Here is a 131906-nt window from a genome sequence, read left to right as displayed (position 1 = left end):
CGACAACGACAACGACTATGGCGATGGACACGTATGCACAGTAGGAAACTCTATAGAATCGAAAGCATAAAAAATGTTTAAACTGAACTGAAAAAAAAAAGATAGAAAAACCAAAGTTTTCAACTTGAAAAATTGTGCAACAAAAAAAAGAAAGAGCAAAACGAAAAAATTAGAAAATAGAATGAAATTTCAAACTAAAACTCTATTCGGGGAATAAAACAAAGTTGTGTTAGTGCGAAATTCAAATGAGTAGAATATCATGTGAGATGCTGACGTTCTGAAGTCCTGAAAGCATAACAAAGTAGTCTTAGGGAACATTAGGAACATTAGGGTATGCACACAAAAAATACACATACACACATACACACACACACCAAGACGAACGTGCCGAGTTTGTTAACATTATTAATGTGTCAACTCTTCCGTTTAATTGTTGCTTTTAATCTAATGAATTTCTATTTTCCTCAGCTTTCTTCCTTTCTTACTGCGCTAAGGCTTTCCAATTTGCGTTTGTATGGCTGACCATAGGCGAAAATACGAGTACACATAAACTGATATTTGCTAATTAAATTGTGTGCTAAACAAGGTTATGTTTACATTATGCTTTTTTTTTTTTTTGTTTTTCTTTTTTTAATAAAATCAAGTAAAAGTTAAAAGCTTTAACGTGTTAAGTAGGACTACTTACACATATGCCACGAACAAATGTGTATTTGTGCCAAGCGTAATAGTTGAAATGGGTAAAACCGCTTTATTTACATTTTGTATGTGTGTGTATGTGTTTTTCTATTTCTGTTTATATTTCGGTCTCATTGGTAATATAAAATTTATTTATGTTTTTATATAAAAAAAAAAAAAAAAAAAAAAAAAAAATAAACACACACCTGCCTAGACAAGATAATAATTTTATATGAAAAATTCGTAGACACCGCATGCAAGCAAGACTATTTATAAATATCTGTAGTTTCCCAAAATAATATGTTTGGATAACGTAACGGCAAACAGATGCAACATATTTTGCACTCGAAACACTTTGTTTATACGTTAGACAGCTTTAATGCAGACATCTCATCTCCATGACATAACAAAACATACGTGCACATGTCCGTCTGTCTTTATAAATATAGAACATACGACTTGTATAACTGATGGTAGTTGATGTATTTTGTGTATTTGGTTTGAGTATTTGGTGTTTTTGCCGCCTCTTACCCATAGGTTCGTTACTGTATATGCGCGTGCATGAGTATTGCGCAGTTTGTAAGTGTTGTTTAGCTTTGAGTTTTAAGTTTATATATAGATTGTGTTATATATGTATATACATATATATATATATATATAGTGACAGTAGTTGAAGCAATAGAATACTAAATGTAAAATACTTACTTTATTTAGCTCTGCATTCACATTTAACATCCCACAGAGACATAGTGTGTCTCTTAAGTGCATAGATGTGTACACGCATATACAAACACGTAGGCACAAATGCGCGCTTCTAGATGTGCCTATATACGCCTATACATATATGCATACGTTCGTTGTTGCACTTCATAACCGCAATCATTAACAAAGACACATACACGTACATAACAGTTTCACACTGTTAAACTGTGGGTGAGACTTTATATTATTGCCTCTCTATTGCTATCGTAACGTTCGTGTTTGTTTAATCACATCAAATGTCTTTAATAATAAACTGCATAGATATGTATATTTAAATAAATATATATATATCTATACATATATACCACATATGTAAATGTGTATCATACATGCATATATATGAATATCAATATATATAGATATATATATATATATATATATATATATATATATATGTGTGTGTGTGTGTATGGGTGAGTTCGTGTATATTTGTCTTAAGCCATAAGTGCATTACTACAGCAAATTGCAATTAGCAAATATTTACGCTTTAAATAATTTCAGTTGTTTTATAAACAAAAGCAAAAAAAAAAAGTAAAGCTATTTAATTTATAAATAAACACATGTATCGTATGATGACAGCGTTAAAGTCATTTTAAAGAAAGCATTTAAGAAATTCAATTAATTCATAATTAATATTGTTGGCATTTAACAATAAGAGGTTGCTTTCTAAACGTATTATGCTTATTGTATTGTAAAGAATTATTCATTAATTTTCGTTTTACACTTTTAAAGGCTTTGTGCAGGAAAACTTCTCTTTCCTTTTTATACCCAGCACAGACGGATGAGGGCTACATTCATTTGGTCAAAACGTTTGCAACGCCTTGAAGTTCCACAGAGTATGCATACTCTTGATCGGCCTCAAATTCGAAATCAATTTAGGCATGTCCGTCTGTCCGCATATCCGTTTGTCCACACGTTCGTCTGTCCGCATATCCGTCTGTCCGTTTGTCCACACGTTCGTCTGGCCGCATATCCGTCTGTCCGCATGTCCGTCTGTCCGCATATCCGTTTGTCCACACGTTCGTCTGTCCGCTTGTCCGTCTGCCCGTGTGCGTAATGTCTGTAGTAAATATTCTAGTGGCTGCAAAAATCAAGAAATCGACACCAATGGTTGATGTTGACAGTGGGCCAAGAAAGGACACCCTACAGTACTAGGTGAAATACGAACATCCCGAATTTTGAAAGGAATAAAATATATTCTATAGGCGTTGCTGTGGTCCTTACATAAAAATGAAAAGAATTGACCGCGCCTACTAAATATTCTTGTGTATGAATATTTAATTTTTTTTTCAATACGTTTATAACGCGCTTCAAAGGCTTCAAAAGCTTCAAAACCTCAATATAAATTTTCAAATTTATACAACGTGCCCAAGCATGTCCGTCTCCACGTCTACCCATTTGCTCGTGTGCTCAACTGCGGTAAACATTCTCTCGAAAATTATGATATCGCTTACAAATTTGCAAAAGAGTCTAAAAACGCTTCTAGCCGGTATGCAACAAAAACTGTGAGTACCTTTGAACTCCATGTTTTTTGCAACATGTGTACCGTATATTTCAATTATTTTTATTATGAGAGTAAAAGAAAATCAGCCACGCCCACTCAGTATGAAAATTTAGTTCTTCTCCGCTTTCTATTAGCTGTTTTTTGATAGGAGATGATGGGTGTAAAAGATTCGGTCATGACCAGAGACAGAAATCAAGTTTAAAAGCGTATCGTCTCGTTCGTTATATATATATATATATTTGAATTATTTGTATTTATAAATATATTTTTCAGTTCTGTTTAACTTCATTTTTGGTTTTGGTTTTTGGTTTATCGCATGGGGTTCTCAAAGCTCTGGTAATATAAATTTTCCCTTATGAGGACACAGAAGACCATGTCAGTTTAAAAACTATGTCGGCTTTGAGATTTCAAAAATTGTTTTGAGAGAACTGCGAAACGAAAGCTTTGCTTTCAGGTGCGCTACTAATCACATGTGGATCCGTTTTACCCTCTGGAATTTGTTCTTTTTTTTGTTAGTGGTTTAAGGAGTTGAAGCGTATTTATGTAGTGGTGCATTTGCTTTTTTCAATATATCTATTCGTGCGACCCGCAAATTAAAGCTTCGCGAAACTCGGGACGTAGCGGGTGTATTGACAATGCACCACCATAGGCACGGCAAAGCCGTTTTAGCCATGAATATTCCCCTTCGATGTCAATGTGGATGGTCCTCCTGGACGAACCAATGATTTTTTGTGTTTGGGATCGTTATAGTGAACCGGCTTTGCATCGCTACTCACAACGCGCTCTTCTCTTATTTGACCTGGCAAGCAATGAAACCCCGTTGTTGAAACAACAGCAGTAACGAACCTCGAATTGCATTTTGAGCATTCCACTGAATACCTCAATAATACTAAATGGAAAGCTATTATTTAATAGAGAGGGCGATCCAAATCACCGAAATTGACCGCCGTTTACATTGATACTTCGCGTTACTATATCATATCCAGCAACGGATTTCGCTGATCAAAATACATGCAATTACCTTATATTTAAAATTTAAAGAAAAAACTATTTTTGGCGAACAGAAAGTCGTGTTAACCTTTAACAGCTTACAAGTGTTTAAAAGAAATTTAAATTAATATCTGAATGGAAGTTTCAGGATACGGTGTCCTTTCAATCTCTTCTTATATCAATCGATTCATCCAAAAGGAGATATTGCCAAGGGATATATGTGGTTACGTGATTGATCTGATGAAGATAATTTGAGGAGATGGAAAGTCGAGGGTGTTTATGGGATCAGTGGATGACAACAGGATTGCTGTGACATCAGCCAATTGGACCTAGAACACTTGCCTGGGGAAATTCACTTTCAATTTTAAATATGTTGTATCTATCTGTCATGTATCAAGTTTCGCATAGAAAGGTCTGTTGCGCAATGTAAACTTAAGACATTCATTTTTTGAAGTATTTAAATATATGTGTATGTGTTATATATACAAGAACATCTTTCAATTTGTAGAATTATTGTTGAGAATTTCATAATTAATTAGAATATCCTTGAAAAGTCAAGCGTAACGAAGCATACATGAATGTACTTACGAATTTAAAACAACATACGATTCATACATACATCTATATATCATGCTGGCTTGTATAGTTTTAAATTTTGTTTAAACACAAGTGAAGTCAAGGAAACGGAAATGCGAAAAAAAAAACGAAATGAAATGAAATGAGAAAAAACGAATGAACGAACGAACTTCACTCTACTTCAATTCAACGAGTACAAGCCAAATTAAATAATGAGCGCACATTAGTGCACTTCCGCGTAATGTTCACTTCCCTTACGCCGCATGTAATAATATATAGCAACAGAGCGGCACATCTGTGCTCATATATATATATAAACCTATCTACCTATTTAAGTGCTCGAAAAAGAACGTGTATTGAAAGAACTGAGAAAACCAAAAAAAAAAAAGCACACAAGCCCACATACTCGTTTCCTCCCAAAAAAAAAAAAAAACTAGCTCATATGCGCGAGATACACATTTGTCTGCAACTATACACGAATAAACACTTTTCAAGCGTACGCGGTTAAAAAAGTATTTGTCCTTATATGTATGTAAAGTAAATAGTTCATGGACATTTCATTGTATATTGAATAGATACATGTCCCGTACGCTTATGCATTCAAAGAGATCTTGCACGCTAAGAACTTTAAACATATATTTTGTTAACGTATGTAATATGCATTCTACCATACCGTGCCACACCGTGGCTGTAGTAAAAATTTCAAAATCGGCCATAATGCGAATATCATAAGGTTAACTCGCGCATACAAACGTGGTTATCGTGTAAAATTCATTTAAAATTCCTTCAAATTGATAATTAATTCTTTTTTTTTTCCCCGTAATCTCATTTATTATTAATTAATTACTAGTAAGTAGATGCAAAAAAAAAAAAAAAAAAAAAAAAAAGAATGGGGATAAATATATTTATAAAATTGAAACAGTTAATTATCGAGAAAATTGTTTTATGAAATGACCAGGTGTTTACCTTGCGACAATTATTAGCAGCTTTTGTTTAATAAATTTAATAAATTTAATAAAAAAACTTTTTCAAAATTTCCAATAATTTATCGGCGCAAAAAAAGATATTGAAAATAAACAATAAAGCTAGGATGGGCTATGACCATTATTCATATAACGTCTTTTCAAGGCTTTGTTTGCAAAGAAAGCTTTTATGCTAGAAACTTCCATAAGATCGGTCCGTTATATCCTAGTTTTTCGCAAATTTAAAATAAACGATAACCTTATGATGGGCTATGACTTTTACTCATATAACAACTTTTCAAGGCTTTTTTTGCAGCGAATGTTTTTATATTTAGAAGCTTCAAAAAGATGGGTCCGTTATATCCTAGTTTTTCGCAAATTGAAAATACATAATAACGTTTCGTTCAGCTATGACCTTTATTCATATAACGACTTCTCAAGGCTTTTCAGAAGCTTCAAATATCCGTCAAAGCCTAGTGTTTCGCATTGGTTAAATATACAAATATATTACATAATTTTTCACCGATTTTGATGGCTTTTGCATATTAGGTCATTTTGTGGGGAATTTTAGTGGAAGTGAGCTGATTCAATCTGATTTACTTTTTATTTTGTCTTTGAGTCAAAATATTCTTATGTGACAAATTTCATGGAAATTTCTCAAGCAGACCGGCTGATAGACACACAGACTGATAGAAAGACAAGCTAATCATAAGAGAGTAAGTTCTTGTAGCTCATACTCGCTATTGCTTACGTCCGCATTTACTTATCGTGCCCTGCGTCACAAGAGCTGCATCGTATAAAAAATGTTTCAACAAATCGATCTTTTGTGCACGTGTGCCTCGTTGCATTTTATGTTAAAGTGATTTTTAATACATGCATGAATTAATTATGTACAGCGTCAGTGTCTGAAACTGAACGACATTTTCATAAGATTTCATGAGTACAAGATTACGTACAGACATACGAGCTGCCAGATTTTGGCTGCAGCTTTCCTAAGATCTATGTTTTGATCACCTACTGCTATATTTATAATTTATTTGTTAAAAATTCATGTTTAATCATCTGTCTTCATTGGTAACGTACGGCAATCGAATAATTATCAAGAGCTCTTTCAAACAAGGATGAAAATGCTACGAATCCTTCCACGACATGGTTCACAGGCTCACAGCCAGTGATCGGTATGTTGGATCGAAAGGAGCTAAAGGACCCACTATTTAAGACAGAGATCCATTGAGGAGATTTTCATAGCATTTCAGAAAAGTAACCGCAGCTATCACATTTGATTCTTTAATACTAAATGTTAATCTAATCCTTAAACGCAGGGCGATCCAACTGCGATCGTATGTTTAAAATCTCGTATCTCTTTATGTTTTTAAAAAATTTATTCAAAATTTTTTTATAAAATCAGAGAGAAAGAATTACCAGTGCTTTGAAGAGACGAGACCCTCTTTAGAAAGAAAGAAGCATAAAGTAGATATAAGTTCCTATCAGAGATTGATTAGCATAACATTTCCTGAATGCAGATTCCAAACAGCCTAAGTCGTCTGATTCGGTTAACTTTTCATTAAAATCGAGTAAAACCTAAAGTCAGGGTTTTTTTTAACACGGAGGAAATACAAACTGCCAAGTCTCTTAAGATGGACTCTGACAAGTCACAATTATTGCATTGGTAAACTTAAACTTGAAAAAGTTGCATCGTTTCTTGACTTGGGCGTTTTGCAACATTCAAAATTGTGATATGATCCTTATATTCATACGCGTCTTAATGGGAAAATGGGATCCCTGTAGGGTTATAGAATCTGGATATAGAATCTCTACAAAGGCCAATCCCCCCACGCCACGGAGACATGGTTGGGATTCTCTGCTATCCCTCCGGCTCTACGTTGATCTACCTAGCCAGATATTTCATTCGTACATAAACCTTTGAAAGCTACGGAAGGTTCATCAACTTTTTTAAACGAAACCAATATTCCAAGTGTTCCGCCACGTGTAACATGCAATTATAAGGGAATATTCTTGTGCCCCTACAGAAGTCATTATTAGTTATTTATGTCGATTCGACGCGGCTAGAAAAATTACAGAGAGCGTTCCTCGCTCTCCTGTGTTCCAATACATTGATCGTATATGTCATCGGCACGGTGCGTACTGACCTTTTTCTTAAAACTCTTATCGGCTCAATTAGTAAGCGGCTGCTGTTATCAGCTAAACAATGAAATCTTAATTTTTTATCGCATCACTTCTAAGAAATATTAATTAATTGCCAGATATATGATAATTAAGCAGTAATAAGTAAATAAACAACCACATATGCAGTTACTTAGAATTAAATCGCTTGTTAGCACTTCAAATACCATAACGGTAAGAATTTATTTAAATCCTTAATGCCGAGGTTTGTTTAATTCGACCGAACTTGTGTTGTAGCTGCATTCTATACACATAAATGATATGAAAGTAAAAAAAATGCTTCTAATAATTAATTTTCTGGTAGGAGTTTTTTGATATTCAAGGGAAGCGGGGAATGCTGCCTGGTGACGCTAATGCCTTTGTTAATAGGAATATTTTTAACTTGATAGTAAAGACTTAACTACATTTTTTTTTTTTTTATTAGATGTTGATATACGTAGAAGAATTATGACAAATGTAAAGAAGATGTTATCGTACACTAGCTGTTCCCTAGAGCATCAGATTTTGGAAATACTATGCCTCAAAAGCCAAACTCCATGTGATACTTGTCTTGTTGTGTGATCCTTAGTCACGCACAGATTAATGGGAAGCAATTGAAAACGACAACGGATAGACTCTTAAGAAAATTTACAAACCAAACCGAAAAGGAGCAAACGAAGAGAGGGTCTTCCAGCTTCGAATTAATTCAATTTGAGCTAAAGCAAAATTTTCTTTTCTTTTCGTTTCTTTTTTTTTTTTAAAGAAATTCCGAGAATATGCGCCGAAATGCTTTATTTTATTTGTAATAATTCGGAGCATACAAAAATTCTGAGAATTTGAAAAAAATTCGTCAAAATCTGTTTTTTATGAGAAAAATGTAGACTTGAAATTCTCATTGGAAACAATGAGGCAATTAAAAGCTTTACTGAAAGAGAAATCTAAATGAAATTTAAAAAATGAAAATAATTTCTCTTATTACACGAACGGTTAAAGTAATTACCCTAAAATTCCCATTATATTTAGGGGAAGCAAATACACTCAGTCATAAGTGCGTTTGAAGAGTCGAGTATCCCTTTTCTTTTCTTTAATAAAGTAAAGAGAAATATTTTCAATAACATTAGCCAGGGGAAAAATGTAATAAAATGCCGAAATTTGCAGTAAAGGCTCGAAACAATGAATATTTTTAGACATATTTACGATATTAGCTTAAGAGAGGGATCTTAAGCTTGAGATTATCCTTAGATTCGATGAATATAAAGCCTTTTGCGATGCTTCGATTTATTGACAAGTGTTTGCGATAAAGGCGTTTTAAGCAAATTGTTTCTCTCAATCACTTTGCCAATGCAGCCTACTGAGACTATACACATTACCTTCCTTCGTTATGGAACGCATAACGCATACGTCCACAAAAGAAACAGAAAATTACTTTGATTGGATTGAGTTTTACAGGTGCATGGAAGATGAACAATAATTTCTCGCTTAGATAATCATGAAGTCTGTGAGCATTTATTCCGACAACTACTAAAATTTCCCAATTCACTTATCCACGTAAGCGTACAACAACTCACGGCGATGATAATAAAGATGATAAGAGCTGATAGCGTGTAAGGATCGTAAAGTTTGCCACTTCGGCTTTTGCTAGTTCTCTTTAATACGAACAAGTAAAGACGCTATAACGAGAGAACCGAATGCACACATGAAATACGCTAAACGGCTTCGCCTAACGCAATTATTCATTAAAGGTTATTTTGAGAGAGGTCGAAAAAGTAGTTCGATGTAAACTATTTTCAATGGTGTTTGTCCACACTAGCGTTCGGTGTAACAAATTCCATCAAAGTATCTGAAAAAGTGTAGGTTGTACTATAGGTTGAACACAAGGCAGACGAACGAACGGACAGACAAGGTGAGGGCGATTCCGGAAATGGTTTTGAGTACGCCAGCGTAATAAGACGTGGGATTGTCCCAAGTTTTTCTTCCTTCCATACTAAGTTTATCCTTATACCCTTGCAACGCAAGTAGTTTAGGGCATAAAAAGTAACCTGCATCTTGCACTGCACAACTTTAACAAAGAGTAATAGTTAGGTCGCTAACCAATGGAGAATCCTTGTAAAGCTATTTTGCAGTAATTATCATGTTTCATAGGAATAAAATGCTGAGAACATTTAATACATTTGCACATTGGGTCATGAAAAACCAATGTGTGGTACAAAGTTGGACTTGAGAGAGGTTCAGCTTTTATTACACTAACCGATTCAATATTACTTTCTCTTCGTCTTGTTTTCTTGTGTTCTTTGAGATAATTTGGTCAAATTTAGTACATAGACATGTTTCAGTTCATGGAAAGAAGCTATGGAACATGGTTCGAATCGGAACACTTTTTCGATTATTTTCCATACGACAATTAACTTGGAAAGGTCGCTATATGCGTAACTAGATTAAGTGAGTCTGTGTAGAGTATTTCATGGATGGGTGTGTCCCACTATAGTGTCTTTATTTGTTGTTACAAGGTTTTTACTTATGATACGTATAATAAAATCGTATTTCGATATTTGAGTGCATGATGCATGATGCAAATGCATTCATTGTATTTTAGCGCTTAAGTTATAGTTGAACTCATTGGTTGCTAAACGTTTTTCTAAAGGCATTTAATTAGACTCATAATTACCTGGAAAACATGTCATATTTTGCAGTTGATATCGTTTAACAAAATGCTAAAAAATTTTTAAAGATAAACTGAGAAATATGTTGCAAACATCTTTTAGAAGAGAAAGTTAATGCCTTTTGCTAAATGCAGTTAATAGCAAACAAAAAAAAAAAACAAACAAATTTTGAAGATAGAAAGTCTGTAAAGAGAATGAAAAGCTTTAACATCCTTAGAGAGACAAATGCACAGTAATAGCAGTGATACGTTGAACATATGACAATAATGATGACCTATACTAGAAAAGTCGCATTAGAAATTATGAATGAGAAAATCAAATGAAAATTACTTCCGACAAATTCAAGAGCGATAGATAAGAGGAACTAACAGTTTTGCAAATAAGAAGAAGAAGAAGAAGAAAAAATTAAGAGTAATATTTTGACGAAAATATAAAGAGAGAGAAAAAAGAAAGAGAGAGAGTGAAAATTTTTGAACTTTTCTTTTTGAAACGTAAAGGACTCGTGAATTGTACGGTGCTAAGGAGTCATCGTAGGGTTTCGCTGGAAAACCAGGTAAAATTGAGAGTAAAGCTTTTTAGTCGTTTAACGATAACGTTGGTGCGTGGTTGTGCTCGTTAATCAGTAACGCTCGTTTACGTTTCTACCAAAAAGTTCTATATAAATTTTGTATAGTTTTATCCATACTTCGGCAAATACTATACTATATATATATATATATATGTATATATATGTAGATAAACGAAAAAACATAAAAAAAAAAAAAAATTGATATTAACAGATTTCAAAAACACAAACACCATAGCAGTAAAACAAAAAAATAAATAAATAAATAATAAAAACAAAACGACATTCGAAAGCTAGTAATACTTGCGTCCACATTAACCGATAACTAACTCTTCCCAATCGCCTTTGTTTCATTCATTAGCACAATGATTACGGTATCAGGAAATGAAACAACCAGTCATAAAGTGCGTGATAATTGCTAATTTGTCATCACGTTTCGGTGTATATGCCGAGTCGTTAAGACCATTCGCACACACACATATATATATATATATATATATATGTAACACGTGGTTTTGTGGCTACACATTAGTGAAAACTCTATTTCCGTATTGCGTTCCCGAGCGAATGTAATTCCTCCTTGCAACGTTCATTGTTAGTTACGCTACTTTTTGTTTACGTCTGTGTCATCCTTGTAATAAAGTGCTTTTGTGGTTTTGCTTAGACGATGTTTTATTTTCAAACGATTGTTGTTTATGCGTGAATAGACCTGCTGCAGTGCTTCGGTTCTACGCATATAAATTTTTAGTAAAGATTAAGTGCACGAGTGTTGGAAATGCAATGAATATGCTTTGGTTATATTTTATGTGCCGATAGGGTTATTATTTTATGAGTGAATAACTGCTGCTGCTGCTGCTGCTACGGTTTTGTGTCTAAAAGAGAAACTTAGAAGCAAGTTTAGCATGGAATCTAAAGTGCGATTAACTCGTAATTACACAAAATGGATCTTTCAAAATTATATGCTAAATGGATTACACTAGATACAGTTTAAGAATTTATCAACCACGATGAAATGAATTATTCTGATCATATAAGAGAAAGGTGAGTTATTGATTTGATTGAAATTAAATAATTTTGTTAATCAATATTTTTATATCCACTACCGAGGAAGAGTGGTCTGCTCATAATGTTTGCAGCGCCCAAAAGAAAGTTTAAGAGACCCCATTAGTTATATACAATCTTGATTAGCGTAAAATAATGAATCGATTAAGCCATATCTGTCCGTTTGTATGTGGGTGTAGGGCGTGTGTTGTTGACCACTCTCCGCGGTCGCAAAAATGAAGATATCGACTATAGCTTTATGGCTAAAAAATATTTCGATTATTTGTCTTCATTCACAGAACGTACAAAGGTAAGGGAGAAAGCTGTTTTAATGAAAAATGTTACTTATAGCTAATGTCGACAAACCAGGTTCCCCTGATACTGGATAAAATTCGACATAGTTAACTTCTCCATTTGCAGCAGTATGTATATTCATTTACATTTGGTATAGCGGGTAGTCCACCCGCGGTTTATCCTGACACCAGGATCCAGGTACCACAGGTTCTAGTCTTCACATAATGTAGACTTTTCGCTAGATCTATACTATTATAAAAATGTTGTCAGCATAAATATTATATGACCTATTAAGATATGGTGGCAATACTTACTTCAGTTACATTGCTTTTCTGAATATAATTTCAAGTATTATATATATGTGTGTATATATTCACATACCACTATTCTATTTAGTTTATCTAGTTGTAGGGCATTACATACGCAGGATTTTAGCCGACCACACCATGGAATCATTGCCTGAGCTAAGGACAAGTTTTGAGTGGGGCTGGCAGACCTTATTTATTTGAGACAAAACGAAATTTAACGATTATCGTTATGCATACAAATTTAAAAAGCAAAAATACGTACACACGCGGTAAATAATGTGTAAACACATTACCCATCACTCAGAACATATAATGTATAGTACGTTTTACGACATTGAAAACTTTGTGAGGAGAAAAAATCCATCGAAAGATGGAACGAAACTTTAATATTTTTATGTTTTCCACTCGATAATTAATCATATTCTCATGTTATGTTATGATATGAAAATATCTGGGGAATAAGAAATTCTTTCTGTTCTATCTTCTTGAAGGGATGGTTGATAATTTTTGTTAGGGAATCTTTAATGCCTTAAATGTTTTGTGATTGAAACGAAAGAGTTCAAATTCTGCAACCATGTGACCCCATAACATTAGCTAAGGAAAGCAGTTCACTTTTTTATTTATGTTACCCCATTTTCCCCCCACTTTGTCTCGGTCATAATGCTGGGATCAAACGGATGATCTATCGCTTTGTTACCCGACACATTTTAAAGAAGTTATTTCGCTCTTGCTTATGCAAGTTTGATTCAGAATCATTTTCTTCTGAGCGTCTTTGCCAGGCTCTCCGTGTTCAACTGGTAGGTAGGATATTTTGATGAAATTCGGTAGAGTGGCCTGGTTTGGCCCAAGAATGAAGGCAGATTGGAACGGAGGATTCAATGCCTTACTTCAAGAAAGTCGTAATATGAAAAAATTTCGTATCGTAATTCGACATTCTTTGTTGAGGTGAAAATGGATTGGTTGGATCAATTTTATAACCGAGGAATAGTATGCCTTTAGATGGTACATAAGCCTAATTGTTAATATGCTATGGGTTCACATGAAAAGTAGGGAAACAAGGTTTTGACTTATCATCACAAAAAAATAAATGAAGATTTATCGTAGGTGAAATGCTTTACCGTAATTAGCGACTGTCCGATTACAATTTTTTATTATAATATTTTTTCAAAAAAAAGAGAAGTTTTACGGCAGTTTTGTTAGCAAGAGTTTCCCAATGCTTACCGGAGAATATAGTTTTAAAGATGCAGATAGATGTTCAAAATGCCATCGGGAGCTAGAGCTGGAGCTGGAAAAATACGGTTTCGGGAAAAAACCATTTCAAGCTGGATCAACCGACATCTTATTTACGCCTTCTTTTATCAAAGTAAAACAATTCATGTCATATTTTTGTGAGGTAGCCACAGTAGATAGAACTATAGAGGGTAAGTTGCCAATTTATTCTTTTCACAAACACGCAATAGACAAGAAAGAGAAGGAATCTCGGAAGAAGTGGTATTTTCATGCGGATTTACCGACCTATCTTTATGTCGGCTTTATGTAGAAGCACTTAAGATATATCCACCTTTTACTATATCGATCACTCTCTTAATCAATCTCAGCTTGTTCATCCTTTCGTCCATTTGTCCGTTTGTTCGTCTATCCGACTGCCCCTCTCGTTTTCTTGTGTTCAAGCAACAGGCTGCAAATTATTGAGATATTTTGACGAAACTTTGGTACACTGACATGTTTTGGACCAAGGACGAGCGTTACAGAAAATGGCTGAGACCGCACTACTCTTCCAACCGCTTTCTATATAGCACCCTGTTTGGAAAGATTTTATGAGTAACTGTATTAAGCGAAGTGGTGTAGGGTATTTGACGGTTAACCCTGCCCCACTATAGTGTTTTTAGTTCTTTAATCTCCAATTGATTTTTGTATTTGTCAAGTTAACAAGATATCTGTTATACGGCTCTGCAGTCTATTCGTAAGATCAAGATTTTCGTTTGCTTTCGGAACGAGAGAGCTGAACATCATTTTTCTGATCATTTTTGCGTAATTACGGAAGCGTTTAAACCAATATAAAAAGAAGAGACTAAAAATATCTCGATGTGATTATTCCTTCGAAGCTTTTTAAGCAATTGTGGGCATGCTGGTGGCATTGTTGTGGTCTCTTAGATGGCCATTGCAAACACTTGAAGTCAGAAGAAGCATGGTTGGGTGCAAAAACATTTCAAAAACTTGTTTACCGATTAGCGCGGGCTTCATTCACAAATCATAGGCACACATATTTTAACTAAAAAGTTTTGCAGCGTGAAAAGTGCGGCCGATAGAACGCATATAAGTAACTAACTCACTTCGCTCATAAGTTACGTCAATCAGGAATGCTTAAATTATATCAAATACACTTTATGGCAATTTTAACCTCAAAAGACAAAATTCATGTGCGAATATAGTTACAGGAAATACAAATTTATTTATAGCACTGCATAGCTATATTTTTCCTTTTTTTCTTATATATTCTTTTTTAAGCACAATACGCCAACTCTCCGGGAAAGAAATGTATCTTTCTAAAATGTTGTAGGTTTTGGTTAAGTTGTAGAAATTTTCTTGTTTTAATTTTTTGCAATTACACTAAGACCTTGCTTATCTACGAAACACAAGTGAGAGATTAAAAGAAAAAGCCAAAAATAATAAAAACTGTTAAGAATGAAAGAAAAAGTAATAGGAAAACTTTTTGGTCTATAGCAAGAAACAAAAACACCAATCAACTAAATTTATAGCAGATTTTTTCAGGGTTTTTAAATAAATAATAAAATATTATTGTTCGAGCAAACAAAACAAGCAGCATAACTGTGTTCATTGTTGTAGATGATGCAGGTATTTTCAGTCAGCACGAAAGTAGTAGAAAAAGCAAAGGTAAAGCTTGCTATGATGTTACGATCAGGGATTAGAGCCCTAAAAGTACTCTCGTCCGATTAGAAGTAGATACGAAAATCTAAGTTGGTTTTCCAATAACTCGAATCGCCCTCATCTGACGATTTCTTGCTGATTTTTACATATCGATGCCCCAATGAAAATCAATTTGAATCATTGGCTCTGTGAAAAGTTTCTGCTTCCTGTGGAATCCGGGCGAGTTGTCAAACTTTTTATTTATTTCAGGAATAACTCTATAGCAAGAAGCCATGGCGGCCATTGTCAACGGCTACTGCAGTTCAAGTACTTCCGCTGAAGGAATAAGTATTTGCGTTGTTTTTTTTTTATTCTGTTCCCATCTCATGTATAGCTTTGCGTTGCTGGCTTAGTGAATAAGGGAATCGAAGACTAAAATATTCCCGTTGATTATATTTTTAGATTTCCATTTCACGTATTGATTTGCGTTGCTGGCCTAAGCAAATTCGCCATCGCCAGTTTTTTCGATGCATCCATTGACGTTATACGAAGCGCCTGGCAGTATTTTTTGTAGCCGACAGCATATAAGTAAACAAGTTCAAGCCTCTGCTGGACAATAAGTCATAAAAAGCTCACAAATGCAAAGAAGAAGCCGTTCATGGGCATCATACTCTCACTATTCCTTGCCTTTCTGGATTTTATTCGCTGAAGAAAGCCAGGAATTGTATATGCCGTTACGGCCTCTTTCAAGCATATTCATTTGATTGTTCATCAGGACAAATTCAAAGATTGCGGACTGATGTCAGTTTATGTAATTTTTGCCGTAATCGACTTCAAGGCTATTTCAAATCTTATCTGTTCCAAACGGCGGATTTTGATACGTCTTAAGGTCGTATGACATAAACTCAAATTTGCTCCACAAAAAATTACGGGATTTTATTAAAAGAATCCATAGAAAAGTGTGCATGAGAAGTATGAGAAAAAGATGAGAAAGTTTGCAAGTAACTGGAACTAAATGATGAAATGATTAACTAACTAATGCTGACTAATAATATTTAATATATTAAAGCAGTTGTTCGCATTATCTCCCTCTGCTTCCCTTATACTTTCTTCTTAAGGTCTTACAAATTGTTGTAAGAAATTGAGTATACTTGAGGTTTTTTAGGGGGAAAGCAACAAAAAAAAAAAAAAAAGAAGAGAAAACGAAAGACCAAAAAAGCCGAAGTTTTGCTGACCATAAACGAAGAAAACCAATTAGAGATACTGGGAGTTGAGAAATTTTATATAAATTTATGTTTAGCAAGTTTTACGAGGCATAAAGAAAATTTGCAGGAAATAATGGAATGAAATGCAAAAAAAAAAAAGAAAAGAAATGAGCAAAAAACGAGAGGGAGGGAAGAAGATGAAAAATAAGAAGAAGAAAAAATAAAAAAAACAAATAAATAAAAGAAAAACATAATTACAGTTATTAAGGAATGAATTTATTATAACATTATTTTAGGAGAAGAAAAAAAAAAAAAAGAAGCAGAGGAAAAAAAGCATTAAAGCCACAAGATAAAGTGAATAAAAAAATTACAGCCAGTAGAAAAGAAATAAATAAACAAGAAAGAAAAAAAATCATAAAATAACGGAATAACAACAATACCATAATATACACAAACAGCCGCAAAGATTTTAAGAAGAAATAAAGAAACACAAGGATAAGGTTATACAACAAATTGAAAGTAGCTATTAAGGTTATTTTTTGCTGTTACGCTTTTATACTCAATAGTCAGACTAACGCACACATCCATACCTACATACATTTGCATATATAAATATATATATATATATATATATATATATATATATATATATATATATATATATTTTTTTATTTTGCTTTAGTGGTGTGAGTTTCTGTTTGCTTATGCGTAAGGAAGAGGAAAAAACAACACCAGCAGCAGTAGCAGCAGCGGCAGCAGCAGCAACAACAACAACAACAACAACGTAACGGAAAAGAAAACTAAACAAGAAAAAAGGTAAACAAGAGACCGTCAAGTACAAAGTAAACATTATACATATTGTTTGCCCTAACAGCAACACTGAAGAGTGTTGACGTTTGTTGGCATTCGTACTTGTACAAGCGATGAGGGTGCAAAAGCGGAACTTGACCACATTTAACTAATGGAGAAAAAGCAAAAAATGAGAAAAACGAAAAAAGCGAATAGTTTTCTTTACTTGGCAATGCACTAAAGTGTTAAACAACTAAAGTTAAATGTAGGCATTTGACATTTAGAGAGCTTGCGTTCAATTGAGAGATGTTTTGCGGCAATACTTAGCCAAATAGAAGCATTTTGTACCAAGCAGGTGATAATATTAACATACTGTATATATATATACATATATATGTAATCGTTGTAACCACAATACTAGAGACTTGACTATAGTAAAAAAACCACAATAAGCGACCACATTAAGTTGTCACTTTACAACTGTTCGCGGTAATAAAAGCAAAAAAAAAAAATCCTTATTTTCTAAATACTGAAAAAAGGAAGAAGAGGAGCAAAAAAATAATGATTTGGCCTCTGCCCAAAATTTTAAATTAACATTATTTTTTTTGTAATAAAAATATTAAAACTTTTCATTTAATGTTAATGTTTTTTTAACTAACATTTTTCTCTCTTTCACTCTCTAATTTACTCATACAAATTAAAAAAATGTATTTTAACTTCTTCGCAGGCATTTGATAATCAGGTATCATTTATTTAATAAGAGTTTATATCAAGATGAAGCCCGTTGAATACGGAATAGTACGCGCTACTCATGCAATCCTAAGTTAGTCTTGGTGGACCTTCACGTTATGCAGCCCTTTAAATGCAATGTATTTAGTCAATTAGGATAAATGTTTTCCCATTTTTATTTTCTTTCCTTTTCTTCTTCTTGCAAAAGTTTTCTATCTTTTCGCAAATAGTTAGCATAACGTTACTTTGCCGTAATTAATTCATGAAAACTTTCTGATTTCACCTAAAGAATATCATTTTAAAACATAAAAATCTAAGAAAAACTTATCAGATCCTTTTATAAATGGAAAGTGATTTTTTTTTTTTTTTTTTTATTCAAAGGCGAATACGTGAATAGAAATGTATTCCTTCTGTCCTAAGTTGGAAAATATATATGCTGTTTTTGTATCGCACGCAACCTGCGGTGCAAGGGTACGTTCAGTTTGCGTGGATGTATGCAACACTCAAGAGGACTTGGTATAGACCCAGCTTTTACTGCATCGATCTTTCCAAAGGTAAAAGACTTAAAGAATTCTATTGCGATGATGAAATAGTAATTGTGCTGATCTGAGAGTAGCCGCATTCTAAAGAAGTTTTAGTATTACTTTAGGTCCAGTTATGTTGAAACTGTTTCTATTATTGTTTGTACTGCTAAACCTTTTTGATTTTATAATAACAAAAACATAGTAATTTTAAATAATTAAAAATGTAAAAACATATCGGATTTCTAATACGAAACAAACAGATATAGATACTAATACAGATACTAGGGTTTTGGTCATACGTCTTATGGCAATAAAGGGTCTAAACGCGCTTAAGTGTCCAATTTTGTCTTTAGTTACTTGTCCCTGAGGCATACATGTAAAAATACTGCAGTAGTATACGGCCCTACACTATTTTGCTTAGTACAAATTATATATATATATATATATATATATATATATATATCTTTTTCAAATATGTCTTTATAGGGAAAGTGAATGAAAAAGCGATTCGATCAGTACCTTTCTCTATAGCATTCGACCTTGCGCTAAAACATGCCAGTCTACGAAATTTCATTCAATTCATCTTAAACATTACGAGCTTTACGTTGAAAGAAGTAATCGAACAGACTGATATGGAACTTTTAAGCATATCAAAAAAAGCATATATTAGGGTATTTCAAGTCTTCCTGCACGTTCATTAAAGCAAGTGTTTTGTTGTGCGAAAGTTTATGCAGAAGCACACAAGATTTTCCAGAAGATATCATTCTGAAAAATCAAAAGAACAATAGGCTATAGTCGATACAACGAGAAAGGGAGTTAGCGTCAAGAGGTGATGCATACAAATCAAAGAAACGAAATTGATACGAGAAATAAAAAGTATTAGGTCGGTTTGTTGTCTGTTGTTGTTTGACTTTGCTTGCGTTGTTGTTTTTTTACATCGTTTCTCTTTCTTCGCGTTTTGTTTATGTGTCAAACGATTCGTTGAAAGTGGATAGGAAATAATTATGATGCGAATGGCATCGTCATCGCTATTATGTTCCAATATTTGAAGACATTCGATATCGAAAGCGGGAATTTAGCTCGCAATTATATATAAAAAGCATTGATAGCATATAAATCAATACAAAGAGTTATCGTAAATAGTTTATGCGTAAATTTGAACTAAAGATGACTTGCATTCCAATTACTGGAGGTCACTGGAGGTCGGAGTTTTCTTACTTGCTTTGCAAACATTTTTATTTGCATAAATGAAAACAATTCAAGCAAACGCTCTCTCATTGCTTTATGTTTATCTTAACTTAATAAATATTGTGATTGAAATTTTTATTCTATATTAAAATTCAATTTTGTATTCAAAATAATCAAATGATAAAGAAAGTAAACATATATTCAGCTCTCGTTATTGAATGATAAAGTCAAGTGAGTTTTTTAATATATTAAAAACAATTAAAAACACTAAAGTCGACCACGGGCTATTATTAAATACCCTACACGAACCTACAGTTGCTATTATAAAGACATTTTAAAATAAGGCGTTACATGGAAAGTAGTCAAGAACGTGGCGTCTTGAGTACGCCACTTTATTATTAGGCCAAACTACGTTGGTGCACCAAATTTCGTCAAAATATCTCAGAAATTACGAGCTGTGCAGATACGCGGACAGACGGACAGACAAGCGGTATAATACGAGGTGAAACTATCTGATGACGTCTGCATACATCCGGACAAACTTAATATACTCTTGTACTCTAACAGGTACAATCACAAAACAGTGTTAAACCATAATTGTGAGGAAGGGCTACCCGAAGAAGCTCAGTGTTTGTCGATAAAATATCGATCCTGTTCTTAAGCAAATCATTACTGGCGAAAAAGTACAAGTGATATACGAAATTATCTTTGCAAATATGATTTTGAATCGATTGGTGACATAGAAGAACAGTCTTTTGTAGGTCCTTCTGGGTGTTGCATACATCCGCGCAAACTTAATACACCCTGTGTTACAAGTGCTGCAAGGTAAAAAAAAACGATTGAAGAGAGAATTATCAGCCCACCAAGTTTGTTGTGGCTCGCTTTTAGACTAGAAATTACAACTCTGCCCCTCTATCTATCTATATCTCAAAAATTGCGATCTATAATTTGAATATAAAACAAGGAATGGCCGGCAGACAGAGAGGCAAACACATAAAGCGAATCAGAGAGTGTTTCTGAACGGATCGATATAATTACATGTGGCTGGTCTATCTCAAGTCCTTCTGCGTGTTGCATTCATTTGAAGAAACTTAATATATCCTCATATTGTTGTAGGGTATAAAATATTATTGGCTCTTATATTGCTAATCAACTTTATTGTTCTTAAAGATTTGCTTTTCCTTTTTTTTTATGCGCACTTTTAATCTTCAGTTTTTCAAGCATTTTGACCGTAAAAAGTGTTACTCTCATTTAATGTATTATAAGGATTTCAATGAAATTTATTACATCTGATATCATATTAATGCTATTTTGTATAGTTTTGGCAACAGAAATTAAATCATAAATTGTGATAATAGTTTTTTATACGTTTGAAGTCGTTTTTGTTTTCTGCTAATTAACTTACTTTTCTGCACAAATTAAGGTGATTATAATTCGGCTTCATGGCCAATATGTCAACCGGCCAAAAATGAGAAATATTTCTTATCGTTATTTGAAGTAAGAACAAGAAAGAAAGTAGAAGAGAAATCAAAGCAGCAAAGCAAAACTGATAAAAAATTCAGATTCCGTGCGCTATGAATTTTACATTAATGTTCCAATGGGATCAAATCCAATGCTTAGTAGGATAAGTTATAGTAGGATTCATTATACCCATTACCGAAGGATGAGGGGTATATGCGAAACATTTGCAACGCCCCAAAGAAAGCATCAGAGATCCCACAACGTATATATACTTTTGATCGGCATCAAATTCTAAATCGCCATAAGTATGTCCGTCTGTCCGTCTGTCCGTCTGTCTAATGTCTGTTGTAAACATTCTCCTGGCCACAAAACCAATGCAGAGGCATTGCAAATTCTTGCACGCAGGTTGATGTTGAAAATAAGCCAAATCGGTTGAAGGACACGCCCGTAGCACCACGAAAACTGAGAACACCTCAGTTTTTCAAAAAAAAAAAAAAAAAGAAAATGAAAAATTAGTTTTGTGCTCATTACTCATAAACTGTAGCAAATAAATGTACAAAACTTTGAACGCATAATTTATGGGCGACGCTGTAGCAGTTGTGCACAAAAATTCGAAACATTGACTACGCCTGCCCAATGTTACAGTGTATCGAAATTTAATTCTTCATACAAATTCTTGGCCAGTTTCAAATCTTGAATGGAACTAAACATTTCCGCCTGTTCGTCTTTTTACGGAACTTTGTAATATTTGTGGTAAAAATTCCCTCGTTAGCGAAAATAAAGCTGTCGTCTACAAATTTGCGAAAGAATTTGAAATTTTTTGAAACTTTTTAAAGGTCACGCCTACAACATTCGCTTACCTATGCGACAAACACTTTTATTTTGAAAATAGACAAAGTTGGCTGCGTCCGCCCCACATTGTAGAGTATGAAATAAATTTCTTCACAGTGGCTTCCATATTATAGGTAATTGATTGGCGTAAATTTGTACGTAAGAACTAAACAACACAACACTCCTGTCATATATGACAACACTGTGGACAGATTCATACGCTATCTGCAAAGCAACCGCGTTTAATCAACACATGAAATTCAGATGTTTCCATTGTTTCCCAAATATACAAAACATTACCATCACTAAATATAAACCATCGGTCTTTAGATCAAATGTCATAAAATTTTGACACGACAGAAATCGTACGAGCGTGTCAACAGAGTTGTCATACATGTGTTATTAAGTGACGTGAAATATATATTCTTTACTTTACCTCTCAGTCAAATCGTATACCCTAGCAGTCCGAGAAATGAGGAGACGGTCCTTAACTACATCTCCCATACCTTAATCTTAAATCTATAGTTCAAGACAGCGATTCTAAGCAATTTAACATAGAGAAAATTACAAAAAAGGCATTTAACCGTTTTTAAAAGAAAATCAAACCAATGCAGTCCATTAAAAACAATGCCGTCCGCCAAGCACGATTATCGAACATCGTACACCACTTCGCTTAATATAATTTTTCATTTGTTTTCGTGATAAAATTGCAAAGAATTACTTGGTTTCCTAATAAGGGCAGGTTTTTTATGAGAGCCATTATATGAAAGATGTCCCTTAACGTGGACTGACAATTTCTTTTTTTTTTTAGTACACAGCAATCAGTCAGGGGATGCCTTGTATTCGCGTAATACGATGGCGATGGCCAGAAAGAAGTGAGGAAAGAGAAAGTGATAAATAGGAATTGGTGTCCGCCACCTTGTGGGTGTGTGCCCACTCGCTATACCTACAGCACAAGTAAACTCTAACCCACTTGAGATTTGAACTTGTGCACAGTGACGTGCAAGTTGCGATTCTTTCCTGCTAGGCTACTTAATCATGGAACGTATTTAGGGAAATTAATCTTCTTGTCGTAGATTTTATTAATATTCACTTATTGCTAAAAATAAGAGTTCCTCACTGTAAGAAGACTTACTTTTCATGGGCATATTTATACTAGGCGGTGCACGCAAGATAGACAATCGTGGTCTAAATTAGGTGGAGTGAATTTCTATGTGAAGTTGCTATTGTGGACTATTTCCGTCGCATAAATGCTTACTTTTCATGAGAATGTTTATTTGGCCTGATGTATAATCACTAGACCTACGTTATTCAAACTTGTTACAGTAGATAATTATGCCGAATAACAATTTTTGAAAAATTCACTGAAATATTGGTTCACTGAATAATCGATTCTGCCAAATAAACGCTTACTTTTCGAAGAAATGATTGTACAGAAAAAATCAGCTCATCGAGGCCAAACTATTCACTTCAATTTGTATACCGATTTTTGTCAATTAATTTTTATTATAATATCATAACTTGTTCTCATGTAACAAGGGAGCGATCGTAAGAATGCTCAAATCCAACACATTGTGAAGGTCGTACATTACTGAGACAAAGTGAGCCACTATACCAATATATACAAATTCAGACTTGTAGGTTGAGCATGGCAAGTGCAGAAGTAAGCAACACTTCAGGGTGCTATATATGAAACTATCTTTAAGAAACTGTACAAGTTGTCACACACAACATTGCCTTGAAGGTTTGAATAGCTGTAGTTCTGTGCTCAAAAAAAAAAAAAAAAAAAAACCGCATTGAGTGGACTGGGTGGGTTTTGCACACATGGGGGGAACATGACAAGCAGTTTCATTGATTAATGGGCAAGTGGATGATAGATCTACAAACCGGCGGAGAAGTAAGCAGACAGATATGATGGGATGAGAAAAGCATATACAAACGCAACTTATTACGCGTCAAGCTCGTCTTCTCGGTGATAAGTATGGAATTTGCATAATTTTGTGTTTATAGAATCTGTGTTGTAAACCTATACGAAATTATTTTTATCATTTATTTTTCTAATTTTACCAAAAAAATGCAATTTTTTATTATACATAAAGCTCATCCATGGTGAATAGACAGGTGCAAAATTCGTAAAATCTTTTCATTGCAAAATTTACTCTTGCGTTTTAAATGAACCTAGAGTAACCAAAATGTCGGCCATTGCTTCTAAAAAAGATTTTATAATGTTACGAACATTTCACTTTTAGTCTGTATGAAAACTGGCCGGATTCCTAAGGAAGCAAATTCTAAACATCGTAAATGACGCTGCAGCTGGTAGCTTGCGGAAAGGTTAACAATAATTCAGAGAACATTTTGCAGAGACACGCAATTAGCACAGAAATGTTACAATGAAATTTAGTTTAAGTGACTTGTCTGTGAAAGGACACAAAAGCAAGATATTTGTGGAAGACAATGACCGATAAATACGTACGATCATCGACCCTACAAAAGTTCCGGGATCATTGAGTGATAAATTGAATCATGTGATTTTTTCTTTTCAAGTCAGCCTTTACGAGAATGCTGAAGGAGGCAAAACAAAAGGTGATCGGGCGGGCTAAGCTCCATGCTAGATAAAAACTTGCCGAACCATCTGTCTGAAGATGTGTACGGCCTAGTTCCGCCGTGCTAGCTATTCAGCAATTTTGATCGCTGTACCTTAGATCGCTCGTTTTAATCGCATTAGTTATTGATAGCAGAGAGTGAATTCAATTGCTTGCTCAGGTTGAAGGGGCTCATCATGCACGATTGCTTTTTAATCCTCCATCAAGCACGAAGCATTACTTCACATGGTTAAGGATCAGCAACAAATTTATTTAAAAATGCCTTTTGGTCAACGCTTAGCAGCAACATAAATTTAATATTGAAATTAACAAAGCGGGAACGAGCAAATCGTTTGTTGAGTTTGACAGCGTATTTTAGTCGCTGCTATTGAGAAAAAATTCACGAACTTTTTATGTTTGCGGACAAAGGGATATTCTGCCTCTTATGGTCAGAAATTGAATTTCAGGAGAAAAGTTACTACAAGTTTTTTCTTAACCTGGCTTAATCGCCAGCTTAAGATTTATAAAAGTTAGTATATTTTCTGATCGTTATATCGGAAGCTTTCAGAATTTTACTTACCAAGTCAAACATCATATCCGTAGTAAATAAGCGCAAGTCGAACTATAAAGTTTTGAACTTTCTTGTCATATTCTGGTAACCTCATTATTACGTGTTTGTCTTGCGATTTAAAAGTAATTTTAATATTTTTTATAATTTTGTTTCTTTGCAGCACACAAGGATGTTTTCCTTCACAACTCGCACCTGAAGAAGAAGAATTAATAAAATAAAATAAATAAATAAATCTTTGAAAACCAGCAAAGAAAAAAACCACAAATTGCATAAAATTTCAAAAGGAATTTATTTTTTTTTTGGGGTTGAAAATGGCCAAGAAAACGAGGGGATATAAGCATTACTGCTGTTAGGTATTGAGTTATCGTACTGCAATGTTATTATATCTTAATAACGAGAAAAATACTATGAAATGAAAATACCAATAACAAAAAAAAAAATGAAAATGAAAATGAAAATAATAATAAATAAATTCGTTGCACTGTAGAGGACTAGAAAAATGTAATCAATGAAAATAAGGAAAAGCTTTGACAATCAATGCGATAAATAAATTTAATAAACAACTTGAACAACAATAACAGCAAGAACACCAACAACTGCTATTCAGTTATGAAAGTCAAATAACGCTATGCGAAAACGTTAAAAGGAAATAACAGGAAACAGAAGAAGAAAAAGAAAAAAAAATAAAAAAAAATTAAGAAACAAAAATAAATGAATAAAACGGTATAAGAAATAAACAACTTATACGAAAGCCGGAACCACAAATAAGTAATGTCAACGAGCAGAAAGGACATTAAAAAGTTCCGAGAAAAATAAATACGGAGCGAACTAAAACAAACCAAAAAAAAAAACAAAAAAAAAAGAAACAGAAATAGAAATAAAAACAAAAAATCTTGGCGGCTATTTTGTTGCGTTTATTTAATATTAATTGTATGCTAGGTTCATAGAAATGAAAGCGAGGGGCGGGAGCGAGAGATAGAAAAACAATACAAAAAAAAAAAAAGTGCGGAAACTTAGTTAAACATAATTAACGGAAACGCCTTCGGTCTTCTGGTCTGGCTTTAATATACTTTGTCTCTTTGTTCTTTCTCCATGTGGCAAATGGATTAAAATGTAGAGAGAAAAGAAAAGTAAAAAAAAAAAAAGGAGAAAGGAGAAAGGAGAAAGGAAAAACAAAAAGATAGGCCAAAATCGTAATACGAGGCGAAGTTAACTTTGAAAGCTAAAAGTGCGTACGTAAGTTTGCTTAAGCAACCGAGCTAAACAAGCAAATATTTTAAAAAGATTCTTAACTACACCAACAGCTAAGACAACAAAGTGAAAACATACAAAAATGACTTGACAGTAACCGCTTTGTGGTAAATATCAACTTTATGCTCAAGTGACCAGTGGTAGTAGTCAACAAAAACACACAGAGACTGAATTGAAGAAAAAACCTCATAAACTGTCAGTGGTTGCAGAAACAGAAACAGATAAAAAAGAAAAAAAGAAACATAAAATAAAAGTTAGACATCAGAAAAAGTAATGCGAACAAATTGAAAGACAAATCCAACGGAAAAAAAAAATATATATATAAATATCATGACAATAACAACAACAAAAATGAAATTGAAATTAAAAAAAGAAAACCAAAACAACAGTGGGACCGAAAGAAACCTAAGCGTTAAATTGCAACTGTAAAGGAATATTTATAAAGGAAAAACTAAAAAATAGCAACAGCACTCGAAGCAGAAGCAGAAGAAGAAGAAGAAAGAAATCCACAAAAATAGAGGGTGCATAGTAAACAGTTAACAACTGCATGAAAATAGAGTTACAGCAGCAATAACGACAACATCATCAGAGGCGGACAGCAAGCTGTACGAGAAAGTAAATTCTCATAAAATACAAAAAAAATAAATAAAATAAAAAAAAGACATTAGTACAAAAAGGTATATTAGCCTGTAGGCTGATCTGATTTACTCTCGGCAAACAAAACTTCTTGTTAGCTTTGCAGTTACGTTGCACTATGACATAACGTAGCATATGCGTTTGCTAAGTCATTGAGGGCATTTTACTGAACAATTTCGGGGCATTACTTTCCAGGTAGTAGACAGTTCCTAGTTTAACCGGGTAGGCAAAGGATCTCTAACAACTCATTCAACATCTGCCAATAACCTTAGAAGCTTAGTGCTCTACGCGTTTAGTCTTCGAATTTATTTCTCTGCAGCAGCTTTCGATATCAAGAAGACACGCCCGATATTCTTATCAAGAAAATGCTTATCCATTGAGGTGCTTTCTTATAAGTCTGTACTTAGTCTAGTCTTACAAGTTAACATCACTTGCAGTTAAAAAAAGGAAAAAAAATCACTAAGATACACTTGGTATTATTATTAGCAAAGTTTTACTAGACTCAACTTTCATTGATTTTAGGGCTAAAAGTGACAGCGAGAATCTAGAAAATACATTCGATGTTGTTATTAATAAGAGTTTCGTTGTATTTATTGTTCTTATGATCTGCTGCCGCTAGATCTTATATAAGCGACTTGAAGCCCTGTCAGAAAGAAAAGATGATCTTGACTTAGATAAGCCGCCGGGATAAGAAAGAAAATATAAATTTTATTTTCGCTATATTTGTAGATCTCACAAAAGCCATAACGTATTTAGCGCACCGGTTTGTTTGAAATTAGAAGCAAATAAAAAAGAAGTGGCGAAAAGCATAAAACTCTAGCGGTTGCCAGTTATTAATAACAAAACTTGCTATAGGAAACTTTTTAGTTGAGAAATGAGCATAGCTAAAAACTTTATAAAAACTAAAAAAACAACAACAACAACAACAACAATAATAATAATAATAATAAAAACGATAACAACAAAAGCAAACAACAGCAGCGGTTAAATAAAAAATGGCATATATTTGGCGTAGTATTAAGCGGGCCTCTACTAAAGGCTCTTCATACATCACCAACAGGAGCGGCCGCAGAGGCAACAACAGCAACAGCAGGAGGAGTAGCAGTAGCATTAGCAATTGTATATGCAGTAGTTGTAATGAGAAAGGCAGCTACAAAAACATTTGCTTTGAGTGTCGGCAAAACAAAACTCAGCAAAGCAACAATAATAACAACAACAATAATGTTCGCAGTGCCCAAAATTATTGCAACAACTATAGCAGTGGAAGTTGTTTTAATAGTAACACAAGTCCGTTACGTTTTATTTTCACAAGCAATTTTATTAGATTTATCACAAATACCATCACTAACCATATTTTCTGGTCGCCGTTATCGTCGCACTCGACGACCGCCGCCAGTGCCGCCAGTAGTATCAACACCAACACCAACACCACCATCACCACCCTCACCACAACCATCAACACAAAGTCTACTTCAATTTTAAACTGCAACAAAAACTTTTCCACCATTGCACTTAAATGGTGTTTCATCTTATGGCATTTTCTCTCCATATTGGGTAAGTTGTTGGCAACAATAAAAACAGAAAATATTATATTTTTTTTTTTTATATTATATATATATATATATATATATATATATATGAAATATGAAAACTGCAAATATTTAGTTTTCATTTTTCCTTTTCCTTTTTTTCTTTTTTCTTTTGCTTTTTATTTAATTTATAAATATAATAATTTTCAGAAATTTCCCTCATGCAGTGCATGTGGAAAGAGGGAATAAAAAATGTTACTTTTCTCTCTGATGGTATTAAAAATATATATATCAGTGGTAGAGTATTTTGCAAGGTTGGTAGGCAGGCGAGGTATAATTGTTATTTAATTAAAGGAAATTTCAAAGGACGGAAACGTTTTACTTTATTGATTAAGGTAATAATTAGATTTTCGATAAACTTTAAATGGGCTTATGGTAAAGTTGCTGTATACCCTATCTACAAAAAGTTTTAAGCTTTCGTGAAACCATTGGTATATCAGAAAAGTTGATGTCTTTCGTAATCTGTTCATTGAATTTAAAGAAAAAAAAAAAAAAAAAAAAAGAAAACAGTAAAGTCGATCAAAGCTGGCCTTTAAATATCCTGCTCTATTTCACTTAACGCAGCTCTTTAACTCTTCTTCGTTGTGATGCGCCGCGAATTAGATTGTGTTGTCATCTAAAGGCTAAGATTACCTTTCATCGAAAGGGATCTGAAAAACAAACGTATATGGTCCAGTAAATTCACATGTCGAGTCACTATTACTTAATAGCACATATTAAGAAGTAGCCCTTCTAGTCATTTCTTATCATTTTTATCTGCTGGAGTAGTCGCATAAGTAAAAATCGCGACGAAGACTGTGTTCACTGGGTTCAAGTCTCAATGCGGTAAAATTTATTTTGCTTGCAGTTATAGTGAGAGCGCAATTGGCGTAACACCTACCGATTGGGCAAACACCCACAGGCCTGTGTCCGCTTCCCTGTCTCTTATTGTTTTGCTTACTACTCTCCGATCGTTAGCATATTACGCGAACAGGAGACCTTACCCGAGTAATTGGTCAGATGACAAAAAACAAAAACTTAAAGATTAATTTTGTGGAAAACCGCAAGAAATGGTCCCATGTCATCTTAATTTTTCGCATGTATTTGTTATTGTTAGTACCAAAGAAGTAAATCCTAGGACTGAATGTAAAATCATCTCTTTTTTTTTTTTTTAAAGATAGACTAGATAGCCAGACTATTTAGTATGCTGTTAGAAAGCATTATTTGTCACCTGATTTTCTTGAGAAAGATTATAAGTGAAGAATTGTACATCGTACTCCACTTTCAGTACAAGAACGCATTAAGTGTGCGCGAATGTACGCGGAGGACCGGAGAAAATCTCTCTCGCTCTACTCGTAGAAAATCGAATAATATTTCCATATACATGAATTCACGATAACGAAATGATTGTTCAATGTAAAACAAATTCTGTTATCTGCTTTGTTAAGTACGGCACACATGAATATGAAAAATAATCCTGTATCGATTGGCATAATAAAAAGTCCTCCTAGGTATTGCAGACACTTGTCACAAATGGTTCAGTGTAAGGAGATATAAATACCAATGCAGTAAAGGAATTATCTTTGTGCTGTAAAGGATTTTGGAGTTCCACAGTTACTATAAAACAATAACTTGAATCTTTGCATTATTGCCAGACTCCTCAAAGCAAATAAATGGGCTTTTGTTGACCAAGCACAAGTGGATGATGGTTTGAGTGGATTAAATCAAATAAGATAAACAAGACACGTCTAGGCTCTGTTGACCCCACGTTATAGTGTGATAAAAAAGAAGGCAAGGTATTCGGCATCGTATAGAACTTATTAAATCCTTTAAAGAATTGTCTGCTTGTATGATGCTTCTGCCACGTTAGAAAGGGCTGGAAATCACATTGGATTATTGGCATTGTTAAGATTGTTCTGAAAGCCTATATTGCTTGGACATTGCAACCGCCAAATGGTAAGATCTGTAAAAAGTTATACTTTCTTTAAGCTTGGCACTTTCGAGCGCCTTTCAGGAATAAAGTCTTTGTATGATTTCACAGTCAATTCATTGAGTCGATATTAAGTTCTAAGCTTTAATAAAGTTTTCATAGGTAACTTACAACCGATAGCCAATATCGATCTAAAAGTTTAGTCAGCGATGCGGATCATTCTATTGACAGACTAGAAAGTTTCTTCGGTGTGTCGTTCAACTTTTCCTCAAAGAGAATAAAATTTTTCACTTGATTAGCATATCTTTTCGCACGCGAGCATTACAACTCATCCAATTGCAATGTTTTATTTTGCAAAATGCTTTTACGAAACATGACTCATACGCAGTGCATTTACAGTTAAAATGATATCAACATTTTATTACTTTGTCTAGACGAAATTAGAAAAAATATTTTATATATGGAAAATATATCTCTACATTTGATGCTTAAGCAGCGAAGAAAGAAGCGGAAGCAGCAATGACTGAATGCTTAAACGAGGCTTCTCCTTGCAAATGGAATATATTTTCATAAAATTTTTAAAAAAAAGAAAAATGACTTAAGTTATCCTTTATAGAGAATATTGTCAGAAAATAAAAATTTCTTCAAGTAATTTTTAGTTTCATTAGTAAAGTTACGCCAGGACGGAAGGGAAACACAAAAAACATAACTTTTTATTCTTTTGAGAGTAATCCAAAAAAAAACAGCTAAGGGCAACAGTTTCCGTTAAATTAAGAAAATATATAAAATGTTCGAGTTTTTATTATTTTAAATGAAATGAAATTTATATGAAGAAAAAAAAAAATATAGTGTTAGTAACATGTCCAACTCTTAAAGTTTAGATATTTCTCCCAAGTTATTCCATTGTAATCAAATTTGTATCCATTCACACTTGGCTTGTATGTAACACGATTTCATATAAATTATTTAGGAAGTGTAGCCTAAGTAAGTAAGAAATTTCCTTTTATGTAAACAAGGATTTTATACATCCGTAATCTTATTTAAATAAACATAAAAATAGAAAAAAAATAAAATTTAAAATAAAAGTTTGCAAAAGGGCTTACAAGGAAAAAAAAAAAAAAAAAAACTGAAATAAGAAGTAGACGCCTGCACCGAACCACTCCTTACACTTTAACAAAATGCGTTGGTATGTGAAAAGCCGTTTATAATTGTCATATCATCTACTTTAAGGCGAAGGGATGAGCAAAATACAGGGACGGAATTCAATTACAGCATGTGGTCGAGGAAAACAACTAAAAACACTATAGTGGGACACGACCCACCATCAAATATCCTACAATACTTCCCTTAATACACTTATTCATACAGAGACTGCTTAAGATAGGCTGGTGTATAAGAAGTCGCCGGACAAAGACAGTTCAACCATTTTAAATACCGTTCGTCCTTGGGCCAAAAAATGTCGGTGTACGAAAGTTCATCAACGTAGCTCAAGAGCTACGATATGTTGAGTGAACACAAGAAACCAAGATAGACAGACGGATAGACGAGGGGGATCTATGTCTAGTGCTGCTACGTGTTGCATGCTTACGCACAAACTTAATATAGTCTTGTACCAAACGGATATAAGAATTGCTACATACCCCACATGATACATTATGATACAATGTCTTTACGTAATTTTTGAAACGATATGGCAGCACGTTTTAGGTGCTTTCGAAAAATAAAAGTCATACCCCGTCCTACACTATTTTAAGTTTAAACTAAAAATATCCGCGAAGCCGAAATTGTGTCTTCTAGGTGTAATTGCAGCTAATGTTTATGCGAAAAGATGCTGATCCGTTACTCATGCAGATCAACACATGCAGACTTACGCATTACGGATTTTTTAATGCTTATTTCCAGGTCATACCTTTAACTCATTTAGCAGCAGTGGAACAAGTAGGAGCTGGCCAAAGATGATATTCTAAATAAAATATTTTGCTCGCTTTTCTTCTCGAAAAGCTGATAAGAAATTAATGCTTTACTCAAAATTCGACACAAAGTGAATATAAAAGTTTTCCTCATCTAAATAGGAAAACAAAAAATTTTACGATTTATTTATATTGTTTCTTTGTATTAGGATTGGTCGGGCGAAAATCGGTGATAAATTCCTTTAGTAACTCTTTGCTTGCACTATTACAAGTTCTCACAAATCCGGCTAAGAAAGAAATCTGAGATTATTTTCTTACGATTCTTGTTTACCTCTGTTTAGCTTCAATTAAAGTAAGTGAATTTTTAGAACAATTTTTATATACTGTCGTGCATCCAGCAAATTTCTTAAATACTTTTAAATTTTTAGCAAATTTGTAATTAAAAACTCTCTTTATTTTAAACGGACAATAAACTAGCCAGTCAATGAGCAAAGATTGACGAACTCATTAAAACTGATGACTACATTAGCGAAAATTAACAAATAGAAACTTGAGTTATGTAGCAAACAAAGACGGCAAAGATGGCTTTGTTTGCTTAGTCGTTGACTACGTAAATTCATCCTAATCATTAAAAAAAGTAAAGAACAAAAAAAAAAAAAAAATCTATGCTTTTGTTCTACATTCCAAAAGATTTTATATAGCAACTGTGGCAAAGAATGGTAAAAAAAGCCTCGAAATTTCTTTAGGCAGATATAACTAGAAAGAAAGGTAGAAATTGAAGTTATTTACATACATCAAACAGAAATAATGACTTTATTACAAACGTAGACAAACCAAGTTTTCCTCTAAAATTATGTGACAACAAGCTATTAAAAGTTCAGCATTTCGTAAAAACAACTGTTGAATTCTCAGTGCGGGGTATCAAGCTTATGGAAGTCAAATCTTCAAACTAATGTTATAGGTTTATTGCTATAGAAAAAGAATTTTATGAAGCAATTTAAGCGACATTCTATGCTCTTTATGGTTGCGAGTGTATTAAGCTTGCATAGATGTATATGTCACGCGACAATGGACTTGGAAAAAGTCCATCTTGTACTTTATCAGAATCAGTTTCTCATTTAATTTTGTCAGTCCGCCTGTCAGTCTGTGATTCATTTGTTCTTGGCCGAAATCCATGCAGATCGCATTTTGAGATATATTGAAGTAGCTTCCCACACTCATGTGTTTTGGCCCAACGACGAACGCAGTGGAAAACAAGTTAAAACACTATACCGTAAATATGTTGCACCACTTCTTTCATACAGTTATTTATATGATGAATCTACAAAAGCAAAAGTTTTATATGAAGAGTGGGCGAAAAAGTGGTTTTCAGAAGTTGAGCACAAAATAAACAAGAGAGACAGACAGACACACAGAGTGACGGGCAGACAAGTGACTTTGGATCGATCAGTAGAATAAAAGATAGGTATAGCTCAAAGTCTCCTCGAATTTCAATGACATCGGCACAAACTTGTCCAGCAAGCGGTGTAAGGCATAATGACTTTCATCAGGTAATTTTTGGAACTACTTCCCATAAAATGTATCATTAATGTAAAAAAAAAACTGCAATTTTAATAGCTTCCTATAGAAATCCGTACAAAGTAGTATTTTGGCTGCGAAAATATGTGAAAATCGTGGAGAGGATGAGATGATGTCACGACCTCTCTCCCATACGAATATTGAATTGCTTTGTACAGCCACTTTAATTGCTATCAGTGTACGACCGAATTTCGAGGGCATGGTCAACCGTGTGGAAGCCTATCGCGATCAGCGTTAAAGACGAAACTTTCCCCTTTTGATTTCAAGTTTTGAATCAGTCGTTCTTGTCCAGATTTCTTCGATAGAGATTCAAAAATAGTTTGAAGGTCTCATGTTTTCGCACAGATTTATAGATTGAAACATTAAAATTTTATAAGTGATATCCAGCGTTTTCCTCTTTCCTGCAGACCTCTGCAGAAAACTGCTTAACATACAATCCCTGGCATATTTGTTTCAAGCTTTCGCTGAAACATGATTCGCAAATTCCGTCGTTCACCGAAAACCGGCTCTTAACTTAAAATAATGCAGCTTCGACCAGAGATGCTCTCCCTTGGCCTTAATGCAAATGTAAAAACTTCAACTTAATTACTATCTACCTATACCAGCTGTCGAATGAAGTTCACTTCAGTTTTCTTTGACTTGTATGCATTAAAACAAAAAAGGATACCTTAAGATATCTGATATTGGAGTTAGTGATACATTGTAAATAATAAAGACACACATTTATATGATATGTTAACAGGAGAATAATTACATAAATTTCACACTTCAATAAATTCGAGTGTATCTTATTAAATAACTATCTATATGCCTCCATTTATACATACTATACACATTCACAACTGCACAGATAATAGACAATGCTCAATTAGATTACTGAATGGATGCGTAACTTATGAAAAGGCACATTACGTCGAGCTTGCAAAAACGGGAGATTTTCATTATATTTCATTGGAAATATGTAACAAAGGCTGTGTATGTTCTTCCTTAAGGTGCAATAGTGCGACGATGATAAAGAGGATGGAAAATAAAGTTTACCCTTTCCATTTTCCTCAAATCTAAGACTCGGCTAAATAGCTTCGCTCAGGAAATTAACAATTAGTTTATTAGCAAATTGTATTGCGCTGCTATCTTAGAGGACCAACATCCAAAGATTTAAAAAATATTTTTGCAATAATGATTCTTCCTATTGTCGCATTATGTACAGAATTCGGAAGAAGAAATCGACAGAAACGATGTGGAATTTACACGAGGTCACTTTCGTAAAACATGCAAATATTTGCTGCGATCTCCTCATAGAGTGCATTAATATTTTTTCACTCTGTCGAAAGCAATTGCTTTGTAAGCTTTTGGCTTATGGTAAAGATGCCTCATCAAAATCAACAATGCACACATGACTCGGCCTTTATCTCTCTAAATCTTCCGCGGGTGAAGGCGCGCAGCAGAGCTTCGCTCGGTCTATCGCGGAAAAACTCATTGAAATATTTCAACAAATTGTTGCTATTGTTACGCTAAGCACAAAAAATATTTAGGAATTAAGCGCGAAAAGTTTAGTGAAACGGACTTTCTTCTGAGAAATGCTAGCAAAAACCAAAAGGGATTGGGGCGTCGAATGAAAGATATGATTGCCTAGGGTCCATAGGTTGCCTGCAAGCATTTCCCATAATTTAAACTTAGTAACATTCCCTACTCAGATGGAATTTTCATTGTCAATTAGATTAATAAAATGAAGCAAGCAGGATGCTTCTTCTTCTTCTATTCATTTCACTTCCAAACATGGGGCACTCATTAATCTATCCTCGTGTAATCGAAGTGTAAATTTACTATAATTCTTTGAACAATGCCATATATATAATTAAATGCATTGTGTGTAAAATTAATCAAAGTTCTTTCTTACTTTCATTCTTTAGAAAAGTGCGCTTCCATATTGTTCATATATACAGACGCTTCCTTATTGAAAGTCGCCTACAGTTAACGGTAGGTTAAGTTTTAATTAAAGATTTTGTGTAATTATCTTGCTTTTGTTGAATTATACGTTGAAACCAAATGAATTCAAATCAATTCGATTCAATCGACAGCAGAAAATTAAAAGAATTGCTTTAGACTACGCCTACCTCCCAGCTCTAGCATGTAATTGCTTGTTCGTTCAGTTCGGACGTCTTCCCCCCTCCCCCCTTTTTTTTTTTTCGCTTGCGTGTGGGTGTGAGTAGCAATTTATTTATGATTACTATGCATTTGTAAATGAACTCTTCAATTAAAACATTTAAGATCGCAATTTCTAATCTCCTAATTACTTATGTTGCTTGATAAAAAATTTGAAAGCATAAGAAAGAAACTGAAAATATAAAAGTTAGAGTTAATTGGTTGTCTACTTAAAGATCAAGTTGGAGCTTTTATATCGCCAAGACTAATCTGAAGGAAAGAAGAGAACAAAAGTTGTTGCAGCGAATGCTAAAACCCTATATACAACCAGCGGCGGGAATAATATTGATTCGGCAATAATCTTGTAAATATGATAGGGCCGTTCCCAATACCGATTATATCACTTTCTTCACCCTTACATTATCAAGGGTTTTAATTTGAGTTTGATTTATCTCAATTGATTTTTCTCGATCTATTACCAAACACTTCGTAGTCGTGTTTAGATTGAAACCTTTGATTGTGGCATCGACTAGAAAAGGCTTGAGACAACCTGACCATAAACATTAGTCTTCAACAGTTGATTTTCACTTCACTGTCATATATCTCTGTACGGTAACGCTTGACAAACCGCTGACTTGCTTGAACGGTATTTTTTCCCACCATACCATCTGCCATTATCAACTATCAATACACGGAAATCACTAGGCCAGCTGTAACAGATTCACTAATGATCGGAATATCATGAATTTTAAGACATTTCGAAGATGAAGAAAACCTGCAGGGATTTGTCATTACTAGCGATATTTATATGTCATCCTACGACGTCATGAATGTTATACTCTGTGCAGTGGATGCAATTGGTAAGACATTTTGTCTGCGTTTTGATTATAGCGAAACGCCTCCTTACTCCTTACCTTTTCTTCCTATCCTTATTTGGAAGACATTTACGAAATTTCCATTTTCTCTATTGTTTGTGCCCGTTTCAAAAGTTGCACCAGTTAGCCAGCGAGTGCACCGAGGTATAAATCGGTCCGGTTTATATCGATTGAAACGTTCTTTTATCGAAAATTTTTTTTCTTAACATAAGATCTTTCTACGGATTGAAAAAATGCCTGGCGACGGTTATAAACATAAGGTGATTAAATATATATATATATAATGTAAAATTTTAATATTTCACTCTTCCTATCCCCAAAGCAGGAGTTATTCAATATTTTTAATTTATTATTAAAGGTCGCTAAGATAAGAAATTAAAAGGAATATGTATAAGAAAAAAGCTTTTAGGAACTGCAGTAAAAATTTCTTCTCTTTTTTTTTTTAAAGGATATATGAAGTTTTCCGGTTTATTATAAAAAAACAAATAAGTAAAAAAATATTTTTGCTTTTGTAATGTTCAAGATTGTTTTATTAAATTTGCTTTTTTTTTTTTTTTTTTTTTTTTTTTTTTTCTCATTAAGCTAATGAATTATCGGATTATTTGTGTAATTACCTCCTGACGATGTTTTATAAAAAAAAAAACACTTTTAGCGGGTAGAGAAAGACGTAAATTGCAATTTTAGTTGAAGGTAATAAAAGAAGCAGAAGAGTAGGCTGGGAAAACTTGGTGAAGATAATTAAATTTAAATTAATTAGAAAAAGTACATAAACTATTAGAAGGGCGTAAATGTGATTAAGTCAGATAAACTATTAGAACAAAAAAAAAAAACGGCAAAAAATTTTAATTTAATGTTTCAATTACCCTTTGATTAGAATCATTTCCAAGAATTTACTCAGTAAGTGGGACAATAAAAAAAATTTTTATAATACGCTACTTGTGTTTGATAATAGTTCTTGGTTTCGCTCATATCACGTGTTTCCTCGTGACTGCGTGTTCACAATCTAAAAAACTAGTTATTTGCAAAATTGAAAGAAAAACAACATTTAATGTGAACTTTTTCATTAACTTTAACGTGAACTGTGCCATATGCTTTATGGGTTCAAGTATTTTTCAAGCATTTTTTAAGGTTTACAACGAAGACGGCAAGCTTGACTTAGTTTAAGTATAAGAATTGAATACCTTATTTTGTCTTGATATTGGCCGAACCAAGCCAAATTAGTCTAAAAACATGTAAGAACTCTATACCGGGCACGACCGATCCTAAACCACTTCGCTTAATATAGACACATTTATTCACTTTTGTGATACTACATTATTTTTATCTAAAAGGACATTTTTATGAAAACCCCTTTTATAGGAGAAAGTTCAAAACGTCAGCTAACGCGGTCCAAATTTAGCTAACTCGATAACTTATCGCCACAGAAGTGTTTGCTATTCCTGAGAGCCCGTTTAGATGGTTCAGTCGAAGCAAAGGAAAGACCTAGTTATTACAAATTTTATATAAAATTTTTCTTACGAATCAATTTTCATCATAAAATACCAAGACTTAAACATTTTTGTGCGGTGGGATCTAGAAAATAGGCCTATGTGGCTCAAGTTCGCTAAGATTATTGTTTATGTCAAGTTATTGTTAGGCGCGATTTTTGAATATTGAAAATTGGGCCTTCTTATCATATAAAGATTTGCTTTGCGTTGGAACGCTTATAAGGAGTGGAATTCAAAAAATAGCCTTATCGGATCCCAATTTTTTACACTAATCGAGAACACCTAAATACTATTACCCCGGGGATTTTTTTCGCGAAATACTGAAAATTAAAATATTTTTTCACATAAGGGCCTATCAAAATGACACATTATAGGCCGAGTGGTCGATAAAGTGATCCTAATCGAACCATTTTCAACAGTGTTTGTGCTTGGGCTAAACACATTAGTGTACAAAATTTCATCAAAATAGCGAAATCAGATGGACATACGGACAGACTGACAAATAGACGGATGGACAGACGCGCTTAAATAGTTTTAAACGGTGGTGCTGAATCGTTCGGTATTTACCTCAAGTCCTTTTGCATGCGTCCGCACAAACTTAATATATCCTTTATCACCAGTGACGTAGGGCATAAACATTGAGACTTGAAAACATTAAAATTCCTATTTATTTATTCCACAAATTGAATGCTTTCGTAGCTAAATTGAAATATGGGAATAACTATTAAATTGACTATTAATTCAATCTGGACTGGGTATGAGTGTACCCTATTAGGTGAGGGATGCCTTTGTGTAGCTTTATTTACGATTTACTATCACACCCAATATGTTCTAGATTATTTCATAAGAAGCACTCTGCTCAAATAAAAAGGCGTTCAAGATTTAGTTCATTCAGCTTCTGTCGGCTACAGTAATAGGTTATAGTGACTTTTAGATCTACATTTCGGAGTGGTCGACAGTTGCCCTTAAATCTTTTTTTCCATTTTTTTTTTTTGTGGCAATTGTAGGAGAACGACCTGTGCGTCAAACTTTAGGCTTCCAACTAAACTTTCATGATTAAAGTTGAAAACGTGTTACGATAGACGTATTAAAGTCTGATTAAAGGCTGTGTGGATTTTAATGCAGGAATGATAAATCAATTGTACCATAATATTATCTCCGATAGTGGAGCTGAAAAGTCGTCTATGTACGTTAGAAGAGTAGTGAAAAACACACACATAAGTGAAAGCCATTTGGGAAGGATTTAAAAGAAAGAATAGGGCGTCAGCTGGAAACTATATACTCAAAGTACGGGATAATGTTTAGGCGATAATTGATTTAAGGGCTTTTTTGGAATATTTTTCGAAACATAACGGTTTGCTATTGAAACAGTGCATGATAAGAAGGCATATTACGTTACACTTCTACTCTTCCTCATACTAAAGTTATCAATTTATTTGGGGGGACATCCAGGACATCCAGAAGTGCATGTACACATTATGCATGACTCTCACAAATATTTGGATTAATTATGGAACTATAAATTTGTATTAAGCAGAGTATTCATTGTCGACACGCAAACTGGGAATTTTTTTTGTCTTTTAACATGAAATGTTTGCATATTTTGCAGAGCCTCAAGTGTTTCTAGAGCAACTCCCATAATATTTAGACTGTCTGTATAAATTGAAAATTTTTTCGTACGAAACGCTTCTTGCTTTCTATTAATCATTTAAAATAATTTATAAGCTTTTATATATTAAAACATTGTATCTCCGTTGTAAAAGTACTATTTAAGTTCTTCTTGTAGGCTACAGTTTGAGCAATTATTAAACTTATTTATGTAAAATAGATTTGCTATAGTATTAAATTTTTATTTGAAGAGAAAAAAAAAATTGCATCGACTTGTTCAGTTCCTGAGTTGAGAGGATATTTGTGAGGGAATGACATGGACTGGAGAATGTTTAGGACATGTTTGTAGGAGGAGAGTAGTTGTACATAAGGAACAACTAATGAGAGGGACAATGTACTTTATGTAATTGAAAAATACATTGCCTTGACTTTACCTATAAATAAGCAAAGTTCTAAACTTGAAGTACAAAAGTTATATTACGCAACAGATCAGGGCAACTTGAGCTAGAAATGTCCAGCATATATATGTTAAGTGCTTAGGAGTCGTCTTGACTTGAAACGACCATCGCTTTTTCACTTATTCCTTTGGAGCTGTTTGTGTAACTGTTCCATTATAAATATCCGCATTATGTTTTATGATGAATTGCTTTTATTTGCATTTCTCTCCGGTTTTTCTCATTTCGTTTTTCATTTTTTACTCTTTCTTTTTAGCTTAAAGTAATAAAAATAATAAAATTATTTGACGTGTTAAGTATGATTTTTTTCTTTATCGTTTTTTTCGCATTTTCTCCCTTTTGGCGTTGGAAAATATTTTAACACGAACTCTAACCCGTTTACATTCTTTTTCATTGCACATGTATACGTATATAAATGTTGCTTTATATATACATAGACATTAGGCTATGTAGTTATGAGCATGTGCTTGTGCTTGTACTTGTGTTTGTGCTTTTTTTCATTTTTTGGGCAAAATGTCAATGATTTGTAAAGTTGAAAAAGGACATTAGCATGACATATAAGTTGTTAAGATTATGTTGCCTGACATATGCACAGACAACAGAGTACAGGACAAAGTTCAATATAAAAATTTAATGCATGTTGCTTGGCCGATGTATCTGCTGACATGTAGAAGATATGCCAGCCATTGCACTTGAGAAAATATGACAAACGTAAGCCAAAAAGGTAAGAGCTCTTGAAGCTTTAATGCATTTGTATGACAAAGTCAATTCCAGTAAGATTTCTAAGATATTTTTTTGGAATTGATTAAATCTTCTTTCTTTTTTTTTTTTCTACAATTCTCTTGGAAAATTATAGTGTCTTGATGGGACCGAGAATTTGATTTTGGTATATCAATTTAGCTTACATGTCGTCGAGTAGCGTGTCGATGCGACATTAAAATACACTCACAATGTAATTTTCATTGCGTTTGATAAACTGTTCTTCGAAATTAACCACAGATTCATATACGACAGTTCCTTCCTAGACTGCCTTCAGCCAGATGTCAGTGTAAGAGTAATAAGAGTGTGGTATGCTTGCTCGGGTTTAAATTTAAGGTGGACAAGGGGATAAACTACGCTTTATCCTTGAAAGTATTCCTCATCGTCTAAGTTGTTTAGATATAAGTTTTTACGAATCCCGGGACGTGGATATCAAAAAATTGATGTAGACATCTTAAATTGATTATGCATTTACTAGGCACGATACGTGATGTAATATGTGTTGTGTTTCATATAGTGTACAATATAAGGAAAAAATTTCGTAGCGTTTTTAACCTGAAAATTCAATCGACTTTTCTTATATTTTTAACCAAACTTATAAACTAAGCGATTTTTTTAAAATTTTCCTTAATGCTCAAAACGCAAGGACTTTCACCTAAATAAATGGGAGATCATTATCTTTTAAACCGGCAATGGAGTGTCACCCGTTAAAGGCGTAGAGTTGGTAATGGCAAAGTCATGCGAGTCTAAAGATATGTCTTGGCACTTAAGCTTTCCCTTACCGAATATATCATACAATATATGCATTACATGTTACCATATATTTTATAGATCGAATATGAGTTTTAGTGAAAGTTTTTTCTTTTAAAAAATCTTGAGTATAATTTACAATTGCTCTTGGTAACGTTTCCCCCAGTGATGGTTTCGTTAGGCTGGAGTAGCTCATAGTTGATCACTCCGAAGTTATCCCATCAGATGCGTAGCATCATAGCACTAGCTTGTTGCTTCGAATATTCAGTTCGGCCGCTGCAATTGATGCACGGCCGAACTTACAGCAACTGTTTGCACTTGAAAAAAATGGCATTCCTCTGTCTTGAGCTCGTTCGGAGAGCAAATTCTTTGTTCTTGCACCATAACTACGGCCTTAAGACAGTCTAAAACGACTTGTTGAACTCCCATTGTTTTTGACGTGAATCAGTAACGGCTCTAATTCAGTGTCTTCGAATTTTATTGGCCTCCCTCCGCGTTTTTTCTCGCTGTTGTCGAAATCCCTTTTAAACGCCGGATTCAATATTCACGTATTTGTATTGATGGAGCATGTTCCCACATGCTTCATACAGCAATCGACATCTTTGGGCTACACTTTTCTTGAAGCAAAAAAAAAAAAAAATCTTGCTTCTCGCGAATTGGGTTTTTGTTGGCACAACAGTTAATACGGTTAGAGCACAGATGACATTTTAACATGAACATAGTTTACCAGATTTAATGCTAGCTATGCCACTTTTTATAAATCGCTGGAAACTTATTCGTATATACAATATAATAATATAATAATACAATAACTGCATACCGCTAGACCGAGTTTTTTCGGAGAAAAAGGATGACTCACTCTTCAACTAAACTGTCATGCTTCCATAGTTTCAATTGCGTCATTTAGATTATCAGTTGTTGACCAACGACATTTGAATCGAAAATTTGGTTCTTTGGAGGGGATTACTTCCAAGCTAACAACGGTTTTGATAATAATCATTTTTGATCAAGCTTATAAGTATTTGTTATGTTTGAAATACGTCCGCGATCGAGTCGAATAATGGCAAATACGAACTTCTCCTGATCGTATTAGAAAGGGAAAAATTCTTTTCGCTTGAAATGCGTAGCAGAAATACCGATTTACTAGTTTCAAGAAATTTTTCCAACTAATGGGGACCACAAACTTCTATGTGTGTCCGATAATGTCTAAGCAAAGTTTAAGGCTGGGTTATCTTGGCCTAGCAATAAGTTTTTGCCATAGACTGCTTGAGAGATGCACTGAAACAGGTTTTGTTCTTTTGACAAGGCGGCGGAGGAAATAAAAACCAGCTGAATAGTACCCGTTGTAAAGTACCGAGAAGTAGGGGTAGACGAGAACAAAGAGTAGGCCATGTCAACTGCATTCATGCATTCATTTTCAAACGGATAGTTTGGATTGACTTTTTCGGGACCGCACGAGCAATCCAAGGGCTGGAGTGGTTACGCTTGCTTAATGTAATGCTGAAGTCCTTCGCGAATTATCGTGTTGTTGTGGTAACGCAAAAGCCTAGCAGCTATACAATATTCATTAAGCCACTCTTGCATCGATTGCCTTTGCTTACCTAATAATAATGTTTGATTCGATTTTTGGAAAATAATACGATAAGTGAGTTTGGTCTAACCACGACACGACTGACTTTTCAAAGGAAAATTTCCAGAAAGATTTTTTTAATTTGAAAAAATTTTACTTAACTTATTTAAAATTTTAGACAAGTGCGCTAATCGACCCGGTGTGCAGGTGCACACTGAACAGCATATGGAAATGTAAACCTTTGTAGAGATCATTGCATTGCATTTTATTTTTTCTTGTCTATCGCGAAAGGATTATTTAAAGTCAAAATTTTATAAATTTTGTGTTTTTATTTAAATATATAATAAATTCGTCTCCTTAGGGTATTAAGGTAGCCTATGCATTCGTAAAATTAATTTAAGTTTTTTGGTTATGTACGGCATAACAGAATTTTACATTAATTTAAAATTTATTAAAAAATATGTTGTATTTTTCCTTGTTTTTTTTTTTTGTTTTTGTATTGTAGAGAAAAACGGACTAAATGCCCTACTTTGATATATTACCATAGTAGTATTCGCATATACATATGTAGATATGTATGCATATGAATTTTTCAGTTTCTGTTTATTTATATACTGTATATATGTGTACGTGCGTTGAAGTTGTATGCGAGGAAGAGGAAAATAAAATCAATATTTTTATATAACTAACATTTGCATTGTTCATAAATTTTATTGAATTTTACTTCGTACAATTTGCTACGGTAGTCTTTGGGGGTAATTTAACATAAACGTAGCATATGCAACGCAACTACCGTCAGGTAATCGAAGAATATACCCATGACATATGTTTCATTTAAAAGAAAACAACAAAAACAGGAAATCCATATAAGAGGAATTAAATGCATATGCAAAGCACAAGCATGTGAGGCAAATTTAAGCTACTTAAAGTTGAAAAATATCAATTGATTATTAATTGCTCCAATAATTAATCTGTCCCTAATTACTACGGTTATCTCGAATTAATACGAGGCTCTGCATCACTTACTCTATGATATAATGCAATTTTTTCTCAACAAAGCCTAGTAGATAAGCTTCGATTTAGACGCTTTTTTATCGGTTTTCAAAATATTTTCTCTTAAATTATTCACATTGGCAAGGAATCAAAATTATCATCGCATTTAATCTGCAGCAAAGCAATTAAATTCAAGAACTAGATTAAGACTCTGCTAGGCCCCCTCTTCATATCGAACATTTTTATTCGCTTAGTATAAACTTCGCCAAGATATTTTGTTTACTATTACACTATTTTCTTATTTGATGGGCAGAATATTCATGAAGTGGCGAAATGACAGTTTGGCGGTTGAAACTTTCTGTAAAAGGGCCTTTCATGTCTTCATAAGAAGTCAAGCTCGCACCTGCAGTAACTCATCGATCAATCGGTTGGCAATCAGCGATAAGGTAATATCTAACGTATATAGCATGGAGCGCAGCTAACTTTCTCCGGGCGGCTAATGCAAGAACGAACGGAAGGCAGTTTACGTGGCCTTTTTGCATAATGCAGTCCTTTTTCTTTAATGACGGCATCGCTTGTTTTTGGTAGTCTTTCCTAGTGATAGTTTCAGTTGGTTGAAGTTACACATAATACACTGCGCTCGGCTTCTCTATCCTTCAACACGACAGGTGTTCGACATTATCGTCAATGTTAACACTAATCGGATCATTGTGGCCTTTTGAAGCTCATTTGAGCTTTAAATTGAAATATTTTGAATATTTTGCATTGCATTTCCAAAATATTTTTAAATAAACCGTTCACAAAAAAAGAAAAATGTATATAAATTTACAGTTAGCTCTATTATCAAAATCAAAACTTTCCCTTAGTACGATGAGGCTCAATAGCTTCCAGGCAGAAAGAAGTTCGCTATCTTGGGCAAGAAGTGCCCCATTTAGTCGCATTTACCCGAGATGCGTTAAGGAACTGTGCACACAATCTCATCATCGCCTTAACATGTTTAATAATTTTTTAACGAACCATAAACTGAGCCAAAGTTTATGCAAAAGTGAAATAATTGTGTAAAGTCTGTCGTAAACAATTTATTCAAGTTTCGCAGAAACATTAGAGATGTTTACAAGCAGGCCAGTATTGAAACTGGGTTAAGCCAATCGACGAAATTTCTTACAGCGCAAAAGAGACCTCTGCAAGCACCTCTGTTTTTTGTATTTTTGGTCATCGTCCCTACCCTGCCATATATGCCCCATAAAATGTGGAAAGTGTGTTCCACAATAATGGAAATAATCAGCCACGCCCATTCAATATTATAGAAATCGACAATTTAGTTTTGTCGTGGTATTTTTACCCTTTTCTTGCACAACGCTTGAGAATATAGAAGGTTGGATCACGGTTGACTACAACTTCCTCACCTGTTTCATTTGTGAAGATTTTTTGTAGTTTTAAGTCGAAATCAAAGGTTATATGGTCTTTGTACAACGTTTCATATTTATGTATAGTTTTTCCGGGCATATAATTATATATAAATTGTAACCAACTTTCTGTCCAAGATACAGGATTCTATTTTGACTGAGAGAGAACCTGTAAGGCTTCTTGTGGTATGATTTCGTATAAGAACAAGTGATCGGATTAGACTTAATGTAACCTAATAGTTAACCAGGAACAGTTCGTTTTCCGACAGTCAGTAGCATCTTAACGACTTACTCAACTTTCACGGCTCGTCCCTGTCAAGAATTATGATGTGGATATTCCATAGGAACAACTCATCTTTCACAGGGAGAAATCACCCAACGGGATCCAGTATTGGAGGTATCATATAAGTTGACACGTCTGCTGAAGTGTCCGCCGACTTTGTAGTAAACTTGAGAAAATATTATAAAAAAATGTTGGAAATTACTTTGACCAAAACTTGGTCCAGCGATAACCCTTACTCCCCTTACGCAGAATATGAATTAGATGCAAGAGATAAGGAAGAGATTCTATATTTTGGTCATAAGAATGGAAGCACTATTCCAACAAGCAATAAGTTATCTATTCAAATCCCTGTTTACACGACCTGCACTGATAATAGCGGGAAAAAAGTTTTTGTCCAAGTCGCATTAAGAGTTGCCGACAGCTTAGTAATAGTGCATCCAAACGAAGAATACACATACAGCACGCTGGAGTAATTGGAGATTACTGAACGCCTCGTCAGCAGTTAAATTTTTTCAGCGATCGATTTTACGTAATTAATGCTTCTAACGTTCACTGTTGAGATGCTTTCTATAGTTGACTTCGCAGTTCTTGTTATAGTTAACAATTATCATCTAAATAATAATTAAATGATTAAAATGCTAACGGGGGCCTTATTGAGATATTGATAATTCTTTCCGAAAACAGAAAATTTTCACGAAGCAAATAAGAAAACATCGTTAGTATACGGAACTGAGCCAACCGTGTTTGAAGAAATTTTTGATCCAATGAAACAATGAAAGAAAAAATTCATCCAATCCACATGTCCAAATAATTTCTTTTCATGCATGAATACGAAGAAAAAGAAGACGTCAGTCAAAGAGGGAAAAGTTTTAATCCGATGCGAAATGTAAGCAACCCTTAGCAGAAGAAAACAAAGTCAAGAGTTAACGCGACGTCTTTCCATTTTCAATGTAATTCAAAGTTAAATGAAAAATAAATGAAAATTTTAATTTTGTTTTTACTAACTTGCTGCCCATCAACTCCTCGGCAATTAAATTAGCTGACTAAAGCACATGTAAGCTTTTCAAGTGAAACATCAAAAAGTAAACAAAGTCAATCGGGGACAAGCACAACTGTCAGCCAGTGGAGTTTAACAATTTATCAAAAAGGGAGTAAAGCATAAAAACAGTCACACACAATGGTCATCAAGCGCTTAGATGAATAAGTTTTGTAATGAAAACAAGAAGAAAAAGTTACGCAAAGAAATGAAAAACAATTCAAATATAAGAGCACAACATATGCATTAGCAGCTAATATTTTGTGGCTCGCATACTTTCTCTTGAGCTGCACTTCTTTCCTTTATATTTTACACTCATGTAATTTTGTTGTTGTACTCAACGCATAAAACCAGGGATATAAAGTGAATGGCAAAGACCGAGTGAATAAGGGCCGAAAACGTTACCATAAGACGTGAAAGGGTGGATTTGCATTAACAGGTCTCTGGTTTTCTAGCTGATTTGAGCTGTTTTGTTTCAAAGTAATGTAAGCCCTTATTGACGACAATTTTTGTAATAATAATGAAGGTAAAGTAATCTATTATCAGCTTTTTGTCAAGGGAAAATTCGCGAAAAAAATCCTTCAAAATTGTGATCAGTTTGTCAACTTATGCAGCTAATGGAATTACAGATATAATTAGGTTTAGGGTGGTATAGGTCTAGCTTCCGCAAAGACCTGGTATTAATAATAAATATATATAATAATATTGATATGTAAGTACATCTGAGATCATCCAAACAAAAGCTTTCTCATAATTAATACTTTAGAAGCTTAGAACCATATTATAAACTTAGTATCCATTTAATACTTAAACAAAGGAAAGCATTGTAGCGGAACATGGGACAAATTCAAATATCCTAATCAATGCGCTTAGCACAGTTCGCTACGAGTTATTCATATGACGAACTTTCGCACGAGGGGTTACATATGAGAAGTGGTGGAAAGGTTGTCCGATCCAAAACATATTCAATAGCGTTCGTCATTTAATCAAAGCACTTAAACAGCTTAAATTTTGCTATCTTAAGGTTGAGTAAAAGACGGTCCGGACGGACAGACTCGCTTAGATGGATTCACAAAGTGACTCTAAGTCTTATATACACATCTACTTAATGTACACTTGTCTCAAAAGGGGTGTGTGATACAAAAGCATTCTTCAAACGTACACCTTTAAATATCCACATTGAATATAAAATGGACTTACAGCACTTTGAAGGAAAACGCCTGAAATAATTCATTGGGATCAATGCTCAACTAAATCTCGTTCATTAATTTCCTATTGTTTCTCGAATGTATAGATAACTGTCCTATAGGAATGATGATAACAAGAATCCGACTAAGATGTTCTTTTGCATATTATTACTATTATTATTATACTAAAACTCTTTACCTTTCTTCACCTAAGTGCATATAAACAAATCTATATGTACGTGCGTAAACATATCAAATCTATGCCGATAACTGTATATTATTTATTTAGATATTAGAGTGCATACACATGACTATTCCGAATATATTGTGCATATATATATGTGTACACGCGCCCATTTTCATATTTATATGTACGATTTAGTATTCGACAAAACAACATTACAGTTATGTTAAAGTGCACATAATAATTCACTTCTTTTTTTTTTTTTGTTTATATTCTTTTGCTAACAATTTATATAAAACATATAAATATTTATATATATACATATATATATATATGCACGTATAATAAATACATTTCGCAATCTCGTACCAAGCAAACGGCCGTAATATTCAAGTTATTGCCGTATATGTCTGGTTGTGATTTTGATTGTTTTGTATGCACACGTGCTTATGTGTTGGTTTACATATAATTTTTTATGGTGCGAATGTGACGGCATTTTCAAGTAAAAAATCATAAAATCATATGGGTTTTATTGCTGTTATTGCCATCTAAATACATACATACATACGTATGAACTGATTGTTAATGTGTATTTTGCATGTGAGAAATATTTCATGAATTCTTGTGTTTCAGAGCATTTTCCTTAGGGTCTCACGTTGCTTCTACATTGTATTAACTAGAAGTAGTTCTTTAAATAAACCAGAAGCAGTTTTAAGCTGTATATATATATATATATATATATATACGGATGATAGCAAAAAGTCGATAATAGCAAAAAGTCGGTTTCAGTTTCTAGGCAACGTCTATAATTTATTCCTTATGTCATTGCATTTTTAATATACAGAAATAACACTGAAACACTATACGAGGTACATATGTTCCATAGTCCATTGGCCTGCGGTTTTTTACCTGTGTTCGATTTTATAGCCTCAGTTGGATATATTCCTAGATTTTTACAAGCCGAGCTACCGGAAAGCAGCAGTTTGCAGCAGCCTACCTACCCACCGTTCGAGTACTACAACGATGAGAAAATGCTTCTACCACCTCACGTATATAGAATATAAACAAATGAAGAGGCTGATAGAGAAAACTACACATTGGACAAAAAACACAATCCGGGATGTTGCCTAGTATTTGCCATCCACAAAAATTTAGTTAACTTTGTGTGAGGAAGGCCTAAAACGACGAAGAAAGTCGAGTCCTTCTTGCCTCTATTCTGGACAAACTTTCGTAGACGCTTAGTTTCATCTGCTTAAACAATCGCTAACGAGAAAAGTAGTTAAAATGATACCTAAAGAAACAAGGCGGTTAAAAGGCGGTACAACTGGACAAGTTCGACCTACTACATTACGCCAGCTCGCTTAATAACAGCTCTTCACCTATTTTCTTCGTAAAAATTATATGCAGTAAAAAGTCTTGTTTCCGCGTAAAAATTTGCTTGTTATGGCACCCTTTATACGAGAGAATCAAAACGTGTATCGAAATAGCTCAGACTTATTACAGTTAGTTAATTCATTTATTATAGAATTTATTATAGTCCACCTATTTTCGTCGTGAGGGCTTGCTTTTTTGATATCAGAAGAAAAAAGTAGGAAGAAGAGAGAGTATAGTCAGCTACGGCGATATTTTTATAATGTTTGATGGATGTGGCTGATGTGAACAAACGTAACGAACAAAAAAGCCAGCAAAGAAGCGACCTCAGTTCATGTTGCACTACGCACGCGTTCGATCACTGATTTGGCTCGTTTTCAAGATCTACCTGCTTGCGAGAGTTCGAGTACGTTTGCCTAATTTGAAGACGATATTTTGACTTTTACGACCGAGGAGAATCGTTATTATATGTGTCACAAAGATAGGTGCATGGCCAGTTGAACAAGCGGAGAAAGAGTTGAGAGTATGATAATGGGGTCTCCAAAGTTGTTTTCTGGGCGCTGCAAGCATTTGGCAAAATGGATAAATCCACTTACTTCGGTGCTGAGTATAAACAAAGAGACGCCTAACTGTGAATTTATTTGAAGAAATTCTCGTCATAAAATGTCAAAAATCCTACTTGTGTGACCTACTTTTACAAAACTGTTTATACATATGTGAGTTCCAAAATTATTCCATATCACATAAATAGCTTTTATCGCCGCATATTAAAAGTGGGAAACATGAATGAAATAAATTTTTTTATGCGTACACCTCTGCATTCCCGATGTTGGTGTTATCCTTGTTGGTCAGTTGGTGCTTAGTCTGCACTTTGAACAGATATGAGAAGGTGTTCGAGAGAATTTGTTGGCCCTTGCATTAGAGAAACTATTTACGAACCTCATCATACCAATCCTAGGATATTCGAATCTTTGGTGCCCGTCCTACCAGCATTATATTGACACCACCGAATCCGCCCAAAAGCAGTTTGTGTTATTTGTCTTTGCGAGCTATTGTGTGGCAAGACGAAATTGACCACCGTATAAGCACAGACTAGATTACTTAGAAGCTTAGGAGCATCTTAAGCGTGACCTATGCTTTACTGGCTGGCTTATGGATTTATTTAGCCTTGAAAAGCGCATCTTGTGCATGGTCTTTGCGGTTAAGCAGCTGCATGGCGAAACTGATTCGCTTGCGATGTTCTATGAAATTAGTCTAGTTCCTCTAACCTCCCCATAGAGTACTCTGATATTTTGCTTTGATTAGAACTAATTTCTTTAGATATAATTAATAGCTTGCAAGCCCTTTGAATGTTACTTGTAGCGATTTTAACGATACACACCACATATTTTGCTTGTCTAACTCTTTGTCTCAGCTCCATTAACGTGCTTAATGTGCTTACATTTTTTTTCCTTTGCTTGATTTGCTAATCCAATCAAAATTAATTCGCCATCGTTTGTTAAGTCATTTGCCCTACCTCATCTTAACAGCAAACAGCATTTTAACAGGGTTCTAAGAAAGTCACTTAACGTTACGTTATATTCGTTTTACATTAGATTTTTACGTTATCGTTTGCCTGTGCTTTGCATTCTTTGTTTTTTAGAATTATTGCATATAATTTTCTTCTCCCTACCTATTTATTCCATTATTTATTTTGTTTTTCTTTGTATTGTAAAATCTGATGAAGTTTATCGCATTACCCGCTCATGGCAGGTATAGTTTAATATTGCACGAGATATTGAATTACTTGGTAATAAAAATTATATCTCCTTACTAGACAATCATCTGTTCATATGAAATTTGTAGCCGAGTAAGTTAAAAAGAGGAGGTCGTTTCACTTTTTATTTAACAAACGCACCGCAGTCGATTACACTCAAGAAATACACGCGCAAGGACTCTTATGAAGACAGACAAACGATCGAAACTTTCTTTCGTATTGCTAGGCATTGCCTATATCCATACATAACTTCATATGATGTTATTGTGAGTTTGTGTGAATTATGAGACGATTCACCATTTTTTGCTACGATATTAATTACATTGCAATGGTAGGCTCACTTGTTTTCATTAATAAAATAAAAATATTGAAATTCAATTACCTTTCATCAATTTATCAATTGTTAAAAGGAGCGAAAAATTAAAATGGATTTTAAATAATCGGTATTTCTTTCCTCGAACAGAGATTACATTACATGGTGGAATTATATGGGTCTGAGTTATAACAACCTGAGCTAAACACCACACACACGTATGCGATTGAAGTACATTTCACATTTATTGATATGTAGTTATTGTAAAGCTTAGCAAATACATAAAGCGGTGCATCACTACTTCGCTATAATATATGCTTATGTGCGCGACGCACATAACTTTTGCATTCGAACACCAAAGAAACTTAGTAAATGTTACTCATTCATCACTCTAATGCGAAACATATAGAGCAGATAAAGATGAAAAGAAAAAAAAAAAAAAAATGAAAATGAAAATGAAAATGAAAATAAAAATAAATAAAAAATGAAAATGATTTTGTATTTGTATTTGTAAAGAGCCACACATCCCATTTAAAGATTAATATACGCAGTCACTTCGTTAAATGGTATCGCTATACACGTTTGACTGAAACACTGACTGAGTGTTTGATAAAGCGCACTCATAATACTTTATTCTCATACCGAATTCTATTGAATTAATAAACAGATGAAATGGCTGTCAAGCCTTGAAATGTGCTTGAATCAAATAGTTACGAGAGAGGAAGAATCAAGTGAACGCTCTGTTGTATGCTGTTGGTGAAAAGGGAATGAATGAACTTTGGTAACTGAATGAGTGAACAAAATGAATGTGAACGATGTGTGTGCGAATAAATCTTTAAAAAAACAAAATCGAAAAATTTTACGGTTAAGAGTGAGATGGTGTTGTAATTTGTGAAAAGTACACCATTTCAGTAATGAGAGTTTTGTTAAAGTGCATGTATGTGTGCTTGTTAGTAATACATTCTATTCATTGTCTACCCTTGTTGCATAGCACGTTTTTACTGTTTTTAGGTAAAACTTTTTAAGCACACATCCTCCCGTCACACACATCATATATATGTATACATATATATACCTATGTTTGTTATATTTGTATGAAGTCCTGTATATGGTTGTTAAAATAACACTCAGCTTTAGTAGGTATAAAATTGAAAATATACAACCCTTTGCATTGAGTGATCGATTTTGTACCCTTGGGACTGCTTTATTAACTTTTCTATTGCACATACATATACACATATATAAGACTGGCTACGAATATGCCTGAATGAAGGGGGGACGGCGGCGGAGGGAGATAGAATGAGAACCTGACTTAACTGATGGCTTTTTAATGGTTATTTGTTAAAGCAATTTGAAACAGAAGAAATAAAAAGAAACGTTCTTTACATGGATGAGTTATTGTGTTATTTCATACATTTCGTATAAGCTTAAATATTGTGTACGTGTTGTTTATAATATATTTTGTTTCCTTTGTTTACTTTTTCAAGCGGTAAATGGTTATTGCTTTGCTTGTAATTTAATTAACACTTGGACATGTCTACTTGGATTTCTACGCACACATATACGGATTTTTTAACCTTTTCATTTATTTCTACAATTTTGAATATATTTAAAGCCCTTAAAGTGTTTTTTCGCATACAGTTATAGGACTTCTTTGTGGTTTTAACTTTATTTAATTATAATACTTTTTCTTTGATTTTTTTCGTAACTATGGAACTTTTAATAACAAAAAAAAAAAAAAAAAAAAAATAAAATCGAAAATTTATTTTTTCATTATAAATGCAAAACTAAACAAATAATTATTGTTTAGCAAGCACAGAAACCTTGAAAGTGGAGACTAACAGTTGGATTCTGGCATTGGGATCGGTCACTGGTTAGAGAATAAAACAATGTGCTTTCTCCTCATCATTTCATATCTCGAAGCAATCGTTGCAATGAAAAGCTCCAATATTAATTTTGCTATAAAAGCAGTTATTAAGTAATGAAAAATAGCAAAAAAAAAAAAAAAGATATAATTGCCTTTGCCTTAGGGCTTGTGAGGGCCTTTTGCTATTGCTCAGTTCAGGGCTATAAGAATGCTGAGAACATTCTGATTCGAAAACATACATGATAGCACACACTTTGGCTAGCAGCGCCTCATCACACCCATAGTAACCCAAATCGCCAAAGGGTGATCTAAAATGTGTGGCCGTTCAACCCACTCTGGGAAGTGTTCGGCGCCTATCTGACACTTCATTGTTTTTGATCCCCACGTTTCTGAGCATGCCCTAGCCAGTATGATATTCCCCAAAAGGTCGTACCCAGCAGTCAGGTTTCCGCATGGTTGTTGTGTTGGAATTCCTCAAGCAGTGAAATTGCAGGAAATTTTTTTAAGAATATGCGACTTTAGGTTTATGTTAGGCAACCATACTTCCGTTTGGGTCTTCGACACAATTCCCAAAAAGTAGGCTAACTCTCATTCCCCATATATATGTGCACGGATAGAAAATACATTGACCCACATTTTCCCCCAACACGCCCTACTTTGCACGTACTTCTCTACGGCCTTCAAAGCAGAGAACTCTTAGAGAAAAGAAGCAACTTTTTATAGAGAAAATAATACTTTTTCTAGTGTATGTCTTGGCAACCTAATGGGATAAATCTATTGTGTACAGATACCTTAAGCTTTAAAACCTTCCTAGGGGATAATCCTATGGCTTGCGCCTACATGGGCCAACGGTGAAGCGAGGAAATCGTTCACCTTTTGTAGATCTTTCACTTTGAAAGAGTATATGATTTGAACCGGAGGATCTAGTTGACGTACATCCCAATATTTTTTCGGACGGTCTTCCTGACCACTGTCGCACCTCAATATGATGACCATACATCCTGTTTAGCTAGTCGAGTTATTTTTGTTGCCCGTTTTCTGTTTTAGTTGTTTTTTTTTTTTTTTTCTTTTTTTTTTTTGGACCACCTCATAGTCGAGCGAAATCAGCCTATTACGACGGTTTATTAATATGCATATCCTGTCATTAACTGCATTAATCAATTAAATGATTGATTGTGTGTACATCTGTTATGCACGCAGGCAAATATTAATACCAGACGTTTTCCAACATTAATGAAGTTTTATTGCATTCACCGTTTTATTGAGGATTTATTCATTTATATTTAATATCGATTGTTTTAACGACACTTCCTAAGTATATACATACCAAATGAAACATATATTATATAGTGTGCATAATTTCAATCAAGGTATAGCTGACATTAATTAAACTATTTGTAACATAAAATATTGTATTAATTTCAATAAACAGTCGCTTCGATGCTCATTAATTGATTTAAGCTTAATTAAATTATAAAGAAAAAACTATATTAAAATGAATGATATCAAGAGAAAACCCTTTAGGGGTAATCATGTAAATGTGAAAAGTTGACAAGTAAAAAACATTCATTCACCTTAAATCGAACATTGAAGACTCCCAAAGTGCAAGGGAACAAACGTTGATATATGACAGCATTTCATAAATGAGACAATATGTGACTTGGTAGACATTTGAACCGACGCCTAGCGACAAAAAAAGTAATTGATTTAGATGCCTTTGTGCGCCTTTTGCAAAGCTGGGTTTTTTAGGAAATATGAAAGTCGCAATTTGCATTGTTTAACCTTAATTATTCAACTGGCGAAAGGGGAAGCATGACTAAATCGAGCTAGCATACAAAGTCCTGTCTACTGTTTACGAATATCAATTTTCATATCCTGCATCATTTGTGGTACAGGGTATATTAAGTTTGTGCGGACGTACGTAGGACCCAGACGGAATTAAGCCACCTTTTATTATACCGATCAATTCAGAATCACTTGCTGAATCGGTCTAAGCTTATTCGCCCGTCTCATCATTCGTCCATCTTATGTTTGTCCATGAATTTTTCTGTTCAATCTACACTGATATACTTTAAACCAGGGACGCTATTGAGAAATGGTTTGGATCGGCTCCTTTTTTGCCCACTCCTCAAACGGCTCTGTTTTGAGAAATCTTTATATGGAAGAAAGTTGTAACTTTCCACATTTTTCATAAAAGTCGCTGAGTTAAAGTACTTCGACATCCTAAATTGGTAGGAAAAATTCGATACGGCTGTGGCAATTTTTTGAACTCCTCTCATATAACTGTGCCCAGGCAAATTAAATCTTTATACGGAATAGAAGTATAGTTTTGAAAAGTTTATAATTCAAAATAGTAAATTGACAAAGAAATAAATTCTACCGAATTTGGACCACGAAGATTCATTTTTCATTCATATAAAGCCGCATATAAGGAAATTTCAACCATTATAAGACAAGAAGGATAAATTAATTGTTAATGTTCGTGATAGTAATTTGGCCGATATTTGAACCACATGAGTCTACTGCTCGAAAGCCCACTTCTCATAAGATTTCCCACGAATAGTAAACCTGTCCAAAAAGTGCTCGATTTTTAATATTTTGTGATGAAAATTATTCCATAGTAGCGATTGAGCAAAAAAAATTCACAGTAGGGACTTTGAGTTCCATAGATCTACTTTTTAAACCCTAACAAATATAAAGGTTACCAGAACAGAAAAGCCGTTGTAAGCGGAGACGGTCTAATTTGTAGATTTTAATGAGAGCGAACTCATTTTCTACTGACTAACTGGAGTAGTGTCCAGAAGCCTCTCCTAAAAGACATATGTCTTTGTACAGATCGCTATAGCAGTGAAAAAAAATTCACCTTGACGCCATATTAATTAATACGAGGGGACTTCTTTACTACTTTTCGTTATAAATTCGAACGCACGATTCTTATTTAACATATGCTATAATGACCTTTCATATCTTCTTAAGCACAAGCAGCACGACATTTTATATTGTATTCGGCTTGCTATTATTTTGTCCGTTGTTTGTTCTGTCAACCAAACCCCGTAGGGCATACAGACATATGTAGAACGAGTCAAAATTATTTATTAGAAATATACAGACCTACGTATGAGTATTGAAATTGACAGAGGGACATTTCAAGTAAAGCGTGATTTGATTAACAACTTTTTAGCAGAAAGAATAAGCATCACCTTGGTAGTGAGCATTAGTATGAGAGTATATTCATTTTCTCAACGCCCAGATGGGAGCTTCAGAGACCTTAAAAGGTATCTTCACTCCTGATCTGCATCGATTTCTGAATGCCATTCGTCCGTCTGTATAATGTCTGTTGTAAACATTCTCCTGGCAGCAAAAATGAAGCTGTCGATCCCAAATTTGGCAGAAACATTGGAAGTTCTTGCACGTAGAACGGTTTTGAAGAGATCCTCAATCGGTCGAAGGACACGCTTGCTGTACTACGTGAAGTGCGGACGCCTCTGCTTTTCTGCTCATTACTCATAAGGTACAGCACACATATCTACCATAACTCTGACATATATTCTATGGACGACCCTGTAGTGCCTCTACAAAAATGGAAATATCGGCCAAGCGTATCCCACTTTATGATGCGTCATAATTTCATTTTTTTTTGGTTTCTCAAAACCTTTATAACGTGCAGAAGCCAGCTTCAAAAAGTTTAAAAATTTTTCGCCAGTGTCAAATTCGGAGTGCACCTAAGCTTGCCCGCGCGTTCATCTGCCCATCTGCCTGTCTGCGCAACTGTGTACTATCTGCTGCAAACATTCTCCCATTCACAAAAATGAAACAAAAGAAGAAAAGAAGAAACTTGCAAAAGAATTTGAAAATGACCCAAACTTCTCAAGGAACACGCCTACAGCGACCAAGCGCATGTGTTACAAGAACTGTGAACACCTTTGCTTTTTTGCTTACTTATTTGTTCATCTCTGGCTACAATTACAGATTCATCCCTGTTAAGCAACAGTCTTAAAACTGAAGGGCTTCAATTACTCTATTATAGAGAAGGTCACCAAAGCATAGAAAAAATTAATAGTTTTTAGTTTCATGGTAGACAAATTTTCGCTTCGAATACCTTTACTTACTTAACCCATTAAGGACAAAGTAAAGTGAAACTATGAAATTATATATCAAAGTATGTCAAATAGAAAGACCAGTAAACAATATACAATGTTGCAGGCATTAAAGAATTAAAGTCTATGCAAAGTATTAAAGGCAAACAAAAGTCTAGGTAGCACTCTTGTTATAGTTGCTTACAAGCAATGATATTCGAACTCGCGATCACCGGCATGGCAGCCGCGAGTCTATCCACTGCACTAGGATAACGGTGATGGGTATAAAAGACCGAATGTAATTCTCTTACTTGTTTATTTTTATTACATTATGCACATTTATGTATTGTATATTGGTACTATATATATGCTTTGTTTTTTGCGTATGATATGCTGAACGTAATCGTTGTGTTCTTATAAATCCTTTTAAACTGTTATTGTTATTTCTCCGCTTAAGTTTATGGTTTGGTTTATTGAAACATTTGTTCAATTTCTGCAAATTGTATGCGTAAAAAAACCTCAGACTTTGCTTCCTCATTACTATGTAGTTTCATATGAGATGAGAACTACAGGACTATAAACAAAGAACGCAATGAAGTATTAACAGGAACAGAAACGTTCTAAAGAGACCTTTTGTAGCAGTAAAGGAGAAAAAGGAACTCAAAAACCTAGCTAATAATTGCTTTGATAAGGTCACGCACATATGGCTGCTAGTACAGTGGCAAACACAGGAAAAAAAAAAAGAAAGTAAAAAGAAAAAAGGCGTTAATAATAAAAACACGATAAGCATAGAGCATGGTTAACGCACGCACAGTTCACAGTTCTTAGTGCTTCAAACAGCATTATACATACCGCAGAGTACTACGTGCGTCGATTTCACTATGTAAATACATAAAGAATCGAGGGACAAAGTAATAGAAGGAAAGCATGAAAATATTGCTCTAAAATATTACTGCATTTATATCCGGATGCAAGCAGAAGAAGAAAGAAATGCTTTCTTTTCAAAAAATATATCCATATAGGGAATACTTACATCGAAGCAAGAAAGAAAAGGCTTAATGAAAATCTCACGTACACCTAAAGACTTTAGACCAGTGAATGAGTGTAAATACGATTGTAAAAAGTTTCTAAGCCTTGCCAGACAGTTGGATTTTATATATTATTTCGTTCGCTTCGTTCACGTTCATGTTGTGGTCATTGTTGCCGTTGGCTGTTATCGTAAAAGGACTACAAAACTAATCACAATTTTCTACAAGTGCTTTGCACTGAATTGCTAGTGTTAGTGAATGGTATTAGAAACACAAGCACAAGAAGTACAGAAAATACTGTTGTTTGGTTTGTTGTTTTTGTTTAGGTTTTTTTTTTGATTTTTTTTTTTTTTGGTTTTTTTTTTTTTCTGCTTTAAGAATTGTTTGTTAAGTCTCTAGGATTTTGTGGAGGTTTTAATAATTTTTCATTTTAACGGGAACAGTAAAGCCACAGTTGCTGTTGTTGCACTACTTGATGTAGTAGTAGGTAATGCCGACAAATTAATACTTAATTCTTCTACTAGACACAAAAGCTTCAAGTGTTCACTTAAGTTGCAAAAATTAATTACACCAGAAAAGTGAAGGAAATATAGCTTTCCGCCTAAAGTTGTAATAAAGAATATTACGAATGCGTAGAAATAAATAAATGCGTTATGCACGCCTCGTAGAAATACTCATCATTAACATTAAACATTTATGAAGTCGAATAATTGCTTTTGCCTTGAGAAAAATCTGTGACGACCACCCCCTCAAACTAATGCAGAAAAAAAAGCAAAAAAACTATCTTGTTAATAGGCTGAGTGCGAGTAGCCCGAAGGCGTTCATTTTCACTGCGAAACTCGGTGTGCTGAAGGTTACAAGTTGAATTTACTTGATTGCTAAGCAAATGTTTGTTTAGTGGACATTCAAAAACGATATCCTAAAGGTTTCTTAGTGGCTCGAATACTTTGTGCGGCTTAAAAATTCGATTTTTCAAATACGGTCACTAGTAAAGATATTCAAAATGCCATGCTTTCTAGCAGACGACGCAAGCAGAGACAACGAAATGCAAAGATATGTCATGTCGACATGTCGTTCAAAACTCAAACTAGAAGGTTAATGGGCGTTTTTGTGTGTTTCTGGAATGAATAGCACTTAACTGAGTGTTAAGCCATTTGACATCTTGCGCTTTCATTCTCATCATTTGTATGGGCATAGAAAGGAAGGAGAACAAAGTCAAAAAAAAAAAAAAAAATTCTAACTTCAAGATGGAAGGAAAAAAACTAGAAAGATAATATTCGAGAAGTTTAAAAAAAATTATTGTTGAACTCTCTAGGGCGCCACTCTCGCAACGAATTAATATTTGAATTAAAAAAAAAAGAATCCTATATATGTAGATGGAGAAGTAAGATTTAAAGGAAATAATAATTTTTGTATGACTGGCGGGCAGTTGACTAATTAAATGTCCATGACGAGTATATATGTTACGATCAGTCCGTCCGGCCGTCGTTGTCGGATATCCTCATCAAATTTTATGATTGTGAATGTGTATTTGCCATAATAATAATAATAATCTAATTTTATATTACATAAATCCTGTGCTTGACGAGTATATTCGTCATTGCTAAAGAGGTTGACCTAGTTAAGCGATTAGGGGAAAAGTTAAATTTGTGATAAAAAGAAAAAGGAAATTTTGTGTTAATAAAATGTATTTAACTTATGTAAATTCGCCAAAAATCCGTTACTCATTACTCGTCGCAACATTATTTTAAAGATGCTGTAAAGGATTCGGATGAAAGGAATGAAATTTGAAGGAGTCATTTTATGGATCACGTTTTGAGGAAAAAGCGTCTAAATTTTTGAAACGTGTCATAGAAATGTTCTTTTATTATAATCACTTTTTTCCATTAGTCTGTCGATACGAATACTTCCTAGGAACTGCAAAAGTGCTATAAGGCTGATATCTTTGCGAGACTGATTACAAAAATCAAAGAAAATAATTGCTTAACTTGATTTTCTCTTTGCTTGTATATTATATATCTGAGCCCATTTTATATCAAATTGTTTATGTTTGCCTCCATTTTTCTTCTTTAGTTTTGCTGCGATATTGTTCTCTCTGGGTTTGTGTGTTTAACTTCATTTTCGTTTCTGCATTGACCCAGATTTTCATTTGCTTATCATCAGTACAACCGCAAAGATTTTTAAGTTTCCTCATCCTGCTTTACCTATTTTGCGCTTTGCTGATCTGTTTACCTCAAGCAAATTAATTTAATTTTTACTTAAGTCATTCTTTTACTTTACCAAAAAAAAAAAAAAAAGAAAAAAAAAAGAAAAGAAAACACCGCTAGTGTTTGGTTATCTTAATATGCTTTCTCTCATATACATACGTATATATATATATATATATATATATATATATTCCTCTCCCATACACACGCATCTGAATAAGGAAAAGGACCGAAATGGTTAAGTAAATATTCTCGATTTTATTTGACTAAGGCTGTACGACATGACTTTTACATGATTTACATAAGATTCCCATTAAAGATTTTTTTTTGATTCTTATTTGGCATTAATAAGTGCAGAAGAAAGAACAAATAGCGATACAAGTATGAGCGTATCTGTTTGCCGTTGCAATGCCTTTCACTAGAGGTGATGGTTAAATAAAGGAAAAGCATAAAATAAGATCAAAATCGTTTTCTTAAAACGTTACTTGAAGACACAAGTAAAGCCATTGAAGTTAAGGTCATTTGAACCTTGATTACGATAGCAACGATAGACAATTTTTTTTTAGTTTTTTTTTATATATTGCATGTAATGCGGTGTACATTGCTGTATTGTTTTATAAAAGAGTATATATGTAGTGCTGGGAAATAAAAGCTTTTGTATAACTTTTTTTTTTTTTTTTTTGTGAATTTCGTTTGTTCTATATTGCGGTAGCTTTAATGTTTTTGTTTATGTTTTTTTTTATTTTTTTTTCTTTGTTTTTTTTTTTTCACTTTATCTGACAAACTATAAACTCAATGTTATGTGGAAGCATGAAGAACACAGAATTATGAACAAGGTTTGAAAGTAAAACAAATAAGTGTAAGTGAATTTTTATACATAATAGAGACATAAGCATGAACCAGTCTTTAATAAAAGGAAGAAAAAAATTTGTTTGCGTAATTCTTTTGTTTAAAAAAAAAAAAAAAAAAAAAAACAAACATTTTAATAACTTTTTAACCACTCATAAGCTTTGTAAAATTCTTTGCAATTATTATGGGGCTTGTATTTATGTCGCGCAGTTTATGAATATGGCTTTTAATTATTGGAGTGCTCTTGTTTTCATGTCATTCATTTGGGGTTTATGAAATTGTTAATAATGTCAGCTGGCCAGCTTGCCGCAGATTCCTCACGCGGGCCATATGCGATTAACAAAATTTATTTTCGAATTTTTTTTAAGAAACTTACAAAGTGAACGATCGCGTCAAACGATTTGAAAAGTTGACAAGATTAACACGCCATTCAAGAATTAATGGATCAGCCAAGAATTAGTAGATCGCCTCCTTAGTGTGCTGTAGCTTCACAAATTGAGATTTTTAGTTTAATTACAAAAACTTGATAAAAACACAGTAATCCAAGGACCAATATTTAACACTCTGTGACACAATGTTTTCCCACAATAATATTTTACATGGAAAGTGCTCCGATCTGAAACAGTTTTAATAACTTTCATTTTCGGAGCAGAATAAATAAATTGTAGCAAAACAACTCAAAAGTTGCGATTTGTCAGGTCTTTCTGGCACAATAAACATAATATACTCTTGTATCAGCAGTGATGTAGCTAATAATTGGTTGGTACTCTGGGCGGCGACAAAGTGAAAATGCCAATAAAGGGAGCTTTTAGAGTATTAAGCCAGGTGCGAAAGAGCGGGAAGAAAATGAAACATTGGGACACTTTTGTCTTCCCTCTCGTAAAATGATATGCGATGACTCTAGGTCTCCTTGGGTTATAAGATGACCTCTTTCGCACCAGAATTGTGATTAATATCGATCAAGACTATGTTTACATCAACTAACAACAACAATGTTTCACATTTGGGCTGAGTAAACAGCTTGCTTTGTTATTTGTCTGCTGATTGGCAAAATCTTTCTCTCGACTTTGCACTCATTGAGAAAATTTACCATTGTCAAATCGGAAGAAGAAGGTAGAAGAAGGACGTTTGCAACGCCGCTCCGCTTACGGTAACGATCCTATAGATGCGAAATTACGAGATTCCCCCGTATTCGGTTGTCGACACTTAGTTCCACGTACCTTTTGAATGTTTCCCGTGCTGGATATGTGATTTTTAATGCCTTGGACACCGCAGCTTGCTTTTCTTATCCCATATTCTATAACAGACACTATCCTCTTGTCTCTTACCTGATGTTTGATGCGTTGCATACTGCATCTCTGACACGATGTTTGCGTTTTCGAATTGCGTATCCGACATTCACCATCATCAGACGTCGCCTTATGTTCACCATTTTATAATCGAAGGCCAAAAACCGCTATCTGGAGCGTTGTGTTAAGCACCTAACGCTCAACATCAAGAAACTTGGTAGACGATGTACATAATTTAGGGTAACTATTGCTATGTATCAGGTTCCCCGTGCTCACGACTTTATTTATTAATTGGAGACAAATATTCGCTAGTTGGTGCACCATATCTGATATTTGGAATTCAGTATCTGAAGTTCAATGCAGCCGCGAATGTATGTATGTGCCACAATAGAGTGATAAAACTAATATGTGCGCAGCAATTAATGAAAGGTATAACTTGTTCATGCATTTGAAATGTTTTGTGTGGATACCCAAGCCTAAGAATACTTTAAAATGTTTGAACCTATGTTGGGTTCTTAGGAAAATACCGGACGAATTCCATTCTTTATTATCCTCTGCAAAGCCTGTGGCAAAGCTTCCAGCCTCTGGTAGTGTGTGCACAACAAATAAAATAAGCTTGGACAAGCCTGGAAAGTTTTTGATGTTTATTACAAGAGCATACTCTGCCAGGCACATTCATGCCCATTGCGCACGCTGTAAAGGTTGTTTTTTAAATAAGCATTACAAACGCAGTAAAATTCATTTTTATATATATCACCGTAGAAAGTCGATATAGTAAATTTATCATTCTGTTTGCAACGCACACATATGTGCCCCAATTATGCTCTACAACGTATATTAGATCTTGATTGCTCTAAGAACTCGGGTCGATTGAAAATTGTGCATATATTCAGCATCCGTTTGTGCATGTGTTGGAATGCTGCTTACAGTGTCGGAGAGTTGTACGCATTCTCAAAATCCCAACTACTAATATGTATGAGTCCACAAAAACGGCACCAGGACAAGCAAATTTGGACTTCTTCTAAATGGTGCAGACATAGGTGTGAATTGTATCAGCACAGTATTCATATAAGAAATTCAGATGATGTGTGCGAAACATTCGCCTGAGGGCGTGTTAATCCGTCTTACTTGTTTATTTTTGCTTTTATTATTTATTAATTTTATTGTTGTTTGTAAATTTTACCTCCTCATGAAGTTGTTGACCAACAACAGCGCCGGCAATAATAACAGCAATTCCGGACAGGAAAATGATCGATTATTGTGGCATGTGCGTTGGATGCATAATTACATGACTCTGAACCGCATAATTCATTAGGTGCAAAACTGTATGTACATATATATATGTGTACATATTCACTCGTATTGGATGTACAAACAATTCAATTTTTTGTTGTTGTTATTATTACGTTGCTGTTTCCGTTCTTACCATTTTTTTTTTTGTTTGCCGACGCAAGTTCTTTATTTTTTTGGTTTTAATTGAATTAAATTGTTAATTAAAATTTATTTTTATTTGCGGTCTATTATATACGGGTGCAATAATGACTATTGAAAAGTTAGTGACATTTGATGTTATGACGATATAAAAACAAAAAATTCCTTTTATATCCATCACCAAAAAATGAAGGGTATGCTCGTTCTATGAAAACGTTTGCGACGCTTGGAAAGAAACTTCAGGAACTCAACCTTAAAGTATTTGTGTATATAACTTTGATCAGCATCAAATTCTAAATCGATTAAAGGATGTCCGTCTGTTCGATCCCCGGCCACAAAAATTAAGCTAATCAAGTTTGAACATGCAGGGACATTGGAAATTATTGTACGCAGATTTCTTATTGAAAATACGCTAAATCGGTTGAAGGACACGCCTACAGTACAACGTCAACTGAGAACACCTTTGTTTTTCAACAGAAATAAAAAATTACTCTTCTGTTCAAGGCTGACAAACTGCAGGATAAAAATAGGCAATGCTGTAACATCTGTAAAAACTGGGAAAAATTGACCGCGCCTACCTGATGTTATAGAGTATCAAACTTGCTTTCAGTTTCAAGACCTTTGTAGTTTCAAATTCGGAATGCACCTAAGCATGTCTGTATCTTCGTCGGTTCTTCTGTCCGTACGCTCGGCTGCAAATTTGCAAAAATGTTTGAAAGTAACCCAAACTGATCAAAGAACGCGCCTACTACGCCCACTTGTCATATAAATTTTCACTTTTATTTTGAAAATAGAATAAAGCAGTCACGTCCGCCCAACACTATTGGATATGAAAATTCAGTTCTTTTTTCCTTTTTTTACTCTTTTTTAGCATAACGACGATGGGTATAAAATATTCGGCTTCGACTAAATGTAATTTTGTTACTTGTTTATTTTAAATATGCATACGAAATTTATATGCATACAAATATTTGATGTATCGAGATATGATAAAAAAATTTGTCCATTTTTAAAAAAATAATTTTTCTCAACGAAATGGTTATGCGTTTTTTATAGCTACGTTTTAAAACTTCCTACACTTATTTTGTATAAAACTACTGACATAAATGTTTTAAAAAAAAGAAAATAAGTTTTGAAGCCATTTTTTTAACTTTTTCAATGGGTTTGGGATTTTAGTGCGCATTCAAACAGCTTTCCGCAAAAGACTATTTATGAAACGGAGGTGTTGAATATGTCAAGCTTTTCTTTTTCATTCACAATAATCATCGTTTTCACAGTCGCACTGTTTATGTGTGACAGTAAACAAAAAAAAAAAAAACTGTCAGGTAATAATGCACGGTGGAGATTACAATCGATATTGTGTGCACTCAAAAACTAGTTTTTTGCACCATTGTCGAGGAAACAATTAATTATGTCCAAATTAAACAAATAAATTCCTCCTCGTTTTGATCCTAGACATAGGTAAATGGTAGGATAGTCAATATAATCTTATGAATGCCAGTTGTTTGAATTGCAGGCGCAGGGCAGGCCTTATTCGAAATCATCTGTTTTGGAAATTAGGTGAGGGGAGAGTAAGTTGGCAAAAGCGGACAAAAGTTTGATCCTTGATCACGGAGACATATGATTTCTGCTTTCTTCTCTTTAGCTGAGCGTCCCACAGTGGGAATGTGTAAGAAATGCGATTTGGTCGGGTCCGACTAGTGATTAGAATAATTGAGATAAGCGATTATCCTATTGATATATAGAATAAGAAAAGTATAAGTAAAAGATAACACAACGTTTAAAACACTTCGAAAAGCACCCGATTCGGAGATTTTATGATCAAATTCACAACTAAACATTTTATAGGGCATTAGAAGGTAAAGTACTTGATCCAAAGATTGCCATATAAAAGAGTTCCGTATGGAAAACAAATTAATAATATTTTCGGTTGATTTCCTGTAGTAAGAAACAGCGTTGGAAGAGACCGGCCGTAGTTTGCAGCGTGGAACTTCTTCGTGTGCAAAAGATTTTTTTAAGTTGAGCTTCATCTTGTTGCATATTCATGGGAATAAACCAAACGTTCGCCATTAGTGGTTTTCGAAACTCTTTTTTCTTTACTCCCCGGGTTCTTTCTTTAATAAATTTTCTGCTTAGCGCGATTTACGACGCGTTTAGTTCTTCTAATATTTATGGGAAATCTTGTATTCATACCTATGCCTAAGACGACGAGTGCTTTTTCCATTTGGTTTATATTGTTGACGAGTTTTTAAGGTTTCCAAAAGATGTCGACGTACAATTCAATTCGTTGCATCAATTGTAATCACTTTCTAAATAAGCATTTGCAAGAGTCGAAATAAAAGGATAGGTGCTCTCTTACGCAACTGTTATGCTCCTGCTTTTCAAATATTTTAAGGGGTTATTGAATTTGAAGTATGACGAGTATATTGTTTTCCAAAGGAAACATGAACAAACTTTTTGAAGTCAATGCAACTCACAATTACTTGACAGTTTGTCTCTGTTACATTAAATTTATTTAAAATAAAAAATCAACAACAGACAAATCAACAAAAATATGTTCAAATATTCAAGAAAAGGGATTGTTCTGAAAGGGATGTTCTGGATTGAAGATATATCACTTTACTTTTGAACAGACCTCGTATAGGCGTCCCCTGCTAAGCACGATTAATTCGCACCATCCTGTGTCGAAACCTTGTCAAACGACAAACATTTTTTATTTAAATTAAAATATCACATAACATAATTTTGCACCGTCTTGCCGGGCTGTACGAGTACTGCGTCAAGGGTGGTGGCGTCTGTGTTTGCCAAGAAAGTAAAATGCATAATGTTTGAAAACTTTTTACAAGTTATTAGAAATCCTAATTTCGTTAGAGATCAAGGATGCGTCTGCTATACCGTATGAGAATTCGCCCAAGCTGAAGCTTTCCGCTTGGAAAATATTACTAATAATATGACCTGCATCATAAGTGATATAGGGTGTGACATGTGCACAGTCGACGGAGAGTTACTACTAAGTGAAGAAATCCTATACAGTTATCCACTTATCATTAACAAAAAGATTCTAAAACTACAACCGTTGCCTCATGAAGGCTTACTCTTCATAAGACTTGTTACCCAGAGACGACGCTGTTCGCAAAATTGACCAATGTATTCCAGTGAACTCAGTAACTCGAAACAATTTTCATCGCAAGGTGCTAAAAATAAGGTATTTTCGTCATAAGGGAAACATTCGCGAGGAAGTGGTTTATAATGGTAGTCCCATCCCGTCCAAATCTTCCTCTCTTCTTCAGTATACAAAAATACTATTTTCCAATGACTTTCGTTTTTTTTACATAAATACTTTTTCAAAATTATTATGATGACATCTGTTTTCAGCAGTGTCAGTCCTTGGACCGAAGCAATGAATTTTACTGAATAATTTTATTTTGGTGAAATGACATTAATATTAAATTAAATTAAGTTCCTAGTTATTATTAATTTGTCCCTCAAGCGACAAATGAAAAAGATGTTAACTTCAACATGAGACAAAGCACAAAATATTATGCGTATGACCTGAACCATCTGATATATAAATTAAAATAAATGAGAAGCAAAAGAAAGTGATGAACTGAGAAGTTTAGTCATAAGGCCAAAAAAACCAAATGATTAATAACAACGACGTCAGTGTGTAAAATATCCTCAAAATAACTCGAAAATTGCGATTTGTATGTTGAAGACAGAAATGTGACGTCAATTAATAAGTCCTCGGTCTGGATTTACGGTAACTATCATGACATTTCTAGCCCAGGCACCGCACGCAAGAGGTGAACGTTTGTGGTGGATTTCCGTTACTCCATAGGGGAACTTTCTTTTCCTTTCTTTCTTTTTCTTCTTTTCATAGGCCCAACGTTTCTATCCGTTGTGCAGCTGTGTTTTTTTGTTGATGATTCCTCAGAGCACACTAGGACAGGTGCCAATTTTATAAGGAATCTGAAAAAAATTGTTAACGGGATGACATTTAAAATATATGTAGTAGCATTTGAATATTCTACACAGGGCCAGCTATCGGACCGGATAAGGTCCATATGGATTAAATTGATTTAGAAAATGCTTCGAAATCGATTCATATGATAAAAGTTAAGTGTACTTCAAGTCTTTCTCTTCTTTGCATACAACTACACAAATTGACGTATCTCTACCCCAAGCTGCGTACGTTGCAAAACTTCTAGGAGAATATGCCGAATTCAGACTTTTCTGATATTAAAACCTTTTAAAAAATCTTACAGCCATATGGTCAGCAATGTGTCGAAGGCCTTGCAATTATTTTTCAACGGTTTTCGTAAAACCTATGTTCGATAGTCTTATAGCAAATATGACTTTGGAAAATCAAACTTGCTGAAAAGTCACTGAAACTATGACCAAAAAGCACAGTCACAACCTCTTAAGACCATTGGCTGGCTACATTGCGAAAATACAGCTGGCAGAGTATACGAATTCCGATCATCACCCAAAGTGCGTCTCCTATAGCAAATATGCTAAAACAGTTCGGATTTTCTGAAATTTTCAAAACTAAGTTCGCATCGTTGTCAGCACCGTTTCTGTATAAATATATATATACTTGCATCAGAAAGCTTTGACTTTTACTGATAGCTTTAGTTTAAATTAGCGATATAGAATAAATACTTGCCCTCCTATCAGATTTGATTTTAACCTTTTTCTACGGCACTATTCTCGTTTCGCATTGAAAGTGAAAGTTGTTGGTTGTTAGTCCAAATCGCGTTTCACACTTCCCTTTAGTTGTTTCACGATTAATTGTTACTTCTCTCGATTAAGCAGAAATATTTGCGAGAAGTAGAAAACCAAATTTCTTGGTCCTTACTCCAGCACTTTCCATTATACTCTACACCATGTAGGGTACATGGCATAGCAAATTTGTACGTACATATGTAACACCAAAAAGGATTTGAAATACACCAAGCTTTTATTATACCGAGTCTGAATCGACCTACGCTTGTCTGTCCGTCAGTTCGTCTGATGTCTATGCATCTATTTTTGTGCGAAACGTTCAGGTCGAATTTTTTGAAAAATTTTAATGAAATCTGGTACAATGGCATGCTTTTGGTTGAACGACGGTTGCTATCGAAAATGACTCGGGTCGGACCATTTATTCGACCGCTCCTCACATGAAGCCTTATTTTGAAAAGTCGCAAGAATTGCTAGGAAATTGTTTTTCAGCATTCAAATAGGCGGGTGTTGAAGGGCAAAAATTTGATTCGAATGAGGAAATTTTTTGAGCCTCCTTCTATATCAGCCTTTATACAAAAAATAAAAATTTATAAGGACATAATTTTCAATATTTCTTGATGAAAATTTGCTCATAATAATAGCTTGACATACATTATATACAGGGTCTCCCCTGAAAAGCAACCCCTCTTATCTAATTTAATTTGTAGTTTCTTACGACGCAGTACGCGGAAGGAGCACAGGAATACAAAATCACGTAAAAATCAAGAAAGCGAATTGTTGCTTCGAAAAATATTCGCTTCTCATAGCGCATTCGAAAGATTCAGTTCATTCAGCTTCCGCTTTTCTAAATGTATGGTCTTCCATGAGGCGTTTGCATCACCGGGTTGCTTCAGTGATACTATTTCCTTTTTTTGAAAACATAATATGTATATACATGTACATACATACATATAAGTATGCGTGCGTGTGTGTGTAAAATGGATTCGTTCAAGCCAAACATAACATTTTTTTGTCTGTTTAAATTGTTTAAAATAAAATTCACTCAACTTTTCCCCCTTGACACATAAAATTTTGGAAACAAACTTTTTTGCACCCCAATGATTTTCCAACATTTTTCAATAGTTTTCTTCTTTAAAGATGTGTACACTATACATATATATATATATGTATATTTTTTTTTTTGCCAACTATGACAATAATTCATTTAAAATCATACACACTCCTGAAGTCATTTCTAATAGACTCACACATTTATCCATTCGCACTACTTCTCTATACACATGTGTTTTATATTTCTTTTCTATAATAAGGCAGAAATGAGTAAAAGAAAGGAAAAATGCAAAAAGGACAAAAAAAGGAAAAGTGAAAGAAATGCTCGAGAATCAAAAGGAATAAGGAGAGGAACTTTTACTTTACCGACATTTAAGATGAAAAATGCAAGTTTTTTTTTTTCTTTCTATTCTTCTTCAACGAAGAAGAAAGTTAACTTAATGAAAGGCATAAAAACCGACAATAAGACAAAGGCTGAAAAATATAACAACGGGAAAGTGTGAGAAAATGTATGCGAGAAACTAAACTGTGGTGCATTGTACTTTTTGCCACACTTTTGACCTCATTTCTTGATTTAATTTCTTTGCGTCTTCGTAACGGTAACAAAAGAAGTAAAATATATGTTACGTATAAGAAAGAAAAGTTTTCTCTCCTCTTCTTTTCCTTAGCTTTTAGTTTTGTGCAAGGCGAGCGCAGGCGAAAGCATAAAAAGGGAAAAACTGGAAAATTACGTAAAGTTTTCTTTTATGCTCATTTAAAAACCATAAATTTCAATAGTAAATTTTTATTTTTTTTTTTTGCTCTTCACTATTTACGAGTGGCCCCGAAGTGAACCGGAAAAAAGACTATCCAAGATAGACACACCAGCACAAATTCTAGGCAATTAAGTTTCGCTTTTGTGGTTTCATTTGCAAGATAATAATAATTTCATTCTTAAGTAAAGTTTACTCTTACTTACTAGACTTTTTAACACCGTCATATCTGAGAGGTAAAAACATGTCATATCTTTGATATGACACAAAGAAAATTCAAAGAATTCAAAAATACGAATTCACTGTCCAAGTCAGATTTCACACTGCAGCAGTTTTCAGGGTAAGTAGAGGTGAATAAAATCATTTAAGTTATTTAACAAAATTTAATGTTAACCACTGGAGAGATGTTTTTACTGTCTTTACTCCCATCCTAGCATTCTGTCAAAACGTTTGCAACATCCAGAGTGAAGTTTCAAAAAACCCGTAAAATTGAAATATTTTTAATTAGCATCAAACACTAAACCGATTTAAGCATGTGGGTCTGGCCGGCTGTCTGTCTGTCTGGCTGTCTGGCTGTCTATCTGTGTAAGGTAGTATTCTCCTGGTCGCATAAATGCAGCATTCGGCTTCAAACTTGCCACAAAGTTCCTTAACTCGATATTGGAAATGCGTGAAATTGGTCAAAGGACATGATTACAGTACATCAGTACACAGCGATCACCTCGGTTTTGAAAAGTCACAAAAATGTGTTTTTTCCCTCATTACTTATAAACCAGTGCCTGGTGTGATAAAAATTTGCATTTGTATTCTATGGGTGGTCCTGCAGCGTCTACTCAAAATTGTTAAAAATTGGCCACACCTACTCAATATTATAGAATCTTAACAGTTCATTCTTTTATCAGTACCCAACAAGAAGCTGTAGGGAACATATTAACTAATACATATAATTGAATGGTATCAAATCTGAGTTGCTCTAGAAATGTCTATCAGTTCACCTGTTCATCTACCTGTGAACTGCTGTGGTAAATGTATCCATGAAAGAGCGAAATTTGGCAAAAATATTGGACGTTCTTGCGTAAAGGTTGATAGTGAAAATGGGACGGCTTTTTGGGTCGTTTGCCCCGTTACAAGAGACACATATACAGATATTACAGAGTGTGGAAGTTTAGTTCTCTCCTTTTTTAGTCTTTTTAGATTTTTATTCTAAAGGTGAGTACAATTTTCTTTGTTTTTTTTTGAATGATAAACGAAAAAGAACCTGTTGATACTAATCAAGAGAGAGGTACATCCCTAATGTTTTCATTATTTTCATTTCTGTCGGGACTTATATCTATTATTACTGCGCTTCGTTTTCTCTTCGCTTCCAACATTTCTTAGACCTCGTCAATCTTTTTAACTCAACTCATTTTGCTTGTGGGCTTACTACTAAATTTGATGAGATCCAAAAGAATGGAAGAAGTGTTCTTTCTCCTGGAGAACTTCATTCGATTCACAAAGATTGTAAAATGTAGATTTGTTCGTCGACTTGGGAGTTTTCTTCGAACGAAGACTACGTTTTAGTTTGCATATTGACATGTCCTTAAGTAAAGCTTGGTCAGCGTTTGGTTGCATGTAACACTGGTATGAAGAGCCTGGCGATTCTAACGTTATAAAAACACTATATACAAGCTTAGTGAGACCAATATTCAGGGATGTTTTTTTTGTGTGGTCTCTTTCCAATAAAGTTGCTATGTAGACTTAATGGGACCTTTTTAAAAGCAACTTTCTGTTCTTTGCCTTTAGGAATTTGTGTTGGGACCTAATTATGTCTTTGTCTTCTTATGGAAATGTTTGGCTTTGGTTAGGCTAAGCATCTTATAGATTCACTTCCAATTTCTTTTGCTTATTGCACATGAATTTTATTGTTCTCGTTATTTTATTTTCGCTTATATACTTCGTAGTAGTTTGGTCTTAATACTTAGCAGTCACTTTATTGGATGAACTTCATGTAAAAATAAGAAAATAAATAAATGAAATTTTTTCAAACTCTTATTAAAAATGTGTTCTATCATTGATTTATATTACTTTTTTTGAATGCTTCTATGTCTTAATTAGGCGTCTCCTTATCCGCTTTCTTCCTATCTTTACATCCGCTTATCTATCTTTCTAAAGTAGGAAGGAGCGACATGCGTCTAGTAACTGATTTCTGAATCAGTTCACCTGAAATATATGACTATCTCATATACCGATTTATGCAGTTTCTTCGAAATGGCGATGGATATATCCCCTCACCTCCTATGCACGGCAATCTCAGCAGAATCAGATACCACGTGTTTGGCGAACATTTTGTAGCGCCGAATAACCTAAGGCGTTAAGAACGTAATAAGATGGCGCAATTCATAAGAACCGTAAAGCTCAAGTGCCAGGGGCACGAGCGACTTTAGACGGCGGGTCGGACTGTATAGACAGGGAGAATTACATTTACTCTTCCGTTTATAAATTTAGAAATCTACAGTTAGGTGGCTACTCGCATCCCTCTTCAGCCAGCGAATGACTGAAAAATAATTTCTTTTTTTTAAGCTCTTGCCTTGAATATTTATTTTGAAAGGTGAATGAAGGGTGGTTTTATAGTAAGTTGCTTCCCGTTCACAATGACAGAAAGTTGTAACAGTGAATGTAACTGGCGGATTAACAATCAGTCAAGTATGTTTTAGCTTATCATAATAAGAAGCTTTACCTCTGTTTCTGATTCGCATTCCGGAATATTGCAAATGACAGTCGATATTAATACACAATAAGGAAGTTATACAGCTTGGAAATGTAGACTGGTGAGGAGTTGTGACATTGCGACGGTAAAATTTTATAAATCGAATACGAAATAATCAGTGAAAAGAAACATATTTTTCGTTGCTTGGTCATAGCGTGACACACTAATTGAAACTTGAGCGCCTGGATTTTTTTATGTTACTTTAAATATGCATTTTTTTTAATGTTTCTTTTACGTTTCTCATGCTACTTAATCTTTTATTCCGTTCTGTTTTCATTTTCATGATTTTCATTCCACTTTATTTGGTTCTTTTATGAATTTACAAGAAAGAAAATATATTTATCTATATATATATATATATATATATATATATTTTTTTTTATAAAAGTTTCACTTTGACATCTTGTTGACCCAAAAACCGTTTTTAATTTTTCTATAATGGAAATAATTTTCATATTTTCTTTTTCATAGCCTCCGGCTGGTCTTTGTCAATGACTGAAGTGCGTATACCGAAACACATCATGCGTTATGAAGATGCTGTGCTAGGTTGTAAATATGATTTGGATGGCGAATCATTATATTCAGTCAAATGGTATAAGGATGGTTTTGAATTTTATCGTTATGTGCCGCGAGACATGCCGCCGGGGCAAGTTTTCCCCCTGCCCGGTGTTGATGTTGATGTAAGCTTAAGTTTTTACATTATTATGATACAAATTTTTTTTTTTTTTTTTTTTGTATAGAATTAAACTTTTCTAAATAACTTTCATTGTTGTTGTTTTCGTGTTTTTTGTTTTCATTTTTATGGGGCAAAAAAAAAAAAAAAAAAAAAAACAAAACAGTTACAAAATTCAACAGACAATGTTGTGGTATTACATCGTGTCACATTGCAATCAACAGGTCGTTATCGTTGTGAAGTGTCCGGTGAAGCGCCATCATTTCAAACTGTTTCCGGCCATGAGGATATGATTGTTGTCGGTAAGTTGAATATAAGAACAATAAACTTGCATACATATATCTTCTATATTTGACTATGATAAGTGAATTAAGTGCACAGGCACTGACTGACAAACGTTACATTACGTAAATGAATGCGTATGTGTATGTTTGCTTGAATGACCCAACAAGCACATAACATATAAAAAGGGAGACATGGATATCGTAAATTCTTCATAACTGCACACACGCACATTCATAAATGATGGAAAACAGTTTTTCCCAGATACACGTTCCAAAGTAATAAATTTAATTAGCATCACTTACATATATAGTTGCTAAGCCGCGGCGTAAGGAATTCATTAAACATTCAATTCAATGGTTGGATCGGTGAAGGTAGAAACAATAACGAAAAAGGAAGATCATGCACGAAAAACTATATTAAGTTTGACAAGAGTTTAGAGATAGTTTATGAAATGAGTATAACAAGCCTGTGCTGCTTCTGTACTGTTATTGTTGTTGCTTTCGCCACTTGGCATACAAATGGAAAATTTACCCATAAATAATGTTTGCGTGCGTGTAAGCGTATACAACAACAGCAGCACCGGCAATTGCAGCAATAACAATTTTAGAGTGAACTTAATATTAAGCAACCATAACTAATACAATTTAGTTACCACTTTTAGTTGAAGTACCACCGACCATCACCATCACCACCGCTCAACCAACTTCTAAGTGTGGTGAAGAACGTTGATGATGATTATGACATAGCCGCAGCTTTACAGAGCGAGAGAACTCATTCATCTATTTTCATTACTGGCTACCAATCTAAATTTTTGCTTAGTGGTGGGGGCGAATGAAGGCATTTATATGAAAAGTTTCTCCTGAACGCTAATTATTATTACTTTTTTCCTCATGCAAACATTTTTCAACATTAGATTTGCATCAAAGAATTCCAAGTTATGTGAACTGCATAAATATTTATTTTTATGAAGAAAATTTAGAAATTTTTCAGATCAGATGAAATGCTTTTTTTTTTTTTGTTTTACTTTTTACTCACTACAAATATTTACTCTGCATGTTAGATTTAAAGAGAAGGAAGCTATGAGTTGTAATCAATGTAACGCTTGGTTAAGACTAGCGTGTCTTTCAAGATTTTTGGATACCATTCATCTGAGGAAATATTCTCGCAAGCCCTAAACGTTTACAAAGGTCTATAATAAATCAAATTTTACATAGTTTTCTTTAAGTGTTTGTATTAAAATCCCAGAAAACTTGCAAGTAATTGACTACCAAGACATTTCTTACACAATTGTGGATCTCGACCATGGTTTCCTATTTACGGCTTATATTGGGTTACCGCATGGCGTAGCAAATAAGAAGCTCCACCAACATTCGGTGCTGCCGGATTCGATCCGCAGTGCAGTAGAGCATACTTTAAGTCGATTGGCATGCAACCGCCGTGGTAGTGAATGCTTCATCGGTGAAGACAGGCCTTTTAACTATTGAACGTTGGTCTCACACGTCCTATTTCCACTCGTACAGAGCATATCCTTCAATCGACGTACATTTAAAAAAAACAATAATAACTTCAGACATCCTTGAACCGGATTCAAACATGTCAGTTAAAACATTCCATTACTACACCCTAGACTTATGGTACATGACATATTAAGTGTTTGCAGACATATGTAATGAATGGCTTAAGACAGACCCAAATTTTATTATACCGGTCGATACAGAAGCATTTTCTCGATCCACTCCTGTCTGTCCGTCTGATATCTGGTCACATAAATCCAACAGTTCGCAGTTTTTGCTATATTTTCATATTTTTGATATACAGGCGCGCTCTGATTCAAGGGCAAACGCTATTGAATATGCTTCAGATCGGACCACTTTTCCGACCACTCACCATATAAACTCTTACCTTAAAAAATCATTATACGGAAAATATGGCAATTTTTAAAATTTCTCGATAAAAGTCACTGTTTAATAGTATTTCGACATTCGCCGGAAGCAATTTTTTGAACCCTTCTCATATAACCATTCCTACATTCCGGATCTTTATATAGTAGAAAGACTTTTAATACATCGTGGTGAAAATTAATTCATAATAGTAAATGAACACACAAGTCAACATTACCAAATTTAGACCAGGTAGGTCTATTTGTTGTATACCATCGCGTATAAGAACTCGCAGGAAGAGGCCGAACTGTTAATTGTTTTTCTTCATGGTAGTGGTATTGTTACTAAAACGAGTGAATACCTCTATTAGGTGAAGTGGTGTAGAGTACCTTATTGTCGCCCTGGCTCGACTATAACGTTCTTACTTATTTTAATTGTGTGTGTATGTATGTAGGATAAGCTATGTAGTTGTGAATGTACGAAGCATCGGCATTTATTTATTAATACGAGTTCGGATGCACGTAGGCACTGATTTTTTCATTGGTACAATTGTCTTTTAGTTTCACTTCGCCACTGATGGACGACACACAAAGGGCATCCTAAATTTCATTCAAGAAGCAATTTTAGTAAAAAACTGGGGTTACAACTAAAAATGTGAATTTTTTACTGACTCACAAAGTATGCAGGGCAAGATAATGTATGGAATTGCCTATTGGGTAAAATGTCTTCAAGCCTTTCAGTATATATGTAGCATGAGTCTTTTCGAAAAATTAGCAAGCACCTGTTGTGTTTTGAAAACGCATTCAACGAACTCTAAGCGTTGTGCGTAGCCAATAGGCTCCAGCTGTTAAGTCAATTGAACTTTGTTAGGATGAATGTACAAATCTTCGTTAAATACGCTTGAAGTGATCGATTCTTGACAACGATGCTGAATTGATGCCGCCGAACTCTCACCAACGCCCAACAGGACATGTCTCTCGAAATCTTTACAGTGTATGTACTATCTCACGCGCGGCTATGGGGCCACCCTGTATGTGTGATATGAACATGTGTTAGGGTGGGTTTGATTATCGAGCGTAAAGCTTCGTAAAATACTAAGAATATTCTCAAAGTTAATTTCATATCCTGCGGTTGCTTATGCTTTAATCAAGCGAGTAACAAAAACATTGGTTTACCAAGCATGGAAGTTTGCATAAATATAAGTGGCATTGCATAGTTTTAGCAGAGAAATTAACAATGGCTTGATAAGCTTGCCTATGAACTTACTTTCGCGAATACCCGGGAACGGGTAGAAAGTGCGTCATTTTTCTTTTTTTTTTTATAATTATGTAAACATTACATTATATCGAATTTGCAGATTGATTTTTCACAAAGTTTTTTTAAAATTTTTTATCTTATTTCCATTCAGCTAATATAATTATTATATATAAAAATATCTTTCGTTACATCTAACTTTAAGAGATATAGCAAAAAAAAAAAATAAAATAAAAAATATGTGAGCACTTTACGCCAACCTTAATGCTATCGTTAATATATGCCATTAGTCTTATAAAAGCACATGAGTACAACTGACAAGAAATAGCTCAGTTCAGGCTTAGAAATTTTCTCTTAAAGGAAAGGAAAGGAATCGAATCAGAAAAGGAAACTTGTATATAGAAGTCGGTCAGATTTTTACAAGCTGTGCAAAGGAACGGCAAAAAAAAACCCTCGCAATTTATGCGGCATTGAGCAAAACCTAATTGGAACATTGTGCCTAGAAAGCTGAGATGAAGAAAAAGGGGAAACTAATGTTCCCGTCCATCATTCCTAACATGTGCCTTCTTTTCTCAAGCACGGGTAAACCAAATAATTTCAAGCGATTTTAATAGAGTGGAATACGTAAGGCTGTACACCACCGTATATTCTATACCACCGCTATCTGACAATTGACGCATACTCTTGAGTAGGCCTTACAACCGCTACCTGCAGAGCCTTTATTATGTAGGGACCATCTTTTTATAAAGCCCAACGAAGAAAAACACTAAAATTCGTTCACGATACTATATCTCCAATGTCCATGTGCTGATGTAGAGAATGGCATCTTTTTGGACGTGGAATGGTTAGGTTAATTCTACGCCAGTCTAGTAGTGACAATAAAGCACAAATAAGAAATTCTACATCGATTAAACTTCTGCAAAAAAACATATGTCACTATTCCGGATAGGTTGGAGAGATCAAAATATTACCACACTCTACTAAAAGATTAAAGATTAAAGAAAGAACTTTTGTTTAGTTAATTTCGAGTTAACCTCACTTAGTTTCACCTTGTATGCTCTTTAAAGTATCGAAGGGGAGGTCATAGGCAATGTTGTGTGCATGCAAATTACATTCATGCGGATGGAAAATCAGGAAACTCTGAAACCAAGTACGAAGGACAAAGTCTCCATTACAGTGCAGCGAACATATACGTTGTGCTAGAAATTCTGTTTTATTTGCTTATGCTTGCCTCTCATGCAAGACCTGTTAGCCATGTGAACTTGGGATGTATTATCGAATGCAAAAACCCGAAAAGGATTAAAACGTTCTCCTTTATTTTGTATTCTGTTCTCTGTGCAAATGAAATTTAAGCTCTTTGTTATCTCATAACGTTGTCTGTCTCCTATACTCGACATATACTCTTGTTGCCGTTTCAAATTAACAGACGACATAAGCCTGTAAGGTATAATATTTTATGTTTTTCATTTTTTTTTTTCTTTATTTAGTTTTTTTTTTTTTTTTTGTTAAAATATTTTGCAACAACCTAATTAAAACTAATATTAACTGTACGAAAGCAAGCGTAGTTTGTGTTGATGTGTTTAGTATTTATTTATATCAGCACCACGGATTTAGAAGCGCCCGCACATGTGTCTGCTTTGGATATACATATATACATATATATATATAAAAACAGGTATATATATTAGACCAGCATTCACCTATGTGTATATAAGCGGACCTGCCTGCGCAACAAAATTAATTTTAATTAAATACACATTTTCAGACCACAAATGTATTTTACGAAATTACCCATTAAACTAAACAAACACGTAGAAAACATTATAATCATGTGATGCTCACTTTATAAGTTGAGCTTTCTCCCCCTATTCCTCTTCCTCGCGCAAACCTTTTAGCATAACAACAAAAACCAAAAAACACGAGACCGAAAACAAAGAGAGAGAGAGAAAAAAAAAAAAAACAAAAAAACAAGGGAACAACGGTGCATGCATAATATATGCACACTGGCGACTTACACAAACCTATAATGCAGCAGCAGTAGTAGCAGCAGCTTTAATATATTACATTACATTAACACCCGCTTTTGTGTTTACAGTATCACTCCATCTATTCCTTTCGTTCATTCGTCGTGTGTGTGTGTTTGTGTGTTTGTGTGTGTGCGTGTGTGTGTGTATGTGTAAAAAAAAAGAACTATGTGTACGTGTTAATGAAAAAACATGCTTTTGTTTACAGTTACACCAACGAAAGGACCACAAATTACTGGCGGTCAGCCGCGTTATCAAATTGGTGACATGGTACGCGTAAATTGTACTTCGGCACCATCGAAACCTATTTGTCATCTGAGTTGGCTGATTAACGGGATTCATGCAAATCGCTCTTTTTTACGTTACTATGAACCAAAACTCGTCGGACGCGAAGGTCTTGAAGTAGCCACGCTAGGATTAGAATTTCGTGTACGTGGGTGACATTTCAAACATGGCGACATGAAATTAAAGGTAAGTCAAAATGCATTCAGCTTAGCACACATGCAAAGAGATTCGGGCATAATGTAGTCACTGTTACTGGTTGCAAATATTCCGCACATAAATTAAAATGTGTCAATAACAAATTTTTGCTGTATTTATGTGCTTTAGTGGAGACGTGCAGTTTAGAGTTTGTTGCACTTATATAAGTGTCGGCTCAAAGAGCATAAATTAAATTATCTTTACGTTTATCCTTTAAAACGTTAACTAATATTTAGAAATAATTCCTTGCATGTCTTCGAGTATTAGTCCAATCATTCTCTTCAATCACCATTTTCTACTATATGTAGCGCCATCTATATATTTAATAGAAGTGTATCTATCATCAACAATCATTTTAAATTCCGTAAATATATATAATTGCGTAATATGGCAAAAGTTGAGGTTTTGATGGTTATTCCTATTGTCCACAAACATGTGTGCTTAGTACGGATGCGTTGGTTTAGTTGTATGCAACTATAGCGCATCTATATAGATAATGAAATGTGTTAGTAGATTTTAGAAACCTACGAACACGTTGACAGGATATTTATATAATTATATAACCATAAACAGTAAACATTACCGAAATAGTATAGAATAATTAAATAGATTAGTGGCTTTCGTGTTTCCAAAGCACCAGCAGAATCATTATTCAATAAAATTGCAAATTTCATTAGTCATTGAGAGCATTTCGGTAGTGCATGAATTTCTAAAATCAATAGTCCATTTTATCTTCCTCTTTATTCGTTTACAGTGTGTCGCTAAAATATCATCAGTTTATTGGCAGAGTAATGAGGAAAGCGTGGAGAGTGATAAACATCAAAGAATACCAGTATTGGAGTCCAGAGAGACTGTTGTACCAAAATCTCGTTTATTGGATAAATCGTTAGATGGTAAGTTAAACTATGCCGAAAAAGGCAGGGACGAAAACACAGACTTACCATTTAAAATTGTGAATTTCTTATTGATTGATAAAGTGTACTGGGGTGTAAAGGGTTTCGTATGGAGCCGCTTATCAGCTAAACAGACCCTAGGGACACACACTAGGCCCACATACATTTTAGTATTGTGTTCAAAGTATCAACAATCACGTGTCGTTGTTTGAAACTACATTCAAGGAACTTGAAAAGGTTGCACGTAATGAGGAGACTGCAGCTTTTTAGCCAATTGAACTTAGTAAGAGTAATCTAATCTTAATCTTAATCTTAAGGGGAATATAATTCGGAATCGAGTCCGGTGCCGAATTGATACTGATGCTGGAGTCTCAGCAGAATTCTCGCAGACTTCTTCGATCTTCTGCAGGCTGTTGAAGGACGATTAGAGGTTTCAAGATCGCTCTTTGATCCAATCTCTCCAAAGTTTTTTATTTCATATCTTCACAGTTTATGAACTTAGTTTGAATCACTTTTGCGCACTATCTTGCATGAACTTAGGGAACCTCTGCATTAATCAGATATTTATATCCTACATTGCTTACAGTACATAGGTATATTAAGTTTGTGAGGGTGTATGCAATGTCCAAAAAAACTCTGTTCCTCTGCCCGTCTCTTTTCCTTGTCTTCAACCTACAATCGTAATTTTTGAGATGATTTGATGAAATTGGGTACACCGGCTTGTTTTGATCCAAGGCAGAACACTATTGAAAATAGTGCGGACCATTTCACAAATAGTATCTAGGGTGTAAATATTTTTAATTCATTTTTTACTATTTTGCGAATAACACATTGAGGATATGAAGAGTTATTTAAAATCTTCGATTAAAATACAATTTGAAATTTTTCGAACTTTTTTCGAAGCGTCTGAACGAGGTCTAGCGGATTTTGAATTTTCCAAATTTGTTCGCATTACGATTTGACTTGCTTTTCTTTACACATTCTTTTTGTTGCAAATGTATTTATGAAAGCAAAAACAAATTTTAATTTCAATATTGGCCTTGCTTTTTGGAAAGAAGGCTTTAAGATCGCACAGTCTGCAAGTGCAAGGAATAAAACCGTAGAACTCCTTACGACTACCCGTCTACGGGCCTTGATTTTCGCTTGCCATTACCTTTTTTCAACTGCAAGCATAATAACTTAAAATTTTACATTCCTTCAATTCGAAGATAATTTGGATAAATTCAAAATTGGCCAGTGTAAGAGCAATAAGTCATCGATATTGAATACGTTGCCAGAGTGAAATCAATGCATAAGTTTACCATTTACGCGGTATGCTACAAGTACGCACGTGCTCTCAACTGTAGCGAAAGCAGAATGTTTTCCGGAATAGAATGACGTATATATGCCGCTACTACTACTACTAACAAACTCATATATCTTCTATATATTATCAACCTTTAAACAAAATGTATTAAAATTTCATTTGTTTACCGGAGCTAGTTGTTTGTGACGCACTTTTGCTTTCGTAAAACAATGGAACAGTGTGAATTTCGTATATGTGTACAATGCAAAAACGTAATATTCTTAAATAAGTCTGTAATTAATTTATGTTAATTTACTCTCTGTAATAGAGCTAAACTTCAAACCCTTAATGATGAACTCTTACCTCAAATTCCATAGCAATTTGAAAAATAATAAAAAAAGTGTGACGAAGAAAAAACGCGAGAGGAAGGACTGAGGAAAGATCAAAGGTTTTTGCATTAACGGCAAAGAGTCCTTAGAGTCGATTAAAGCATTATGGGTATTTTATTAAAGCGATATGTATGTCGCCTTTCCTAAATATTTTTTTTTGCTTAATAATAAAGTGAAAGTAAAAACACATCTCGGACAAAAGAAGTAAAAGCAAAATTTAGGAAGAATGCGTATCCAGACCGCATTCAAACGAAATTCGATTTAGGAAGCGACTTGTTCAATGTCAATTGCTGTACAATGCTTGTAGCCGCTTAAAGAAAAACTAAGTTGCTAGATTTGGTATTTTCTAAACGCAATGATAAGTATTAAAATTATGCTATGTATACTGCGTATGCGACAAATTCCGATAAGATTAGCCCATCTCACGGTATATGCTCGCTGTATATGATAATCTTTTGAGTTCGATATTTAATGTATTTGAGTTTATTGCATATGTTGTACAAGTGCTTTAGCAACTTAACTTACTCTACCTTTCTATATATAGATTTTCCTTAGCTTATCTAATAATTTGTTGTACCCTACCCCATTTGTCGCGTAAGGCTAATATTAAATTTGTGCAGAAGGATTCAACAGCTTCATTTTATTATAGGGATTACTCACCCCTTGCCTTGCTTTAACTGTCTGTCCGTCTGCCCATTTGTGGTCAACCTCCAAATCGCTATTTTTGACAATGCTTTGGTGACATACGATACAACGACTTTGTTTTGGCCCAAGGATGAACGCTCTTGAAAATGGTTCAGATCAGACTATTTTTGCGTTTACCTCCTGTATAACACCTTACGCCGGCATATGTACTAAGCGACTACTACTATTAGCACCTGTACTAAGGCTACATTTGCGGCTACTAACTTAAGCGATGTGGTGTAGGGCATTTAATGATGGGCCCTGTCACACTATAGTGTTTTTACTTGCTTCAAGATTAAAGAAAAAAAGAATTTTAATTTTTTTTTTTTTTTTGTGTTCCAGAGGAATTATTATTCAATTATCATTGATTCTGAAAAATATATAACACTTTTGTTACAGAAAATCAAAAAAAGAGTTCCACAACAACAACTTCTGCCGCTCAAACTTCATTCAAAGAAGAGGATTTCCGCTTCATATTCGTAATTACTGTTCTGGTACGATTTCTACATATTTTAAATAAATTGTTCACGAACATAATGGCAGTAACAACAATATCAACAATAAGTTAACAGATAACAATAAATTGAGACAAGTATTTATTTGAACTTAATTTGTAAAAAAACTTCTAAGACTAAATTATGTATAACGTAGTTGTTTTTCTTCTTTTTTTTTTTTTTTTCTAATTAGATAAAACAAATTCAGTTTAAAAATATAGACAAACGAGAAAAAGTTAAATGAAAATAATAAAAGATACCATGGAATGCGACGTGGAAACAGTCATGTTCGATTTAGGCCGAATCTTTCAATACACGCGATTCACTTAGGCAAACAAAAAGAAAACCGATACATTTACATACGCGTCAGGCAGCTTTTATAGGAAGATTTTCTTCCTAGTAATAACCAAATAAGTGACTTAATTTTTTCTTTCACAATAGGGAGAATAGGGATTGAAATAAGTGAGCCCAGGAAATAATCCATCCAGTTGATATTGTTTGTCCTAACTAAACTGTTGGTCTGCCCTTTACAATCCGCCCGTATTCGCAACCTAACCTCGCTTAATATTAAATTCTTGGTAACCATAGATTTTATATTATTATCGTTCTTCGGAAATCTTTTCTAGTCGAATAATGAACTGTTGTGAAACATTCCACTGCAAACAGTTTCTGCGAAGACCTAGAAAGTCGTTAATGGTTTGTAATGACTTTTATTGTCATCAAAGTAACTAAGAAGTTCACCTCTCTTTTTGGGGGTGAGACAGTAGGATCGAAATATTTTGAGAACACTTTGCAGAATTTCTTCCGTGCATGGCTTCATTGATAGACCAATAGATGTTAACGCGTTAATATATTCAATGTAACGAAAATAGTAGTCACGACAGGAATAGTTAATAAGTTGTCTATCCACGTCGCCGTGTCTAGCTCATTGTAGCAATGTTGCTGTTATCATGCAAGTTTCGTCCAACAATATTTTTAGATAAAGCGATCGAGCAATTGAGCGTAAATGTTCACATTAACCATCATATCAGCATTCCGGTCAAGTCATTAACTGTACTCTACAAATGTAGTTGTCCTTGATATCACTTGAATAGATTTTGTGTTTTTATTGTCAAAAAACCGAAATCTTTCGGTGTCTAAGGTCTAAGGTAAGGTAAGAAGGAAAAAATGTAATAATGTGATTTGATCAGTGAAGGATGCCTAGAAAGCAATGTTTTGTAATAAATGCAAAATTTACAACAAGGCTGGGTGTAAATGTTTGAATGTAGGTAAACGCACATACTTACGTCTGTATAGGTCTTAGTCTGTAGATACGTACGTAATACGTAGATAAACACTAACTGACTTACAGATCTATACGTACGCTGCGCTGCCCTTACGTCCATAAAAAAAAAAAAAAAAATTAAAAAAGTCATACATACATACACTAAATGGAAGAAGATGGAAAAAATGCGCCGGTATTTTGTAAGACATCGATACAAAGCTGCAGGAAGGCGTTGTCCACATCCTTAACCTTAGTCCAGAATGGGGGAGGTGGAATGATACAATTACGATCAAGAATAAACAAAGTCCGTCATGAGATAATGCGAAACCTGTTCCGGCGTAGCTTTGATACCAATGTATGGCCACTTATTGTCTCAGCACTGCCTCAACGTCCGTAACAAAGGGCTTACAAATATGTAGATCTACCCAAGCCTAGATACATACATAGACATAGATCCATCTAAGTACAGCTACATACGTAGACAGGAATCTATCTAAGCACACATGTATTCATAGACATGGAGCACAGGATCTTTACTCACAATACCAGACGTACGCATGTAGGTCTTTAGATTCGATTCGTATTAACTGTACCTAACGGGACGTTCGACGAGTATCACTAAGACGTTATAATATCACAAAATTCGTATGTGAACGTATGTTTACGAGGCGTGTGGAAAAGCTACGGTTATGAGTTGCCACTCGACTCGATTGGTTTTCATTGTTTAGTATTTAAAGATTGATTTTTAAAATCATGGCAAAAAAAAAAAAAAAAATGTTTTTATCTATCTTTTTTTTTTTTTTCTTAGTCATAGTGAAGTTTCTGAACAAAAATGATTAGAATCGTAAGAATACATTTATATATAAAGGTTCCTTTAGTTACGTTTCATCTTGAAATCCTTGGCTTTGTTTTTAAAATGATATGTGTGCGTTGGCCGATAAAACGTAAATAAAAATCTATTAGTTCTCAATGGTATTTAGTGAGACGGAGAGAACCGTTAAGGTTACTATAGAAACACACACATTTTTCGTTATGGAAATAAAATATGGTATAAGCGTAAGTAATAATAATTCATTGGTGCGGCAGCTTTGCATAGACGGACTAAAGTATCTCTAAATGTGTTAATAAATTCTCAATGGAGATGTTAATAATTATAAATTTATATATATATGTAGTAACAAGTTTGTAAGATGACGCAAATGTATAATATTAGGGAAGAGAGGAAATTTTCATATACATCTCATTTTATCTTTTCGCTCAAGTAAGTTCATTCACCCTTAATCTGTCTTCGTCTTTCTACACAAAACATATCTCTAAGTCCAATTTAATTAATACTAAGTCACACAACATGTTAAAATAGATAAATCAATTCTGTTTGGTTAAGACTCGAGAAAGCTAAAATAATAATATTAATTTAATTAATGTAAATATTTAATAATAATAATAATAATAATAACATAAGTAAAATGCTCTTTAGTTTCAACAGTGTGATGCTATATATGATAAGTAAATGAATTCTGGGGAAAATCTATAAACGAAGAAATCCTATCAAAAAAGCGATATTCATATAAAAACAATTAAAAACACAATCTCACGTAATGCAATTTGAAATGTTATTTAATGAGAAGAAGAATAAAGATAGAATTAAAAAAACTAAATAAAAAAATTAAATAAAAACTATATGGGGAAAAATCGACATTTTATTGAAACGACTAATAAAAAAAGATAAATGGAATAAAAAAAAAAATAAATAAATAAAAAATCACCATCAAAATATTATTAAGAAGAGAGAGAAGAACACAGTAAGTAACACACGGAGTACGAAGTCTTGTCAATTCGAAATGAAGACAGCATAAGATATCCAGAATGAAATTTATTCACTTACCAGTGCTATGCAAGGCTATGACAGCTTGTAAGCTATGAAATTAAACAAGAGAAAATTTAAGAAAACCAAGTTCGGTCTTTACCGAATCTTTTATACCCATCACTGTTAACCTAAAAAAGAAAAACCAAAATAAAAAGGAAAAGGAAAAGAACTAAATTTTCATACTCTATAGTATTGGGCGGGCGTGCCTGAGTTATTCTATTTTCAAAGTAATTTATGTGCGTTGAAGACGTGTCCTTCGATCGGTTTGGGTCATTTTGAAACTCTTTTGCAAATTTCTACGCAATGTCTTCAGTTTCGCCAACGGGAGAATGTTTGCCGCAGATACTACACAGTTGGGTACACGATCAATTGGACATCTGCTTAGGCTCATTTCGAATTTGAAAGTGCCCAAGAATTTTTGAAGCTTACTACGCTTTATGTGACATTGTGAATACATTAAACAGATAGATACAGACGGATAGGTACACATGCCTAAGTAGATTTATGATTGTTTGCTGACCAAGAATATACATACTTTGTAAGGTCTCAAAAGCTTCCTTCAGGGCCCCTCAACCTTCGTTGATGATTATATCGAAAATACTATCGAAAAAGGCTATTTTTCCATACAATCCTAAAAACGATTCTATCTCTAATCGGACCGCGTGTTTTTATGAGGGGTCATAACACTATGTTTTTATTTAGAAAGACATCCCGTATCTTGGGCAGGAACCACCCAACCGATTAAGAATTTGTACGAGAAATATGATTCGAGCTATTCTCTCACTTCTAACGTTCAAAACGACGCGACTGAAAAGGTGGTTTGAATATATCGAATTACTTTACGACGTTCCGTCCGTAATGACTTTTATTATGAAAGTACGAACAAAGCAATGAAAAATGCGAAATCGAAGCCTACGAAGGGTCTCTGAAGGCATTTAGACGTTAGAACTGTTTCTCTTTTGCCGTCAACAAGTAAGTATTGCAATTTTTTTTCTGCTTAGACGGAATGAGGAAAATTTTAAGACATGTAAGGGAATTCACAAAAATTCAACTCAAAAATCATTATTAATATAACAAAATTAATATATGCTTCAAAAATGTAGAGTTCGGAATAAAGTGCAAAATGTCCCTTTTTTTTGTTATATAACCAATCGTTCACGGGATCTGCCTCATTCACGTAGTAAGGTGACAGTCCCAGAGAAGTGAACAAAGCGAAAGGGATAAAGGTAAGTGTTATGCCTTTACCGACTGAGCAATCGCTATTTCTACGACCAAAGTAAAATGTATAGCACTGAGATTGGAACCCGCGAACACAAACTCATGCAGATCTCTTGAAGACCTTTAAGGCATTAAATCTCAATTTCTGTGTAACGTATATATTTCGATTCGCTCTCATCGCAAGGACGTTTTAAACAACAATAGTTTATTGAAAGTGAAAAGATTCATTCGTCATGGTACCAAAGTTCACTACTCACCACTTCAAACTTGTAGACAGACATGCAGCAATATTTTCATGACGGTAAGCGTACGAATCGAGATCACTCGCGTGCCAATCGTACTTGTGAAGATCTCCTTCGATTACGTGATATGCAACTCAGCTGACGTATTTGTCCAACTATTTCACCTAGTTTTGATTTGGATCAGATAGTTCTTATTTTCTTATAAAGAATTGGAAGAAAATTTACTTCATATCGTGTACGGTTTTTTGAGGTCATTAAGGACACGGTTTGAAATTGGTTTTGTAGTAACTTCAACTTCAAGATTCTGATGTCAAGATTAGGCAATAGACATTCACGCGCACGGACCGACAAGTGAAAAGGGCTTAGCACATTCAGCATTTCAATTTATTCAAGAATATATAAGCACTTAATACAAAGATAGACGGCTCTAACAATAAAAATAAACTAAATGCTCCCAAATACGTAAGAGAGATAATTTACGTTTGTTACGTTTATAACCTAGAGCGAATTTTGAGGATACGCTACCCTAGTCATTCCGAATGTAGCATCCAGTAAAATGCATAAAATGTTTCTCATTTCTGGTCGGAAAAAAGTTACGATAGAAAACCAACACATATCACAACTTTTCTTCAGAGAGAATTAAAAGCAATCGTTCGATATAATAAAAGAAGTATAAAATATTTATGAAAACCTAAGAAGGTATGTCTTTGCCATGAAAGTTGGCGCGTTTACGTACAATAATAAAAAAAGTCTTCCATTGGCCCAAAAAGTATTCAAAACTTCTTAACAATTTCTTACCCCATTATCAAAGGAGCTTTTTACTCGCAGATTCAAATTGATCAAATAACGTGCCTATAACATCATGCAAACTGAGATCACTTCTCATAAACTACGTCATATGGATCTACAAAAATTTGAACGTATCTTTTATGGGCGATGCTGTAGCGCCTGTAGAAAAATGGGAAACTTTTTACACGCCTACCCTCTGTCCTTGGATAACAAAATTTGATTTAATTTTCAATAACTTATAAGGGCTTCTTGGCTGCCTTCAAATTCGGAATGCACTTAAGTATGTCCGTCTGTTTGTGTGTACATATCCTTTGAACCCTTTGAAGTCCATTGATCGAAGGACACTTTGACAATGCGCTCACGCCTATGCAAGAGAAACTGTGAAATCCTTTGATTTCCGTGCTTTTTGCTTGTTACTCATACACAATCGAAATTTCCACCTTAATGCTGAAAAAAGAAAATTTAATGCTTTTTCTGCTTTTTCGTGTTTTTAAGTATAACGGCGGTGGGTATAAAAGATTCGGTCAAGGCCGAGTACAACTTTCTTAGTTGTTTTCACTTTCGATAGTAAGAGTGAATTATTTTCTAAAGGATTTTATTTAAAGATTTCTTTTGGCATATTTTTCCTTCGCATAAGCAACCGTAAGATTTAGTTCCCCGTAAGCATTTTTACGTTCGCAAGAAGCGGTGTCGTCGTTTTGGGACCAACTTGAGTGGCGCGTGGAAGAGATTATCGCTATTATTCAGCCTCTACCACTTATTTCAATATGCCTACGATCTAATATTAAACTAAAAATAATACGTTTTAAGGTTTTTTTGTTTAAAACTAAAGCTAAGTTAAAATCCATTCGTCGTTGTTGTCTGTTTTCCTTTTTTTTGTTTTTTTTTTTTTTTTTGCTTAATGGTTTTATTTTAAGCGTTTTATGGGAGTGTGTTTGTTTTAAAGTTAGTGCTCCAGTTTTTGTAATCCTTTGTTTTTTCTATATATACCTCTATACATACATACATGTATACAATAACGAAAGGCGGGCATACGCAAGGCAAAATTCAAACAAAAACCTGTTTACTGTCGCAATGAATTAAGCTTTAAATATGTAAATAAAGGGAAAGATTTCACCATCAACAATTTAAAGGCATTTTGGTTAAATATACGTTCGCATGCATATATATGTACACGCGCACACAATACACACGGCACACGGCACACGGCACACGGAGATATATCTGAATACCGCAAAAGTAGGCAAGCAGGCATGGTGGTCGGACAGGCAGGCGTGTACATGCAGTATTCATTCACAAATAAACGCTATTGCGGATATCCGCACTAGGCTGACATCTATACTTAAGCATACACATGTATATGTATGGATGTGTACATATAGTTATACAAGTGTCACATAGTCAGACACGACAACATGACTTTGTATATGTGTAATGCTATCTCACCCTCTCTTCTTTTTTTTTTTTTTCTGTTATTCTACTTTACTCAAATTCCTGTTTCTGTTTTCATGTATATGCTTAACTTAATGCGAATATATTTGTTTATGTTTTGTGTGCGATGAGTTGTGCTGTGTGTGGGCAATGAAAAAAAAAAAAATAAAAACAAAAAAGAAATCGGTCCATACATACATTTCATTTTATTTTGAGATGCTATGCGAAATGTCTGCATATATAGTGCAAAAAAAAAAAAAAGAATAAAAAAAGTTCCCAACAAACAGGCTTAACATCATTATGCTCTTTGCTATCATTAATCATATGAAAAGCCTTTAGTTTTATTCAACAGTTTTTTTTTCTTTTTTCATATTTGTTTTTGTATTTTTCTTCATTTTTTTTTTTTTTTTTGTTTTCTTTGCTTTATCGCGTGACGCTGTGTATGCAATTGTTGGTTTTAAGTTTTCAGTTGGTTTATATTTTCTTTAAGCTACGGCTATATGTTAATATACAAATATGTATACACGTTTTTGTGTATATAGTGTTATGTGTCATACGCATATAAACCAACTGGAAGAACGACACATTGACAAAGATAAAGTAAATATTAATTGGAGTTGGTCTATAGACGACAACACAGCGAGAATAAGCAATTTTAATTAGAAAAGATAGTTACACGCACATAGCGCTGTCATGTAATTGCGCAGAAATAAAAAGACATAAAGGCTTTTACACCCTAAACTAAATGAAAAGAAAATTGCAATCACATCGTTTTATAATGTTTGTGTGTTTTTTTTTTTTTTTTTTTTTTAAAGCAAAAACATAAAAAAAGACGCTGGAAAAATCTAATTTCAAGCCTTTGAAAGTGTGCAAAAAAGATATACAGCCTTCCATCAGTCCAGCTCATTAATTTATTCAGAAAAAAAGAAAAGAAAATAGAAAAATGCAAATTTATGTTCGGCTATGCACGAATCATCTGTACCCATCATATTTGCTTACAAAACAAAAAATATACGTGCGTTTGCCTTTGAGCTTAGATGTAGTCTGGTTGCCTGTTGTACTGTACGCACGTCCTGAAATCGATGCGTGCCATTATTACTATGAGTTTGTTAAATTTCTATCCGACAAGCTAATTTTTCCAGTTACGCGTAAGCTTACCTTGTATAGAGGTGGACGTATAGACATATGGATGTTTGAATATAGAGACAGACAGCCAGACCGTCGCATACGGAAAAGTAACTAGGCGATGGGCAGACGGGCAGATATGCGGGGAGATCAACGAAATTGATTCATAATTTGATACTAGGCAAGGACACGTATATCTTGTGAGGCTTCCTTGTGGATATTGCAAGTGTTTCGATAAAAGGAACATACCTCTAATCTTCAGTAATGGAGGTAAAAAGAGAAAAACTAATTAAAGCTATACGCAAGTAAGGTAGCCCGTTACGTGCATCCCCTGCAACTACGCAATGACTTTTTCAGAATACGCCGTTGTAGAAAAAGTGATCGCATATATGATCCAATCCGTCCTGTATCCAACAGCGTACGAATGCGGGCCAAAACTCATTGTGCCAATGTACCTTGAAAGTTACTTGCTATGAGCCAACCAAACAATTACATGGATAGACAGGAGGTAGACGATAATCCCGATATGATTTAAAAAATGATTCGGAATCGATTTGTACAAGAAAAGGTAAATTTTTGTAATAAAATTAATATACCTTTAAGGGAAGTAGCGCACGGTATAATAGGAATTGAAGGTGGAAGGACTTTGCGTGCGAATGGCATTTAATCTATTGATGCCCAACAAATGTTTGTCTATTCTGGCAATGAATAACGTAACACACGTGCGACATAACGTATCTGGCAGTGCGAACGTAGGCATAGAGTAGTACAAGTAGCGAGACATAAGAAGCATATAAAGTAATTTATGAGAAATTCTGGACCACGTAAAAGTTTCAGAATTCTCGACTTTGCTATTTTTTTGCAGAGAATCTTTTAGAAGCCGAAAGTAAAGGAAGTTTGTTCTGTAGACAAGACTTTCAGCTCATTGCAGTCGCCCAAATTTATTTCATAGATCAAATCCTAGATAACAGAAATTTGCTACGATCACCGATCTTAATTTAATCTTCAGATAGATGGGAGGCGAAGAACCGCCCTGGGACGAAAGCAGTCCTTTTACTTTTTCAAGCATCTAAATAGATATCTCTTTCATCATCCGTAACATTCCGAAAGACACAGTAGAACCTCCTGTTTATTTAACGAATAGATTTTAAATCACTTTCAAAATTCAGTGAGACATATTCCGTTCGTCCATTTGTCTATCTAACGTGTGTCCATATATTTTTGTGTCCAACGTAAAGGCAGGTATTTGGAAGGTATTTCGATGAAATTACGTCGATTGACATCACTTATCTCAGGAATGGGCTAAATCGGACCATTTTTACGACCTATCCAAAGCCATATTCTCAAGAAAACCTTTATGTTGTGAAAACTATCGCTTGACAAAGATTAAAAATTATACGCTGGCATATTAAATGGATGTGAAACTAGAGCGAAATTTTAGAAGAACTAATTGACGACTGACTTTTGAAAGTGTTTCAAAAACTGGTTATGAATATCTTATGCCCCTCGTTCAAAATGAGTTATATAAATGTATATTGAAAAGCGGATGTATTTAAGATCCCGAAGGAGTTGAGATAAACGCGTTGCTTGCTGGTCTGTCCGTCTGTGTGCTTTAATTTCTTCTTTCTTACAGATCGTAACTTTGAGATATTTTGATGCAAATGTTTTGGCCAAAGGACAAAGGGACCGTTGTTTTGAAAGCTTCCCACACAACGCCTTACATCGAAAAGCCATTGTGTGCTGCAATTCTAACTGTATTGAACGCAGTAAGGCGTAAGGTATTCGATGACGGGTGGTGTCCCACTGCAATGCTTTCGCTTGTTACATATTAAAATATTTTAATAATAAATTTTCGTAAATTGATATGGATTTCCAAATTTGATGAAATGTTTCTAAGCGTAAATAAAAGAATTCTTATATTTTGTTCTTCTACAATCAGCACTCTTTCTCTCACTCTCTCTCTCTTTCTCTCTCTCTCCCTCTCTTTGTGCAAATCTATCTTAGGTTGCTTTCGATATACCAAAGTTGATGGTATAATGCTATAAATAAAAATCACAATTTCCTTAATATGTATTCTGAACATGAATAGATGTGTAAACCTCATCTATGTCAACTGTCATCTATGTTTTGTAATCAATTTTATTCTTAGACTATTTCTTTTTTCTCTTAGTTTTAGAATCTTATTTATGGTGTCTTTCTCGTAGTCCCTTAAAAGGTTTTTATAATTCCTTCTATCGCACAAAGGTAATTTATCGAATAATCTATAAAACAGAGAAAGCAGCATATATATATATGTATATGTATGGATATATAAACACATTTAGATTTATATACGTTCATGTATTCGTTATAACGTCTGATTCTGATTAAGAACTGACACTACTCGCAACTGTGTGTTTACACTACACGTATTATAAGGTTGTATCCCTTTACCATACACGGTATTGTTTACAATGTTAACGCATTCTCATAAACTTCCATAAATTTGTTGTTCTTGTTTGTGTCTTGCATAACATAAAAAAAAAAAATAAATAAAAAATGTAAGAACACGGTTAACATTCCTTACTATTCTTAGCAGTCATAATCCTTTGCAATAAGCTTTCTAACAAGATTTACTCCTTTGCTATGTTATGTTTAAAAAGCGAAATAACATTACACGAATATGATCGAAAGCAAAATTAAGGATAAATTTTAATTTAGCAAGAAACCACAAATACTACTGTAGCAATATTAATTAGAATCTTGCAACTACGTTATTTAAGGTAAGTAGACAAAATTCATAGTAAACGTCTGGTTTACGTTCGTTGACGAGATAAGGGGCTATTTAATATTTAGCACTTAATAAATTCTCTGAATTTCGCAAGAAATGCATTATGAAGATGTCTTAATTAAATCTCTTATACGGACGATGTAACTTGTCTTTCTACGGCTGAGAGCAGTATTTTCAACCTACACCACTTGTGGCAGGAATGTGCAACACCAAGGAAGACTTGCTTACCCACCTATCGTTATACCAATCATTTCGTAGATAGGTTTAAACACCCCAACCACTTTTCAATTTCGTAAATCGTTTTAAGTATGTCTGTCCATCCATCCTTATGATATATGTTCATTTATTTTTGCCTTGCAATCTATAGATTCCAATGTTCGCGACATTTTGATAAACTTTGTCACACCTAGTGTGGTTTAAGACCGAAATCTATTGAAAATCGATTGTCCTACCTTGTAAAAGTCGTGCTTGTAAGTGAGGTGGAAGAATTCTTAAATTCCCGTACTAAAGAAGGCAAGTAAGCGGTAATGGCTGAATCTTTCATACTTAACGCGGTTTTGTTAAACAATAAAAATAAACTAATAAAAATAATTTAAAATTCAATATTTAGGATCACGATTAACTGCTCAACGGTCGCGTGACCAAATTTCAAGTGAGGCAGAGTTTTCAATATAGACGAGCATATAATTTGAGTTATCTGGCCCTCTTGAAATCCATACTTTGTAACTGTAAACAGTACATAAACAAATACAAACATAATATTTTATAATCTTGCGTGAGCGTGGCCGACTTGTTTCATTTTCGTACGGGTATTGTCAAATCAGAAAGGAAATCTTTTTCGATGTACTTGTTGTAATTTATGAGTAACGAGAAACAAAACTATTTCCTTTTGACTTTGAAAGCAACGGTTGGAAGCACGATTATGTTGTACTGCGGACGTGTTCTTGTTCCAATCTGACCTATTTTCAATATAAATTCGAATGCAAGATTTGCAAGGAGAGTGTTGACATCACACAGCTGGGCGGATGGACAAACCTAAATCAATTCGAAATTTGATTCTGATCATGGATTTGTGTGCCTTATGGCATTATCTCTGATTATTTTCCGGACATTGCTGCATTCCTCAGTGGTGGATCTAATTGCTCGAACACTAATTCTCTGTATTTTTTATGAAAATCTATACAAAGTAACGATTTTTCACATATAAATTTACTTACCTATATATGATCTTACGGGATTTGGTATATCGTGGCTTAAATAGGCGAAGAATGATGGGTTCTTTATATTGTCATTTCTATAAATTTTTAATTTTAATTATTTTACTAAATTACTCGAACGAGTTTGAATTTCAATAATGGACGGGCATTTTGTTGTTAGCCTTGCCCTACTATGACGTTTTAACTTCTTCTGATGATGTATTTGAATTAACAAGAAGTGATCGTAAAGAGTTTCCATGAACCACGTATTATTTTAAAGTCGGTGAATTTAAAGGTTCGTGCCTTAATAAATATAAAAACAGTAAAACTAATTTATAAATCCAATTAGCGTACATAACATTATTTTTATGGCTACAAATGGACTTAGGCCATTCTCAAAATTAATGAAATAACTTTTTCCGAGACTTAAAGAAAAAAAAAAAAAACACAAATTCCCCATAATAGAAACTTAAGGTCAATCACATCTACACGGCTTTCGGTAGGTTCGACAGCTTTTAACCATGTCAAGGTTACTTTTGTATTTCTGTTTGGTCCTGAGTACATATCATTGTAAGCTATAATGTGCTTTTCGTTTCTACGTGCTTTCTAAACAGTGTCAGGACATATAACGCAACTTTCTTAGCATTAAAATATACGAATGTAAATAGTACGATATCTGTCTTGATTAGTTTTGGGGAGTGGACATGGGCCACTTTCAATATAACTCACCAACGACGCAAGGGCTTAGAAAATGTTTACCTATTGTATGCAAAGACGGGATATCGATACCTTGATTTGCATGGCAAATACATTCAAATGTAAATATAGGTTCGAAAGACTTGCAAACGTAAAAATGCATTCAACTTGACTCTCCGCCATGCAAAATGAGATTCTAAAGAACATATATTTGCGTCAAGCAAAGGAAATTGATTCATTCGAAAACAGTATAATTTACATCCATTCAATGCATTTTCGAAAATCGAAAGTCAACAATGCAAAGGAACACATTTCCGATTAATTTAATCGTATTGTTTTACATAGACTCTATCAGGATTTTCATTTTCTTTGAAGTTGTTAGTAATCATTTTTGCTCAAATTTAAATGAATCGTTTGGTGCAATCAAATTGAGAAAAATAGTGTAAAAAGGAAATTGAGGTTATGTCATCAAAACTCATCTAAAAGAAAAAAAAGTTTTTGCGAAAAACGTTCATAGAAGAAGTGATCTTCGTAAACGAAATATATTCACAATTTCAATGATCTAAAGGTCTAATTTATGAAAACTAACCATGCGATTACAAAGTAGAATTTAGTTATTATTTCGAAAAAAAAAAAAACGGAACCAGAGTACAGCTTAGCTTTGAAACTGTGGCCTTGAGTCATACATATATTTTATTATTTTGAAAACTCGTTATCTTCAGAAATCTTAATCAGGTAATGCTCTAATATTAACCTAGTAAACCGCGGCTTTTGTATACACCTAGAAGGCAAAGTATAGACTGTGAAGATTCGCCCTTCCTTAGTGGGGTTTTTTCCATTTAATATACAATTAAGTTAAGAGATTTCGAAAAGATCACCGTTTTATGTTTAATATGAAAAATAATTGATTTTTGCAATAATTCATGACAAAACAAAATGTTGATGCAATGCTGCCACGGACTTGTTGTGCAAGCATGATTGACAATGGGAAGGAGAAAAACAAATATTGACAGTTAAATAAATATTTTTTTAAGAAAAAAACATTCTGTCAACTTTTTGACCAAATCAACGCAAAGTCACAGTTCAAATTGACTTTTTTTTTTTTATTTCATCTTAATGCATAGCACGTATTGACAACTATTTCGCTGCGCATTTTGAAAGCTCAATTTAAAATTGCCTTTGACGGACTTTTAATCTTGAAAGTAATTTGCATTTGTTTACATATTGGCTCGTAATGATGGTTCACCGTAAAATCATATTCTTATTGGTTCTTCTTCTTCTGGAAAGCAAAGGAAAGAGGAGGAAAAACGAGCGAACTTGCTTTCAAGAAGCCAAAGTAAGTTACGGAATTCCCAAATCTAGTTTCAAGCTATCTAATTGATTTTCTCAGAAAATAAATTTCCAGTGTTGGAAAAACTGAGGCATATTCATGGCGTGTCATGCAAAAGACGGCCGCTGAAGAAGATTAGCGGAAAAGCGGATAAACGGATTAAAAATGGCGCCACGAACTCAGCTAATATTAATATGTTTTTAAAAGTGTATATAAAGAGAATATCTGCGGAGGGGAGGGTAAGTCCGAAAAGAACATGTCAGTTAAGCAGAAAGTTTAAGTTAAGAATGCGGTCAAACTAAGTAAACTGTAAATAATCCTACCCTTAAGGAAATTGATTGTAAATAAAGCCACGACCTAGTGATACGAATCGTATCAAGAAAAGCGAATTCTGCAACAGTGTAATAAATCGCTCGATGTTGAGTACGTAATATTTTTGAACTGAGTCGGCGTAATGAACAGATTATGAGCCGGGGTTTTTTGAATTAATGGACAGCTTGAAAAAATATTTCGACCTCGATTTTAATTGATATATGCATTGAATCATATAATACTATCGATCAAATTATCTCGCTAGCTTTGTTTATTTCAATTCTTTTTAGAAATTCTTTCTATTGATTTACCGTCTCTCCACAGAAGACACCTGATGTTTCTGGTAAGAACAATTAAGGATGACAGTTCTTGATCGATATTATTAGAACATGCTTCATTTGTTGTTCCTCCTAAGCCATTTAGGCTTTACTTTCGTTGAGTCTGTCCTAGTGTCTTATTCTTCTCGCGTGAAAACTATAACAGCATTTCCGGATGCCAAGTATGTTAAGACTGTGTTTTTCCTAACGTTTCCTCGGTTAGAAATCGAATGCATTGTATACATCGTAGACATCGAAAAATGGTGTTAGGCATACCTAATGCAGAATATAGACTATATGATCTGTTAGAAGAATATATCTGAATTCCACAAATGGAACAAGAGCGACAATGCACTCCAATGCTTTATATATAAAAAACAATTAAAAAGGCTATAGTGGGCCACGGATCGTAATTAAATACCCTACACCATCCTATATGTTATTCATATTACAATAAAGCCTCACAAGGGAGGCACATACCTCGTGTATATAAAAATTAATGAGGCATCTCCATAGAACCATTATATACATATGTATGCATGAAGTGTTATGTGTTAAATAGTAAAGTTTTTGTGAAATACAAAACGAAGAACCCTGGCGAAAAAGCTAAATCGTTAAAGAACCTTGAATTGTATCAACTGAATAGTTCTATAAGGTTTGCAATAAAGCGCAGCCTCGATTCTCCAATAGGAGATATCAAAATTATTGCATTTTATACATGAAACAAGTAAAAACACGTTAGTGGGGCACGGTCCCTCATCAGATACCCTATAACATTCCGTTTAATGTAGTTATTCATATAAGGACTTTCTAAAATAAAGCGTTACGTGAGGAGCGGCCGAAGAAATGGCGCGATCCTGACCATTTTCAACAGCGGCCGCCCTTGGGTCAAAATTCACCAGTGTACTGAATTTTCTTAAAATGTTTCAAGAATTACGGCCTGCAAGTTGAATAAGAGAAAACAAGATGGATAGACGGACCGACAAGCTTCGATCGATTCTCAATCGATCGGTATAATAAATGATGGGCCCATATCAAGTCCATCAGCACAAACTAATTATACCCTTGTACCACAGGTGGTGTAGGCTATGAACAGAGACACAATCTGTGCATGGATTTTGACATTTATTTTAAAATACAAGGCTAACGGTGATTCTGTCATCGTCATCCTCTTTAAATTTTCTATTTTTAAAAATTTCGTCGTTTATATAAATAAATATTTTTGCTGCTGTTTACTCCTGAACGTACATTAATTTGTACATATATCAGCATTTTTATTTTATTACTTATGTACCCTACAGCACTTGTGATACAGGATAGATAGGCTTAGACATTTATAATATTTGGATCAGAAGGTCCAAGGTTTCCAACTTCTTTGCATACTCTTCTCCTTATTTCTTAAGCTTGTTTATGGCGAAAAATTTGAATTTTTAATGTAAAGATCAACTGTAGTTAATTTGACTTATCCGGGTAGGTTCTTTAGGCCGCATATTGTATGAGGATAAGGAGAAAGCTCTTTTTATATATTTTGTAAGTATAACTGTTCCGATAACAGTAAAATTTGACGTAAACGTTAACTGCCCCAAATTGGGACTTTAAAGATATATTATAGTTATCCTACCCCATACAGTGTCTTGCCACTTCTAAATCTTTTACTTCACAGTAAAGTTTCATTTTTAGTACTTAATGACGAAAACAGGGAAAGAAGTATAATTAGATTTTTCTCAATTTTGCCATGACATTAGCTGACAGTCGGAACGGACTCTACTTTACATGGAATGGAAGTACATTATTTGCTGCTTAATAAAGAACAATCAATGAAAATTGTATTACCTGACCTATGATGTAGGGTATCTAAAAAGCTTATCTTGCTTGACTATAATAGTTTTATTTATTTATTTATTTATTTTTTAAATATTTTAGATGGGAGGTCTTGCGAAATGAAGAGTTATGCGTAATTCGTTCCACTAAATATCAATCGACAACTATATCATCGTTTGTTATATATGGCAGAGCATTACTTTATTTGAAATATCAATTTATAGAAAATAGAAAGAAAAAACTATTGTTTGCCTTTTTTATCAGATCTATAAATACATGTAGATTTATTTGTTCCTAAAAACAATTTCCAATCGATTTGTTTTGTTTTCGGAATTCGTTTATTTAGTAAAATGTGTTAATAGAGACGGTTTCGATATAAATTGTTGTCAGTTTGCCAAGTGTTGTAGTAAATAAAAATGAGTAAGAAAACTGTTGTCGGGTTTGAAGCGAATTTCAAATAGTCTTTCACTTAAGTTAGACATGTTAACGATATTCTAAAATTTCTCATCTTTCCTAACATATAATGTCAGTAGAGGGTATCTTTTTGGCTGGATAAAACTCCATTTTGTTGATCTGTTAAACTCAGGCACTTTCCATTTTAATTTCTCTAGTTTTCAGTTTTCTGCCGCAACAATAGATAGTTAGGATAAACGTATCTACTTTCGGGTTCCTTATGCTCGGCCTGTACAGTGCAAGCTTCTGTGCGTTACAAACGTGATAAAACGATGAAAGCGTTCATATTTACCGATAGTGAATATGAAAACAAGGAGATTGTTTTGAAAATTGTTTTGATATGTATATAACTGTGTACGCACATACCTACTTTTATGGAGACATCGAATAGATACGTGCATATCTATTAGACATTATTGATCTAACATATGCATGTGATTTGTTTATTTAAAAGGAAATTCTGTTACTGGCTGCCATTTTATTGAATTTGTATATAAAATACGTGTATACGTTTTTTGCAAGAATTTTTAGACAATTTATGCTCTATGCATGATTAAATAACTTTTTATTTGATTAATTTTCAAAAAATTTTTTAATAAAAACAAAACAAAAATAAAAATTTATTATTAAAAGAACAAAACCGGGATAGTGAACCGTAGTACACACTCACATGTCCTACATCACCCTAGAGTTATTCGTATAACGACTTTTCAAAATATGGCGTTGTATACGAAGTGGTCGAAAAAGTAGGCCGATCCGAAACACTTCTAATAACGCCTTCACAGTCCTTCAGTCGAAACTCGTCGACTAATATCAAAAATTATGAACTGTATTTTGAACACATAAAAACAAGGCAGACAGGCATATAGACGGACAGACAAGCTTTGATAGATTGAGAAAATGATCGCGAATCGATTAGTATAATAAAACCTGGGCATATCCCAAGTCCTTCTGCGTGTTGCATACATCTGCACAAGTTTAATATATCCTTGTCGCCCAAGCGCTGTGTGGTATAAAAAGTACTAAACAAATGATAAGATTAGAGAATAAGAGTCGTAAGTAATATTTATTTATTTGAATTTAGATAACAAAAATTGAGCAAAGAATATTAATCGTGAAAATTAAATTGATTGAACAATTTATCCTACAGGCGTTTTTATATAAAGCAGTTTGTCGAAAAGAGTAATCGCTCACTGCAATTCATCGTTGAGTGGACCGAATAATATCGTTGCACATTTGAGAACATTGAGCGGAAAATGTCAATGTGTTCTGTTACATGTACGTCAACTTAATATCGAGACGTTTTCCAACATGACACCGAACTAGCAGTGAATTGCTAACCGGGATTATTTTTTCTTTTAAGGACTACAACGACATTTCTCTTGCCGGTCTGGGAAATATTTAAATCTTTTAATGGCTATAAATCCCACTTTTCAATATCTTATCGGGAAAATCGTTCAAACGTATTGGTTTGACTTATAAATTTAGTGCACTAAGCTTGAACCGAGTACGTCTATCTTTGCATACAAACTTCATGTAGTGGTCTGTCTTGCCCAACCATAATGTCTTTATTTTTTTTACGTTTAATTTTTTTTTTTTTAAATACATTTGGGGAAATCCCACATGTTATGATTTGGGTTTGCACGAAAACTAGTCGATCCTCTAGGAAACCAATTTTCAAAAAAGAAGACAACCCAAATGCACATTCATGACGCTTCACCTGTCTCATACGGCTAGCGACTAGCGACAAGATTAAGAAGAATCAGCAAAACATTTAGCGGGAAAGGGGCTAATACGAATATATGTATATAAGCAGCACTTTTACGGCAGCCAAAGTTAAGAGATTTGAATCGTAATATTCCAACGGACAAGACCAGAGAAAGCAAGGCTACGAATATAATTTCCTATGAATAATTTGTAAATAGATCTCCTTGCAATTGTAAATGAAACCTATGATATCCCAAAAATCACAATGAATTGGTACGAATTTATTCTAAAAAGAAGTCGAACAAGAAGAGAATATGGCAAAAGAGCGCCTTAGGTTACAAACCATACAGCATAAATAAAAGCCCTAAATCCTAGAATCCTTGTCGCCCTAAAGCCAAAAAAATTCATGAAATTTTTTTGCCAATTCATATGCCGTCGATCTATTTTGGCCCTGAAGAGCGTAACAGTGCGATCCATATCATATGCGCATAATTAAATGTCTTGGTAACAGCTTCATAGTAGCGCCTTACTGTGTTTCGTCCATTGAAGAAAAACCGTTCTAGAAATGGGCGTCCACTTGCTCAAATATATATAAAAGTTTATAAGAAGTTATGAAGTTAATAAGGATTTGTATATATATATATATATATATATATATACATATATATACATATGTCCATCTGTCCGGATGTTTGTTTGCGTAATGCCGTTCTCCTGTTAGCTGCAAAAACGATGCAATTGACTTCAAATTCGGCAGAAGCTTTGGAAGTTCTTGAACGTAGGTTGCTATTGAGAATGGGTCAAATCGTTGGATGGGCGGTGTGTTCTTCCACAGTACCTTATAAAGTGAGAGCATATCAGTTCTTCAAAAAGAATATAAAATTGTTATTTTGCTCATCACTGTGACGCAGTAATAATGCCCATATAAAAATGGGGCACTTTCGCCACGCCCACCCACTATTACAGTGTATCAAAATTTGATTTATTTTTTAATCCTCCATAAAGTATGAAAATTCTTGACTATTCAAAATGCACCTAAGCAACTGTCCGTCTGTCATTTTGTTAGTATGCTTGGTATACATTCTGACGTTAGCGGAAACGCCTACAAATTTGCAAAAGAAATTAGACTTAACCTGAGCTATTCAAAGCCCACATGTCTATGCGAAATATTTGGAATATAGAAAAAATCCGCTACGCCGACTCTATACTATAAAGCAGTAGAAATGTAGTTCTTTTACGTTTTTTGCCTTTTTAAGGATAAGGATGATGCGGTATAAAGGACTCGGTCAAGACCGAATATAATTTTCTTACTTGCTTTTAACTTATGCTCATATATAGATAGGAAGCAGTTTGGATGTAACGTTAAATAAATTCTTAATAGATATAAATAAAACTTTACTCTCATGAATAATTCACAATTTTACATTTAACCTAAGGAATATGTATTTTTTTTTTAATTATTTTTTTTTTATAAGAATTCCAATATGGAAAGTATTGTAATGAAAGTAAAAAAAGAAAAGAAATCAAAAAAAAAAAAAAACAAAAAACAAAAAAACAATGTTGGTAAAGAATTTTTCCCATATGTGACACAAATTTGGCACGAAAAACAAATAAATCACTGAAATTCTACCTTTCGGTGTATTATTGGCAAGAGAAACACAAAAACGTTTACACGAACAATTCAAAATAAGCTGTGTTGCATTGCCATACATTGAACCGTATTGAAATTATATCGCATGCTGTTGTAACTGATGTGCTATAATGTATTGTGTATTAATAGAAAAGAAAATGAATAAACAATGGAATGCAAAAAAAAAAAAAAAAAAAAAAAAACGAATAAAAACGAAAAAATAAAGCTGATAAATGAATGCAATGAGATATTTATTTAATGATATACACATGCACAGAGCCAGAAGCAAAAGTTTAAAATAAAAAACTGCCCGAATAACTGTTTAATTGAATTTAAATACTTTTGTTGCAAAAAATCTGCATAAATATTCTATTAAACGAATAAATGTAGAAATGATGCGACGGTGGAAACATAATGAAAACTTAAATAATCATTATTTAAAAAATAAAAAATAAAAAACCAAAAAACCAAAAATACACAATTTTGAAAATCGAGCGTAGCCAAACTACGAAAGGGGGCAATGGTGTTGCGTATCACGGCAACCACAACCTGGACTAGGTTTTCACATTAGAGAAAATGTCATGTTTTTGAAAATTTTTTTGTATCCTGGCCGATCTCGATGAGGCAAAAATCCTTAAAGTTGGGAATTGCAGTGCGGCCCGACCAGACAATGTCATGATATAAAACGAATGCATATATATGTATACATATACATATATTTAAGTACTAGAGTCTTCCATCATTCGTAACCTCCAGTGCGTTTAACTTTTTCAACCACTTTAAGCTCTTAAAACATATGTAAATTTTTAATATTATAAATCTCCTTATAGACGCTTATACATTCTTGCAAAAACCTCTTATATAATTAAAAATAGTATTTAAATTGTAAGACGCTTAAAAATCATCTACCTGTACACCCTATACACCACTTGTGGGAACGTATATATATACCTATATATGGATACATATCAGTATGCATATATATAAGAAGTATATTATAAATATATATATACATATATATATATATATATATATACATATATATATATATATGTATATATGTAAGGAGTATATTATAAATATATTTATAGAAAAATGCCATATCAATGAGGGAAAAAGAATTGGAATATTTCTTACCTTCGGTGCAATCTGAATGCGAATGCCATTGGCTGTTCATCGTAATTATCCTACGTCATCAAAGGAGAAGTTTTTTCTCTGTTCTTTCAATTCCAACAATTTTTAGAAGAGTGGAGTGAGATTTAATGATGTGTACACCTAAACGCCAAAAGAAAAAATTTGAGAAAAAAATGAGAATAACAAAAGACTTTTTTAATTGAATTTAAATATTATTGTTGCAAGAGTTTCGTAAAAACACTTTTATTCAATAAATAAATGCAAAAATATTGCAGAAGTAAAAAAAAAAAATTGAAAACTGGAAAAATTATCAATTATGCGAAAGAAGAAAATTGAATATTCAGTTTGGCAGACTTAACGCGGCCAAGCTGTAGTCGTCTCTTTTCCTTTAAGGGTTAACGAAGTAGGAGGCAAAAAAAGTGGGAGCCCTTTCTTCACGAAATCAACTTAGCGTGGTTTTAAAATTCATTATTTCAGCAGAAATCGATAGGTGATAAGTTGCAACTTTCTATATCAATTTTTGCGGCACGGGCGAAACGAGCATTTGAAAAGCGGACAACAATTGAGGAATGCATGGAATGCATGGGGCACGTTGTTAAGTCTATTCAGTATTTGACTAATACGGGCACATTCTCTGGGATGTGTTTTCAGATGATGAAAATAGATACAAACCCAGACAAATCTGTTATATTCTTATTCTTCTCGATGTGAATATCGGCAAAATGTTACTTGCTTAGAGGAATTATTGAGTATTTGTCAGTAAATACTTGTTTGAATTCCTGTATATGGAATAGATAATGTACTGATGTATTAGAACTATCGGTAGAGCAAGCATCAGGAGTTTTTGTCCGCTATTTGGTAGATGCGTCTCGACGAGAAGATGCTTAAACTTTTCGTAAGACGTGTGAAGAGTACAAAATATAAGTCCGAGTACTCGGTCTTTTTTTCTGAAACGTAAAAACGTTGAGCCATTGCAAATAAACTTTCAGTCATGTCTAAGCTATTGTACTCAAACCTTTCTCTAAGCATAATATGATAGATAACATAATAAAGTTAAGGTCAATGTGAACAATGCCCCCTTAGTTCGCTCTGTAGACAACTAATGGCTAAATTATTCGATGTAGTGCGATATTTTTACAGTCTACATAGATCTGCTCACCGCCATGCAATTAGTTTTTGCTGAGGAATTAAAAAACAAGCATCAGGAAAAATTTTTAACATATAACTGTGAATGCAATCAACTTAAAATAAACACTTCACACGCAATCTCACATCTCAAAGTAAACTCAATCGCAAACTTTACAAGGAAAACACAGAATTTCATTCATCAATATTACGGACACCATCGTAGCATATATCTCTCGGTGTTAAAGCTAATATTGAACATCAACAAGGTTGTAAAAACTGCATAGCCTTATGTGATTTGTGTAGCTCAGAGTTTAAATCGTCTGCGTGTGAAATTTATTTTAGAGTGCACATAAGAAACTTCACCTTTGTATATCAAACAGTAAATCGATGCAAAGACAGATGGACATACGAAACTAATTCAATTGTTTCGAATTTTTATTAAAATAGCTGCTAAACCGGATGAGGTATAACATTGTTCGACTTTTTTGTGATATGTGATAGGCATTAGCAACAGTTAAAAATCCCCATTCTCGGGTGAAGGTTACATATACATATGTATTGCACATTATCCCGAAAAGATTGCCAAGTCATGTCGACTAATTCATTTGCTTTTCATATGCAAACTAATATACCATTTCCTTATTTGGATAGTTAATAAATCTCTGAAAATGAAACGGAAATAACTAACTGTTAACCAGGTGGACTGCATCATAATTCTGAGTCCTTTTTGAAATTTTCTCCTTTCGAACAAAACAAACCTAAGGGTTTTTTTTTCCCCCTTCATAAAGCAGAATAAAGTCTGTTTTCGTAACCAGCCATTCACCTATTTTACGTATATGAAAAACAAAAAGAAACGAAAGAAACAAAAAAAAAAAAAAAAAAAATATATATATATATATATATCCTTTTAAAGCATAATTCATATGAATTTACAAACATATATGCTTGCATATATGCTTAGCATAAAAGCAAGTACGAATAAGCTAACTTGTCTGAGCTCGTGGTGAATCAGTTCATTCACAGACAGTCACTTATGTATATATCTGCGTATAAACGTAAACGTTTAGCTTTTAACTAATTTTCAACGGAAACGGAAGTCACATTAGCACAATTGTTTGTGCATAACATGCATACACAAATATAACATTTGTGTGTGTCATCGTGGATACAAACGTTGTTACCAGTCTGCAAAACGTATGCTTTAGGTAAGTTGTAGATGCATACCCATCCACCTATGCATACGAGTGCATAAGTTTGTTTTCATGATATGCAATTGTTTTACAAGTGTGAGTGTTTTATTGTTTATGCATGTGCAAAAGAGAGTTAAGAAGAGATAGTGTTGACTCATTGCACGTCTGTATGTACATATGAGCATTTAAGTTTGTATATAATTTCCGTAATATAATTTATTATTAACCTCAAAAGTAAGGAAGATAGGAAAACAAGAGATAACTTATAATCGGTTTAAGTATGTTTCGTAGTACCCTACCTACTACCTTCTTTGATTTGGTTTTTGCTTGATTAGAATCATCATCAATGAAAAATACGTGTGCTTAATATGAATGGGGAACACGTAATAAATTGCACCCATCCCTGCCGAGTCGACTTAGTAAAGTGCGTTTTCTTGATTTGGCCTCGGTTTGTTGACTATCAGGGAAAGGATAAAGCAATGGTAAAATAGGACGTGCCTTCTTAGGGGCTTGCCTAGATCAGGTCTAAAAATTGACTTTATTTGGGGTTTTGGTGAAAATTTTGACAAAACGATAAACGATATTGAATTAAGATCCGGTTCTTTTTCTGGTTCAATTGACGAGCATTTAAAAACAATGATATTTGTGCTGTATAAGATGGGCGATGGGTGTCGAAAGATTCCTCCAAGGCGAAAAACTTTCGTCCTTAGTTTCTCTAGGAGATTCATCTAACTGACATATTGCACGCATTTAACCGCAGATGTTTCCGATATCATTAAGATAAAGTGAGTTTAACCATAGCCTCATAAAATGGGATAAATGACAAGATGAGGTTGATTCTTAGTTTCGAATTAGAGTGAAACTGGAGACTTTGAGCCACTTTGATAAGCGAAATGAGCTAAGCTTTTTTTCCATAAAAATATTGCTCAAAACCAATGGAAAGCTTTTAGGGGTTGCTAGGGGAGTATTAACCAAAAAGAGTGGTTTTGTCTGGTGAATATTATCACTTTCTTCGCGTAACACAAAACAGTGAACGGTAGATAATTTGTTGCAATCAGTCTTAAAACATATCGCGTTTGACGCAAAGAAAGCTCGTTTAGCTTCGACGCTCGCGCAGTTCCATCTGCGATGGTAGGATTTGCAGTATACCTCAGAATAGACTGGGATTTGTGTTATCCAATTAAAAAATGTAAGAGCAGAGCGCGTACGCATATACTTCCCTTTAGCGTGTCTTGAGTCACGATTAGACGATTGGCTTTGATTAGATATAGGCCTCTACGAAGTACAAGTGGCTTCAAAAGAAGGTCCCGAATGATTACGTGGTTGTTGTCTTTTACCGGAAAATAACGAAAATATGGAGCCATGCGCAGCCCAAAACAAAATGCCGGAAAACTCTCGAACAAGGAATAAAAATTATTTCCTAAAATTGCTTTTCAATAACAAGACACCTCCCTCGTCCTGTTTTGGTTAAAATTTATCTTAAAGGGAAAAAAGTAAAAATTCTTCTTTCAAAAGTATCCAAATTGACTTCTATTAATATATGTGTTTCTTAGTTGAGAGACGGGTGGACGGAAAGAATGTTGTTCTTAATATTCTCGATTTCTTCGCCTCTTTTCGAAAACATTGCGATTACCTTTATGTTAATTAACTTTTTCTTATGTTCAAGTTTTGCTCAGTACTTTTGTGTTCCGAACGTAGAAAACGGTCAAATGATCGGGGTAGATTCTGTTTCAGACGACTGCAGTTTATGACAAAGCTCACATATCCCCTTGTTTAAAACTATTAAAGTACAGCAAAGGAAAGATTATATTGTGCGATAATTCTATGACACTAAAGCACTATTTAAAAAAGGATATTATGGCACAATTGCTCGAGAGGGTAAAGGGTTTTTGCCTGCGTGCGTCTACAACACGGAAACACATATGCACGCATGCAAACACAAAGGATACACTTACTGAATTATAAAGGGAAATTTATTTAATCACATATACACAAATGAAGAGATAAGCAAATCTTTTATTGTTTCGTGCATTTCAACCGGCTTTTAAATTAAAGTAAAATCCATTTTGTGGAAAAATTTAAAAAGATAATTTTCTTTCTACACACAAGTGCTGTTGTGAAGCTTATCATATAGGTACTCGTCTTGCAATATGGAAACGAACCGATTATGCTTTGCAGTATTTACACTTGAAACAATTATTTTGAAAAGTTTTTAAAAATTATAAAAAATCGCAATAGTAAGGCGGAGAAAATTTCACAATTACGATATTTATATGCTTGTAATGTTTGTTCAGTATTTAATAAAATTTCTCTCTTTTATAACACTTGAGAAATTCCTAAAACTCCTCAAAACTTGCATGCAACACACAGAAGAGCCTGACTTTTGTTGCACCAATCGATTCAGAATCGTTTTAAGTATGTCGGTTTGCCTTGCATTTGCCTAATTGATCTCTGCTTAAGCTCACTTGCGTTTAATTTCACATTTTCCGAGAAATTTCAACGAGATTTTGCTTTGCCTCAAGCATACACTCTTTTGAAAATGGATCAGATCCGCCTATTTTTACGACCGTTCCTCACATAAATACCATGTGATATCGATATGGTAAGTACAGGACATAACTACGAGAGCTTTGGTTGGGATAGGCCGTTCCTTGAACTCACTTTCATACACAGGATCTTGATAAACCTTTATATGGAAGCAAAGTGTATTTGAGGCTACGGCTTGAGTTGTTGAATAGGAATCAGGAGTGTCCGTGGACTGCGATAGAGCTTCCTCTGGTCGTAGCTATAGTGAGTGTTTGATCGATAAAGGCACAACACTTATAGGCTACGCTTATACCCAGTAGGCTGCGGTCTCCCGTCTCCCTATTTCTTTCCTCTGTATTAGTCAAATAGGGCACATCTCCTGGTCACATTCAAAAATACATATATGTGTGTGTACATGATAAAAAGAATTACTTGACATAAAAATTTATTACACTAAATTCCGGCAGAAAATCGAATTTTTGATATTCTATGAGTGAAATAGATGAACAACTGTCACCCAGAGAGAGAATAAAGGGTTTTAAGGTTTTTTTTAATGTAGACTAAGATGTACGACATGATATCATCGTATGATAACAAGTATTACAAGAATACCTAAACCGAAGTTTTCTCCCTACGGAGAACATCAGCCGTCTTAAGCATCGTTAAGTCGTTTAAGAGGCGGAATAAATCTCTGCAATAATATTATAAGCTGAAATGGTGCATTAAAATAACAAAGAGTCAAAAAACATAGTTCAGCGTGAAATAAATCGGAAATTTGCGACATATGTAAATATTAAAATTAAGATACGAGTTGAATATAGGACTCTTAAAAATGGTCACATCGAGTTGAAAATATCTCTTTTGGATTAATATGAAGTCACTGGGTTTGCACACTAATGTTTCCTTGTTCTTGGTCCTTTGGTTTGTTTGTTTCGACGTTTAGTGAACGGCGGACAATTTCATGCTGGCGAAGCCTTGTTAAAAAGGAAAAATTCGTAATGAATGGTTGATTGTTTCTTTTGGTAATTTTCTCCACATTTTTCATATCTTTTAGGTCATGTCCTATCATATGCCCGCTTTAGTAGTGCCATAATAATCATTCACCAATACGGACTTTAACAAAATCCTTGAAACTTTCGCTTCCCATGAACCAGCTCAGTTATTTAAAAACATTTTAAACAAAGCAAACCTATGATTTTGCTCCAAATACACTTTGCTCCAATCATCAAAAGTGTCGCTTTGCTGCAGTAATTGAAAACGCGACAGGAAAACATGAAATTCCATAACCGAATTCACCTCAAATTTCCACTCAACGGTTGTCTTTATTGAACTACACCCGCTTAGAATTGGTAATAAACGTTTCTAAATAAACATAAGTGACTTCTATCGACATTCGTTAATGTATTGGAGAGGTGAGAAATCACCAGGTATTTTACAATGCTACCCCTCAAAATATTTTGGGATAAAAAAAAAAAAAAACAAGAACTAATATTAAAGCAAAAATCGATGTTCTTATCCAAACTATGGCAACTTTTGATGACTAATATAACAGAACACCTATATACGATCAAATTTAATGTTAACGTTACAGATATAATCAAGTTATTACTGATGTATAGTGAGTAAATATTGAGTATGTGTCTTCACTTCAATTCTGACATAGTAATTTTATAGCATAGATGAGTAATTATTGAACTAGAATAACTATCGTCAGTTAACTTTCGCGAAATTTTCACTTTCCTCTGCAGTGGAATGCCGTTAAAGGTTAATCTATTAAGTATTTTTATTTAAGGTTTCCGCTTGCTCGAAAATGTTCTATTGAATTCCTGGCAATAGCTTGGCTATTTTTGTTAACGGTCAGCAAGCAAATAAATTTCACATTCGCTTCCAATAAGCCTTTCATGCAACAAATACTGTTTCGAGTCAAGTTTGGAGTCAAACAAACATATTGATGCCGCTAGCCGCAAGCGATTCGTGTTAGATGTGGTAGACAATAGCCAATTCGAAGAATTGTGACTGAAAATCCTCGAGGGGGAATGAAGCAAGTTTCCTTATTCAAACTACTATCGAGCGCGTAGACCGGTATTTCAATACATTTAGACTTAATGGAAATGGAAAATCTAAATTTATTTAAGTGAAGACGCTATAGTGGGCTATTTGCTCATTATTAAATATCCTACATCACCCTGCAGATAGTTATTTAACGAGTGATAACGATTGATGCAATTTCTTACGCACACTTGTACTTTTGGTGAGGTAATTAAAAGCTATTTTAAAAAACTAAAAAAAACAAAGTAAAACAGCAAAAGCACTATAATGGAAGGCAGCCACTATCGCTCCCCTTAATACACATATGCCATGTACGCTCTCCGCGTTCTATTGAAAGTGATCCGATGCGAACCACTTTCAATAGCTTTGATCCTTTGGCCAAAACACATCAGTGTATTAAATTTCATCGAAATATTTCAAAAATTGCCACCCATAGCTTGAACATAAGGAAACAAGACGCCTGGACAGACGGACATAAAATGATTCTGAGTGGATCGGTACAATAAAAGGTGGGCTTTTCTTAAGCTATTCTGAATACATCTGCATAAAATTTTATTTATAGTCAAAAGATGTAGCGTGCAGATACAAACACTGAAAGTAGACCTAAAATTTTTCTTAACAAAACCAAATTTATTTAAATATGTATAATAAAGCGATTAAAGGAAAAAAATGAGTCGAGAGTCTTAGTTACTCATCGCACTATTAGTCTTAGAATATGTTTTTGGCCTAAATAAATTATAGTAACAATAATAATCAACAATTGTACAGAGAACAACATTCACTTAACATCGGATGATGAGCGTTAGGAAAAACCCTGAATTTTCTCATTTAAAATGGATTGAAAAAGAGATTTTTTTTCTTTCTATATTCAAAACATCAGCGTGGTTTATATACGTCTTCAGTATATTGAATATTTTTCTAAAGTTTTGCCGCAATGCTTAACCATTCATTATAGTCAACGTACTAAAAGCAATTATATGTTCAGGTTCATTAAGATATTTTATTCAAATGAGTATAGAAAAGAAAGAACTGCGCATCGGTTGAATCTGAAGGGTTAAATGGAAAAGCTGAAACTAATATCATTTGAAAACTTGGCTATGCACTTATTTACAGCAATAAATGCAATCAGAGATATGGCTGATTTCAAGATATATTCATAAGCACGTCACTGTTGTGGGTAGTTTATGCTTATACCTTATCCACCGCTTCTGGTACAGGGGTGTAATAAAATTGTGCAGATATATGCAGCACCCAGTAAAATTTGAGAGAGACCATCATTTCATTATACCGATGAGACAGAATCACTTTTTGAATTTGATCTAAGCTTTCCGCCAGTCCGTCAACTTTTGACAAACTTTGGTGATATTTGGTACACTGGCATATTTCGACATGGTTCGCATCGGGCTACTCTTTCCAAATAACGCCTAATTTTGTCATTTACTAAATACTTGTAGATTATTGTGGTGCATTTAATGATGGGCCAGGGATCCATTATAATATTCTTACTTGTTTTACTCTTATTGAACCTCCCACACTAAACGTATTTGCGCACTGTGCGTCATTCGCATTTTATAAATAAACAGAGATGTTATCATTATTCTTGGGGAAGTTGTATGTTTTCTGCGTATTTGCACTCTTCAATCTAATCTAGACATCTAAGCAAGCCTGAAATTCTTATTACTGTTATTATTATTAATGTAGTCAGAGAAATTCTATACAAGAAATTCTAAAGATAAAGTCTAAAGTCTTAAAACACTAGCTTCTAAGTCTATCTTTGAATTCACGACCATTGCGGCGCTAGTCGCGATCCTTCGCCTGCGGCCAGCCCAGACGGATAAGCCTAAAGATGGAAAAGTTAAAGCCTTAGATATAAAAATGTTTCACCTGAGCTGGACGCAGTAATCGAATAATTTGTTAGGTTACATCTAAGGATAGCAAGGATCTACTTGATGTGTCATATCGCTTGCACCATAGAATATGTTCCGGATCGAGATAAAATTTAGTTTCCATGTCTTCCGTTCTTATCGCGTACGATGCTGAAAATCTTAAAGTGAAACAAAGCGTCATAGAATCGCGCTAACAACTTTTTGATCAGTAAAGATACTTTGCCTTTCATCTTGATACGAATCAGGTGCAAAGAAAGAAGTAAGATTAACCACCTTCGGTAAACTGCAATTGCCTGTATCGGAGGAATTCAATAATTCAAGAATAAGATCAATTACCCCTTGAAGGGATTGAAGGTACAGTCACCAAAGAATCTCCAAGTCAGGGGCAATGCTTTCCAGAGTCGAGATACGTGGTGTTGGCAACAAAAAGGATTTTCAACATTTACCCTTATTGTGCTGGCGAGTTCAGATTCTATCTAAGATCAATCTATTAAGTTTCTTTTTTAATTTTGTTCGGATTTAATTTCCTTTTCGCGTTTATTCTGCGCAAAATAATTATAATAAAAAGAAAAATATTTTTTGTTCTGATTTTTAATTTAGAAACATTTACGCGCACTTAGTTACGCTTTCTCATAAGGAAAACAAAAAAGAAAAAAAAAAAAAAGAAAAAAAAGAAAACGTAATTAAATTGCTTGTCTGGTATTTGATAACTTTATTAGAATGAAAAAGTTATGCTCGTTAGGAAGTGTGCATGAAAGAAATTTATACGGGCGAAATCGGTTAGAGAAGAATTTAATACATCAACACCTTTAGAAGTAAAACAGACAGCAAATGTCTGGCTAAGGATCTACACATTGGATAGACGAAAACAGTCGAGTGTCTTGATATACATGCACATACATGTGCGCTTAACTAACTAACTTTATAAACACAATACACAGAACGAACAAGCATAAAATATCGGCAACAACAATAAGAACAACAACAACAACAACAATACTAATGAAATGAAAACCTGTCTGCTTTTGAAACAAGTCTATCAGTCAAGACTATCACAAGTTATAGAGTCGTTGCGTTATGATTTTTTTCTTTTTTTTTTTATTCTTTGTCTTTTACTTTTTTGCTCGTTGTTTATGTGCATAAATTTTGTTATAGTTGATTTTACCATATCACTACTATTTGTTGTTCTTGTTGTTACTGTTGTTTGTTGTTTGCGATTTTTTTTATTTTTGTTTTTTTTATTAAAGTATTTTGCACGCAAATTTTCTTCATGGTTCGCTTTTTCTTATTTTGTTTCTTTTTTGTTTTTTAATTTTTTTTCCTTCTTTTTATTATTTTTCAAATACATTTGACGGTTATGTGGTTTTTGTTGCTACTGTTGTTGTTGGTTTCTAACTAAAAAGTTTACTAATGAAATATTGTTTCAATGTGCACACATGCCTATATACGCGTATATGTTCACTACCCATACATAAGCAACTGAAATATGTATATTGTAAACAGTTTGCCGTTCTTGTTGCTGTTGATTGTAAAAGAAGACAACTTGTATGCATATGGATTTGTGTATGTGTGTGTGTGTGTGCGTGTGTGTAAATCTTTTTACATATGTGTGTGTGCGTTTTTGTCCTTTAACTTTATTCAGTTTTGTGTTGTTTTTAGAATTTTAAAAGACTTGTACACACTTGCATACTTGCACACACGTGTAGAGAAGTTTCCACTTGTGTGATGCAGTTCAACGATGACAACAACAAAAACAACAACGCAGCAACACTATAACAGTGAGAGACCATAGTTAGATTCCAAAATATTTAGCTGACAGTGTAATTTACATATACGTTCCTATGTGCGCATATGTATGTTCAAACGCACAAACATGCTTATATGTGTTTATTTAGGCAGACATACAACAACTTTATCCATCTTTGAAACGTTTATATATGCATATATATATTTGTGAGTGTGTGGATGTGTAAAAATTTATTTAAGCTTTTTTCGGACTATTTTTTTTTTTTCTCTCCGTTTCCTTTTTGCCACAAGAGCTCTGTAAACACTGTTCCCGGGTAAAGATGTTTGTGCCAACCAAACATACACGTGAGATGAATTCTCTTTTCCTTCCTCTCTTCCCCCACTTTCTTGCGATTCGCTCGCCCTTTACTTAGTTCTAGTTGCTGTTTTTTTTTTTTGGTTTTTGAATCTTTTTTTTTTTTTCTTACGGCGTGTTGGTTAGTAGATGTATGTATTCACTTACACACGCATACGCTCTTGTAAGCACATCAACCATTAAAAATAAACTTGTTTATGTGTTTCGTAAGTTCAAAGGTAGGAAGTTTTGCAAGTATTTGTGTGTGTGTGCATGTATGTACACATATACATATGTATGATTGTGCGAAGTTAAAACCGTGAGAGAAGTCATAATTTTTACATGCAAGCATGTCTAACCGTTACATGTTCTTTTTCAAAAAAGTTTTGTTTTTTCCCCCTTTTTTTTTTATCCGTTTACGCGAAACGAAGAATAATAATAATAATTATGCGTTGAACGCATTAAAAGACATTAAAGCAAGTAGAGCATTGCTTGATAGAAAAGTTTTCCTTCCACGCAGCGATTATGTAATAACAACAAGGTGCGAATAACTAAAACTTTAACTAGGATATGTTGTTTCAAAATAATTTAAAACTTTCTTCCTCGAGATTTATTTAAAAATGATTTTAAAAAAAAAATTATATACATATGAATATTTAATATATGTTCATATCAAGTGCTGCTAAAGACGAAGAAAATAACTCATTAAAAACAAGAAATGAAAGAACAACCACATGACCAGAAAACAAGGGCAACGATGCTTAGCCTAAAAAAGGACTTTTAGGGCTTTTAGAATTGAAAATGTCTGTTCACTTAAGAGGTAGACATTTTGATAACATGTCACCGTAAAAGTACAGTCGCTAACTTGTTATTGCACACCATTCATTCCAGTCCCGGATTACAAAAAAAAAGTGTTAGCCGCAAACAAATGACCCTCTTTAGGGTCGTCCGATTATCTGCACCCTCTCTCCCCTCTTCGGGCAAGGGTATAAATGCACTGAAACTTTCATGAAATGTTCCTACAAACACTTTGCTCGTAACTAAAAAAAGGGAAATTCGCAAAAAAGAAAAACTTTCCACGGTTACCTCGCATTACTTTTCTTTTTTTTTACTTAAAAATTTTTTTCTTATAGCGCTGAATGATCTTGTCCATTTTTTTCAATATGATGTCTTCTACTCGTACTGATTGTCATAAAGGAGAATGGAAAGAGAAAAGGATAGGCGGCGTACCCAGCCTAACCATGCCCAACCAGTAATTGTTTTGTTTGCACCCAGTGAACATTCGCTATAGCTACGATCAAATCACCCCACAGGGGATTTGAACTCACGAGCACTGACACGTTCGTCACGATTTTTACCCACTTGTCTGCATATGCGGAAAGTGTTCCGCAATGGTATCTAAAAAGTTTTTTGGCCTAGAAATTTTTAGAGAGACGCCATTACTTATGTGTTTCGCGAAAGAACATTATTGTGAAACTGTCAGTGAAATTTGATATCAATCTGTTGAGATTTGTTTGAGGCACGGAAAGCAACACTTTTGAGAAGAGAAGTCTTCATAAAAAGAAATGACATTGATTATTGTACCATGCACCACTTGTAGTACGTGTTTGCACTTGAGATAGATCCGCCTCTTACTATACCGAAGTGAAAGAGAAAGCAACTCTGAATGGATCTAAGCTTGTCTGTCCCTCCTTCTCTCCATACACCTATTCGTCGTTAAATCCGCAGGTCACAGTTTTCGATTTATTTTGATGAAATTCACTGCACCCAAGCATTTCGGCTCAAGAACAAAAGCTATTTCAAATGGTTCGCATCCAACCACTTCCAATATAAAGTCTTATTTTACAAAGTTGTTAAAGGGTGGTGTATAGCATTTAATAGTGCCTGTGTTCCACTATAGTGTTTTTCTGTTTTATTTCCTTTTTTTTAATTCTCTACGTATCTTAACTGTCTTAATAAAAGTACAAATATATGTACATATATGTACAAAATGGAGTCAATCCGCTATTTAGGTTAAGCAAATGATACGCAATTTCTGGCTCATAAGGCCAGATTACCTTCTATGTGAGTTCAGTATTAGTAACGCAAAAACAAACGAGACAAATAATGAACAAGGTGAAATTTTAGCTTGTAGAGTCAGGAGATTCCTGCATAGAGTGCGACGCTATGCATACGGCCATAGTGTCGGTAAAGAAAAACTAAAATGGTTTTACACTGGATGATTCCACAGGGACTTTGTGGTCTGCTCGATCCATCGAATAAGGGCAAGAGCAAAGATATATCTTGCGAGACTGGAGGAATCAGCAGCCATTACTACTAAAAATCCAAACAAAAAGGGGTGTGCCCTAAAAGTGTCATCGCTTCTTCTACGAAACCAAACATCCTATTATAAGGCTTTTGATAGGACAAAGCATGACTTGCTTATTTCTAATATAACTTTATATGACTTTCCGGACATCTTGGTTAAATGGATTTCTTTTCATTTAAAAGGCCGTGCCCAACCCGTTAATAGAGGCCCATAGGGTAGCCATCCCGGCGCCCTTGTCCTCATTCTATGCATAAATGCTCTTCCCCTTGTAATTCAACACTCATATATGCTAATGTATACCGATGATGTGAAGCTGTCTTTGAAATTTGACTCAGGATCAGATCGTTTAAAACAAGACAGATAGACAAGGAGTAAATGTCATTTTTTAAAAGGTCGTCTATATCGTAGAAGATTTTCCAGATTTAGGTGTTGTTTTCGATCCCAAACTTTGCTTCCACCTGGATATAAATCCGATAGTTAATAAAGCCGAATGAACTCTGGGATTTGTCAAGATTGATTGATTTGATTGGCCTAACATTTGTTAGGTCAGTTTTAATGTACGCGTCAATAGTGTGCTCTTCAAGTTATGATCGAGAAGCAATTGCATAAATTTGCTTTACATGGTCTAGGATAGAGCTCCAATTGCATTCTTCCTCCAAATGTTAATCACTTGAAATTGATTAATCTTCTAAGTAGAGACATGCACTCGGTGTCGACCTTGTTGTTGAATTGATTAATGGTGTAGTCTCGTCACCAGGTTTACTTTGGCGGCATTCATTTTAATGTTAATCTTAATATTCACCTTATAACGGCATGTGTCAAGGCACAATACTAACTTTCCGTTCTAGCGTTCGAACCAGGAGCTTTTTAGCACCTTTCAGGTTGCTTGTACAAAGGCTGATGGTTACTATCATTTCTTTTCTTTCTCTCTTTGGCCGAACCAAAATGTTAATAATTCACTCACCGTAATTGTAAACTGAGCTGCTTTCCAGATAATACGTATAAGAGCGGTGTTGATAAGGTTTGAATGTGCAATAAATAACTATAAGTTTATCGCTTTTCACTATTATTAATGAATGAGATATGATTAACTTAGATTTATGTTAGAGGATAAGCAACTTTAACTTTCCGTGTATACCGTCAATGGCTGTATTTTGCCAACCGAATAAATGAAAAAGTGTGAATATTGCTAGAGAAGGACGCGGAAGGATAATAACTGTTGCGCTGAACCCTGCACACTTTATACCCTTCATCTATTTCGCACAAAAAAAAAAACTCCACGATAATGGTCCCACCAAAATGGAAGCTATCCCGCCGTTTGCAGGTTTATTCATTAATAATAATTCAGTATCTTTAAGGAGCTTACAAGAGTCGTTTAATGATGGAAGTGAATTAGAAAATTATCCAAATATTTCTTTGTTCAAAAACATATGCAAACATATGCTGATTGATGTTCACTTGGACAGATAAAATTCGTTAAGTACTTTTTCTACATATTCTAGACTGCTATTACATTTTCGACTTCAGATTAAAATGTAAAGTTTAGTAAGTAAAAAAAACTTACTTTTCATGATTATCTAGGAAATCACATAAATAGAGTTTTATGGCAAAACAATAATTGAAATCTCCTTAACTCCGATTAGTTTAAAAGGTCTTTAGCGCACGTTCCTCCTGTCGAACAATGGCATGTAGCAAACAGATCCTTGTGTTTACTACTTACATAGGAAAATTAATCTCTTAATGATCAACAAATGAAATCATTTGAAAATTTCATTCGGTTAAAATTTCTCCTTGCAAGCGTCTTGCTTTAGCAATAAAACATTTCTGGCTTTCGTGTCATATGACTTTAATGTTTAATATTTATTTTCGATTAATTTATATATAGTAGTACTGTTTCTCTATTTCTCAAAATCCAATCAATAACAATTAAATAATTTTGCTTATGTTTTTTATCTTCTTTAACACAATTCCGTTAGATTTTGTTCGAATAATTGAATTATTTTATATTTCATTCCTATTTTATTATATTTGCCAACAAACGATGGAATATATTCATTTTTTGTTATTCGTTTGTAACGTGCAGGACGAAGCGCTAGAGACCCAATAAAGCACTCACCACAATCAAATTCTAAATCGACTTGTTTGTCTGTCCGTTTATCGTATGTGTGCAGGAAGCAGCCGAGTGGTCGCCAAAATGGCAATATCGTCTTCAAAGACACCTATAGTACAACATATGCTGATCGCATCTTCGTGTTCAAAAGCATTTTACTCATTACACATATCCTTCAACAGATCCAAGTATATTCCACAGGCCATCTTGCAAACAAGGAAAAAAAAAAAGATCCCACGGCCGCACTACTATAAAATAGAGAAATTAAATTTTTTTTTTTTGCTACTTCTAAGAAAGAGACGGTGGGTATAAAAGATCAAAGACGGTAGAACTGCGTTCTCTCTTGCAATAATACTTTTAAGTGTTCTGCGATCTTTACCTTTTTATTTTACGGTTGGCTATACAGCTGACTACAATAATGTGATTTGACAAAACTAAATGTGTCTAGGATGTGTTATCACTCAATATACCCATAATAAAGTATTGGTTAACCCAAAAAATTGAAGAAGATAAGAAGAGAGAGAAAAACAACAGAAGGGATAACTGTATTAAAATTATCAAAATGCACAATATTTGTACATTAATGCGTTCACTTTCAACTGCGGGGCATCTCATAGTAAGCGTAAGTACCGTACGAAATATCGCCGATAACGAAATATCTTGTAATGTTTTCCCCATTTGCCCTCAATGCTTTATATATTTTAGAAAATTTTATGTTTGCTTTAAAATAAAGTCCTGACGCACAAATCAAGACATTCTAAATTTGCCTGGCAGTGAACGAGTTCAACAACAATTTGAGTAGAAATGTCAAGAAATCAAAAAGGACAAGCTACTGCATGACGATAGCTGAAAGACATATAAGTTCTGGCCCACACAAAACATTTGGGTTATGATTGTGACATCATTCTCGTAACCAAACGGTGCAATGATAGTTTCACAGCCATCTTTAACATCCTCGTTTGTACTCTTTATAGTCTATTGGTTTGCGTAAGCATTGCGAACGAAAATATCGTAAAATTGCTAGAAAATGCAAACTTTTCGATTTTCTACGCAATATCGAGTAAAGAATTTTGATATAAAAATTGACTGTTCCTTGGAAATAATTTGAAGATTGTCGTTGTTCCCTGATAGGTTATTATAGGGTAGCAAATAAAAACATTATACTGCACCAGAGCTCACAATTAAACGCCCTACAGCACTTCACCTTATATACAAGTATCCATATAACGAATAGGGAAGCAGCGGAAAGAGTTGGCCGACGTGAACGATATTCGACAGTGTTCAGTGGCTTGGGCCAAACCACGTCGGTCTATCAAATTGCACTCAATTATTTCAAAAATTTGCGGCCTCTAGGTTGAACAAATTAAAACAAAGGGAATAGGCCGGACGTAAGGACAGATAAGCGGTATAATAAAAGGTGGGTGTATCTCAAGTCCTTGTGGCCAGTGCATGCGTCCGAGCGAACTTAGCATACCACAGTACAAACTACGTGCGTTGTGGTTTATAAAAACAAGCATTTCATTTTTCTTAAGGCCAATCTTCCACTGTTGGCAGAATTTCAGAAGAACGTTAAAAGCAAATTGCGAATTTTGGAACATTTCTTGACGATAAGCAGAATAGAATGGAACTCATAAGTGAATGAATTTCATTGTTTCTGCATAAAGAGTACAGTGAAGATCCCAAAACCATGCCATCATGAATACCAGCAGGAATGTCGTGATTACGATTTTTACAACCAAAAAGTCAGTTTGAAGGTTTGTTTAATGTTTCGCTTTAAGAAAAAGAAAAAGGAAATGGCGATTGCTGAAAATGTTGCAAAAGGGATAAGCGAACATGTCAAAGCACAAGCGCAATGAGTGAGGTAAGAAGTTTTAAAAAAGGCCGTAAGCAGCGCTCCACCCAAATTTAAAGTAGCTAAAGCATTCAAATTCATGATAGCATCATTTTCCGGGAGGTAAAAAAATTTGTGTTAAAGTGAGCACGAAGATAGCTACGGGTTAAATAAATGTTATGAAAGGAAACCGGATTTGGTTTTTTGGCGAGATAAAAACACTGCGTTTTACCCAATACAGTAAAATAATTCAAGCTGAATATATTATATAAATATAGTAAATGGTTCGCAAAATCTGTGGCTGGGAGCCAAAAGGCTTATGGTACTGATTTCAAAAGCATCCACCTTTGAGACTTTACTGAATTCAAAATTTCTACAAAGGCTTGCAAGAAAGATTGGGGTAAAGTTAACAGAAACTGACTACAACTTCTCAGTAGTGCGGTGCTAGCGGATTCATTGAATTCTTATTCAACAAAAATCGCTTGTATTCGTTGAAATGGGATTTTCAAATTTATGCTATGTACAAAGTAAGAGAAATTTTAGGTTAAATGGAAGTGTAAGAAGCTTACTCAGAAAACAAAGCAATTATCCAGTAGTAAAGTGTCTGTCTTTTATGATACAGCTATGTGTGCAGTGAATATAATAAATCAAGACTAGTTGGCTTTACTTATTAATGTCATTTAACTTATTTAACTTCTGCTAAGCCTCGGGGAATGATAATCATGCATAAGTACATGCGAATCGCATCGCGTATCACATAAAATTTTTTGCGCTTTCCGCGCACATAAACTCACACATTCACTTCCCCTGTCTTCTTTTTTGAAAAAGCTTCAAGAAACCGCTCTTAACGCTATTAAATTTATTTTCTGCAAAGACAACAAAAAAAAAAAAACTAAAAAATAAAAAACAAAAAGCGAAAAACGAAAAACAAAAAACTCTAAGAAATCACATTTAAGGGGTTCTTCAAAAGATTTCATGAGCACAAACAAATGCAACGAAAGTTTGAAATGTCATATGTGTCTTGAGGGGAGTTTTCCTTTACTTATACGACTTGTGCGTAGCAATGAACAGAAAACAATAACTATAGCAAAATGTAATGCAAAATTTGCATACGCTTAAAATGACAACAAAACTTCGGTTCTCAGTTAGATTTATCCATACTTAGACGTTATAGAGCGTATAAATAGCGCAGAGCAAAATAAATATGCTTCATTAAAAATCGAGCATATTGCCATAAACAGAAATACACATAAACATAAATTTCCTTTTTCGCTTTTTTCTTTTTCTTTTTCGTAATGTTCTACAGTGTGTTTTACTTAGTCTTCTTCTCCTACGTAACTTAGGAAGTATTGAGCTTTTACGACTTTGTGACACTCGAATATGTTCTCGCCTGTCTTCTCGATAGGGGAGAACACCATTTTTTGAATAAGAAATTACTTAGTGTATGATTATTAAAACTTTTGTAATTGTGTAGCCTTGGTATCGAAACTTACTTAGCATATTTAATCGGAGAAATAAATTCTAAGACCAAAAGTCTTAAAGGACTATAAAATTTGAAGCCGCAATCACTGAGTTGGTAGTCGAGCTCATTTTGCTACTCACCTAAGCTAAATATAACTCCGAGGAGTCTAGAGACACAGAAAAAGGGATAGTCGATAGAAAAGAAGGTTGTAAGACCCATGTTTTGAACGTCCACGGTCAATTTGTGGCAATTGTCTGAAGGTCATTCGGCGTTCTTAAGTCTTATAAGGGGGAAATTTTCTGTTTATAAGTTCCAGTCTTGCAAGAATTTGAGTTGCTTTAAGGAAACAAGCATCACAAAAGTTCAATTTTATGAAGGTGTGTAACGGCAAAATACTATTGAGCCAGGTTATGTTTCCAATCGTACTAAATGGAAAGGAAAAACGACAGGGTACTCTTAGATTTAGTTAGTTTTAAAACTGTCTAAGACAATGGTACATCCTGATGAAGGATGCAGAACCAATCACATGGAAAGGACAGGGTAATCCAGGGACTGTAGGTCTTGCTAAAGATGAAGCAAGGGAATATTTCCAATCAATCTGAAAGGTCAGACGAAGGACAAGATTCCCAAAGTATCCTGATGGAGAATATAGTTCGAGTCGCACAAAGACGAATGCTTTATCCGAAGACTGCGGGGGTTGCTATATAGTTGGTAAAAATTCTTTTCGTTTTATCTATGATCTTTTTTGATGATTGTTGTCACAGGCTTTTTAGTCAGCTTTCCTCATCAAGCTGGAATTCAGAAATGATACAACCTGGTTGAATGGGATAAAGTGTCTTCTGAACTTATGCATCCTTTTACTGACATCTCTCTGCTTAGGAGCTTGAAGGCATCGAAAGTAATTTCCCCAGGTTGTCTGCAAGTCGTTATTCGTTTTTCCAAAATAGAAGCGAAAGAACCACAACCAAATCACCATAAACAGCATGAATATTTGCATCTGATAGTTTAGCGAAATTGGGGAAAGAGCTCACAGATCTTTTTTTGGAAAATTCACTTACCTTCCTTCTTTCTCTTACATAAGCGGAATAATTGTGGTCCACTGAACTTAACTCGTAAGCAAAAGGCTCATTACTATTTAGACTACTTGCTACATTTGCAGAGAAATGCTTAGCAGTTTTTTCATAAAACACTGGCTGTTCTGACTTGTACATCTTACATTCGCATTTATATACACCATGTGTGTAGACTTAAGTTTCTTTGTAAACGTTAAGCCGTTTTAATAGCTACAAATGATATGTCTTTAAATGTGGTCGTTATTGTTCTTTAAACTAGTTGCTATAAAACTAAATTGTCTTGGTAATGCTTAGTAAAGCTGCACTGGCAGCTTCTTCACCCAGAAGCATTTACTCTCTACAAACACGTATGAAACATCTTTTGCTTATGTGAATGCTTTGACTTGTAACAGTTTGAGTTTAAGTGCAATTTCTTTTATATTAATTTTTTTAGTTTTCCTTGTTTTATTGATGTTTTCTTCTTATTTTTTATTTTTTTTTTCGTTTTTTCGTTTTTTTTTTTTTATGAATAAGAGCCCCGGAGATGTCCAAGTCTTGTTAAAGTTGAGCTTTTAGTTGCTTCTAATTTTCCATGTACGTATATATATATATATGTATGAGTGGATGCTCAAAGATAATGTGTGTGTCTGTACTTGCATGGGCTTGTGTGTATAAGCGCATCCTTTCTTGAGGCTAATGCATCCAGTTACAATTTGTGCGTTACGTGAAATGCACTCTTACAGGTTAATGAGAAAACTTTTTATGAGTTTTCTTTCATTTCTCAGTTTTTTATTTTTTATATATTTTTTTTTGTTTTTATTTCTTTTGCTTTTATGCTTTCTACTTTTTTAACCCGGAAGCTTGCCAGCCATGCATGCCGTACTGTTACCGAGATGTATTCCCTTACTCCTGCATATAATGATATACATATGCTATCTGCTATGGTTACTCGTAAATATATTTGTGTATATTGCCAGTTATGCACGAGAAGAAACTTGAAATAATTGCACTTTCCACACGTTCCAAAAGAGATGGCCATGTTTTGTATTATACCCATATGTAGATATATACATAAAAATGTTGGCTCTAATGCAGGTATCAGGTGGTGTAAGTTTACCTCTCTTGTATGATTATGTGTATTATCTCATGTTTGCTTTGCATTATAACGAAAATATTTGAAATTTTAATATTATAATAAACGCAACATAATGAAAAGAAAAATGAAATAATTTATAGATGCGTACCTATGTATGTTCTACATAATGGTATGAAAAGTTATTTTAAATATTCAATCCTTATATGAAACATCGCACATTACAAGTACAGATAGGATATCATAAAAAACCTTAGATTAATTCATTTTGTATCGAGCAAATAAATTTTTATGTATTAAGAATGGGAAAGAGAATAAAAACTTAGTTGGCAAAGTAGTTGAAGTCGCTTGGATCGAATATATAATACCTTCGGTAAAAGTGAGAATTTTTCAAAAATACTGTCGCCGTATTATCATATATTTTCTTGCGTTCAATTAGAAAAGCTTCTATCCTCGTACACAACAAAAACGAAGAAAAAGCTTCCAACAAAAACGTTTAAAATATCATTGTTTAAATTGTATCTACCCTAGGGGTCAATTCTGCTTCCACTGTTATATGATCCGTTTCAAATACATGTTCTAATGTTAGTTCTTCCTTACCCTATACTTGTGGTACAGAATATATCAAGTTTTTGCGAATGTATGCAAAACATAGAAGGGCCTAAGATGGACTCATCTTTCATTATATCGATATATATGATGTAGAATCATTTTCTGAATCGATATAAGCCTGTCTGCCTGTCTGCCAGTCAGTCTTTTTGTCCGTCTGATGCCTGCCAGATCATAATAATAATTTAAGATAAACAAGTAAATTCGGGTCTATCTGCCTATTTTTTGGATCCCATTCTGTATAAGGATTTTTGCAAAAAAGTTTGTTCTTTAGGGCAGAAAAGATATTTTATGATAAAAATTGATCCGCAATTGATTTTTATATCTGAATTTTGAACACGTAACTCAATTCCTAAACGTCTCTAGCACAACTATTCTTACTGAAAGTAAGCCTTTATTTAAAAAGAGGTCCAATTTTTATTATACAGTTCCATTATAGTAAGTTCCTATAAAAATCGGGTATAATTTTTGCATTCTACGGTAAAAATAAAGATTGTGTAGGGTAATGCGTTGCCGTTTCAACTTAGAAGCAGATAACGTAAGTGACCCTTGCCCAATCCATGAATGACGAGTCGCAGCACGCTGTTTTCGTCTGTCCCGCTTGGGCGTATTTGGAAAATATGGTTTTCAGATCTCTGAAAGGCAAAATCATATCAGGGAACCTGTTGGCCAGTTTTTTGCACGACATACTTTTTCTTTGCTGCAAATTATTCCAAGAGATGGTGATAAGAAAAAAATTAGTAGCTTCTCTCTGAAGAAGAGAGCTTCGTTTCGTAATCTTAAGCTTATTACGCTTATTTATAAGCATCGTAGCGAAGGCGGAAGGTTGTATCTTAATGCCAAATTGCTATATTGCACTTCGAAGGAATTTCAAACTGGTTGCCAACGTCAACTATAAAATAAAGAAAGGATAAGGAAGGGTAAAAGTTTACCTCCTGCAAGATAAAGTTTTGAGACATTATCGTGACTTATATATATAGATACATTGATTGACTAAACAGACTAATTTCAAGCGTTTCCGCTACCTATCTATTTTCCATATATATAATAAGTCGGCCAATAAGTCCGGGTTTCACATACGGATGCAGTTTCTAACAAAAGTTTTGTATTCTTTTCATAAAGTGGCGACCCTAAAACAACGCCTATCAATGGTTTATATTGATAATTTGTCTAGGAATGACAACGGTCTTACTAAATCGAGCTTTCTTACAAATGTTTCAGCAAAAAAAAATCCGTAATCCGGGTAATGATTAAAAATCTCTTTGCAATGGGAAAAAATTCCGTTCACAGGCTCAGCATAGGCTGAAAGAGTGTTTTGACAATTTTTTTTCGAAATTTCAAACGATAATTTCACCGATAATTCTGAGCAGAATGAAGTACCCTCGGTATAGGGGGTTACATAAAATATTTTTTTTAAATTATTCTCGATAATTAAAAGAAAAAAGTTGGAAGATATACTTGCGTCGACATCTTAAAGGTATTAAAATATTGTAGAAAATAAGGTCAAATAAGATCATTGTTCCTGGATTCAAAAAGCAATAAAATGTCCTCTACTTCGATTATTCATGTGCGGAGCGGCCGCAGACTAAATTGTTAACTCGAAGTATTATTTGAACGTTAGCCGTACTTTGCGATAACCCACTTGCCTGCAGTGCAAAGCTGAACGATTTCAAGCTCGCTCCACATGACTTTTGGCTTAAAATTCGCACAAATTCAAAAACCCTACCGGGAAAATGTTTAGAACTCGTTAAATCAAAAAATTCGCTTGTATAGAAGAAAGTCAAGGGTATCTCATAAGCACACGAAGATATTGGCATGATACCTGACAAAAGTTTTAGTTATAGTGCCTAAGCTATCCTTCTCGATAAACCCACTCTAATTAAGTAAAAAGGTCGTACTTTACGGTAGGTTGAACGATACGATATACGCGTACCCATGTATCTAATGAAAGAATCAACAACGATTCATTATAACGGTAAGCACTAAAAGAATCGTCTCGGTTCGTTCTTATTTCCAGCTTTGAATTTTTTAATGTTTGTCAAACTTTAAGGTAAAAATCGCGTCTACCAAGTCAAAGTTTGCGGACTCAAATCAAAAGGGCGGTAGAGTTTCTTTCGGTCGTGGCTATAGTGAGTACTCGGTACAGATACAAAGCCATTAACCTGCGGCCACCTCTCTACCTTTTTGTTTTCTTCGTTCTTTCCAAACGTCATCGAGTTACAGGAATAGTGGACTTCCACACGGCATACATAGCTCGAGCCGGTGGTCATAATTAAATATTATAAGGATCCCGTACTTAACGGATGTACATACGAAACCAAATTATCCCTTTGCTGGTCTCCACAATGCTACTAAATGTTGCATTAATGTTAAAATAGATAAAAATTAAATAAAATTTATCTTGTAATTTTTTTTACAAATAGTTTGTGCGAAAATATTTTGTGTATGTTTATTATTAATAAGAGACTGTGGCCAAGGAAATTCTTCCTTTGGGTTTCCTACGTATTTACAAGTTTATTTATATTAGTTGAATTATAATAAATTACATTATATTTATATATATTTCCATACACATACATATATATATATATATATATATAAATATAACTAAGGGAATGAAATCCCTTTTCATTATTGAAGGTAACGTTTTATAGAATGGAATTTATTTGTTATCATGCAAATCTAGTTTTAATGGCATTTAGTAAATGTTTTGCATTTAAATTAGTAAATTTTCTACTAAACATTTTCAAAGAAATGGTTGAGCAAATATATGCAGAAAGATTGTACATGGAATACATGGTGAAAAACGAAGTGAGAAAATTGTATTCACCTTACGATGAACCTTAAACAAGCATCAATTAGTTGCATGTGTTTTAGTAAATACTGCCACACGAGTGCGTATAATATATGGACGACGAATAAAATTTATGCAAATTCGGATTTTTCGAAGTCATTTCAATTTATTACACGTAAGAATATTTGCTGCAAACTTCACAGAAACGAAAAATAATTTTTAAAATAATCTTAGAATTTCAGTGCATTGTGTGGCACCATTCCCTCAATTTCAAAATGTCATATCAGCCGAATGTCGAGCAGCAACGCTTATAAATGTTAATTTACTATTAATTTGTTCCACCTGCTTACAGCAACCGGGATAAGAACACATATCTGCCGTTGTGTCCTCTATATCCTACACCACTTGTAGTTCAAGGATATATTAAGCTTATGAGGATGTCTGTCGTTCCCAAAACGACTTGAGATAAAGCCATGTTTTATTAAACACATCGGTTCAGAATGTGACTTAAGCTTGTCTCGCGGCCTCTGCGTTTAGTTTTGTTGTGTTTAATCTACAGGTCACAACTTTTGACACATTCCCATAACATTTAGTACATTGGCATGCTTTTACCCAAGGACGAACAATGTTCGAACTGTCTCGGATCGGACTTTTTCCAGAAAGATTTTAAACTCCCTTTCATATAACCGCTCCTACGAAAATTGAATCTTTATTTGGTAAGAAATTCGATTTCCCATATTTTATGATAAAAATTGGTTCATAATATTCAATTGACAAAGAAATCAATCTTGCCAAATTTGGACGAAATGGGCCCAATTTTGGAATATTACCGCATTCTCATATGCCGGAAAGGCCTAATTGTTGATGTTTTCTGATGAAAATTTTTTTATAATAGTAATATGGTATAAAATTTAATTGCACCATATATGAACCAACTGGGTTTATTCCTTGGACCTCAGTCCATATAAGATAACTCGTAAATAGTACGCCCTTCAGAAGAAGGTTTATTTACTAATATTTTATATGGCGAAAGTTGCCCCATTCTAGCAATTGAGCAAAGAAAAAAAATAAGGGTAAGGGATTTGAAGCAGATAGGCCTACTTCTTAGACCCTAACATATAGAGGGGTTATCATGAATAGAAATTTTTTTATGACTGAAACTGAAATATAACGAAATTATTAGGCAATAAATTAAGTTTACATAATTTGGCTCGCGTCATACGACCTTTCGGCCACCCTCTGATATGAGGGCTTTCAAGAAAAGTACGTCTTTGCATGAAAGAAATGTATAAAAACAAGTGTTTAATTGAACTAGAATAGGTGTCGTAGAGTATCTACTGATCGTGTATGCTCGCACAATTTTTGCTTTGATCGGAATAGTGTTACCAAAGTTACGCGGCTCGAAAGACATCTGTTGGGAAAAACATCGTGAACTTTCTCTTTTTTTCTATAAGACTACTTCTGAATTTCTACAAGAAAACAAAAGAAAAAACAACTATCATATGATGATTACATACAGTGTATAATTTGCCGTAAGCGTCTTTCACATCGTGCGTGTGTGGAGTTCAATTAATGTTCATGTAAAAAGGAAAAGACATAAGAAATAAGAATAGTTTTCACTTTACATATATGGTATAGAATATATATGTGCATATATTCATTTCACGTCTAACTATAATGATAATGGAGTGAACAGATATGCCATAAATGTTACAACGATGTTTGTGTAGTTGAATGCATGGACAGGCATAAGCAACCGACCATATAAATCGTAAAGTATGCTCGGCACATTTGTTTGACATATTAGTCCCAAAGCAATCAATGTAATT

The 131906-nt window shown here is 34.1% G+C and overlaps 1 protein-coding gene and 1 long non-coding RNA gene across 2 annotated transcripts; both read left to right on the top strand.

Moving 5' to 3' along the window:
- Positions 1-11104: 11104 nt before the first annotated feature.
- Positions 11105-25923, top strand: LOC119634175. The gene is made up of 2 exons (XR_005246929.1): positions 11105-11898; positions 25409-25923. It is a non-coding gene; the product is annotated as an uncharacterized LOC119634175 (long non-coding RNA).
- Positions 25924-27167: 1244 nt separating this feature from the next.
- On the top strand, positions 27168-81749 carry LOC119633294. Its single transcript, XM_038026780.1, has 5 exons — positions 27168-28689; positions 74788-74996; positions 75156-75291; positions 80641-80903; positions 81667-81749. The coding sequence occupies exons 1-4, from the start codon at positions 28131-28133 to the stop codon at positions 80871-80873; spliced, it is 1137 nt and encodes a 378-aa protein (XP_037882708.1). The 5' UTR covers positions 27168-28130; the 3' UTR covers positions 80874-80903; positions 81667-81749.
- The last annotated feature ends 50157 nt before the right edge of the window (positions 81750-131906 follow it).

Source organism: Glossina fuscipes, unplaced genomic scaffold, assembly GCF_014805625.2.
Source record: "Glossina fuscipes isolate IAEA_lab_2018 unplaced genomic scaffold, Yale_Gfus_2 2, whole genome shotgun sequence".
Taxonomy (NCBI): Eukaryota; Metazoa; Arthropoda; class Insecta; order Diptera; family Glossinidae; genus Glossina; species Glossina fuscipes.
Note: the sequence above shows the minus strand (reverse complement) of the source record. Positions and strands in the feature narration are given on the sequence as shown.

Excerpts from the sequence above, each read along its gene's own strand:
- LOC119633294 (XM_038026780.1), top strand. The coding sequence starts at position 28,131 with ATGGCATATATTTGGCGTAGTATTAAGCGGGCCTCTACTAAAGGCTCT. Across the intron at positions 28,690-74,787 it reads GCATTTTCTCTCCATATTGG|CCTCCGGCTGGTCTTTGTCA; the intron begins GTAAGTTGTTGG and ends TCTTTTTCATAG. Across the intron at positions 75,292-80,640 it reads TGAGGATATGATTGTTGTCG|TTACACCAACGAAAGGACCA; the intron begins GTAAGTTGAATA and ends TTTTGTTTACAG.